General features: G+C 39.1%; 1 protein-coding gene and 1 pseudogene across 7 annotated transcripts; both read left to right on the forward strand.

The window, feature by feature from the left end:
• Window positions 1-18843: 18843 nt before the first annotated feature.
• Window positions 18844-91955, forward strand: LOC101440592 (zinc finger protein 596-like). Of its 7 annotated transcripts, none has more exons than XM_071208421.1 (10): window positions 18844-18954; window positions 49237-49349; window positions 49913-49993; window positions 52059-52192; window positions 56541-56617; window positions 73980-74061; window positions 79200-79326; window positions 80164-80259; window positions 80774-80865; window positions 81304-91955. In XM_071208421.1, the coding sequence occupies exons 6-10, from the start codon at window positions 74050-74052 to the stop codon at window positions 82558-82560; spliced, it is 1584 nt and encodes a 527-aa protein (XP_071064522.1). In that variant the 5' UTR covers window positions 18844-18954; window positions 49237-49349; window positions 49913-49993; window positions 52059-52192; window positions 56541-56617; window positions 73980-74049; the 3' UTR covers window positions 82561-91955. The 7 variants fall into 7 exon arrangements, with proteins under 7 accessions (XP_071064522.1, XP_071064521.1, XP_071064528.1 ...); XM_071208420.1 differs by lacking the exon at window positions 52059-52192 and adding an exon at window positions 55503-55550; XM_071208427.1 differs by lacking the exon at window positions 52059-52192 and adding an exon at window positions 55503-55550 and having other exon boundaries at window positions 81307-91955.
• A 33957-nt stretch (window positions 91956-125912) lies between these two features.
• Window positions 125913-128773, forward strand: LOC101430081 (nucleoporin p58/p45 pseudogene; annotated as a pseudogene).
• Window positions 128774-144179: the final 15406 nt, after the last annotated feature.

Genomic DNA, 144179 nt, shown 5'->3' on the forward strand with positions numbered 1-144179 from the left:
TCTTTAGTCAGTTTTTGTATTTTGGGTGTTTTTAGGATTGTTGCTATTTCATCTTAATTATCTAGTTTTTGGTGTTCAATTGTTCACAGTACCATCTAACAATCTGTTAATTTTTTATAGTCAGTAATGTTCACAATTTCATTTCTGACTTTAATTATTCATGATTTCTGTGTTTTTCTCCTTTTCAGTTGAGCTAATGGTTTGGAATATCTTTTATATCTTTTCAAAGAACCATCTTTGTGTCTCATTGGTGAATTTCTCTGTTGGTTTCTCTCTTCTCTATTCCATGTATGTCCACTTTAATCCTAATTATTTACTTCCTTCCCTAACTTTGGCTTTAGTTTGCTCTTTTTATAATTCCTTAAGATATGGAGTTAGGTTTTTTGTTACCCATTTAAGGTTTTCCATCTTTAGCAAATTAAGTGTTTACAACTGTAAATTTTTCTCTGTGCACTGCTTTCAATTCATCCCATGTTTTGTTATATGGTGTTATGGTTTTTATTCATTTCAAGTATTTTCTAATTTCCTTGTGATTTATTTATTTATTTTTGACCCACTGATTGCTTAAAATGAATTTCCACAAAGTTGTGAGTTTTCCAGATTTCCTTTTGGACTTGATTTTTACTTTTATTCCATTGTGGTCAGAGAAGGTATTTTATTCCTTTAAAAACATGTAGACTTTTTTGTGACCAGACATATGTTCACCCTGCAAAATACCCCATATGCACTTGAGAAGAATGTATTCTTCTGTTGTGTGGGGTGTCCTGTATATGTTTCCTAGGTCTAAGTGGTTTATACTGTTGTTCAGTTCCATTATTTTAGGAAATCTGAGGCGAAAAGGAGATTCCTATCTCTAAGACTGCATTAGTGACTTACCGATAAAATCCCTTATTGCTAGAAATCCTTGAAACAATATCCAGCATGGTCTTCTTTCAGACACTAGACTATCCACAATTTGGAAGTCTTTCTTGACTATTTCAGTGCAATATTGTTGCTTATCTAAAGTTTATCAAAACCTCTGTGAAGTCTTACCACTAATAATGCACTTTTCTTGATAGCCTCCTCCTCCAGATAATGAACTCCAAAATTTCGGTTTTTGGGTCTATGTGTCTTAACTTTGATATAGAGACTGGCACAGGAAAAGGATCAGTAACTTTAGCAGTAGAATGGTAGACACTGCTTTGGGTATTTTTTATTTATTAAAGCCCCACTTTTAGGCTTTATTATTGAAGAAAACCACTATGAGGGTAATAATGGAAGAGTTCTGAAGAAATCCATGACCAACCAAGGAATGCTAGGGATTGATTTCGATGTATATGGGGGTTTCCTAAGTCAATTTCAAGGATGATTAAACACACACCATCAATCTTCACTGCCCCAAACCCTTTCAGAGAAACCTGAATTGAGATGACTGACAATGGGATAAAAAACAAAAAAGAGAATATGTAATCATGAATACTTAAACTCCTTGTTCCAGGTTAAAATAATTTACATAATTTAAACAATAGAAATGACAGTATAATTTTCAATGGGAAGACACTTTTGTAAGAAAGTATGAAACCTATATTTTTGTACTATACTCCATTGGGGCACATTAGATTATTTCAAGTTTCTTTTTTCAATATTAACAAATTCTTTTTCATTCCTCTTATCTAATTTATGAAGCATATTTTGTTACATAGTTTAAATTATGACATGTAGTTTAGCTATTTTAATAAAAATTCATATTTTCTGGTACTGAAGATGGAATTTATTCATAAAAATTGCTCTTTACTCAATTAATATCATGAGTTTTTTGCTGTTGTTAGAATTTTTACTTCCAGAAATCAGTCATTAATATGGAGATGTTTGATACTATTTAGAAAATTTGGAAAATTGCAAACTATGGCCTTTCCCTTTTCTTCGATTGGCCTATTATATTCCTTATTCAAATACTTCTATTTAATTCTGTTCAAATTTCATGAATATTTTTGTAACTTGATAAAATATCTTATGACTAAGAATTCATAGTTCTCATAATGATGGCAAGAGTGAGAAAGCACTGGGCTCAGAAAGAGCTAATGGGAAGGGAAATTATTAATAAAAATATTTATAATAATAAAATATCAAATACGATCATTATATATATTATAATATTACATTTTATCCCCGTTGTAAGCACAAGGAAAATACACATTAAATATATCCATATGGAAATGAAAAGGGGCTCAAAATGGTACAATATAAAAAACACAAATAAATAAGTAGACATTAATTGAAGAATTGAGGGTCAAACAAGGATATAACATTCACAAAGACTAAATAATAAAACGGCAGAAGAGATGGCTCTAGAGAAATGTAGACACTATGGGTAAGGCACACAACTCCACGATATCAGGACACCATTGGTGAGACTTACCTTGGAATATATGATGACAATTTCCCTACACAAGATTCTTTTATAGGAAAAAGACAACATCTCATTGTAAAAGCGGAGCAGATGGCATCGGGTGGCACCCCTCTGTCTCACTAAATCAGTGACTTCCCACTTAAGGACCAAATGTCAGACATGCCAATGTAGTTAACAGAAATGGGAGTTATGTAAGCCCTGAATTTAGGAGCCTACACATCAGGATCTAACTCTGAACAGTGATTAATTATCCACAAGAATAAGGCTGACGTGCTGGAGGAAAAAAAAAATTAAGGAGTGTATCCTGTTCCTCATTTCAAGACCCTTGAAGAAATCCTGTATGTTTGCTGATCTGGCAAAACTGTGCAACGTAGTCTTCAATGTATTTTTCCTTGTATTCCTTTCCTTGCATATGAAACTCCAACTTACATTCCCACATGGAGCTACTTTGCAAAAATTCCTCTAATTCTTTCTTGTGCACTCATAGTAAATCACCTTTTCAATGAGAGACCTGGTTCTCCTTTGTAACACTGGATGGAGTAGTCACTCTGTTGGAAATAGCCATACTTATAATAACAATTTTGAGTGAGCCAGTAGAAGCCATGCTGCACTGGGACTCAGTCCTCTAGAGCAGCCTGATATATGTCTCATCAGTCATGGGGCTTCCCTGGATCCCTGAGTTCCATACCTATCAGCTGCCTGGGGATTTCCCTGGAGGACTGGGGCTACAGTTTGCAGGCAAGGTTTCTTCCATTGGCAGACCCTGGATGCATTTGATAGCTCGAAAATGGGCTTATTCAAAATTTCTTTTCCTTAGCTGCCCTGATAGATTCAAATACCTTTACCAGATCTGGTTGAACTGGCTTTCTATTAATTTTTTTAGGAGGTCCACCAGGGATTGGACTCAGGACTTCATACAGAGGAAGGAGGTGCTCAACCACTGAGCTACATCCACCCACTCATTAACCTTATCTTAGTAGTTTACTCTTTGTTCTTAGTGACTAGAAGGACAATAACCAGACCTTCCCAGTTCTACTTCCAGGAATGCCAGGAATAAGATGGCATCTCAGCAAAACCACAGAATGGTGCCAGGAGCACCTTCTAGCCATGGATATCTGGAACTTCCCTGGGACAAAAGGTGGTGAACTGGGACTTCAGTCAAGAGTTTTGCATACAGGAGATAACACAGGCTTAAGAAATTTGCTCAAATCCCTCTCATGAGACCCCATGAAAACATTCTAGAGTCATTATCCACATGACATGCATCACTTGATCCTCAAACTCTATTTCTCCTATAAAAACCTTAGCCCCCCTTCTCACTCTGAATTAGTTTTGGCAACATTACCCCAGTTCCTTGCTTGCATACTCACAATGAATCACCTTCATACCTAGACTTGTTTCTCTTTTGTGATGCCAGATCATGCCTGCCCATCTAATGGACATAGCCGTGCTTATGGTAACAGATTTTGGTGAGTCATCAGGAGCCCATGCAGCTCTAGGGATGTGCCCTGTCCCTCCAGCAGCCCTGATCTGGGTCCATCAACCATGGGGCTTCCCCAGAATGCTCAGCTTTGTGCCTAGCAGCTGCCAAGTGATGTTCCTGGAGAACTAAGGCTGGAGGTTCTGGGCAAAATTTCTGCCATGGGTGAACACTAGGTGCTTTGGGTTAAGGTGGCTCTTTTTTTCCTTTGTTTCAGGAGGTACCAGGGCTTGAAACTAGGACCTTGTCCCTGGAAAGCAGACACTCAATCACTTGAGCTACATTCATTCCGTGAAGGTGATTCTTAAGCTGAGTCTTCACCTATGCTGGTAAGCATGTCACATTCTTTCTTCTCTTCTGACCTGTGCTTGCTTTAACTTGATCAGTCTGCTCATGCTGAGGGGACATCTGAATTGGTTTTGTTGGTCCATTCATGCAGAGAAGACTGCTGAAAGTTGATTTGATCTGAGGTCATGAGTACAGACCTGGTGGGTTTGAGTGCCATTCTTTGTGATCTTAGATTTGGGGCTCCCCTGTTGATTTCACAATTTTTTCTTTAAAATTGGAAACCTATTGATTTTGAGGAGCTCCTGTTCTTTATGTTCTGTGTTTGTGACTTCTGTTGGTGGCTAGCCACGGGAAACTCTAGAATGCGCTGTCTGGGTCATCCTTGACGTGTGTTTTAGACAATAGGTCAAAAATTGGAGGGGATCCCCACCCCCCCAAAAAAAAAGATTTTTGGTTGTAATGCTACCTGACCACAGAATATATTGAATGATGGTGAAGAATGGCCTAAGAATGGGATGTTAAATGTTAATACTATGTTGCAATTAGATTTGTTTTGTAAAAAAAAATCACAAATTTGTTGTGGTACCTGTATTAATCAAGGTTCTCTAGGGAATCAGAATCAACAAGGGATATCTGTCAATAGTAAGAGATCTATCAGAGTCTCTCAAGCAGCAGTAGGGATGCACAAATCCAGGTTCTTCAGGCAGTCTGCAAGCAGTAGCTCTGATGAAAGTCCAGTGAAAGTTTTTGACAAGTTCTGGGAGATGTTGGCTGTCCAAAGACAAGCTGGAAAATTCTCTCTCAATGCTGGAATCTCTTCCTTTTTTAAGGTATTCAGCTAATTGGGTTAAGCATCACTCATTGCTAATGGCAATCTCTCTGATTATTGTAATTATAACCAGCTATCTATGATTTACCACTGCAGTAAAGTCAATGGTGACTAAAGTCCATAAATGCCCTTGTATTACAGTTAGCCCAGTGCTTACTTGACCAAAAAACAGGGCACAATTACCTTGTAGAGTTGACACAATAGCTTAACCATCACAGTACCTTATGTTCAAATTTTCTTAGAGTTCTACAATGACCATGATGCCTTGAAAAATTGTAAATTGCAAGTTTTCAAGAGCTAAAAGAAAGTGTCCAGCAGCTGAGGTGAGGGATCCATTAGATGATATTCTTTTCTCTCCTCTGCTACCCCTTGCGGCAGTGGTTCAGTGTTAAGCATTTTTTTTTCAGGTGTTATTTCTTTTTTTGTCTTTTTTATTTCTTCTTTGGACAAATGTGTATTCAAGTCTTTTGCCATTTTTTAATTGGATCATTTATCTTTTTGTTGTTGAGTTGTAACATCTCTTTTTATATCTTGGTTATTAAACCCTTATCAGACACGTGATTTTCCAATATTTTCTCCCATTGAGTTTGCTGCCTTTTCATCCTTTTGACAAAGTCCTCTGAGGTGCAAAAGTGTTTAATTTTGAGGAGGTACCATATATATATATTTTTTTTTGTTGTTGTATATGCTTTGGGTGTAAGGTCCAAGAAACCAGCACCTACTCCAAGATCTGATGATATTTTGCTACATTTTCTTTTATTATTTTTATGATCCTGTCTTCTGTATTTAGGTCTTTGATCCACTTTGAGTTGATTCTTGCATAGGGAGTGAGATAGGGGTCCTCTTTTGTTCTTTTGATTATAGATATCCAGGTCTCCCAGCACTATTTTTTGAAGAAATTCTTTTAACCTGTTAACATGGCCTTGGTAGGTTTGTCAAAATCCAGTTGGCCATAGAGATGATGGCTTATTTCTGGATTCTCAGTTCTATTCCACTGATTACTGTGTCTATCTTTATTCAAGTACGATGCTGTTTTGTCCACCATAGCTTTGAAATATGTTTCAAGTTCAGGCAGAGAAATTCCTCCCATGTCACTCTTCTTTTTTGAATGGTTTTTTCATTTTGGGTGCACCTTCCCTTCCAAATGAATTTGGAGATTGACTTTCCTAGTTCTGTAAAAGTAGGCTGTTGGAATTTTGATCAGTATTGCATTAAATCTATAAATCAGTTTGGGTAGGAATGACCTCTTCAAGATGCTTATACTTCTAGTCCATAAACATGGAATGTTTTCCCATTTGTTATATCTTTTAAATTTCTTTTAACATTGTTTTGTAGTTTTCTGCATAGATCTCCCATACTTCTTTGGTTGAATTAATTCCTAGGTATTTGAAATTTTTGTTGCTATTTCAAATGTAATTTTTCCTCTGATTTCCTCCTCAGACTGTTTAGTAATAGTGTGCAAGAACATTACTGATTTTTGCATGTTGAGCTTGTATCCTGCCACTTTGCTGAACTTTTTCATTAGCTCAGGTAGATTTGTTGTAGACATTTGGGAATTTTCTAACCATAAGATCATGTCACCTGCAAATAGAGTTTTACTTCTTTTCCTGTTTGGCTGTCTTTTTCTTTTATTCCTTTTCTAATTGCTCTAGCTGGAACTTCTAGCATAATCTTGAATAACAATGGTGGCTTCGGGCATTCTTGTTTTGTTCCCTTAGGGGGGATGTTTTCAACCTTTCCCCACTGAGTATGATGTTGTCTGAGATTTCCACATATGCGTTTTATCGTATTAAGGAATTTTCCTTCTATTCTTATGTTTTGAAGTGTTTTTCTCAAGAAAGGATGGTAGATTTTGCTGAATGCCTTTCCTGCATTGATTGAGATGATCATGTGGCTTTATTCATTCAATATGTCAATGCAATGCAATGTATTACATTAATTGGGTTTTGTTTTTTGTTTTTTTTTTGGCTGAACTGACCTTGCATACCAGGACTAAATCCCACTTTGTCATGATGTATAATACTTTTGATAAGCTGTTGGATTCTATTTGTAGACATTTTGTTTAGAATTTTTGCATCTATGTTCATTAGAGATTGTTCTGTAAGTTTCTTTTCTTGTAGTGTCTTTATCTGTCTTTCATATTAGGGTGATGTTGGTTTCATAAAATGTGCTGCATAATTTTTCCTACTATTCAAATTTTTGGAAGACTTTAAACAGGATGGTCTTAATTTTTTTCAAAATATTTCTTTCAATTCACATGTGAAGGCATCTGGTGTAGGATTTTCTTGGTTGGGGGATTTTTTATGACTGACTCAATCTCTTTAAATGTAATTCGTTTGGCAAGTTCTATTTCTTTTAGCATCAGTGTAGGCTATTTTTTCATTTCTAGGAATTTGTCCATTTCTTCTAGGTCATCTGGTTTTTGACATACAGTTTCTCATAATACTCTCTTATGATTCTATTATTTCTGTGGGGTCATTCATAACTTCACCCCTTTCGTTTCGGATTTCATTTATTTGTATCTTCTTTCTTTTTTTCTTTGTTTTTCTAGCTAGGTGTTTGATAGACCTTCTCAAAGCACTAGCTTTTGTTTTTTTTATTTTCTCTATTATTTTCTTTTCTTCTGTTTCATTTATTTCTTGTCTAATCATTCTTATTTCTTACCTTCTTTTTGCATTGGGTGTGGCTTGCTGTTCTTTTTCTAGTTTCTCCCATTCTTCAATTAGCTTTTTTATTTTAGCTCTAATACACCTGTTCAAGGCTGTAAATTTCCCTCTCAGGACTGCCTTTGTTGCATCCCATTAGTTTTGGTAAGTTGTGTTTTTGTTTTCATTCATCTCAATGTATTTACTGATTTAACTTAAATTTTCTTCTTGGACCCAGTGATTATTTAGGGGTGTGTTGTTCAGCCTCCACACATGCCCATTTACCTCTTTTTTGTCTATTATTGATTTCCAGTTTCTTTCCATTATCATCAGAGAACTGGCTTTGTATAATTTTAATCTTTTTATATTTATTGATACTCGCATTGTGGCCTATTTGGTCTATCCTGTTGAAAGATCCAGTAGCTGTTAAGAATGTAAAACCCATTGAGTTTGGGTGCAATGTTCTGTATTATCTCTTAGGTCTAACTTGGTTATCATGTTATTGAAGTTCTCTGTTTTCTTGTTGACCTTCTTTCTAGTAGTTCTATCTAATGCTGTGAGTGGTGTGTTGGAGTCATCAACTATTGTAGAAATGTCCATTTTTCCCTTCGTTTTTTACCAGAATTTGCCTCATGTATTTTGGGGCACCTTGGTTAGGTTCAGAGATATTTATGACTCTTATTTCTTCCTGATGTTTGTTCCTTTCATTAATATATAATGATCTTCTGAGTCGCTCTTTTTTTTAAAGATTTATTTATTTATTTATTTATTTATTTCTCTCCCCTCTCCCCCTCCCCACCCTGGTTGTCTGTTCTCTGTGTCTATTTGCTGCGTCTTCTTTCTCCGCTTCTGTTATTGTCAGCGGCACAGGAATCTGTGTCTCTTTTTGCTGCGTCATCCTGTTGTGTCATCTCTCTGTGTGGGCAGCGCCATTGGGGAATAAAATATGGACTGGAAGGGAAACTCTTATGTTTTTCAGTATCACAGCTTTGTAGGATCTATTCACCTTATTAAAAAAGACAATAATTTTTAAAAATTTTGAAAAAGGAACAATTATGGATGGGTGTGTGGAATTACTGGTATTCTACTATAGTACTTTTGTAACTCTAGCAATGGAAGAAATTATATCTGTGATGTGGAGACAGTGGCCACAGGGTTGCTAAAGGGAGAGGGAAAAAGAGGTGTGATATGGGGATATTATTGGGATTTGGAGTTTTCCTGAATGATATTGCAAGGACAAATGCAGGACATTCTAACCAAAAGAATAAAAAGACAGACAAAAATATGATATAACATATGAAAACAAGGCATAAAATAGTGAAAGAAAATAATGCATTTACAGTAATATCTTTGAAAATGAATGGATTAAACACCCCAATCAAGAAATAAAGGATGATAGAAATGGTTAAAAAAAAAAATGAGCCATTCAGATGCTGCTTATAAGAGACTCAGGGGAAGCAGACTTGGCCCAGTGGTTGGGGCATCCATCTACCACATGGGAGGTCTGCGGTTCAAACCCCGGGCATCCTTGACCCGTGTGGAACTGGCCCACACACAGTGTTGATGCGTGCAGGGAGTGCCATGCCATGAAAGGGTGTCCCCGCGTGGGGGAGCCCCACACACAGGGAGTGCGCCCCGTAAGGAGAGCCGCCCAGCGCCAAAGAAAGTGCAGCCTGCCCAAGAATGGTGCTGCACACACACAGAGAGCTGATACAGAAAGATGACACAACAAAAAGAAACACAGCTTCCTGGTGCCGTTGATAAGTATAGCAGCGGTCACAGAAGAACACACAGTGAGTGGACACAAAGAACAGACAACTGTGGGGGGACTAAATTTTAAAAATCTTAAAAAAAACAAAAAACAAAGAAAACCTCTAACCCAAATATTGGATAAGGTGTGGCAATTACCCCAACACTCTTGGAGGGTGAGGTACGGAGCTTGGTCAACACCCAGATGCTTGATGAGGGTGGAACCAAGAAAAGGGCCATTGCGCAAGCATGTGGAAAGGGTGGGTTCCTGCCGGCAGGTGGAGAGTAGCCGCTGGAGGCCTCTGCGACTTCTCTCGGTGGCTCCGAGGTGTGGAGGGCACGCGAGATCCAGGGAAGAAACTCGCGGAGACAGGCTAGTGGCACAAGTCTGGTTTATTCCGGAAGGCTACACACTTTTATAGGGCTTAGGGTGGCGTGTAGGGTTCTGATTGGCTTAAGCTAAAGGCGACCTGTGGTTGGTTGCCGTAAGCAGTTACTAGGGACGGGGGCAGATCTATCTATAGGGACGGGGATTGGTTGGGGACTGCATGGAGAGATTTGATAGGTGCAGGCGGGTACTGCTTTCTGATAGGTGGTTGTAAGCAGTTGCTAGGCAGAGGGCAGGTGGAGAGGTTTGGAGTGGGGGAGGGGAAGTGAGAGCTGAGCAGATGTTAGGCTAGGCGGGAGATAGTGGGAGGCGACCTTTATTGATGTATCTAGCCTGGGTAGGCTGAGGGCGTGGTCGCCGGTTCCAGCCACCCTGAACTGCAGCTTCAGGCTGTGCACACCCCTGCTGCCGCGCCGGCTTAGCAACGGTGGCTCGCACTCCCACAGGTTCCCATAAGGCATCAAGGAGAAGACTAACAACTTAAGAAAGACTCTCAGAATGAAATCGAATGGATGATGCCCTGCAGGTTAACTCAACTGTAGAATACCTGTGACTCATGTTTCCCTCCCATTTTCTCCTAGTTGTAATGAAAATGTTTATCTTTTGTCAATTTGTGTATTGGAAACAGATAAATTATCTTGTAAGCCTCAGAGGTCTATAGCAGACAGGACTTTGGCGCAAGACAAACTGTTTCTTTAAATTGATTTTGATATGATTTATTACTTGCATTGTAACTGATTTAAGTTTTTTGTTTTTTTTTTAAATACTGTAATTTCTTTCTGGATTAAGAGGGTGGAGTGTATCAGTTTGAATTCCAAAAATAGATATTGGATTATGTTTGTAATCTGGTCTGTACCTGGGCATGATTAAATTATGACTAGAGCTTTGAGTGGGCCATGTCATTAAGGTGTTGAGTCCCCACCCCTTGTTGTGTGGGGACTCACAGATAAAAGGCCTGGCAAAGGACAGAGTTCAGGAGTTTTGATGTTGGAGTTTGATGCTTAAGCCTTAAGCAAGCCCTGGGAAGAGAGGACCTGAGCCAGGAAAAGATCACAGAGAAATAGAGATGGCTCCTTAGGCACAGCAGAAAATCCAGGGAGAGAGACAGAGCCATTCACCTGATAGTCTATAGCTGACCTTGTGGAGTGAGGCAAAGCCTAGAGAGCTTCATAGTCTATAGCTGACCTTGTGGAGAAAACAGAGGCGCTGAGCTCAGAGGAACCCGGGAAGCCTGAACCCTCACAGACGTCAGCAGCCATCTTGCTCCAACACGTGGAAATAGACTTTGGTGAGGGAAGTAACTTATGCTTTATGGCCTGGTAACTGTAAGCTCCTACCCCAAATAAATACCCTTTAAAAAGGCAGTGGATTTCTGGTATTGTGCGTCAGCACCCCTTTGACTGACTAATACAGCAAGCAAATGATGAACAGAAGAAAGTCAAGCGAATCATCTGGGTAAAGTGGCAAAAAATAAATAAAAAGAAAAAAAAAAAAAGGAGAACGAGAAGGGGACTTAAATACCAAACTAATGTTTTGATACTACATGTTCAGATCCCTTCGTGGTTGCCAAAACTGTTCATGGAGAGGGTTCTTGTTTGATTGCAGGAAGGAATTCAAAGACCAAACTAAGCAACAAGAGGTTTTATTGAACATCAGTGTTAAAGGAAAGTAAGTGGGAGGTTGTGGGTGGGGCACATGGTAGCCTCTGAGCAGAGAGCTACCTTGAAGGGTTATTAGTTGACATCTTATAAATCTGTGGGCAAGGGGTGGGTTACTGGATAAGTGAAGTCATTGTTTCATAACCTTAGGCATCTATCTTTTGCAAGCAGGTGTCCTTCCTCAAAATCTTGTAAGCTGTTTTCAGCTGCTGTTAACCTGTTTTCCACATGCCTCCATGTCTAGATATGAGACTCTCTTCCTGCCCCAGGTTTCTAAATATTTATTTCTCCACATGCCCCAGGTTCCCTATTCTCCTACCTCAAAAGCACATTTTGTACTTAGCAGATTTGTTGAAATACTAAAATCCTTTTCAAATGTACTTTAAAATATCTTATTTAACTTACTTATAAACTTTATACATAATTTTTTAAAACAAGGATTAATGGCACATATAGGAATAACACTGCAACAAAAACAATGTAGTGTATTCAATTTAATTCTATATAAGTTTTGAAACTTATGAGGTATTTTGTCTTTATGGTTTTGTTAAATACTTTGTAACACATTAAATTTGTAACTATACAAATTTAATTAATGCAAAATTTGGAGAGATTTTTTTCCTTTAAATGAATTACTTTTATTTATTAGGACACAAATAATAAACATTTAAAACATTTATTTAAAATTGTACTCTATTTTTATTGTAAGATTCTGAGATTGCAGTGTATTAAAAAGCACCTTTACTTTTGTTTTTCAAATAGATATATCTAAATTTTTGCATGAATTTTACAGGCAATCCTGTAAATTAATTGGCAAAGTTTTGATAATCCATTCCCATAAATCTGAATAAAACTGAATTCACAAAACACACTGAATCTTCATTAGGATTTAGGTAATCTTTTTGATATACAAGGGGAATTAAACTAAGTTAGAACTTGAAGGGACAAGAAGAAGGATGTTACAGACCACTAGAAGTTCAGTTTTCCAATTTCCGGGACTCTAGGAGTATTAACGTATCTTTAAACAATTTGAATAGAGCTCTCTTAAGAATTTTTATTTAACTTACTAAACCATGTGGAGGTAGGAAAATATACATAAAACAAACAGACGCCAACCACAGAAACATAGAAGCACTGAAAATATAGAACTTACTATTTCCCACAGTAACTGTAGAGAAACAGTAAAGAGAAAGAAACAGAAGAGAATTCTCTTATCTAATGGTGAAGATAGAAGCCATGATAGAAAGCCCCACCAGATTTAGCTCAACAAACATATTTTGACCTCAATTTCAACTTGTTGGGAGCTCAGAGATCTGAGAGGGGCTAGCCAAGTGGGCCTGACGGTGACCCCAGACAGGAGGGAACATAGAGAATTCCTGCAGTTACTGTGCTCCTCTCCTGGTCATCTGAGGCATCATCCTGGGAGCAACCTTTGGATTCCACTTCTGTGCACCGAGTACTGTTATGCTGAAAATAAAATAAACAGAATTAAAACAAGGGTGCAGAGCATGTTTATTGAGCTAGAATTGTATTAATTCAGTAGCGGCACAAAAGAGGTTTCTTCTCAAAGGGGTAATGTGGGGTTGATGCTTATATATCTGCTTGAAACAGAGGAACGGTGTGGGGGGAACGGGGATGGATAAAGGGGACATGAATTATGGTTAGTACTGTGTTCCATGAACTACATGGATTACAGAGGCTCTATTGTCCTTGAGGACCAGCTCATTAATCAGCAAGCAGGAGGTTGGTAGAAGGTTGTGGCTGTCTGCTAAAGATCAGGAGGCTTGTATTGTGTCAGCCTGAAAGCTTTGTTGGAGTTCTTCCTCCCAGGCTGGGGCAGGGTTTTTATAAGCACCACAAAGGATTTGTAGGTCAACCTGATTCATTTAATGTCTGTTTCTTCTCTATAATTCCCTGGATAAAAATGGAGGCTCAAGCAAATAAAAATGGTTAGTAACATCATTTGTCATTGAATTTCACAGGAAGCCGGGGTTAATGATCTCCAGCAGTGAACCCTTGGGCTGAGGAACTGTTTTCTGAGGTGATATCATCTGCAGCACTGAGCTCCTGGGCTGGGATGATGTCCTCTGAGAAATAGGCAGAGGTATTCTTCCCAAAGGAGACCAATTTGGATTTGTGAGGGTCATGGTTTTTACCTCAATTGCATTAAAATGAGACTGAGCTGTTTGTACAATATGAAAGCAACATTAGGCCAAAGGTTTGACTTGCAAATATCTCTTAAATCAAGGGGTTTATGGGTGCACAGCTGGGAAAGTGTGCTATAATTTGAACGAAGAGCCAGTACCTGATTAGCATGATTAAAGCCCCAATTAATGGTTGCAGCAGAATGTAAAAGCTCCCAATGGCCCAAGGTTTCACCCAGTTAGGTGATGAGAAGGAATCTTTTGCAAATAGGTTTTAAATTATATGGCCTGATTTGGGTGTGTGTTGCAAATAAGTGTCAGATTGTTGGGTAATTAAAAGATTTGTGACTGAGAATGGACTTCGAACATTAGACTGTAGTCAGCCCCTCCAATTCATTCAACTATTATGGGTCATTTGGTTCCATTTTTGGTTCAATGATGTTTACACAAACCTCCTTAATCAATTCAAGAAGTTGAAGGAAAATATGATTTATGAGATTAAAAAAATAGTAAGATGACACTGTGTTCACATAAGGAACAATGTGAAAGCCTGCAAAGGAAAGAAACGGAGCTTATAGGAATAAGAGCCAGAATGGATGACCTCAGAAATGCATTAGAGGAACATAACAGCAGAATTGAATTGGTCAAAGACATGAGTGATTTCAAGGACAGAATATCTGAAGTGGAAAATACAGGAGAACAAAAAGAGAAAAGAATGTACCAAATGGAACAGGGTCTCAGATGATTGAATGATAGAGTGAAACACGCAATCATATGCATTACAGGTGTTCCAAAAAAGAAGACAATAGGAAAGGGGAAGGAAGAATATCTGAGGAAATAATACCTGAAAATATTGCAATCCTTATGAATGACAACAATATCAATATTCAAGAAGAAAAACCCCAAATGAAATAAATCTCAAATCACTTACTCTGAGACATCTGCTAATCACATTTGTCAAATGTCAAATGTCAGAGATAAAGAGGGGATACTGAGGGCATAATGAGGAAAGAAATGTGACACTTACAAAGGAGCCTCAATAAGTTTCAGTGCCTATTTCTTATCAGAAAGATGGAGGCAAGAAGACAGTGGTACAATATATTTAAGACACTTAAAGAAAAAATACTTCCAGCAAAGAATTCTTATCCAGAAAATCTATCCTTCAGAAATAAAGATGAGTTTAAAGTCTTCACAGACAAAATCTGAGAGAAAATGTCACCAATTAAATGGATCTATAATAGATACTAAAGTGTGAATTACAAGCAGAAAGGAAAAGGCAAAGACAAACGGCTTGGAGAAGAGTATAGAAATGAGTATTATAAATAAGGATGACTGGAATCATTAAAGTACAGAAAATATTAAGCTATGAAAATCAAAAGCCAAGGAATTAAATGGACAAAGTTAGTAATCTATATACTAATAATATTGAATGGCTTGAATTCTCTTCAGCTCCTACACTTTGATTCATTGGACTTACCCCACTCAGCTAACATCGAGTTGAAGAAGGTCAATCACCACACCATGGAGCCTAGAGTGTCTACAACTGAAAGCAGGAGGAGTGCATCCAGTATCCATGTGGAATCTAAGCCCCCACTTGACATAGATGTGCAATGGAAACAACCAATCCAATGTCCACAGAGAAAATGTGGAACGGGTGAGGGAAGGGAAGCCACGGTGGCTGCTGGGTTTGGGGAATGGGAGGAAGAGATGAGATGTGGAGGTGTTTTCGGGACCAGGAGATGTCCTGGGTGGTGCTTCACGGACAATTACGGGACATTGTAGATCCCCCCAGGGCCCACTGGATGGAACGTGGAAGAGTGTGGGCTATGATGTGGACCATTGACTATGGGGTGCAGTGATGCTCAGAGATGTACTTACCAGGTGCAATGGATGTGTCATGATGATGGGAGAGAGTGTTGCTGTGGGGGGAATGGGGGGTGGGGGCGGTGGGGTTGAATGGAACCTCATATTTTTTGAATGTAATTTTAAAAAATAAATAATTAAAAAAAAGAAACAAACAAACAAAAAAAAACAAACAAAAGATATCAAATGACAGAATGGATGTAAAAAAATGATCTATATGTTTGCTGTATACCAGAGACTCATCTTAGACAAAAGGACATTATCAGGCTGAAAGTGAAATACTGGTAAAAGATACTCCATGCAAATAGTAATTAAAAAATCTGGAGTAGTGATACTGAAATCAAACAAAATAGATTTTAAATGCAAAACTATCACACAAGTTGAAGAAGTCATGATATATTCATAAAAGGGAAAATTCACCATGAAGAAATATTATTCACCTAGCTTAGGTTCCCCAAAATATATGAGGTGCATACCAGTGAAACTGAAGGGGAAAATAGAATTCTGTACAATAATACCTGGAGACTTCAACGTGCTACTCTGAGCATTGGATAGAGCATTTGGACATAGGCCAAGTAAGTAAATAGTTTGAATAATATAAATGCACTAGACCTAACAGATATTTATAGACTATTACAAACCAAAACAGCAGGAAATACATTCTAATCAAGTAGTCATGAATCTTTCTTCAGGATAGACCTTACATTGGGACATAAGTATAAGCTCAATACATTTTAAGAAGATGAAATTATAGTAAGCACTGTCTGATCATAAAAGAATAAGGTTGGATAAAATTAAAGGAGAAAAGAAAAAAAATCACAAATATATGGAGATTAAAGCATACATTCTTAAATTATTACTGGTTCAAATAATAAATTACAAGAAAAATCAGTAAATATTTCAAGACAAATGAAAATGAGAAGTCAGCATATCAAAATCATGAGATACAGCTAAGGTAGTCCTGAGAGGGAAATTTATAGCTCTCAAGGCTTACATTAAAAAAGAAATAGAGCTATTAATAAAATCAAAGACCTAACTGAACTAGAAAAAAACAGCACACCAATCCCAAGGTTAGCAAAAGGAAAGAAACAATAAAGATTAAAACAGAAATAAATGAAATGAAGAATTAAAAAAAAAGAAAAATACAACCGAATCAAATTTGGTTCTTTGAAAAGATCAACAAAATCAACAAATCCTCACACTAACAAATAAACACAGAGAGAAGATGCAAAGAAATAAACTGAAAAATGAGAAGGGGAACATTTCCACTGATCCAGAAGTATTAAAAGAGATCAAAAGAGGATACTATTAACGACTGTATGCCAGCAAACGACAATGTTAATGATGTGGACAAATTGCCTGGTGTATTCTTCCATCTTAAGTCTGCCCCAACTTGTGCCCTTCAAAATTGGACAGGAATAAGTAGTGATTAAAAGAAACAAATGTGGGAAACGGGCTTGGCCTAGTGGTTAGGGCATCTGTCTACCACATGGGAGGTCCACAGTTCAAACCCCGGGCCTCCTTGACCCGTGTGGAGCTGGCCCATGCGCAGTGCTGATGCGCATAAGGAGTGCCCTGACATGCAGGGTTGTCCCCACATAGGGGAGCCCCATGCGCAAGGAGTGCGCCCCATAAGGAGAGCCACCCAGCTCGAAAGAAAGTGCAGCCTACCTAAGAATGGCGCCACCCACCCCGAGAGCTGACACAACAAGATGACGCAACAAAAAGAAACAGATTTCCGTGCTGCTGACAACAACAGAAGCGGACAAAGAAGAACACGCAGCAAATACACACAGAGAACAGACAACTCGGGGGGGGGGGGGAAGGGGAGAGAAATAAATAAATAAATAAATAAATAAATAAATAAATAAATAGATCTTAAAAAAAAAAAAAAGAAATAAATATACAGGAAGACTCTTAACCAAGGAGGAAAAGGGCCTGTTTCCAGAGAACTAGACTGCATTTCTAAGGGAAACCAAAGAAGACTTAAAGAAATGGAAGGACTCTCTGTGTCCCTGGCTTGGGACACTAAATATGATTAAGATGCCAATTGTACCCAAGTGATCTATAGATTTAATGCAATCCTGATAAAATTTCTAATAGCCTTCTTTGTAGAATTCAAAAAGAAAATGATCAAATATATCTTGATGGGCAAAAATATCTTTAAGAAGAAGAATGAATTTGTAGGACTATCCAGGACCATAAAGAAATTACTTAGGTACAGTGGCAAAAGAGACTGATAGTAAAATACAATCAAGAGTTCAGAAATATTCTCACACAGATATGGTCAAGTGATTTTTGCTAAGGCTGTCAAAGCAAGCCAGCTGGGTCAGAACAGTCCATTCAACAAGTGATGCTGGGAAAACAGGATTTATAGATCTAAAAGAAAGAAAGAGGATCCTTTCCTCATACCATATAGAAAAGTTAACTCAAACTCAAACTGTTGTAGAATTTGAGAGAAGTTCAATTATTTGAGTATAGAGAGGCCAGGACTCAGGAATGATTTTGAGAAGGAAAAATGGTTTATTGAGGGCCGGCCAGACTTGGGAACTTTCTGTTTGAATCCCGAGCCCCGAACAAGATTTTCAAATGTCTTTTATACAGAGAGGAAAGGCCAAATGGTACCTTTGTTTCAGTTCTCAATAGGCTTCAATTGGCATATATATCTTCCATATCTTAGGTAAGCTTTTAGCATGGACTCCAGATATTCTAGATAAGCTTTTAGCATATTTACTTTTTTCATTTCCCCTAAATACTTAAAGTTTATAGCCCTTGCATTGTTAAACTGTTTCCTGGGACTGGAACCAGTTGCCATAGTCCCTAAGGGCAGGACTGCAGCCTCTTACTGTTCCACACCCATAGCCTTCAGCTTAGGTTAATCTGAAGAGACAAAGAGCCTTCCACCCATAGCCCAAATCAATGTTACTTCTGGACTCTAGTTACTGGTGATATTGCAATATTTTTGTAGGAACAGCAAAGATGGCACTAAATCAATATTGAAGGTAAAAAAAAAAAATTATATTGGGTTTAGATTTATGAGATATAAAATAATTATTTTTCTTCATTTTCTTCAATAACAAGTGGACATTTGTCATGTCTTTTAAGCAATCTGTTTATCTTTCTAGAAGAACAGTAGAGAAAGTATTGAGTTAGATTTTGGGATAAAAGAAGATAAACGTGCCTGCACAGAAATTTTTAGAGTAATGCTCCATAATTTGTTAAGCTGCCATTCGTCTGTTATTTTATTTTTTGAATTTCAGTTGCGATAAAGTGTTAAAAAAAAAAAGTCTATTGATGACGTCATCAACAGAGCGACAGAAGAAATCTCTGGGGGGGAAAAAAACCTCTCCTATTATTCAGTGAATTTTCCAACCCAACTGCTGAAGGATACCGTCTGCCAGGAGACCGAAGAACTGCACCATGCAGTGAATCAGAAAAATGAGCTTTATTTGGACTTACTAACAGGAGAGAGTGTCGGGAGAAGGCGGTCTGAAGAATGGAGGTCGCGCTTTGCAAAAGAGGTAGGAAAGAATGAGGGGAAATATGAAGGGTCTCAGCTAGGGTCACATGAAGCACACAGATGGCGTCTACTGGTGTTATGGTAGGAAGGAAGGAGAAGATTTTAGTTTATGATACCATCTGTATGTTCTTTTCCTTCGTGGGAGGGTGGTTACCCAGTGGTTAATCGTTAACTTCTGAGTACCTGAGGCAGGCAGCCACCTGTTACTGGCTTTGTTTCGATTAAGTGGGGGGAGCCCGGGCTTGGCTCCCACTGTGAAAAATCTAAGGGGAGATTCCAGAACTATGGACGACGGTAGAGACTAGAGAAGGACTAAGAAATGCTGAACTGAAGAAAGAGAAGTCGCAGGTAGGAAACTTCTCTCCAGGACCTGCCAGTCCTCTTCCCTTCCCTCTCAGTAGGTCTTGTGCAGAGCTTGGGAGTTCTCCTGAGGCAGCAGGCAGCCTCGGCCCGACTCACCACAGAAATGCATTTTAGACTAACTCGCATGAGTGAGTTAGTACCACACGCATTTCCAGGCACAGAGATGCAGTTGCACGGAGATCCAGTGTGGAAAAATATCTGCTGAGGAATGAGGAAAACAAAAGGGCTCCTGAATGGGGGTGGGGAGTAAAACTGCTGCAGAATGGCAGTGGCTGAGAGGTGCACTCACTTAATCCAGTTACTGGCAGCGGGACTCCCTAAATGCAGAAAGGACTTTAGTGGATGGACTCAACTTTCTGGAATGACCCCATAAGACTCCAGAGGCAGGATAACCTAGCAGGGAAGAAACTTGAGCAGAAAGCCTCACAGAAAGAAAAAAAAAAAAAAAGTGGGGATGATTAAACTTAACTGCTGTTAAGATTGCAGGGTCCCAGAAATGAAAAATGTAAGGAAAATGGGGCACTGAGTGAAGAAGAGAATTTAAACACACCATAGAAGCTGGGGAATATATTCTGTACAAATATAAACAGATCAGATCAAGATTCCTGCGAAAGAAAGAGAGGAGTGAAACTGGCAAGTTGAGGCAGATTGTTATGTTTCAGGTACTGAGGAAAGGAGCTCATACATGAGATAGGAAAAAAATGTAATGGGAGTAGTCCAGTGAGAAGGTTTAGACTGATTATAAGCTCCTAATGGGCTGCAAATGGAGGAAGTGCACATTGCCCCGACCGATACCAGCTATTAAGGCAATTTATTCGCCAGGAAACTATTTTATATAATTTCCACAATGAAAATATTGCATGGAGAATAATGTAACTTCAGATAAGGTGATGTGTACAGATTTATTGCTAGGCATACTATCATTTGTCCTTGTATCCTAGTGTTTGTTGTATTGAGAATACAAATGAAGAGCTGACCAAGATATATTTTTGTTGTGACTATCTTGCAGATCCAGTGTCTTAAACATGAAAGTGGACATGTGTTTTTAAGGTAACTTGTAGTTCATGGAGGCATATGGACTAGTATAGAAAAGTTTCCAAGTTCTTCTATGATAACTGATAACTGTTTAATTCTTTAGACTAGTTATGACTCCATTGTGGTTAAAACTGAGCAAAAGCAGGTACTTTTCTCCCAATGAACTTTAAAGACCAATTCCTGAGAGACTGTGATTTCAAGAGAGAAAGTTTGTTTGCTAGTGTAGCAATGAGGTCTGGGCCCAAAGACCCAAAAATCTGCCTCCCTGACTTTGAGGAGATTAGGGTTTTTATGGATTCAAGCAGGGAAGGCTGGAGTGGTTACCATCACAATAGTACATATACACAAGTGTAGGCCTCACATTGAAATACCGTAAACAAAGGTAAGATCAGAGTAGAACAACCATCAGAACAGTAAGTATACACAAGGCTGAGCCTAGTTTGAAATAACTGTAAAGAAGGGTGAGGTTGATCTAGGCAGTTTCATTAAGTTCAGGTATTAGCTTTTGACTTTTCTATAATACACTGAAAAAATAAGAGAAAGTATCATCAATAAAAAGTTGTAGAATTTGAAAGAGGTTCAATTATTTGCGTATAGAGAGGCCAGGACTCAGGAATGATTTTGAGAAGGAAAAATGGTTTACTGACGGCCGACTGGACTTGGCCGGGAGCTTTCTGTTTCAATCCCGAGCCCCGAACAAGATTTTCAAATTTCTTTTATACAGCCCTGAACAAGATTTTCAAATTTCTTTTATACAGAGAGGAAAGGCCAAATGGTCCCTTTGTTTCAGTTCTCAATAGGCTTGAATTAGCATATATATCTTCCACATCTTAGGTAAGCTTTTAGCAGGGACTCCAGACATTCTAGATAAGCTTTTTGCATATTTGGTTTGCATTTCCCCTAAATACTTAAAATTTATAGACCTTGCATAGTTAAACTGTTTCCTGGGACTGGAGTCGTTGCCATTGTCACTAAGGGCAGGACTGCAGCCTCTTACCTTTCCACACCCACAAGTCAAACAGCTTAGGTTATCTCTGAAGAGACAAAGAGCCTTCCACTCATAGCCCACATCAATAACAATTCAGTATTCATAAACTTTTCTTATGTTTTATTTAGAAGATACTAGAAATTGACCCTGGACCTTGTACTTGTGAGCAGGTACTCAGCCACTGAGCTACACCCACTGCTTGTTAATTCTAATTCTTGGTTACAATGTTACAGGTCCAAGAAAGCTTAAAACAGAGTAAAGAGGACCTTGGCTTTATTATTCATATTTGATATGAAACAAATGGTGCAGTTTGAGCCAAAGAAACTGAAGCATTTGGGACAAGAAAGAAATTTGTTATCGACAGAACAATGAGATCTGCTGCAGTGTGCGTAGATCAGGAACTATGGTGCCAAATCCAACAGTGTATGAGGTTACCTCTCTTTGAAACATCCTGGGAGAAACAGACCATGGCATTGTTTTTCCAGGCCAGTGCAAGGACAGAGTATATATAAGGACAGGGAAATATAAAGATTTTATTCATTTTAAGTATTATTAAATTAAATTGTATGTGAGGACTTCTTTATGTGATGACTTGATTCATCATCTTGGAAATAAACATCCTACTGTGTGACATGGTCTACTTCACTTCTTGGCTAGTTTGATTTTTAACTCTCCAGTGTTATGGTTAAGTCCAGGAGTGTGATGGATCTTTTTTAGTTGAGTGATACAGACCCATGGATCAATCCCTGTAATTAAGTTGCAGTGTCAGAAGTTTAGAATACTTGGCAGGGTTCATTTTAATGAGGCTCTAGGGCTGTCTTTACCTCTGTCATTTCCAGTAGACCCATTATCCTGCTGCCAGGTTGTGATTAATGGGGTGCCTGTCATGTGGTAAAGGAAAAGTGTCCTTTACCTTTTGAAGATAATGTTTGGCATATGCACTAAGGATTTACAATTGGGTCATATTATGTTGTGACAGTAAGTGATAAGTTCTCAATGTTATTCACAGGGACAGGTCTGCTAGTAACAATTTCATATGGGAAGAGAGTGTTTCCAAAGGGAATGCTGTGAATAAACATGAGGGCAAAATTTCAAATTCTGGGTCAGGGTAGGCCAGATTCTTCAGTGTATTTATTTATTTGTTTTTCTTTTTTCTTTTCAAACCCTTGTGTCGAGGGCTGACTCTTAAGAGTATTTAGACAAATTTAACTTAAGTTTATAATTACAACTGTTTTAATTGTGGTTATTATGACATGAAAATATGCAAGAGCATTTTAAAAAATACACCTTTTTGTGTGGACCTTTATGTTAATCATGACAACCAGAGATGGGAGTAACATGGCAGAAAGCACATAATTAACTTGTCCACAATTGTATAGGTGGTCTTGGGGATCGAACCCAGATCCTAATATATGGAATGCAGGCACTCGGCCACTGAGCTACACCTACTCCCTGTCCAAGATTTTCAACAAGCATACCAGAAAAAGTGAGGAACCCTCTTTGGTTCCATAACATGCTGAAATCATGAATTGAAGTAAAAGCATACCTATAATACAGATGTTAGCAGAATTTCCTGCAGCTAGAAAGCAGGCTTGTATAAGAGCACAGAGTTCAGCCTTTTTGGCTGAAGAAAATTGTAGAAGGCTACCTAATTCAATCAGTATGTGGTAACCATATAGCCTTTTTAGAATGTAACATTGAAATTTCTAGCATAAGAAACATTTAGAAATTGAATTATATGTAGGTTGATCATAAGAGCATGTATGGAGTCATTAATTTTGAAGTTAACAGTTTACAGTCATGAGGTATCCTCTCTTTGGATAAAGGTTGCAGAATAATGGGGTTAAGAGCATTGCAGCATTTTAGGGGAAATAGCAGGCTCTCATAAGAAATCAGTTTTCTGGGTAAAAAAATTAGGACTGCACAGAGTTAAGTTGGCTGAGACTTTAATTTGGTAGCTTCTATCACTTTAATACAATTTGGGTGAGCACAGGTAACTGCAGCAAGGTGAGGTCTCTAAAACAATAGATTTGGAATTTCCTCTGTGTTCTGATTTAACATTCGACTCCAATTATTTCCTCAAGGAGGACAGATCCTGATTGATCACGTGTAAATAATTATAGTACTGTAAATATAAGGATATTCAGTAAGAGTTTTCAATTTCTGGAGGGGTCAGGCAAGGAAATAAATCGAATATTTTATGAATTATAGATCACTAAATTCAGTAAAGGATCCCTTTTATCTAGGAAATAGAACAAGAAAATATTAGCAATAATCCAAAGAAAACTATAATCATTCTTTATCAGTTCATTTTGCCCTAGGTAATTGGTCCTTGTTTCATTAGCTATTCTGTTTTCAGTATCATGAACCTGTCAGTTTCTTCATTAGAATTCTGGAGGTCTTGACTCAGTACAGTTGTGTTCTCTCAAAGTTGTTTAAGGAATGGCATTCAAAGCTAGTGCCTCAGAGACTTGCCATAGTTCTTTCCACAGGTCTCTGAGACAGTTTTTTTGTTGAAGATGAAGCACTCTGGCCTGTAGCTGATGGCAAGTGTTTTCATGAAGCATCGGTATAAAATCTATTTGTACATGACAGAAAGCTTAAAATGACCATAGTTAACTGATTGCTGTTTTACAAAACTGAGCAATCAGGTGAGAGTGCATGAAGCATTCTTATTACTGAACTCATGACCGATAATACTATTGTTGTACAATATCAGATGTATTATTACTTGGGCAACTTATGGGCAGTGAGGCTATTGACAACTCTCTAAGAACTTTTTATTATTTCTGAAGTGTTTACCCTAATAAAATTTTATCTTTCAATTTAACCAACAAAATGTTACAAATTCCTTTTTAATTTGGTAACACTTCCCATGTAATTTATAATGTAGAATTTGATAGAGGTTCAATTATTTGCGTATGGAAAGGCCAGGACTCGGGAATGATTTTGAGAAGGAAAAGTGGTTTATTGATGGCCGGCCAGACTTGGGAGCTTTCTGTTTCAAACCCGAGCCCTGAACAAGATTTTTCAATTCCTTTTATACAGAGAGGAAGGGTCAGATTGTTCTTTGTTTCAGTGCTCAATAAGCTTGAATTAGCATATATCTTCTACATCCCAGGTAAGCTTTTAGCATGGACTTCATACATTCTAGATAAGCTTTTAGCACATTTGGTTTGCATTGATAAACTGTTTCCTGGGACTGGAGCTGTTGCCATGGTCCCCAAGGGCAGGGCTGCAGCCTCTCACCATCCCACACCCACAAGTCAGGACAGACAGCTTAGGTTAAGGTTATCTCCAAAGAGACAAAGAGCCTCCCACTCATAGCCCACATCAATAACACAGCATATAAAATAAACTAGTTTTAGTACCTCTCTTTTTACAAGGTGAAAGGAATTCTGGAAAAATCACAATGAGATTTTGGCATCAAGAAGATATCATTTGTGGTTCAATTTTTGAAAGGAGGCAGTGCAAGGTTGTCAGGTTTTAACATTTTGTTAAACAGGATCGTGGGAAACTGAAACAATATTTAGTTCTTTACCCAATGAAAGCAACAACAAAAGATTTTATAATTAAAGAGGAGGTAGCATGATGGTAAAAACTTTATTTCAAAAGTGAGAGGTCTTGTAGTCTAATGAAAGAATTCAAGGATAATAAGATCAACAGAAAGCACAGGAGATTTTTCTGGTAAGATGTAGAATCTTCCCTCTAAGAAGGTTACTCAGATATTTTAGGAAAACAATTTATTAATTCTTATTAAGAGCAGACCAATAATCAAAGTACACTTTGTCATTGCAAGAGAAACAAAACCAAATACTAGTTTGCATGAAGATATTGTCTGATAAGAAAACACTTAAAAATCTTATTAACCTATCACATCTTAAACATCTTGACCTTGACAGATAAAAATCCCTTTTCTGGAAACCTAAGACTTCTTTCATCGTTCAGGATTGTCCTATATATTCCTGTTTCTTATTCTGTAACAACCTGTCAGTTTTCTTTAGGATACAACTATTTCTATTCCCTTAACAAAAAAAATCCTGCATATCTTACATACTTAAGTAATCAAGAAAATCTTGTAAACTGTCTTCAACCTAAATCCTTCAAAACAGAATTTATATTTTTTAATCATCTTTAGAATCTAGTAGATATAATGTTCTATTATTTCATTAGAAAACTGCATAAATTTAGAAAGAACACACCAAACTAGTATAAAATTGTATGGTTATATTGTACTTAGTAATGATAATAAGTAATATTTTTACCAGAAATATTAATGGTCTGTTTTCCTTAATTTATATAAGTGCTTATATAGGTTTATTAATTTATATTAGTATTTATTTATCTTTGATCCACCTTTCTTTAAAGGAATTTCATAATTTATTTTGGTACCACCACTCAGAGGTAGGAAAATGTCATACATCAAACATACAGACACATATAGAGAGCTTATAGCGTCAAAAAAATAGAATTTATCTATAGGTCAGGCACAAAAATATAGAGATAAAACAGAATTCCCATGAACTTAAAATTTCTCATTTGTGTTTCACAGAGTCCTTTAATGAAACTATTTTGTAGTTTTGCAATATTGTAGTGAATTCTGAGTGCTAATTAAAATAGGCAATCAATTCAGTTGGTTAGTTTGGAAGTTCCTTTTCTAGAGTGATAGGTAATTTTGTGTAATTGGCCATTTCCCAAACTGGATATGTTAATTCTAGGTAGTCTTTGGTGAGATTTTACCATTTTGATAGATTGATACAGCTTCCAGCCCCATGACTTTTAAACATATAATATGACAGAGTTCCAGAGTGTTGGGAATCAAAATTTGGGATAAAGGTGAGGATCCTATATTCATCCTTTCATTTCTTACCTTGTACAATGGCAAAGACATCGGCAATAGTGATGTGGGCTATGGGTGGAAGGCTCTTTGTATCTTCAGAGATAACTTAAGCTGTTTGACTTGTGGGTGTGGAATGGTAAGAGGCTGCAGTCCTGCCCTTAGGGACTATGGCAACAGGCTCCAGTCCCAGGAAACAGTTTAACAATGCAAGGGCTATAAACTTTTAAGTATTTAGGGGAAATGCAAAAAGCAAATATGCTAAAAGCTTATCTAGAATATCTGGAGTCCATGCTAAAAACTTACCTAAGATGTGGAAGATATATATGCTAATTGAAGCCTATTGAGAACTGAAACAAAGGGACCATTTGGCCTTTCCTCTCTGTATAAAAGACGTTTGAAAATCTTGTTCAGGGCTCCGGATTCAAACAGAAAGCTCCCGAGTCCCGCCGGCCGTGGGATAAACCATTTTTCCTTCTCAAAATCATTCCTGAGTCCTGGCCTCTCTATACTCAAATAATTGGACTTCTCTCAAATTCTACAACAATAGAAGAAATGAAAAGGCTAGGGATCCGGCTTAAAATTTGAACTTTCTCATCAATAAGAGTAGCCCACTAACCTTTGGACTGAGACCTAGTGAGATCAGAGAACTCTAAAACAAAAATAATGTTGCTCAGATGTGAGAGGGACTCATCCATGAACCTTGGAGATGGAGGGGGAGAAAACAAGTAAAACACAAAATGTCAGCAAGCACTTTTGTCTTTTTTTCTTCTTGTGTCTGGCCATCAGCAGTCACCTTGGATCCTGTCTTTATAGATTAAAGTGCCAAAAAACTGAAAAAATCTGAAAACTTAATTTTCTGGATCTCACATCCTTTTTAAGCAATTCATGAATTGGACAGCATGCAATCCATAGCGTGGAAGGGAGCTCAGAAGAGTGAGAGCGAGCAGGCTTCTCTAGGCAGAATAAGGTAGTCTTTAAGAAAATAATCTTAGTGATTGACACAGGATAGTTTTCCTTACTTGACTTAGCCCTGATTTAGAGGAACTAAGCTACTGAAGGAAAAAGATCTATTGAGTTATGATTGGTTGTTCTCAGGATTTAGGTTCTGGGATAAGAGCACTTACAGTGACTGGAACTTAGTTAAACTTTCGTTTGCTGCCATGGGCTTAACGTGAGGGACTCCATCTCAGGCCTGTGTAACTTATCTATCATCTCATATTCTTGTTTTGACAATAAAATAGTCAAGAGAAACTTGAATAATTTCCACAATTATTCAGTGAAGTATATATCATTAAAGTACTGCTTCCTGAAAACCTTCTGCCTTTAAAGATACATGGGCCCACCGTACAAATATCTGATACTGTAGGATGCAGGAAAAACTCAAAAATTTGAAAGGGATAACCAACATACCCCATTAAAAAGGAAATAAAATGAGAAAATTATGACAAACATGGAAAAATAATGTATGAACTGAAAATTAAGGGGGAAAACTCTTCTATATAATCTTGGCACATAAAAATGTATGTTATGAAGAAAAACAATAATAGTTGAATTAGAATTAGGAAGTATTTATTCCCTTCTCTTCTAGTTTTGGTAGAGTTTGAGAATGATTGGTAATAAATATTCTTGAAATGTTGCATAGATTTCAACTGAGGAGCCAGCTCTCTTTTCCTGAATTCTGTTTGTGGAGGATTTTATTTCTGCTCACGTATTTTACATATTTTCTGTTAAGATATTCTGTTTCTTCTTTAGTCAATTTTGTATTTTGTGTGTTTTTAGGAATATGGTACCTTTTCATCTTAGTTATCTAGTTTTTGGTATTCAGTTGTTCATAATGTATTACAGTCTTTTACTTTTTAAAGTCAGTAATGTTCACCACTTCATTTCTGACTTTAATTATTCTTGCTTTCTGTATTTATATCTTTTTCAGCTGAACTAATGGTTTTGAGTATTTTTTATATCTTTTCAAAGAACCATATTTTTGTTTCATTAGTGATTTTCTCTATTGCTTTCTCTCTTCTCTATTCCATTTATGTCCACTTTAATCCTAATGGTTTATTTCCTTCTCAGATTTTAACTCTACTTTGCTCTTTTTATAGTTCCTTAAAATGTGGAGTTAGGTTTTTTGTTACTGATTTAAGATTTTCCATCTTTAGCAAATTAAGTGTTTACACTGATAAATTTTTCTCTGTGCACTTCTTACAATTTATTCCAAGTTTTGGTATATTGAGTTATGGTTTATATTCATCCGAAGTATTTTCTTTTAAAGATTTATTTATTTAATTTCACCCCTCCCCTGGTTGTCTGTTCTTGGTGTCTATTTGCTGCGTCTTGTTTCTTTGTCTGCTTCTGTTGTCGTCAGCGGCACGGGAAGTGTGGGCGGCGCCATTCCCGGGCAGGCTGCTCTTTCTTTTCACGCTGGGCGGCTTTCCTCACGGGCGCACTCCTTGCGCGTGGGGCTCCCCCACGCGGGGGACACCCTTGCGTGGCAGGGCACTCCTTGCGCGCATCAGCACTGCGCGTGGGCCAGCTCCACACGGGTCAAGGAGGCCCGGGGCTTGAACCGCGGACCTCCCATATGGTAGACGGACGCCCTAACCACTGGGCCAAAGTCCGTTTCCCGACTGGGCCAAAGTCCGTTTCCCCGAAGTATTTTCTAATTTCCTTGTGATTTATTTTTTCTTGACCCACTGTTTGCTTAAAATGTGTGTTTAATTTCCACAAAGTTGTGAGTTTTCCAGATTTCCTTCTGGAATTGATTTGTACTTTCATTCCATTGTGATAAAGGAAGATATTTTATTTTTTTTTAAATGTGTAGACTTTTTTGTGACCAGACATATGGTTTACCCTGGAGAATATCCCATGCGCCCTTGAGAAGAATGTATATTTTTCTGTTGTGTGGACTGTCCCGTATATGTTTCTTAGGTCTAAGTGTTTTATAATGTTGTTCAATTCCATTGCCTTAGGATATATGAGGCAATTCCTACCTCTAAGATTGCCTTAGTGACTTACCAGTGAAATCCCTTATTGCTGGAAATCGTTGAAACAATATACAGCATGGTGTTCTTTCAGATACTAGACTATCAACAATTGGGAAGCCTTCCTTTAATATTCCAGTCCACATGCCTCTCTAAAAGTTTACCAAAACGTCTGTGAAGTCTTACCACTAATAATGCATTCTTCCTTTTTTTTTTTTTAAGATTTATTTATGTATTTATTTCTCTCCCCTTCCCCCATCCCCACCCCAGTTGTCTGTTCTCTGTGTTTATTTCCTGCGTCGTCGTCTTTGTCCGCTTCTGTTGTTGTCAGCGGCACAGGAATCTGTGTTTCTTTTTGTTGCGTCATCTTGTTGTATCAGCTCTCTGTGTGTGCAGTACCATTCCAGGGCAGGTTGCACTTTCTTTCACACTGGGTGACTCTCCTTGCGTGTGGGGCTCCCCTACACGGGGGACACTCCTGCATGGCCCGGCACTCCTTGTGCGCATCAGCACTGCACATGGGCCAGCTCCACACGGGTCAAGGAGGCCCGGGGTTTGAACCGCGGACCTCCCATGTGGTAGACGGATGCCCTAACCACTGGGTCAAGTCTGCCGCCCTAATGCATTCTTCTTGATAGCCTCCTCCCCCAGATAATAAACTCCAAAATTTTAGTTATTGGGTCTTTGTATCTTTTTTTTTTTAAGATTTATTTATTAATTTTTCTCCCCTTCTTCCCCCACCCCAGTTGTCTCTTCTCCGTGTCTATTTGCTGCGTCTTCTGTTGTTGTCAGCGGCATGGGAATCTGTGTTTCTTTTTGTTCTGTCATCTTGTTGTGTCAGCTCACTGTGTATGTGACACCATTCCTGGGCAGGCTGCACTTTCTTTTGCACTGGGCAGCTCTCCTTACGGGGCACACCCCTTGCGCGTGGGGCTCCCCTACGTGGGGACACTCCTGCATGGCAGGGAACTCCTTGCGCGCATCAGTATTGCACGTGGGCCAGCTCCACACGGGTCAAGGAGGCCCGGGGTTTGAACCGCGGACCTCCCATGTAATAAATGGACGCCCTAACCACTGGGCCAAGTCTGCTGCCGTGGGTCTTTGTGTCTTAACTTTGATGTTAGAGACTGGCATAAGAAGAGGATCAGTAACTTTAGTGACAGAATGGTAGACACTGATTTGGGTATTTTTTATTTATTAGAGCCCCACTTTTACACTTTATTATTGAAGGAAACCCTATGAGGGAAATAATGGAAGAGTTCTGAAGATATCTATGACCAATCAAGGGATTCTAGGGATTAATTTTGATATATATGGTTGTGGAGGTTGAGAGAAGTTCAATTATTTGCTTTTAGAAAGGCCAGGACTCAGGAATGGTTTTTTTTTTTTTAAATTTATTTATTTATTTATTTATTTATTTATTTAAAATATTACATTCAAAAATATGAGGTCCCATTGAACCCCACCCCCCACTCCCCCCACAGCAACACTCTCTGCCATCATCATGACACATCCATTGCATCTGGTGAGTACATCTCTGAGCATCGCTGCATCCCATGGCCTGTGGTCCACACCATAGCCCACACTCTCCCACGATCCATCCAGTGGGCCATGGGAGGACATACAATGCTGGCAATTGTCCCTGCAGCACCACTCAGGACAACTCCAAGTCCCGAAAATGCCTCCACATCTCATCTCTTTCTCCCATTCCCCACACCCAGCAGCCACCATGGCCACTTTTTCCACACCAATGCCACATTTTCTCAATTATTAACCATAATAGTTCATGAATAGAATATCATTAAGTCCACTCTAATCCTTACTGTATTCCTCCTTCCTGTGGACCTCGGCTTGGTTGTGTCCATTCCATATCTTTGTCAAGAGGGGGCTTAGATTCCACATGGATACTGGCTGCAATCCTCCTGCTTTCAGTTGTAGGCACTCTAGGCTCCATGGTGTGGTGGTTGACATTCTTCAACTCCATGTTAGCTGACTGAGGTAAGTCCAATAAATCAGAGTGTAGGAGCTGAAGTCTGTTGAGGCTCAGGGGTTGGCTATCATATTGTCAGTCCAGAGATTCAAATCCCCTAGATATATCTTAAACCCCAGCACCAACTACAATTCCAGTCAAGTAGCATGAAATGCTTGTGAAAAGAGATCACATCTGAGTCCAGCTCCATCACGCAGAAACACCAGCTCCAAAGAAGGGCCAACTGACATGGTAGTGAACCCCATCTGCCATGACCATAGAACCTGTGGGTCTCTTTAGCCCTCAAGAGAACCAATACCTAGGGTTGTATCTACTTTATCTGTTTCTGAGACTTTGCTCAGGTGTGCATAAGGGCAATCCTTCTGACAACCTCCAGACTCTTTTTTAGAGACTCATAGCCATATGAACTCATTTGTCCTTTCCATTTCCCCGTTACTTTAGGTCAAACAGCATTTTTAACTCTTGTTATTATATGTAGACAGGGATATTCTGTTGGTCCGTGTTGAACCTTTAATTCAAGGTCATTTTCTAGTTACGTCATCAGCTGGTACTTGGTAGTGATCCCTCGGTGCCAGGGAGGCTCATCCCCGGGAGTCATGTCCCACGCTGGGGGAAAGGCATTACATTTACATGCTGAGTTTGGCTTCGAGACTGGCCACATTTGAGTAACTTGGAGGCTGTCAGGAGGGAACTCTTAGGCACAGTGCTGCTCTAGGCCTTGTTCTTATTTCAGGTGTATAGGCTCACAAGGATAGTCATTAGTATCGGGCTCACTTTTGGACCCTCATTCCTTCCTGGTCCTTACCGTTGCACCTGGAGGTCTGCCGCTGCTCCCCTAGGGACCATGACAGAGGCCCTCCCCCCCAGCCAGGAACCCAGAAGCCCCCCAGCTGTTGTTTTTAATTGTTTCCACTTTGAGCATATCCAAACATTTCCATGCACCCTGGACACATGCTCTGTATAACTCCCTGTCAACCATATGTCTCCTGTCAATAACATCCCATACCAGTATTCCTCTGCTGCCATTGTTGAACCACTCTGTCATCCAAAACTTCCTGAAAAGTGAAGCCCAATATAATGTCAGGTTCCCTTAATAGTAAAATGGAATATAGCGATGAGTTTAAAGGTTAGCTATAGAATACATATTGATTTGGAAAAATTCTACATCCTATCTTTTTCTTTTCTTTTTTCCCTAATTGTTGAGCTTCTCTTCACAAGAGCCTTAGATCACAGTAATTCATATATACAATATACAGTACTCCGACATATCCATTATAAAACCTTTTCCCTTCCACAGAGATAATCTTTTATCTTATTCATATCATATTTACTGAAACTGATGTACAGATATTGAGATGATAGCTTTCAAACAAGGTAACATTTGTGTTTACATTGTGGTTTATACTTTAGGCTATACAGTTTTCTAAATTTTTTAGTTATCCTATGTTTTACATTATGGTTTACATTATTAATCTGTTGTCCCCTATGTTTTTGGTGTAATATTACTTGTTTTATATCCATCCTTGTGTACCCTTGTGAAACACTTCTTTTGCCCTCACATTTACTTTGGTTCCATCTCTTCAATATCTATTTCCCCCTCCCCTTGAGCCCCACAGTGACAGTCAATCTTCATTTCTTGAGGAGCCATGTTCAGAGATACTTGCAACAGTGTTGAGGGCTTGACTTGCTCAGCTGCCGTAATGCCCTGGCAGCCACCATTTCTCTTGAGAGATACAGTTCCCTCTATTTGATGGCATTAGTCCTCCCCAGGTTGTGGGTCTACCTTCACTCTCATTATATGGGTCTCTACCGAATGGTATAACCCACTCTGGCAAAATGAGGATTCAGATATTCCCTAGGAGTCTGTCCTGTGTCAGATTATCCCCTTTGAGTATCTTAAACAGGTAACTTTCCTAATTATATTTTGAAAAGTTTTTCTTAGCATTATACTCTCAACCAACACCTGACAATCTGCTATGTTCGTGTGTTGCCCCACCCTCCCCCCAATTTCTTGGGCACTATTACCCATTTGCCCATCCCTAGCACCCCTCACACCCCCAAACCCCACCCAATGGTAACCCTATGACCCCATTTTATCCCTTCCTTTCCACATACTTACCTCCAACTTATCATAGATTTCACCCATGTAGATGTCAGCTTACATCCTTCCTCTACCCCCCGATTTCCTGTAAGCCTATCTTCCAGTCTCTAGCTCTCTGAGGCAGCTTGCTTATTTCATATCATTGAAGTCATGTAGTATTTGTCCTTCAATGCCTGGGTTGCTTCACTCAACATAAGGTTCTCAAGATTCATCCATGTTATCACGTGTGTTTGTAGTGTATTTGTTCTTAAAGCTGAGTAGTATTCCATTGTATGTGTATACCACATTTTATTGATCCACTCATCTGTTGATGGGCATTTGGGTCAATTCCAACTTTTGGCGATAGTGAACAATGCTGCTTTGAACATTGGTGTGCATATATCAGTTTGTGGCCTTGTTTTCAGTTCTGCTGGGTATATACCCAGCAGTGGTATCGCTGGGTCTATGGCAAATCTATGGCTAGTTTTTTGAGAAACCACCAAACTGTCCTCCAGAGTGGTTGAATCCTTCTGCATTCCCACCAGCAGTGGATGAGTGTTCCTATTTCTTCACATCCTCTTCAGCATTTATATTCTTCTGTTTTTTTCATAGCTGCCAATCTTATGGGAGTAAGATGGTATCTCATTGTAGTTTTGATTTGCCTTTCCCTGATAGCTAAAGATTTGGAGCATTTTTTCATGTGCTTTTTAGCCATTTGTATTTCTTCTTTTGAGAAGTGTCTGTTTAAATCTTTTTCCCATTTTTTAAATGGGTTGTTTATCTTTTTATTTTCAAGATATATGAGTTCTTTATATATGCAAGTTACAAGTCTCTTATCGGATATATGGTTGACAAATATTTTCTCCCATTGGGTAGGCTCCCTTTTTACTTTCTTGACAAACTCCTTTGATGTGCAGAAGGCTTTAATTTTGAGGAAGTCCCATTTATCTATTTGTTCTTTTGCTGCTCGTGCTTTTGGTGTGATGTTCATGAAGCCATTTCCTATTACAAGGTCCTGTAGATGTTTCCCTACACTGCTTTCCAAGGTCTTTATGGTCTTGGGTCTTATATTTAGGTCTTTGATCCATCTTGAGTTGATCTTTGTATAAGGTGTGAGATGGTAATCCTCTTTCATTCTTCTACATATGGCTATCCAGTTCTGCAGGCACCATTTGTTGAATAAACCATTCTCTCCCAGTTGAGAGGGTTTGGTGGCTTTATCCAATATTATATGGCTATATATATGAGGTTCTATATCAGAACTTTCAATTCGATTCGATTGGTCTGTGTGTCTCTCCTTATGCCAATACCATGCTGTTTTCACTACTGTAGCTTTGTAGTATGTTTTGAAGTCAGGTAGTGTGATTCCTCCAATTTCGTTTTTTTTTTTCAATATGCCATTGGCTATTCAGGACCTCTTTCCTTTCCAAATAAATTTCATAGCTAGTTTATCTAGTTCATTAAAGAATGCTGTGTTGATTTTTATTGGGATTGCATTGAATGTGTAGATCAGTTTTGGTACGATAGACATCTTAATAATAATTAGTCTTCCTATCCATGAACAGGGAATATTCTTCCATTTATTTAGGTCGTCTTTGATTTCCTTGAACAGTCTTGTATAGTTCTTTGTGTATAAGTTTTTTACATGTTTAGTTAAATTTATTCCTAAATATTTTATTTTATAATTTACTATTGTGAATGGTATTTGTTTCTTGATTTCCTCCTGATCTTGCTCATTATTGGTGTACAGAAATGCTACTGATTTTTGTGCATTGATCTTATAACCTGTGACTTTACTAAACTCATTTATGAGTTCTAGAAGCTTCGTTGTAGACCTCTCGGTTTTCTATGTATAGGATCATGTCATCTGCAAATAATGAAATTTTGACTTCTTCCTTTCCAATTTGAATGCCTTTTATATCTGTTTCTTGCCTCAGTGCTCGGGCAAGTACTTCTAAGACAATGTTAAATAGAAGGGGACAGAATGGGCATCCTTGTCTTGTTGCTGATTTTAGAGGGAAGTATTTTAGGATTTCTCCATTGTAAACAATGCTGCCTGTGGGTTTTTCATATATACTCTTTATCATGTTCAAAAAATTTCCTTGTATTCCGATCTTTTGGAGTGTTTTTATCAAGAAAGAGTGCTGTATTTTGTCAAATGCTTTTTCTGCATCTATAGATATAATCATGTGCTTTTGTTCTTTCAATCTGTTTATATGGTGTATTACATTGATTGATTTTCTTATGTTGAACCATCCTTGCATACCTGGAATGAATCCCACTTGGTCATGGTGTATAATTCATTTAATGTGTTGTTGAATACGATTAGCAAGTATTTTGTTAAGTATTTTTGTGTCTAGGTTCTTTAGAGAAATTGGTCTGTAGTTTTCCTTTCTTGTGGTGTCTTTGTGCTTTGGTACTAGGGTAATGTTGGCATCATAGAATGAGTTAGGCAATGTTCCTTCTGTTTCGATTTTTTGGAAGAGTTTCAGCAGGATTGGTGTTACTTCTTTCTGGAATGTTTTGTAGAATTCAGCTGTAATGCTGTCTGGCCCTGGACTCTTCTTAGTTGGGAGGTTTGTGATGACTGATTCTATCTCTTTACTTGTGATTGGTTTGTTGAGATCTTCAATTTCTTCTTTCATCAATATAGGCTGCTTATGTGTTTCTAGGAATTTGTCCATTTCCTCAGAATTGTCATTTTTGTTGGAATGTAGTTTTTCAAAGTATCCTCTTATAGTCTTTATATCTGTGGGGTCGGTGGTGATATTTCCTTTCTCATTTCTTATTTTGTGTATTTGCATCTTTCTTTTTTCCTTTGTTAGTCTCACTAAAAGTTTGTCAATTTTATTGATCTTCTCAAAAAACCAGCTCTTGGTCTTGTTTATCTTTTCAAGTGCTTTCTTATTTTCTAGTTCATTTAGTTCTGCTCTTATCTTTGTTATTTCCTTCCTTCTTCTTCCTGTGGTATTACTTTGTTGTTGTTTTTTTTAATTCCTCCAAATGTGCAGTTAGTTCTTCAATTTGGCTCTTTTTTTCTTTTTTGATGTATGAATTATGGCTATAAATTTCCCTCTCAGTACAGGTTTTGCTGCATCGCATAAATTTTGGTATGTTGTGTTATCATTATCATTTGTTTCAAGGTAGTCATTGATTTCTTTTGAGATTTCCTCTTTGACCCACTGTTTTTCTAAGAGTGTGCGGTTTAATTTCCAAATCATGGTGTGAAATCTGGGCCTCTGACCCTTGCAAATTTCCAGCTTCACTCCACTATGGTCAGAGATATTATTTTGTATGATTTCGATCTTTCTGAATTCATTAAGCCTTTCTTTGTGGCCTAGCATACGGTCTATCTTGTAGAATGATCCATGTACACTTGAGAAAAATGTATATCCTGTTGTGTTTGGGTGTAATGATCTATATATGTCTATTAGGTCCAGCTCCTCTAATATACTGTTCAAATGTTTTGTTTCTTTAGTGATTCTCTTTTGAGATGTTCTGTCCAGAGATGATAGCGGTGTGTTAAAATCCCCCACTATAATTGTAGATGCATCTATTCTTTCACTTAGTTCTCCCAGCGTTTGCCTCACGTGTTTAGAGGCACCCTTGTTAGGAGCATAAATATTTATGATTGTTCAATCTTCTTGACAGATTGTCCCTTTCACTAAAATGTAGTATCCTTCTTTGTCTCTCACAATTGTTTCGCATTAAAGTCTATTTTGTCTGATATTAATATAGCTACTCCTGCTGTTTTTTGGTTATTGTTTGCTTGTGTGATTGTTTTCCAACCATTCACTTTCAGCCTCCATGAGTCTCTGGGTCTAAGATGTGTCTCTTGTAGACAGCATATAGATGGGTCATATTTCCTTATCCAGTGTCCCAGCCTGAATCTTTTGATAGGTGAGTTTAATCCGTTGACATTCCGTGATATTAAATAATTCAAGGAATTATTTGTGTTAGCCATATTTTGATTGGACTTGTGTTTGTCATATTTTGTTTGTTTGATTTTTTTTCCTCTTCTCTTTTTGTCTTTTTTGTTGCTCTTACACTCTGCTCCAACTCGGTCTGTCCTGTTTTTTCCTTTCTTCCTGCAGAACTCCCTTTAGAATTTCTTGAAGGGGAGGTTTCTTGTTGGCATACTCTTTCAATTTCTGTTTATCTGTGAATATCTTGAACTCTCCATCATTTCTGAATGCTAGTTTAGCTGGATAGAGTATTCTTGGTTGGAAATTTTTTTCTTTAGTACCTTGACTATATCATACCACTTCCTTCTTGCCTCCATGGTTTCAGATGAGAAATCAGCACTTAATCTTATGGAGATTCCCTTGTATGTGATGGTTTTCTTTTCTCTTGATGCTTTTAGGATTTTCTCTTTGTCTTGAGCGTTGGATAATTTGACAAGTATATATCTTGGGGTGGGCCTGTTGGGGTTTATGACGATTGGGGTGTGCTGTGCTTCTTGGTTATGTACCTCTGTCTCTTTCAATAGATTTGGGAAGTTTTCAGCCATTATTTCCTGCAACACTCCTTCTGACCCCTTTCCCTTCTCTTCTCCTTCTGGCATGCCTATAATATGTATGTTTGTGTATTTTGCATTGTCATTCAGGTCCCTAAGTCCTAGTGTTGTAGAATTTGAGAGAAGTCCAATTACTTGAGTATAGAGAGGCCTGGACCCAGGAATGATTTTGAGAAGGAAAAATGGTTTATTGATGGCCGGCCGGACTCGGGAACTTTCTGTTTGAATCCCAAGCCCCAAACAAGATTTTTTAGTCCCTTTTATACAGAGAGGAAAGGCGAAATGGTCCTTTTGTTTCAGTTCTCAGTAGGCTTGAATTAGGATTTATTTCCACATTTACTAAGCTTTTAGCATGGACCTCAGGCATTGAATAAGCTTTTAGCATATTTGCTTTGCATTTCCCCTGAATACTTAAAGTTTATAGACCTTGCATTGCTAAACTGTCTCCTACTCACCAAGGGCAGGACTGCAACCTTTCATCATCTCACACCCACAAGTCACAGATAGTTTAGGTATCTCTGAAGAGACAAAGAGCCTGCCACCCATAGCCCACATCATTTCCCCCCTTTGCCAAAGTTTAACTTGCTAAGCTTTGGCATAATTATTGTTGGATCTATGAGGTGGATGACTGTTTGTTGTTTTGATTGATTATTTATCAATCTTTATTGTAGCATCCAGGACTGTTTTTAAGAGTTTAGAAGGTTTCATTCTGGACAGCAGACTCCTGGGGCAGGGGCCTCCTGCAGTCATTCTGCGGCCACCGGCGCTCGCATGGATTTCCAGTCAGGTTCCAGATCCATCTATTAATTTTATTTTACCCTTGAAGACTTTACACCTTTAATTTAAAAGGGGTGCTGAAGGGAGATGAGCTCTTTTCTGTAACTGCTTCCTGCTGGCCATGGGCTGTAGTCATTACCTAATAAGGTGTAAAACTCTTAATTTATTCTAACTGGAGGAAGATGGATCTGGCATTCTGTACGAAGTTGGATGAAGTTTTCATATGGTTAATAAGATGCTCACTCTGAAAGAAACAAACTTAATTAAAAATTTGGAATACCCATTTTTAAAAGAGGACACATTGGATTACAGAGGTAGACAAGGTTAGGTGCCTATAAAGATGGCACTCCTTAAAAGCTGGTGGGAACAGCATATATATTCTTTTTTAAGTTATTCATCTTTAGAGAGAAATTGCAACAGACACTTAGCTTTGTCTGAAGACACATTCCAAGCTGTTCAATGATTGGCACTCATTCGCTCTGTCAGATGCTCCTGGTGAACTGGCACTCCTTGGGCAACTGGCTTCACTCAGGATTAGAACATTGGAAATTCTCTTTGTTTTCACCTGTGGGAGTGATCAGAACTACAGAATAAAGGTTTTTTTACATCTTGATTTTAATTGTACAATTTCTAGCAATTTTGACTTGTTCAATAGGTGACTCACCATCAGCAAGCAGGCCTCATATTTGCTATACAGCAGAGTACAGTAGAGTATAGAAGTTGACTGAGACTGGCTGAGACTGCCACCTTACTCTATAGACATGTTTTTAACTGTTTAGAAAATGACTTTACCAGGAATTTAACATGTCTAATATACTTCTGCACTTGATCCAAAATAGAAAAGATAACGTTATAATTATTAGGCATATATTTAGTACAGGATAAAAGTACAGCACTTAATATTAACTAATGTATTACTTAATGCATAAGGATTCAGAGTTGCAATTATTAGTTTTGAGTTTCAGGTTTGTAATACTTTACATGTTCTCTCTCCATGAGAGCAGGCCATAATGCCAATTGTTTTTAAGTTTCACTTACTGTATCCTGGTATCATGGTCCACTTAGCATGTTCTTCAACGCAGTGAGCAAGTTGCAGCATCCTTGATCCTAGAGAGAATGTGCAGTATTCTGCTAGCCTGGTGCATAGTGCTCTCTGGCACTATGGAACAGTGCCAGTCTGGAGGTGATATCCATTGTACACTTGGCTGTACCGAGTCATTATTCGCTGCTGCAGGAGCTTGAAACTGCAACGTAGTTTCCATAGACTTCAGGAGTAGAACCAGAGGCTGATATAGCAAATATTTTTAATTGAGGGGTCAGTGACCAACCTAGCCAATAACTCACATGGAGAGGCCACCTGTAATGTATTGAAGGCCTGGTTTGAATGCACAAGAGTTTGACATTGTTAAAGTTTATTCCTTGTTTTTATATATATTTCAAACAACTTAATGCAACACATATATCAAATGACTGTTCACTTACACAGTTTTACTATGAAGATATAATAGTAGGTACTTTAGTAATAGAAGAAAAATATTATTTTTCATTGTTAAAATGAAAACAGAATATTTCCAGTAGAATGAAGATAACTTTTTATTGCCATTTACTTAAATATGTACTTTGCGGTGGCCTTCAGACAGGTTTTATTATCATTAAGTTATTTCTGCTACCAATACCAATCTAAGTTTTAGTTAACAATGACTTCTAGAACTAGAACTATTTAAACATTTTCAGTTTGGCAGATGTTTTACAACCTCCTTATAATTGACTATAACCACATTGACTAGACACCTCATGTTTAAATAAACTTATTAAATTACAATTACCAAAGAAATTTATTTATTTAAGAGAGCATATCTACAATCTTTTTCCTTTAGCCTAATTTCACCAATGTGAATGTGAACTTATAATTTTCATTACTCTAAAGATTTTGTATATATAATGTTAATTTAGTTTATAAATTAACTATGGGAGATTACACTCAAGTTTAATAAAATTGAAACCATAATAGTTTATGCAAGGAATGTTCTCTTTTTCCCTTACAGGAAGCTAAAACTTCTTTTCTTTAAGTTATGAAAATTAATAATTTAAAAGCATAGTGACTACCAGGTTTTAAAACACATTACACAATTACTCAATTTTTTAAATCATAACCCAGGAATGATCTCTCCATATTTTTATGGACTTTCCTTTACTTACTGAAATTTGTTAATAGAGCCACTAATTACCTTTATTTTGTTGGAAAGAAATCTTCTAGAAGAAAATAAGGCTCACCAGAGTGTGGAGAAGAAAATTTATTCTCAGTCTTGTCAAGAAGGGGCGCAGGGCCAGATATGGCTGGTGCCCTGAACAAAGAAAAATGACACAATTTATACCCCTAAGCCTAGCATGCAAGCTTTTCCTCTGTTTTTCCATAGATTGGATACTTCAGAAGTTACATCTTATCTGAGATTTAACTTTCCCATGCAAAAGTTTGTGATTTAACTGCTTCCTCTATCACATTCCAACCATTTTAGTTTTTACCTGCTCCCCTTTGTCAAATAAGGAATAGAATTTAGTGCTGAAATGGCACCGACTTAGCTCCTTCTTGGGCATCGTTCCACTGCCCATAGGACTGACCTAAACTGGTCTCCTCCACTGCTGTCCAACCCGGGAGTGGGAGACTGAGGCAGCAGGCCGCCAGGTTACATCAACATTTTCCTTATGTGAAAATTAACCTAATCTTTGTTTTTTTTACATTTTATGGCTGACAAAAGGTTTAAACTGGGAAATTACCAGGCAAACTGATTCTTAATTCCCTAGCCTAGTAAGATAGGTTTAATCTGCTACACCTAGTCTTGCCTTTAAAGTTCTTGCAAAGAGGAGGCCCTTTCCCAATTGTTTCTATAATCAGATTTCTATGACTTTTTCATTCCGCTTAGTTTAATTTGGGCTTTAAGAATATTTATTTACATATATAACTGCATATTTAATTAACAATTTGAATAGAGCTCTTTTAAGAATTTTCATTTGTTAATTTGATATTATTATCCTGATGTATGAAGACATACACTGAGCAAATGGGCAGACACAAAGAGTTATCAACACAGAAACAAAACTCATTGATATTATTTATAATTTGCATTATTTTATATACTGTTTAGCTTAATTTGGGGTCCCGAAATATATATTACTTATAACTGCATATTTAACCTCAACAATTTGAGCAAATAGGCAGACATGAATAGTTTGACACAACAACATAACTTTACTTACTTTAAAAACAAGTGTGACTGCAAAACATTTCAAAGACTTTTGAAACTCTTCTTAATTTGCACTATGACTGTGCAGTTTTATACTATGACTATGCAGTTTTACACAAGAATTTTCTTTCTTAATGGATTGTAACCAAAATGTTCAATGTTTTAGCACTATTTTTTTGTTTCAGAACTTTATATTTTACTTTAAATTTAGCAGAATTTTGGATAAGCAACAAGGTTAATTTTATATGTATTAACTGAGGCTATTTGAAGCCTCAGGGAGACAGACTGGTTTCTCTCATGAATTGCCACTCTTAGGAACACTGACCGTCGTCAAGGCAGGAGACTTCTCCCCCTCCATCCCCCTTTTTGATTTTGGAGATAATAAAACTCCAGTGGTCATTTAACCTTATTCCATCAGGCAGCAATTTATTTCGTTTACACTTGAATTCATGAGAGAAAGGGTTACTAATACCAGGACAGGAGACAGTGATGTCCCAGCTCTTCTCAATTATGAAATAACCATAGGCAAAGGCAAAGGGTGAGGTTAGGCTTGAAGTAACCATAAACAAAGGAATGGTTAGTTTAGAATTTACACTTAAATAATAGTTTCAGGCTAAATTCACCCAGCTATAATTTCAGTTATTGTCTTTCCACTGTTTTATAATATAAATGCATTTATAAATGATTTTAACTCTTAGTTACAGTTTTTATTAATTTTTTTAAAAACCTATTTTTATAACACCTTTAAATACCTTAATTTAAACAATGATTTGTAAAACTTTTATAATTATTTATACCCTTAAGACAAATTTTACCTTCACAGAACACATTCTCTTACTCAAAGTTACTACAATACCTTCTAAGAACCTGGGCAGAATGCAAAGGTATTTTGGCTTTGACACCCTAGGGAGGGAACTTTACTGCATTTATTCTGATTCTGCTTTTTACCCCGTTCACGGCAGTCAGGTGCACAACAATCAAACAGGAATGCAGCTTATGAATAGAAGGTGTGGACTCACTGGAAAGGGGCAAGCTGCTCCCCCCTTTCCAGCTTTCAGGCCCAAATGGGAAGACAGAACCTACTCAAATTCAGCAACTCTCCAGGGGACCCAGCCACCCTGACTGGGGCAGCCCCAACAAACTTGGGTGTATGGCACGGACACAGATGGCCTCCAATCCCCGGCAAAGGGCCAGACCAGAGACAAGACAGCAGAGCATGCACAAACATCTAGACTCCGCAAACATCCAGACTCCTCAGTTTTGCCCCATAATCATTTCAGCTCCTTGCCAATGGCAAGGGAGGGCTCCAGCTCAGCTGTAATAAGGACACAACTCCGAGACTAGCATTGAGCTTACACAGACAGAAGCACAAAGGTCACTAATCTGACCCACAAGTTTATATATATTTTCACCGTGGCTGCCCCCACAGCCATCACAAACCTCAGAACACTTAACATTTGGTATAAAGCTAATTCATTCACAATTTAGCACCATAACAAAAGATTTCAGCTAGACTTTTTCCACTGTTTAAACTTTACACCCAGACCAAGCTCCACCAGAAAAGCCGATCCATTTTCCTGTAACCAAGTTTTGTTTTTTTTAATCTAGACCAATTTCCAGGACATTAGGACTTGAACCTATAAATAGCCCTTTTTACTAAAATCAAGACTCCACTCCTTTAGTGGATGTAAGACTAGTGCCAGATTCTAACATGCCGTTAGATAAACCCAAAACACCAGGACTTTTTCCCGGTTTCTCTCCAGGACATTAGGACTCGAACCTATAAATAGCCCTTCCTATTAAAATCAAGACTCCACTCCTTTAGTGGATATAAGACTAGTACCAGATTCTAACATGCAGTTAGACAAACCCAAAACACCAGGGCTTTTCCCCGGTCTTTCTCCTTTTCCCAAGCCTAAAGAGAACGGCTTCCCCCCAATTTTATGGGGCTACTAGGGTTCTCTCGGGAGGTGATCAGCCTCCCCTTCCTAGCAATTAAAGCTAGGGCCTTCCAGACTGTTCTCACCCGGGGAGTCTTACCTTCTTCCATGTTTGGAGTTCTTTTTCTTTCCCAGAATCTTTCTCTTCAGACCTTCCATTGCCCTCGATTTTTGTCGGGAAGATTCTGGTGGAGCCCACATCTTTTCTGGATTAAATTTAATCCAGGGGTGCCCAGATTTGGGGTTCACCTGAGTCCTCCCGGCTTCCTCGGGGATTTGGAAGGGGCAGCAAAATGCTACCATCTCTGGCCTTCGTTTGTTGTCCCATCTGGATCGCCAAAAATGTTATAGAATTTGAGAGAAGTCCAATTACTTGAATATAGACAGGCCAGGACTCAGGAATGATTTTGAGAAGGAAAAATGGTTTATTGACAGCCAGCCGGACTCGGGAACTTTCTGTTTGAATCCCGATCCCCAAACAAGATTTTTTAGTCCCTTTTATACAGAGAGGAAAGGCCAAATGGTCCTTTTGTTTCAGTTCTCAATAGGCTTGAATTAGCATTTATTTCCATATCTTAGTAAGCTTTTAGCATGGACCTCAAGCATTTGATAAGCTTTTAACATATTTGCTTTGCATTTCCCCTGAATACTTAAAGTTTATGGACCTTGCATTGTTAAACTGTCTCCTGCTCACCAAGGGCAAGACTGCAACTTTTCATCATCTCACACCCACAAGTCACAGATAGTTTAGGTATCTCTGAAGAGAGAAAGAGCCTGCCACCCATAGCCCACATCACTAGCTGGATTTTTTCTATCTTTTTATTGATCAATTCTACTATCTGTTTGATTTCCGATGTACTGTCTTTCACATCGCTAATTCTCTGCTCTGCCTCTTCTAATCTGCTGCTATTTGCTGCGAGTGTATTTTTGATTTCTTGAACTGTGGTGTTCATTCCCATCATATCTGTTATCTTTTTGCGTATGTCTGCAATTTCCCCTCCAAGTGTTGTCTTCATGTTGTTAACCTCTTCCTTTACTTCATTAAATTTATTGGTGATAAATGTTCTGAGATCTTTAATTACTTGTGCGAAGTTCTGCTCCCCTTCCTGATTTTTAGTTTGTTCCTTGGATTCAGCCATGTGTTCCTGATTACTGGTTTGGTTTGTAGATTTTTGTTGCTGTCTGGTCATCATTTTATCTTGACGGGTTTAATCAGTTCCTTAGCTTCTTTGTCTAGTCTTGGGGATTAATTAGCTATTGTCTTTGCATAAGTGTTATATCTTCTCTTTGTCACTTTGTTCTTCTTATTCTACTTTCTTATTACTGGTTGAGTTCACTTTAAATAAAGTATTATGGCCAGGGAAAGGCAATTGTATAAGCAAGGAAAAAGTGTAAAGGGTAAAGTAGTATTGGTGATAAATGTTAACAGAGCAACAATATGAGATCTGGGAGGATGGAGATTAGATTCATGTAAGTTGTGTAGAGTTATAGCAGTAGGTAGAGTACCTATAATGAGGTAGTCGACTGAATATGGGAAGAATATGGTATGAATTAAAAAGCTATTTTTTTCATGAGAGAGGGACAGAGAAAAGAAAGGCAATGGTTTCAAGAGTGGATAAAAGACAGAAAACAAAACAAAGGTATTAGAAATTAAGAGTTAGAAACTTTGTGGATCAAAGAAAGGGAGGTGGAATATAGGAGAGACAGTAGATGTTGGAGGATATCAAGATGTAGGGGAAAGGGGATAATGTAGGTAGCCAAAATCAATTCACACAGAAATGAGGCAGCAGAGGATGAGGAAACCCAGCAAATGTGAGGTGTTCCCTGCAGTACCTATTTTATAATTAAGATAAAATAAAATAAGAAGAAAATGAGGGACAAGAGAGAGAAAAAAAAAAAAAGAGAGAAGAAAGGAAGAAAGAGAAAGGGGGGTGGGTAAAGGGAGGGGAACAAGTAGGGAAAAGAAAAGAAAGATATAGAACACCTACTACAGCAACAACAAAAAAAACCCTAAATTAAAAAAAAGAAAAAAGAAAAGACCTTGGGGGATACAATGGATACAATGGGAGGAAAAACTAGGAAATAATGCAATATTAGCAACCAGGACAATAAAAAATAAAAGATAAAAAAATAAAATTAAAATAAAAAAAAATAACACAAACGTTGAGGGCTAGGACAATCAAGGACTTCAGATGGGCCTCAGGTTGTGGTGGATTCAGGGATGGAAAGTCTGTGATATTGCAGACTCAAGAGGTATGAGTCTCTGGGGTGTAGGCCACCAGGGTTTAGGGGACACAGACCTGGCAACCTCAAATCCAGTTAACAGGGAGCCTGGGAGCACCGCAGTGCAACACAGCCTTCAGGGATCCCCGCAGCTGGGTGCCAGCCCTATGGGAGAGGTCACATCTGCAAACTCTGACTTATGTGTCTGAAACCCGCAATTCCCCCTCTCTTTAGGGTCTCTTCTGTGACTATCAGCAATTTACTTCAGGACACCTCCCATGGGCCCTGCAAGCCCCCGAAACAGCCAGTTGGGGGCGCCTCTATATTGCAGCCAATTTAAGAACACTGCAGATCCGCAGCCAGGCTTAGGGGTGGGGCTCTAGCCAGAAGCACTGTATCAGTGTCCGAAACCAAAAATCCCACACCTCGCAAAAGATTCCCCTAATCGGCTTCCAGATGCCTCCCACCCTGTACTCCCCTGAAACAGCCTCCCGGCCACATCTCCTTACTGCGAGCAATCCAAGGACGCAGCAGATCAGCAGCCGGCCATGGGGGCAGGGCTCCAGCCGGAAGTGCTATTATTCATGTCAGAAATCAAAAATTTCCCCACCTCGCCAAAAACTCCTGACCATCTCACCAAATCCGTTTGCGAAGGCCTCCTGCCCTGTCAGCCCCCCAATAGCCTGCTCAAGGCTCATAAACTCCCTAGTACTGCAGAGCCTCCAGGAATCGCCGCCGCAGAGCTGGTGCCACAGGCTCTGCCCGCCCCAGGGGGAAGCATCCCATGCGCAACCCCCAACTCCGTGTAAGAAAGCCCCAATTTTATCCTCCACACAAATTTTCCCACGAAATTGATGTCCAGACACCACCTGCCCTGCAAAATCCCGAAACAGCCTGGTCCCGAAGAATCTCCAACACTGCCCAGCCGCTTCTCTGCAGGAGAGACCACCAGCTGCACTCACTGAACCACCATCTTGCCCCGCCCCTCTATATTATACTCTTTATGCAAATATTTCCATGTAATTCTTTTCAAATAGCATGAAATTTTTCTAAATTGATAAAATGTCTTACAGCTCAGACTTCATAGTTCTCATGGTAATGATAAGATTGAGAAAACCCTGGGCTCAGAAAGAGTTTCTGGGGAAGAAAATTATTAATAAAAATGTTTATAATAATAAAACATCAAGTATGATTGTTATATGTATGAGAATATTAAATTTTAACCCCACTGTAAGCACAAGGAAAATATATGTTAAGTATATCCAGATAGAAATGAGAAGGGACACAAAATGGTACAATATAAAAAACACAAATAGGCATTAATTGAAGTATTGAGGGTCAAACAAGATATAATGTTAACATATACTAAATAACAAAATGGCAGAAGAGATGGCTGTAGAGAAATGTAGACACTGTAGGGAAGGCACACAAGTCCGTGATATCAGGACCCCATTGTTGAGCCTTACCTGGGAATATAGGATGACAATTTCCCTATACAAGACTCTTTGACCCCTTTCATTAGAACCTATAATTGGCACTATGTTCTTGATAGTGTGAGAATTGTATATTAAGAAATTTTCCCCACATAAGCAGCTATAAACTCTCTAACACCCCTCCTAGAAGTAGCTCATCTGGCTGTCCATTAATCTTCCCTCAGTAGCTTGTTAGCATCTTGTACTTAAGACATTAGCCAGAACTTCTCAGTTCCACTGACTGGAGAAAGACAACATCTCACTGTAAAATCAGGCCAGGTGGCAACAGGTAGCTCACTAAATCAGTGACTTCCCACTTAAGGACCAGACTGGGCAGCAGAAAGGAGAGTTATGTAAGCCCTGAATTTAGGAGCCTACACATCAAGATGTAACTCTTAACTGGGATTAATTAACCACATCCTAGGATAAAGCTGATGTGCTGGAGGAAAAACAAAATTAAGGAGTGTATCATGTTCCTCATTACAAGACCCTTGAAGAAATCCTGCATCTTTGCTGATCTGGCAAACCTTTGCCATATAGCCTTCAATTTATTTTTCCTTGTATTTCTTTCTCTGCATATGAAACTCCTATTTACATTCTCACATGGAGCTAGTTTTGGGAAGATTCCTCCAGTATTTGCTTATGCACTCACAGTAAATCACCTTTTCACTGAGAGACCTAATTCTCCTTTGTAGCACTGGGCTAAGCAGACCCTCTGTTGGAAAGAGCCATACTCACAATTACAGTTTTGAGTGAGGCAGTAGGAGCCTTGCTGCCCTGGGACTCAACCTTCAAGAGGAGCCCAATCCATTTCTCATGTCATGAGGCTTTCCTGGATCCCTGATTTCTATGCCTATCAACTGCCTGGGGATTTCCCTGGATGACTGGGGCTGCAGGTTATAGGCAGATATTCTTCCATGGGCACACCCTGGGTACATTAGATAGCTGGAAAATGGACTTATTAAAAATTTCTTTTCTTTAGCACCCTGAAAGATTCAAATACCTTTACCAGATCTAGTTGAACTGGCTTTCTATTAACCTAATTTTTTTAGGAGGTTGCAAGGATTGAACCCAGGACCTCATACAAGGGGAGAAGGTGCTCAACCACTGAGCTACATCCACCCCCTCAACCTAATCTTATTAGTTTACTCTTGGATCTTATTGACTGGAAGGACAATAACCAGACCTTTCCAGTTCTACTTCCAGGAATGACGGAAATAAGATGACACCTCAGCAAAACCACAGAATGGTGTTAGGAAGACCTTATAGGCCTGGGTATTTATAACTTCCCTGGAACAAAAGGTGGTGCACTGGGACATCAATCAAGAATTTTGCATACAGGATTAAAAAATTTGCTCAAATTCCTCTCATGAGACCCTGTTAAAACATTCTAGAGTCATTTTCCACATGGCACGCACCACTTAATGCTTAACTTCTATTTCTCCTTAACCTTAGCCTCCCTTCTCACTTTGAATTCGTTTGGGAACATTACCCCAGTTCCTTGCTTGGGCACTCATAATAAATCACCTTCATACCTAGGCTTGTTTCTCTTCTGTAGTGCCAGATCATGCCTGCCCATCTGTTGGACCATGCTTATGGTAACAGATTTTGGTGAGCCAGCAGGACTCCTGCTGCTCTAGGGATACGCCCTGTTCCTCAAGCAGCTCTGATCTGGATCTCATCAGCCATGGGGCTTCCCCAGAATGCTCAGCTCTGTGCCTAGCAGCTGCCCAGTGATTTTTCTGGAGGGCCGAGGCTGGAGGTTCTGGGCCAAATTTCTACCATGGATGAACACTAGGTGCTTTGGGTTAAGGTGACTCTTTTTTTCCTTTGTTTCAGGAGGTACCAGGGCTTGAACCTAGGACCTTGTCCCTGGAAAGCAGGCACTCAACCACTTGAGCTCTATCCATTCCATGAAGGTGATTCTGAAGCTGAGTGTTCGCCTATGCTAGGTATGTGTGTCAAATTCTTTCTTCTCTTCTGATCTGTGCTTGCTTTAACTTGATCTATCTGCTCATGGTGAGGGGTCATCTGTATAGGTTTTGTCAGTCTATTCGTGCTGAGAAGACTGCTGAAGTTTGAATTGATCTGAGGTCATGAATACAGACCTGGTGTGTTTGAGTCCCATTATCTGTGATCTTAGATTTGGGACTCCACTGTTAATTTCACAATTTTTCTTTGAAATTGGGTACCTATTGATTTTGAGGAGCTCCTGCTCTTGATGTTCTGTGTTTGTGACTTCTGTTGGTGTTGCCTAGCCATGAGAAACTCTAGAATGTGCTACCTGGGTCTCCCTTGATTTGTGTTTTAGACAATAGGTCAAAAATTGGAGGGGATTCTCTAAAGAAAAGGATTTTCTGTTTTAATACTACCCGGCCACAAAATATATTGGATGATCATGAAGAATGGCCTAAGAATTGGACTGTAAATGTTAATACTATTTTTGCAATTAGATTTGTTTTGTAAAAAGAAAATCACAAATGTTTTGAGGTACCTTATGTTCAAATTTTCTTAGAGTTTTACAGTGACCATGATGCCTTGAAAAAGTGTAAATTGCTAGTTTTCAAGAACCAAAAGAAAGTATCTAGCAGCTGAGGTGAGTGACCTGTTAGATGATATTTTTTCCCTAGTCTGCCACCCCTTGTGTGTTTAGTGTTGAACATTTTTTCATGTTTTTTTTTTTTTGCCATTTGTATTTCTTCTTTGGACAAATGTCTATTCAAGTCTTTAGCCGTGTTTTATTTGGATTGTTTATCTTTTTATTGTTCAGTTGTAGCATCTCTTTTTTATATCCTGGTTATGAAACCTTATCAGACATGTGATTTTCCAATATTTTCTCCCATTGAGTTTGCTTCCTATTTACCCTTTTGACAAAGTCCTGTGAGGTGCAGAAGTGTTTAATTTTGTGGAGGTCCCATTTATCTCTATTTTGTTTTGTTGTGTATGCTTTGGGTATAAGATCCAAGAAACCACCACCTACTATAAGGTCTACAACAAGATATTCCCCTTCATTTTCTTCTATTAGTTTTATTTTCCTGGCTTTTACATTTAGGTCTTTGTTCGATTTTGAGTTGATTCGTTTATAAGGAGTGAGAAAAAGGTCCTCTTTCATTCTTTTGGTTATAGCTACCCAGATCTCCCAGTGCCATTTTTTGAAGAAATTCTTTTGTCCTGTTACCATGGACTTGGTAGGTTTGTGAAAATCCATTTTGCCATAGAAATGAGGGCTTATTTCTGGACTCTGAATTCTGTTCCACTGATTGATGTGTCTGTGTTTATGCAAGTACGATGCTGTTTTGACCACCATAGCTTTGAAATATGTTTCAAGTTCAGGCAGAGAAATTCCTCCCATGTCGCTCTTCCTTTTTTAGTAGGCTTTTGGCATTTTGGGTGCACTTCCCTTCCAAATGAATTTGGAAGTTGCCTTTTCTATTTCTTCAAAGTAGGCTGTTGAAATTTTGATTGGTATTGCATTAAATTAGTTTGGGTAGGATTGACATATTAAGGATATTTATTCTTCTACTCCATAAACATGGAATGTCTTTCCATTTGTTTAGGTCTTTTAAAATTTCTTTCAGCATTGTGTCATAGTTTTCTACACATAGCTACCGTACCTCTGTGGTTGAATTAATTCCTAGGTATCTGAGTCTTTTTGATGTTATTTAAATTGGAATTTTTTCCCCTGATTTCCTCCTCAGATTGTTCAGGGCTAGTGTAGAAAAATATTACTGAATTTTGCATGTTGAGGTTGTATCCTGCCACTTTGCTCACCTTGTTCATTAGCTCAAGTAGCTTTGTTGTAGACATTTGGGAATTTTCTAAACATAGGATCATGTCATCTGCAAATAGAGTTTTACTTTTTCTTTTTCTATTTGACTGTCTTTTACTTATTTTTCTTTTTAATTGTTCTAACTGGAACTTCTAGCATAATGCTGAATAACAGTGGTGGCATTGGGCATCCTTGTCTTGTTCCAGAACTTAGAGGGGAAGTTTTCAACCTTTGCCCATTGAGTAAGATGTTGGCTGTGGGATTTTCATATATGCCTTTTATCATATTGAGGAATTTTCCTTTTATTTCTATGTTTTAAAATATTTATCGAGAAAGGATGGTGGATTTTTGCTGAATGCTTTTTCTGCATTGATGGAGATGATCTTGTGGGTTTATTCCTTCAATTTTTCAATGTGATGTATTACATTAAACTTTTTTCTAATGTTGAACCAGCCTCGCATACCAGGACTAAATCCTTCTTTGTCATGATTATAAGACTTTTGATATGCTGTTGACTTCTATTTGCAAATATTTTTGTTCAGAATTTTTGCATCTATATTCATTAAAGAAATTGTTCCACAATTTTGTTTTCTTGTAATGTCCTTATCTGTCTGTAGTCTTAGGGTGATGTTGGTTTCATAAAATGTGTTGGATAATATTCCCTCCTCTTCAAAATTTTGGAAGAGTTTAAAGAGGATGGTATCAGTTTTTTTCAAAATATTTGTTAGGATTCACATGTGAAGGCATCTGCTCCAGGATTTTCTCAGTTGGAGAATTTTTTTTTTTAAGATTTATTTATTTATTTATTTCTCTCCCCTTTCCCCACCCCAGTTGTCTGTTCTCTGTGTCTATTTGCTGCATGTTCTTCTTTGTCCGCCTCTGTTGTTGTCAGCCGCTGCGGTGTGGGGTGGCGCAGCGGTGGCGGTCTGCGTCTGGCTGAGGGACTGGCGACCGTCGGCTCCTGCGAGCTTCTGACGCTCGATGAAGCCGGAGGAGGACGAGAGGCGGTTCTTCCCGGAGGCGAAGGTGAGTAGGGAGACTTGGCCGAGTCTCCGGCGGAGGCGTGCAAGGTGTGGAGGGCGACAGGAACAAAGGAGGCGGGACACCCTTGTAGAGCTGTGACAGAGCCGTTTATTGGGGGGTGGACAGGGGTTATATAGGGCTATCGCGGGGGCGGGCCAGAGTCCTTTGCTGGGGCGCCCTATAAGGCATGGTTGGGAGACTCCAGGCAAGGATTGGTTGTAGGATGATACGGAAACCGAGTGCACCGGCAGGCAGCTGTGGCGGGTGGAAGGGCGCCAGCGCCTGCGCAGTGAGGTACTGTGTGCGACTGGGGAATGTCGGGGTGGGGGGCGTAGTTTGTTCTGCGGGGCGCCCGGCTGCGGTAGGTACTTTCTGTGGGGGGGGAGGGCGTGAGGCACCGGCCAGTCCTGCTAATTCCAGGCCCGATGGGCAGTGGAGGGTGGATGGCCAACCCGTACCCACCATCCTCACCCGGGACCGCTAGCTCTGTCCCTGGCTCAGGCCGGCTAGCCAGACCTCGGAACCATGTGCATCCACAAGCGGCATGGGACTCTATGTTTCTTTTTGTTGTGCCGTCTTGTGTCAGCTCTCCGTGTGTGCGGCACCATTCATGGGCAGCCTGCACTTTCTTTCGCTCTGGGCATCTCTCCTTATGGGGCACACTCCTTGCGTGTGGGGCTCCCCTACATGGGGGGCACCCCTGCGTGGCACGGCACTCCCTGCGTGCATCAGCACTGCACATGGGCCAGCTCCACATGGGTCAAGGAGGCCCGGGCTTTGAACCGCGGACCTCCCATGTGGTAGATGGATGCTCTAACGACTGGGCTAAGTGTGCTTCCCAGTTGGAGAATTTTTGATGACTGATTTGATCTCTTTAAATGTGATTGGTTTAGAAAGTTTTTTTATTTCTTGTAACATCAGTGTACGTTGTTTGTTCATTTCTAGGAATTTGTCCATTTCATCTAGGTTGTCTGGTTTTTTGACATACAATTTCTTATAATATCTACTTATGATCCTATTATTTCTGCGGGGTCATTCATAATTTCACCCCTTTCATTTCTGATTTTATTTATTTGCATCTTCTCTGTTTTTTTTTTCTTTGTTATTCTACCTAGGTGTTTGATAGATCTTTTCAAAGTACAGCTTTTGATGTTGTTGATTTCTCTATTGTTTTTTTTGTTGTTATTATTTCATTTATTTCTTGTCTAATCATAATTCTTTCTTTCCTTCTTCCTTTGGGAGTGACTTGCTGTTCTTTTTCTAGTTTCTCCAGTTCTTCAAGTAGCTTTTGATTTTAGCTCTCTCTCCTTTTTTAATATAGGATGTTCAGGGCTGTAAATTTTCTTCTCAGGACTGCCTTTGTTGCATCCCATTACTTTTGATAAGTTGTGTTCTTGTTTTCATTCATCTCAATATATTTACTGATTTACTTAAATTTTCCTCTTTGACCCAGTGATTACTTAGGAGGGTGTTGTTCAGCCTCCACACATGTGAATTTACCTCTTTTTTGTCTATTATTGATTTACAGTTTCTTTCCATTAGCATCTGAGAAGTGGCTTTGTATAATTTTAACCATTGTATATTTATTGACACTTGCAAAGATCTTATTTGGTCTATTTTGGTGAAAGATCCAGGAGGACTTAAGAAGAATGTATAATTCAGTGAGTTTGGTGCAATGTTCTGTATTGTCTCTTAGGTCTAACTTGGTTATCATGTTACTCAAGTTTTCTGTTTCCTTGTTGATCTTCTGTCTAGTTGTTCTCTCTCTTTTTTTTATAAAAAGATTTATTTATTTATTTCTCTCCTCTTCCCCCCACCACCCCAGTTATCTGTTCTCTGTGTCTATTTGCTGCGTGTTCTTCTTTGTCCACTTCTGTTGTTGTCAGCGGCACGGGAATCTGTGTTTCTTTTTGTTGTGACATCTTATTGTGTTAGTTCTCCGTGTGTGCGGTGCCATTCCCGGGCAGGCTGCACTTTCTTTTGCGCTGGGTGGCTCTCCTTACGGGGTGCACTCCTTGCGCGTGGGGCTTCCCTACTTTGGGACACCCCTGCGTGGCAGGGCAATCCTTGTGTGCATCAGCACTGCATGTGGGCCAGCTCCACACAGGTCAAGGAGGCCCAGGGTTTGAACCGCAGACCTCCCGTGTGGTAGACGGATAGTTATTCTCTCTAATGCTGTTAGTGATGTGTTGAAGTCATCAACCATGATTGTGGAGATGTCAATTTCTCCCTTCATTTTTGCCAGAATTTGCCTCATGTATTTTGGGTCACCCTATTTAGGTGCAAAGACATTTTTGACTCTTATTTCTTCCTGATGATTGTCCCTTTCATTAATGTATAATGACTTTCTGAGTTTTTTATAAGCAGCATATGGATGGCTCATTGTTTTTTTGTCTTTTTTTTACCAATTTTGTCATTCCTGTATCTCTTGATAGGGGAGTTTAATCCATTCATTTTCAATGATATTACTGTAAATGCATTATTTTCTTACACTATTTTATTCTTTGTTTTCATATGTTATAACATTTTTTCTGTTTTTTTATTCTTTTGGTTGTCCTTTCTCCTGTTCGTTCTTTTATACTCTCCTCCTAGCCTCTCTCTCCAATCTTTCTCTTTCAAGCTCTAAGGCTTTCTTTTTTTAAAGATTTATTTATTTATTTAATTCCCCCCTCCCCTGGTTGTCAGTTTTCTGTATCTATTTGCTGCGTCTTGTTTCTTTGTCCGCTTCTGTTGTTGTCATCAGCGGCACAGGAAGTGTGGGCGGCGCCATTCGTGGGCAGGCTGCACTTTCTTTCGGGCTGGGCAGCTCTCCTTACAGGCTAACTCCTTGCGCGTGGGGCTCCCCTACGCGGGGGACACCCTTGCGTGGCACGGCACTCCTTGCGCGCATCAGCACTGCACATGGGCCAGCTCCACACGGGTCAAGGAGGCCCAGGGTTTGAACCGCAGACCTCCCATGTGGTAGATGGATGCCCTAACCACTGGGCCAAGTCCGTTTCCCTCTAAGGCTTTCTTTACTATTTTTTTGCAAAGGTGGATTCTTTTTAACACGCTCTTTTTTTTTCCTGTTTGTTTGTGAATGTTTTAAACTCACTGTCATATTTGAAGGACTATTTTGCTGAATACAGAATGCTCAGTTGTCAGTTTTTCTCTTCCAGTCTCTTAATTATCATACCACTTTCTTCTTCCATGGTTTCTGATGGAAATCCACATGTCCCTTCAGTGTGATGGTTTTTTTTTTCTATTGCTACTTTCAGAATTTTTTCTTTATATTTGACATTTGACGTTTTGACTTGTATATGTCTTGTTATAGGTCTGTTTGCATATCTTCTGATTGGGGTATGCTGCACTTCTTGGACACGTAAGTCCATTTCTTTCATGAGAGTTGGGAAGTTTTCTATTATTTCTTCATACACTCTTTCTGCCCCTTTTCCCTTCTTTTCCTCTGGAACTCTTATGATACGCATGTTGTTGTGTTTCATATTATGATTCAGCATCCTGAGTGCTGCTCAAGTTTTTCTATTCTTTTATCTTGCTGTTCTTTTCTGTCTTCAAAATAACTTATTTTTTCTTGTGTTAATTTGGGTCCTACTGTTGTATACCTGTAATGTTTTTGATCTCTCCTATCATGTCTTTCCTTCCCATGACCTCTGTTACTTTTCTATTCAGGACTCAAATTCTTTGTGCTCACTCAAAGTCTTCTCGATGTTGTTCATCTCTTTAGCCATATTGTGTTTCAACTTATTAATTTGATTTTGGAGCTTGCATGTATCTCTTTGAGTTGTTGACGTTAATCCTGGGTCTCTCCTAGAGCTGTGATTTATTCCTTTTCTTGGGCCATGTCTTCTGTTTAGTCAGTATAGCTTGTAATTTTTTGTTGATGCCTAGATATCTGATTATGATGTTGAGTTTACTCAAATGCTCAAATTCTGTTTCTTTTGTAGAGTTTTAGTGGCAGAAGCTTGTGTTACTGCTGTTCCTTGATTCTTAATTCAACCTGTCCTGGTTTCTAGGGTTGTCCCTATTAGTTTCTCAAAAGTGGTCCCTCAACCACATTTTGTGTTGTAGATACTCTTCCTAGGACTTTGGGGAGGGAAGCTGTAAAGGCCAGAAAAAAAAAAAATTTCTTATTTACTTTTAATTTCCTAATGTGCAATTCCGTGGTGAGCCAGAAGATGGTGCTCTTTGGCAGCCCTCTCAGCATCATCAGCAATTATTCCCAGTCTTCAAGCTGTTTTTCTGGGATAGAAGAGAGTCCCATATCTTTCTTGGATGATTTTAGATAAGGCTAGACAAGAAGTTGAGTGCTGGAAAGATGAGGCCTCACAGGACTCTGTCTTTTCTGTTTTAGGAGACACGGTTCCAGAGCTGGATCCCTACAAGGACTCAAAAGAGCCTGGGGAGGACACCCAGTTGAAACATTATAAGGTGAGCATTTTGTTTGGGTTAAAATCTGGGCTCCAGACCAGTAATCTCTGAATAAAATACAAGGAGTACACCAGAAACCTTAGACCTCTTTGTTCATGAATGGCAAGGAGTAGGACTTGCCGTCCTCACACAAACCTTGGGAGGGTGCCAAAGATCCATGGCGTATTTCTTAAAGAAACTGAGCTTGGTAATGCGGTTACTTGCCTTTGTGCTGAGGTTACTACTTGTGATATTCTGCAGGAAGCTGTAACGTTTACCATGGTTCAGAAGGTTACTGTGCACACCCCACATAGTGTGCAGAAACCTCACACAGAATCTCCAGCCCAGGTTCTCCAGGGAAATCCCAGGCAACTGATAGGCATGGAGGGGGCTGGAGAAGCCCTGCACCTGATACGACACAGATCAGTGAGTCCCAGAGCAGCGTGAATCCTGGTTGGCTTGGCCGAACTGCTGCTATAAGCGTGGCTCTTTCCAATTGAAGGGCCTGCTTGATCCAGTGCAACAAAGGAGAACCAGGTCTCTCAGTGAGAAGATGATTTATTTTGAGTGCACAAGCAAGGAACTGGGGTTCTCTTCCCCAAAGCAGTTCTCTGTGAGAATCTGAGTGATGATTTTTATATGCAATGAAAGAAAAAACAGAAAAAGGAAACAAGTGAAGGTAATGTGGCAAATTTGCCAGATCAGCAAAGATGCAGGATTTCTTGTTATGAGGAACAGGATACACTCTTTAATTTTGTTTTTCCTCCAGCACTTCAGCCTTATTCTTTTTATTTTTTTAAAGATTTATTTTTTATTCTTTCTCTTTCCTTAATCGCCACCCCCCCCCCCCCATTGTCTGCTCTCTATGTCCATTTGCTGTGTGTTGTTTTAGGTCTGCTTACATTCTTGTCAGAGGCACTGGGACTGTGTCTCTTTTTCTTGTGTCATCTTGCTGCATCAGCTCTCTGTGTGTACTGCGCCTCTCCTGGGCAGGCTGCACTTTTTTTGCATGTGGTGGCTCTCCTTGTGGGGCGCACTCCTTGCACATAGGGCTCCCCTATGCAGGGGACGCCCCTGCATGGCATGGTACTCCTGGCGCGCATCAGCGCTGCACGTGGGCTAGCTCACCACATGGGTCAAGAGGCCCTGGGTTTGAACTCTGAACTCCCGTGTGGTAGGCGGATACTCTTATCAGCTGAGCCAAATCTGCTTCCACAGCCTTATTTTGCTATCCCACTTTGAGTAGTTAATCACATCTAAGAGTTAGATCTTCATGTGCAGGCTCCTAAGTTCAGGCTTTTCATAAATCCCATTTCTGCTGACCTCTCAGGTATGTCCTGAGGGCGGATATCATTGATTTAGTGAGCTACAGTGTGCCATGTTATGCCATCTGTTCTTGTTTTACAGCTCAGCTAATTCTAGGAAGGGGTGTTGAGATTGTAGACTGCTTATGGGGGGAATATTCTTAATACACATTTTTTTCAAGTATCGTATAGGAGATTTTTAGGGCCTTGGAATTGTTCTTTATGATTTTGCAATGATAGATATGGCCATTACACATTTCATCAAAACCTATAAAATTGCAGGCTGCAAACAGTAAAACCATAACGTAAGCTACAGACCATAGTTAGTAGCCATACTTCAATATTTGTTCACCAATTTTAACAAACATACCACATGCATGTAAGATGTTATTAATAGGGGAAAATGTGAGAGTGGGAAGAGGTGGGGTATTTGGGAATCCCCTATGTTTTGATGTATATTTTCTCTAATCTAAAGTGTCTTTAAAAATACATTTGAAAAATGTAAATGGATTAAAATCTCCAGGCAAAAGCAGAAATTGGTGCAATGGAGAGAAAGCATGACCCGATTGTATTATGCTCTCTATAAAAATTTTGCCCTTCATTAAAAGACATGTTCAGCTTGAAAGTGAAAACATGGGGGAAAAAATGCCATGAACGTACTCTCCAAATTAGAGCTAGAATAGCTAGACTAATATCAGATAAAACAGACTTTAAGTAAAAAACTGTTAAAGGGACAAAGTGGACCAGTAAATACTGATAAAGTGTCAATTCAACAAGAAGATGTAACAATTAAAAATATATATCCTCCAAACAAAAACACAAAAAGCAAAAAAATATGGATCTGCCTAAAACCTAAGCCCCAAAATAAATGAAGCAAATACTGACAGATAGGAAGGAAGAAATTGATGGTTCTATATTAATAGTAGAATACCTTAATATACCACTTTCAGTAATGGATAGAATATCTTGACAGATCAATCAGGAAAGACTGTATTTAAATACTATACTATAAACAATCTAGACCTAAGAGATGTGTAGAGCAATTTACCCCACAACAGAATACACATTTTTCTGAAATGTACATAAATCATTCTACAGAATTGACCTTTTGTTAGGTCCCAAAACAAATCTCAATTAATTAGAAAAATATCTAAGTCATACAATTTATCTACAACCATAGTGAAATGATGCTAGAAAGCAATAAAATAAGGAGCAATAGAAAATTCAAAATATGTGAAAACAAAACATTGTACTCTTGAACAACCAATGCATGACAGTTAGAGAGAATCACAAGGGAAATTGGAAAATATCTGCATGTGAATGAATTTGAAAACAACACTTTACAATTTGTGTGATGCAACAAGGGCAATGTTTGGAAGGAAATTTATAACTCTATATGTTTATATTAGAAAAAAAAGATTTATAATAAGATACTTGAACATTGGAAGAACTAGATAAAGAAGAGAAAATTAAACCCATTGTGAACAGATTGAAGGAAAACAAAGGTTAGCAAAGAGATACATTAAATACACAAAAACAAACTAGAAAATAAACACAATCATAAATTGTTTCTAGAAAAAACAAAACTAGAAAATAAACACAATCATAAATTGTTTCTTTCAGAAGATACGTAGAGGTAATTTCAGCTAGCCTGATGAAGAAAAAAGAAGACATATTGACTAAAACTAGAAATGAAGAGTGCCGTTATTACTGACTTCACTAAAAAAGGACAATAAGTATAATATCATTAACTGTATGCCCCTGTCCCCACATAAGTGAGCCTAGATGAAATGGACAAATAATTCCTAGAAACACACAAACTTCTTACACTGACTGCAAAAGAACAGGAGAACTCAAAAAAACTATAACTAGTTAAAGGATCGAATCAGTTATCAAAAACCTCTCAACAAAGAAAAGCCTAGGGTGACTTGGCTTCACAGGAAAATTTTAATAAACATTTAAAGAAGAATTAACACCAGTCCTGCTGAAAGTGTTCTCAAAAACTGAAGAGGAGACAAAACTCTTGAATTCATTCTAAGAGGCCAGTATCACCCTGACCGAGGCTTGAGAGACGTGGCATGTTAAAAAAAAAAAAAAAAATTAAAGAACAATATCTCTTCTGAATATAGTTGCACAATTTCTCAACAAAAACATTAGCAAACCAATGCAGTGCCCAATAAAAGAATTATACATCATGACCAAGTAGGATTTGTTCCAGGTATCTAAGGGTGGTTCAACATAAAAACATTAATTCTTTCAATACAACACATTAACAGAATGAAGGAAGTAATTAATGCAGAAAAGGCATCTGGCATAACCCAGCACCCCTTCTAGATAAAAATGCTTAGGAATCTAGGAATAGAAGGAAACATCCTAAACGTGATAAAGAGTATATGTGAAACAACCACAGCTAACATCCTACTAATGATGATAAACTGAAAGCTTTCCCTCTACTGTCAGGATCAAGACTAGGATGCCCACTTTCACCAATGCTATTCAACACTGTACTAGAAATTTGTGCCAGGAGAATTAGGCAAGAAAATTAAAAAAAAAAAAAAGTATCCATATTGGAAAGGAAGATGTAAAATCTTCCCTATTTTCAGATGACATGATGCTGTATACAGAAAATCCTGAAAATTCCATGACAAAATACCTAGAACTAATAAATGAATTCTGCAATGTGGCAGGATAGAAGATCCAAATCCAAAATGCAGTAGTATTTCTATATACAAGCAGTGAACAATCAGAAGTAGATATCAAGGAAAAAATTCCATTTTTGATAGCAACTAAACGAATTTAATATAAGGGAGTAAATTAATCAATTTGTACATAGAAAATACAAGCTATTGCTTAAAAAAATCAAGGAAGACCTAAATAAAAAGAAGGTATTCCATGCATATAGACTGGAAGACTGATTATTGTTATGATATCATTTCCATCCCAAGTGATTTACAGAGTCACTGCAATCCAAATCAAAATTCCATCAAACATATAGCAGATACGGAAAAGGCAGTCATCAAATTTATATGAAAAGACAAGGGACCCCTAATAGTCAAAGCCATCGTGAAAAAGAAAAATGAATTTGGTAAGAGTTATACTTCCTGATTAGAAACACTTGCAAAAGCAGAATAATGAAAACAGCATGGCATAGACCAATAGAATTTAATTGAGAGATCAGAAATCAATCCTCAGATTTATGACCAATTGATTTTTGACAGGAAGTCCAAGTCTGCTCTTGGGGAAAGAATAGTCTCTCCAACAAATGGTGGGAAACGGACTTGGCCCAGCGGTTAGGGAGTCCGTCTACCACATGGGAGGTACGCGGTTCAAACCCTGGGCCTCCTTGACCCATGTGGAGCTGGCCCATGTGCAGTGCTGATGCGCGCAAGGAGTGCCCTGCCACGTAGGAGTGTCCCCTGCGTAAGGGAGCCCCACGCGCAAGGAGTGCGCCCCGTAAGGAGAGCCGCCCAGCGTGAAAGAAAGTGCAGCCTGCCCAGGAATGTTGCTGCCCACACTTCCTGTGCCGCTGACGACAACAGAAGCAGACAAAGAAACAAGACGCAGCAAATAGACACAGAGAACAGACAACCGGAGGAGGGTGGGGGGGGAAATTAAATAAATAAATAAATCTTTAAAAAAACAACAACAACAACAAAAAACAAACAAATGGTGTTGGGGAAACTGGATCTCATTCCTTAAAAATAAACTCAAAATCTATCAAAGCCTTAAATAGACAGAACTATGAGACTGCCTGAAAAAATGCTTGGGGAAATAGCTAAGATTTTGTTAGGCAATGGTTTCTTAAGACTTTAAACCTAATGTTCGTGGAATGAGAGAAAAAGAAAGATACAATGAACTCATCAAAAGTAAAGACTTTAATGCATCAAAGGACTTTATCATGAATATAGAAAGACAACCTATCCAAGAAAGAAAATATTTGGAAACGACATATCCAATTGTTTTAGTTTACCAAAGGGCTTCTGATGCAAAGTACCGGAAATGAGTTGGCTTATACTAAAGGGATTTATTTGGGGTAACAACTACAGTTCCAAGGCTGTGAAAAGGGCAACTCAAGGCACCATAAGAGGTACTTTCTCCCCAGAGTCAGTTCCACATGGTGAAGCAAGATGGCCACCATTCTAAGCCAAGGGGTCCACCTTTCTGCAGATATAGGTGAACCTGGCATTGGCTTGTCTTTTACCAAGCCTCCCCTCTCAGTCTCAGTGGTTCTGCTCTCTTTCTAAGCTCACCCGTAAGCCATCAGGCATATGGCTTCTTTCTCCTTGGGCCTCTGCTCTTTGAGCCTCTCAGAAAATTCTCCCATCGCAGCTCAGTTTTGGGTGAAATTGGAGTCCTTTCTTTCATTATTCAGGATCAAATATATGGTTTCTTTATCTGTGTCCATCTCTGTCTGTGTTTCTGTTTCTATCAGACCCAGTAAGAGGGAAGAGACTAAACCTGAGTCATGCCTCACTGACATGGTCCAATAAAACCTTTTACTGATCTTATCAGGTAATCCAGTCAAAGGCCCCTCAACAGAATTTATTGCAATTCAAGGGTATCACGTCCACTGGAATAGATTAGTTTAAAAACATAATCTTTATCTTTTTGGGATTCATAAACTAATCTCAAACTACCACTAATGAAGGTTTAGTATCCAGAATATATTTTTAAAATTCTTCAACTTAAAAAGAAAAAGGAAAATAACCTAATTGAACTATGGAAAAATTTTGCAACAGACATTTCTCTAACGAATATGCACAAATGACCAAAAGGCCATGAAAATATGCACAACATCATTAACAATCAGGATAATTCAAATAATAACCACAGTGTGATACCATTTCACACTCATTAGAATGGATGCTATTTAGAAAATTCAGAAAATGGAAATGTTGGAAAGAATGTGGAGAAATAGTAAAACTCATGCATTATTGGTGGGAATATAAAATTACCCAGCTTCTATAGAAGAGAGTTTGACTTTTTCTCAGAAATATAAGTATAGAATTACTGTATGACCAGCAATCCCACTGCTGGGTATATATAAAAAATTGAAAGCAGGGATTGAAGAGACATTTGCACACCAACAGTCATAGCAGCATTATTCTCAAGTGCCAAAATATGGAGCAATCCAAGTTTCCATCAACCGATGAATGGATCAATAAAATGAAGTAAATGTATATATGGGAATATTATTCAGATATAAAAGGGAATGGTGTTATGATACATGCATTAACATGGATTGGATGAATATTGAAGACATCAGGATGAGTGAAATAAGTCCAACAAAGGACAAATATTGTAATGATCTCACTGGTATGAAATAATTAGAATAAGAAACCTCATAAGTCAGAATCTAGAATATAGTTTACCGTGGGTTAGAGTAATGGTAGGGAAATGGGGTGTTAAGGATCAGATTGTACAGCATTTCTATTTGGGTTGAGTGTGAATTTTGGTCATGGTTAGTGGTGAAGATATTAAAACATTGTGCATGTAATGAACAGCACTGAATTTTATATTTGTATGGTGTTAAAAGAGGAAATTATAGTTTTTATGTATGTTACTCTGTACAACAAAATCTGTGAAACCTATGTAGATGATGGCCTAGAGTTAATAGTACAGTTTGTAAAATTTCCTTTATGAGTTGTAACAATTCTACAATATTCATACAAGGTGTTAATAATTGGGTGATAAATGGGAACTCTATTTTATGCATGATTGTTCCCTAAACCCACAACTTCTCTAATAAGAAAAAGAAAATAAATTTACAAAAATTAAAATTGGACAAAAATTGTGGGAGAATTAATACATTTCCACTAAAAATAAAAGTTGGGTCAGTTCGTCACCTCTTTCCCACCCTGACAAGAAATGCTAAAGGAAGTTCTTCAGGTTGAAAGGAAAGGACAGTAGAAAATATATTGAAGTTGCATGATGATATAAAGATCTCCAGGAAAGGAACATTCATAGAAATAAATGCCATTGCTTTTGTTTTTTTGGGGGTAGGATAATATAGTTTCATAATTTAGGGTATCTAAAATGCAAATATATGAAAAGTGATGACAAATCAATGGATTCAGGCTTATAATAAATAAGTAGGAAAATTGTGACTATAACTGCTTAATAGTGTAGGGATAGAGGGCCATAGCATGTGTATGATATTGAAATTAAATTGATATGAAAACAGATGAGATTTTTATGGATTTAGGATGGTAAATTTTAGTTTTCTGTGAACCCAAAAGAAAATACAGGAAAAAATTCATAGGAAGAAATGAGAAGGATTTCTAAAGTGTTCACTATTAAAATGAGCAAAGAATTTGAATAGACATTTATCCATACAGGACATACAGATGGCCATGTGTACCTGTGAAATGATGTTCAATATCATTGGCCATTAGGGAGGTGCGAATCATAGCCATAGTAAGATACCATGTAGGTGCTGTATGGAAATAGGTTGGTGGTTCCTAAGGAAATTGGATATGGAACTCTTAATTGACACAGTAATCCCAATTCTAGATATATACCAAAGTAATTGAAATCGTGGCCCAGGACAGTTATTTGTACACAAATGTTAATTGCAGCATTATTTAGAGTATCAGGGTATGGAAGTGATCAATAACTGTTAGATTCAAAGAAAATGTTACAAAGTATAAAATAAGGAAAGAAAAAGAATTTTAGAAACAAGAAATTTGTATACAACCAAGTTAAACAATAAATAATATTTGGACAGTGATGGAAACAATGAAATAATTTAACTAAAATGTGCTATAATTATTTCAATGTATTGGGCTTGCCTGATTTACTGTTTATGTTCCAAAAATGTAAATATGGTAAGTATTTGTTGAAAAATTAATTTAAAATGAGTACATGTAATAAAAACTTGGAGATATACACAAAAAGAGTTAAATAATTTAAGGGAAGCAGACTTGGCCCAATGGATAGGGCATCCATCTACCACATGGGAGGTCCGCGGTTCAAACCCTGGGCCTACTTTACCCGTGTGGAACTGGCCCATGCGCAGTGCTTATGTGCACAAGGAGTGCCGTGACATGCAGGGGTGTCCCTGCGTAGGGGAGCCCCACGTGCAAGGAGTGCTCCCCATAAGGAGAGCTGCCCAGCACGAAAGAAAGTTCAGCCTGTCCAGGAATGGCGCCGCACACACGGAGAGCTGACATAACAAGATGACGCAACAACAAAAAAAACAGATTCCCATGCCGTTGACAACAACAGAAGCAGATAAAGAACAACACGCAGCAAATGGACACAGAGAGCAGACAGTGGGCGGGGGGCGAGGATTGGAGCAGGAAGGGGAGAGAAATAAAAATAAATAAATAAATCTTTAAAAATATATCTATATTTAAGAACTGTTACATTTGAAAAGGTGGAAAACAGAGCAGGCTCCTGTTTGTCACCCTAAGATTGGTGCTTTATTCAGTATTTTCAATAAATAATACTTTATTTTGGGCCAAAATCCAAAGCAGGGAAAAGACTTTGGGAAACTGGGAGCTTAGCACCAAACTCAGGATATATATATAGAGTTAAAATCCCTGGGATAATCTTTCTTGAACTTCAATCACTTATCCATGTGGTGCAGCAGTCCTCCAAAATGTATTCACCAAATGCAGTGAATGTGCCACGATGATGAAAGAGGTTGTTGATGTCTGAGGAGTGGGGTGAGGGGGGTGAGGGGGTATATGGGATCTCATTTTTTTAAATGTAACATTTAAAAAAAAAATAAAGGAAAAAAAATCTAAAAAAATTCTATGTTTTCTCTTCAGAGAGTCATTTGGCTAAGAATAGTATGAGGCAGTAGCGGTATCTTCATTGTTAGACACAGTTTTATAAAATATGACATCGAATGTTGAAATAAATTGGGAGCCAGTGCTGGCCATTGTTCAATGTATCTTTGAATTCCCTGGCATCCTGTTAAACTATAAACCCTAGTTCCATAGTCTGAGATGGGCTCCTCTGCAAAGCACCCACATGTATGCATTCTAAAGATACAGCTATCACATAAGTGTGGATACTGAGGCCCTGTTGGGCGTCTGTGGTTGCTAAGAAAACTTGTTCTCAAATTTTGATGCCTATTGAAATTATACCTTGAGTTTTCAAACTTATAACAGCCACAGAACCCCCAGGAACAATTAAATAAGGAGCTCAGTTGATAGGGCTCAGTCATTAGAATGTGTTGAAGTTTTTAGGAGATTTCATTGTGCAGAATCTTTTGACTTCCATTCCCATAGAGTAAAGAATGCAATTCTAGAAATGTCTACATTAAATGTGCAAGTAGTCATGAGCAAAAAATATTACATATTTCAATAAAAGGAAAAGTTCTTACACGTACACATCAGTGTAGGTTTATATATCTCAATGTTTTTCTAGTGATATTTGCAGTCATATTCAGACAAAAAAGTCCAGTAAAATTATGAAATTAAAAAAGTAAAATCCCTCAATTCCACTCCAATATAAATACAAATTATTAGTAAGAAAACCATAAAATTACGTATTTCTCTATGACAGGTATTTAAATATTAATTTTTGCCATACAAACAGAAAGTTATAAAACAGGCTCCTCATTTTATTTTAGGAGTTATTAGTAACATTTTTAACATGTCCTAATGACTATTTGTTCTCCCCCAACACACCCCTCCCCAATGCTCCACCTCAGTAAACTGTTTTTTTTTTGTCACAATGTTAGAGTCAATCCCAATTTTTCATATTTCTTCATCTTTATTTTTGATTCTAGCATTCCTCTAGGAAATTCTACTTTTTGTCCGTATAGACATAGCATAGATGGTTCCTATTGAATTTCCAGACTTTGAATATTTCCTATTACAAAGAATGATCTGCAAAGCATTTTTGAATTAATTATCCTTTCAGTTATCCCTCTCAATGGCTTTTTATCTCTGATTTCCAACATTGTAGGAGGAATTTAATTTTTTAATTATTTTCTAAATCCAGTTACCAAATTGCATCTCATTAACACCATGATGATGTTCAGTAACTGTCTATCTTGGTAATCAGCGTTTGTTCCCTGGAGAGGATCACTCATTAGATACCAACAGAGGTTGATTATTCCCTTAGAAACAAAAGATTAATTGTTCCATACTTTGGCAGAAAAGCAAATTGCTGCTTTTCTGTTGAACTTGCCTCAGAATTGAGTTCACCTGATTGATTGTGCCATCTTATTTTTAAGATTCCTGGGAGTCCTCCAATAGATGAGATTTGAGTTTGCCTTACTCCTTACTAGTTATTAATGCTATGAATTTCCATACATTGTTTATATCAAAGTACTATCTTAAAATATATACATTTTATGGGTATGTGAGTTTTACTTTCCCAGTTACTTTATTTCTTGCCAATTGAGGCTAAGCTTCTTCAGAGAACCACAGTTAATGGGTTTATCCACATTTCTCACTCATTCCTCAATAGATTGTGATATAGTTTACATCTTCTCCACGTACATTGACTACTCATGACTAGCTTATTACCTCCACCTCAATGAATCAACTGAAAGCCTCTTCATCTACCATGATTCCTCAAAAAATTCCTTGATTTTGTTCCTTCTATAATCCCTCTGTGTCCTGGTCTCTTAGGTCACAACACTCTCTAGGATTATTTCTGGCTTCACTTTCTAGGGAAGCTCTTTCTGAAGTATTAAATGTTAAAACTCCTCAGAACTCAGCCCCATTATTTCGATCTTTCTATCTAGGAAATAATTCCATTCTTTTGACCCCATTTATCATCTATAATTATAGAGGAGAGATCCAAGATGGCAGAGAAGAGAAGAGCAGCCTGCACTGCTCCTCCAGAAACAGGAGGAATGTACACAGGTTTCCTTGGCAGAAGGGAAGCCATGGAACCTTGGGTCAGTCAGAGAGGGCGGCTAGAGAGAGGGGGGAGGGGGGCCCTAGTTTCTGTGGGAGAGGGAAGTTGGGGGAGATAGGGCAGGTAAGCCAGGACACAGCCAGCTCAGAGGGAGAGGGAAGCTGGGAAACTGATTTGGTTTGAAGACCAGCACTCAGCCTGCTCTGTGAGCGAGGAAATGCACCAGGCCACGAGGGTCTTGAGGTGGGGGAGCTGTGGGGAAAACAGTTGTGGGGACTGACAGCCAGTTGTCCTAGGAGGAGAGAACAGTAGAGGGGAGGGAAGGTGTATGGATAGGCCATATATCATATGGTTCCTGAGTATAGGAAAAATGCCAGCAGGTGCTGAAGGGCTCCAGGTTAGAGGGAAGGGGCCCGCTGCTCAGGTGGGCTCTTGTACCTACCTGCCCTGGGACAGAGAGGAACTGGATCAGTTAGGGCATGGACTGACAGGTGCCTAACAGCCCAGAAGAGCTGGGAGCCAGGAGAAGCAGCCCACAAGCTGCCAGAAGTGATACTAACCTGAGGGAAAGGGGGACCAGGTGAGGCAGATGGCAAGCCATCAGAAGCTCATCCAGCCTGAGGGAAAGGGATGCAAGGAGAGGCAGCCCTGTGGCTCTAAGGTGCCCAAGCAGCCTGGAAGAGGAGGGATCCAGGGAGCAATCCAGTGGGTTGTCAAGCAACCAGCCAGCTCCCTGGGGTTGGGGGAGGAGTGCTTCAAGCAGACTCATGACAGGAAACTTAGGCTGAGACTTTTTTTATTTTTGTTTTTATCCTTTATTCTTTATTTTTTTCTCTGCAGCTGGGCACCTTACCTGCAGAGGGCAGACTGTAGGTGGAGTATGGGCAGCCTGAGATTGTTGCTGCTGGTCTGAAAGGGTGGACTGTTTTTTTCCTTTTATCTTTTTCTCTTTGTTTCTTCTTTTCTTCTTTATTTTCTCCTTGTATTCTTTCTTTTATTTTTCCCTCTTCTTTTGGTGTTCTTTCTTTCTACCTTCTCTTGTTTCATCTTTTTTTCTTTTATCATCTTTCCAGGTTCATTTTATTTTTTCCCATTTCTTTTTTGTATTTTTATTCTGTCTTTTTTATTCTTTTTTTCCTTTTGTATTCTTATTCCTTTCTTAAAAGTTTTTTTCACTTTGATTGCTAATATATTTTTTTCCTGGTTCTTTTATGTTTTCTTATCATCTGTGCTTTTAGAACTTATACTTTTCCAGTCCAAATCTAATATATGACTTCTAGACCTGAACAAAAATTATAAACTGAGACTTTTAGAGTTTTCCCATCAGTGTCTTAAATGGAATCACATCATTTGAAAACATTTCTCTTTTTTAAAAATCCAAACCTGTTTGAGTAAACATACCTGTCCAGTGGCTCACTAAAGAAATTTTAGGGCTATTTTTCTTTCAAAATATTAACATTTATAAGAGAGATTTTCCATGTCTAAAAATGTAATAAATATAAATCATGTATGCAAAGAAACTTTGCAAATTTTCCTTTAAATTGGCTCTTCTAAAGTGACTCTTAAACCCGTAAGGCCAGATTCTATGTTTTATCTAATAGTATAACTCCATGGTCTTGGAGAGTTCTAACAACATGATGGCCTTCAACATAATCATGTATGAAAAAAAAGAGATTATCAGTTGCCTCAAGAATATTGTAAAGCAAATAGGGCTGCAAACACATTGGGCTATATAAGAAAACCATGAAAATGGAATAATTGATTTCCTACAATGCATGCTCCAAAAATGATAAAAATTGCAACATTTTTAAATTTCAGGAAGAGTGACTTAAAAAAGAAAAAGACAAAATATTTCTTTGTATATAAATATCTGTCCCTAAAATGGAAATATATTGCTTGATTTTACTACAGAAATAATTTATTCTTCTATATCTCAAAATATGTCTGAATATTTTTATACTTTTAATATTAAAGTTTAGTTAAAGTCCATCTTATTAATAGGAAAATAACAATGAACTTTGATCATTTCCTTTTGGAACCCCTAATATTTTGAAAATTGGATCGTTTTACAGTACTGAGAACGTAAGGTAGATCCAACATGAAAAAAATGTATATAGGATGATCTTTCCCTCAGTTGTTAGTAAAATATACACCATGTATAACAATGAATCTATTTTTCCTTGAATATATTTTTTAAGCAGAAAGGTTTCTATGTATATAGAGTCACACTGATGCCTACAGCCTGAAAATGTTGGTCGATTATAATTCCTCTTAGAAATACAGATTAGTAGAAGTCTTCTTCTATAGATATTCTAGACTACTTACCAGCACAACCAAATTTCATAAAATGGTGAGACCTCTTAGAAAATGTTAGTTGATTTTGAAACTTTTAGGAGGAATTCAAGGACACAAATTGTTTTCCTTTATTACATCTTCATGATTTACCGAATTTGAGGAAATACATTGTGAGATAGAAACCAAGTCTTGATTAGATTTACCTAGACAGTCATTTGAGATAATAAAGGTGCGGCTTTTGAATTATACAACTGATGAGGTTATTAATGGGATAAAAGTGACTTAACAATTGAAATGGTGTCTTTTCTACAAAGAGAGAGAAGCCCAGAAGCCCTGAGTATGGTGAAAGCAGCCTCATGAAGACATTGATCTTTGCATTCTCAGTCTGTTTGGGTTCTGGGGAGTAAGGGAGAGAATTTTAACCAGGCCGGAGAGACCACATTTATTTAATAAATGTTTTGTTTTATTTTACTTTACTTTACTTTACTTTACTTTACTCTTTACTTTACTTTACTTTACTTTTTACTTTACTTTTTACTTTACTTTTTACTTTACTTTACTTTACTTTACTTTACTTTACTTTTTACTTTTCTTTTCTTTTCTTTTCTTTTCTTTTCTTTTCTTTTCTTTTTTTATTTTATTTTTTAACAGAAGGTATTTCATTTGAATGTACTCAGTTGGACTTTGGCCCTCTCAGGTCAGGTTAAGTTATTATGGAATTATAATTTCTTTGGATTTAGAATTCTTCAGTAATTTCAAAAGGGAAATTCACCTGATATTACCATTCAGAGCTGTTTTATTCAGTAAGACCAGTGGGACAATAAACAAACAAATAAATATATGATGATAAACTAAATGAGTAACCTGAAGAAATAGTAGAGTTGTTATAAAATCTACAGGAAGGGCAAAGGCTATCTTAGGTTGGGCTTCTCCATACACATGGGTGTGCTTCCTTTTTTGGCTCACGAAGATGTCTTTATTCCAGATCTCAGCTTCCATGGTTTTTCTCTTAAAGCTATTCTCCCTTCCATCTCTTGCCTCCCTGACCATTTTTGTCCAGACCGACAGTGGTTTCATTCATATAAGTCTTTCCAAATGCTTGTTGCTATAGCATGCAGGAAGTAGGGGTCCAAGCCTCCGACAGTAAGACTTTCCAAAGTCTTTCCTGGATAACTGCATTTTCAGTCTCACCAGTTCCAAGTTTAGTTAATTCCCCAAATGGGCCACTATCTTCTGGGGCTTGTTTTCTGGAAGCCTGGAATTTCCAAAATCAATCCCTGGCTTCATTGTGCTTTCCTTTCACATTTTGTTATAAGCAGCAAGGAGAAGCAAGACCATTTTCCCCATATTTCGGTTGGAAATCTCCTTGGTTAAATGTCCAAGCTCATTTTTTTCAAGTTCTGCTTTCCATGTAACATCAGGATTGAATCTTGCTAAGTTCTCTGCAATATTAGAGCACAGATCACCTTTCCCTCAGTTTCCAATAATAGTTTCATCATTTCCTTCTAAGACCTTTCAGAAATAATTATAGGCTTCATATTCCTATCAACAGTCTCTTCAAAGCAATCTAGGTATTTTACTTCAAGCAACTCACCTCTTGACCTTTTGATTATAAAACCATTCTAGCACATTTGGTAATTGCAGCAACACAAGCACATTCTCTTCATACCAATTTCTGTATTAGTCTGCCAAAGAGCTGGTGACACAAAGCACCAGAAATCTGGGCTTTTATGAAAGGTATTTATGTGGAGTAAAAGCTTTAAGTTCCAAGGCTCTATAAAGCCCAACTCAAAGACTGCTTTCTCACCAGAGTCAGTTGCCGCATGTTGAAACAAGATGTTCACTGATATCTGGCTGGTCTCTTCCCCTGTGGGCTTCATCCTCCTCTTTAGTCTCTATTGTCCCAACACTTGAGATTCATCCTTTGAAGTCCTCTCTCTCCTGGCATTGGACTTATCTTTCAAGGCTTCCTATATCAGTCTTTGCTCTCGTCACAACATCAGCTATAAGTTGTGAGGCTTTACTTGTTTGAGCCTTCTTTCTGTCACATGGCCAGATAAAAAAGTGGCAGAGCTCTCTCTTCCTTGTGTCTCCTTGAGTGAGTGTTCATTTATATCAGACCCAGCAAGGGGCAATGTCTCACCTTGAGACATGCTTCCTGATATAGTCAAATGAAAACCCTAATATTAACAAGTAATGTAATCAAAGACTCCTGAGCTAAATTTAATGCAATGGAAGGATGTCACACCCAGAAGAACAGACTAGTTTACAAACATAATCTTTACCTTTTTCGAATTCATAAAATCACCTCAAACTGCCACATACCTTCAATAAAATATCAGACTGTTTAAATAGGATTTCTCACAAACTCCCTTCATTTTTTATCTTCTGAGCCTCCTAATTCTAAGGATTGTAGGACATGACAATGCCTTGATGACCCATATAGTTCTGATATTTTTTTTAAAGATTTATTTTTTAAATTTTTCTCCCCACTTCCCCATTGTCTGCTCTCTTGTGTTCATGTGCTGTGTGTTCTTCTGTGTCCGCTTGCTTTCTCGGTGGCACCAGGAATATTGTCTCTTTTTCTTGCATCATCTTGCTCCATCACTCTGTCTGTGTGTGGTGCCATTCCCGGGGGGCTGTGCTTTTTCTACACAGGGCAGCTCTCCTTATGGGGTGAAGTCCTTGTGCGTGGGGCTCCCCTATGTGGGGGACTCCCTTGCATGGCATGGCACTCCTTGCGCATGGCAGCACTGCTTGTGGGCAAGCTAACCACACCGGTCAGGACACCTATATGGTAGGTGGGTGCTCTATCAGTTGAGCCACATCTGCTTCCCAGTTCTGATATACTTTTTTTAAGATTTATTTATTATTATTTTTTAAATTTCTCTCCCCTTCCCCCGCCCCCAGTTGTCTGTTCTCTGTGTCTATTTGCTGCATGTTCTTCTTTGTCCACTTCTTTTGTGGTCAGTGACACAGGGATCTGTGTTTCTTTTTATTGTGTCATCTTGCTGCATCAACTCTCTGTGTGGGTGGTGCCATTCCTGGGCACGCTGAACTTTCTTTTGCGCTGGGCGGCTCTCCTTACGGGGTACACTCCTTGCGCATGGGGCTCCCCTACTCAGGGACACCCCTGCGTGGCATGGCACTCCTTGCGCGCATCAGCACTGTGCATGGGCCAGCTCCACACGGGTCAAGGAGGCCCGGGGTTTAAACCACGGACCTCGCATGTGGTAGACGGACACCCTAACCACTGGGCCACGTCCGCTTCCCAAGTTCTGATATTTTGATGCAGGGAACTTGCTTGTCAAGATTGGCATTATGGGAGCTATTGATCCCGTCTGGTTGTTCAACTACATGAGAAAATACATTCTTAGGTTTCTTGATTGCTTTCCAAATCCATGGGAGTGATACTTAGAACTCAGTGTTGATTGAATTAAATTGTTAGACATCACATGTGGAAGAACCAACATGATTTAGAACAGGTATATACAGAAGGGAAGTAAAGTCAGATGAGAGTGGAAATCCAAAAGATAGGGATGGATGTTGGAGACCAATGCTAGTGCAAAATCATAAATAATTATATCTGAGCAAGTCCAGACTTCTTTCCCTGGTGGTGGAGACCCTATTCCAGATGTGACATAGGTCAGGAATCCTTACAATTTCGAATAAGGTGCAGAATTGTAAATATCTGCAAATCATGGTCTAATTAATTAATACAATTAAATGATTTTCACATTCTTATATGTAAAATGAAGATACCCATGTCATCTTCATGAGTCAGAAATGCCATGACCTCTGACATTTGACCCTGGGAGAGGAGAATCTTCTTCTTACCTCTCTTGAAACATACTTTATCTTCCTGTTGATTGGCTGGTTTGAAAGTTTGGGATTCATGACAAGTGGGTCTGGAATTCAAGGTCAGGAATTGTGTCTGAGGCTTTTTTCTACCTTCTCAGGTTTGACCATCTACGGTTGTCTAGTTGTGAGTGAAACTCCAGAAGAAAAACCTCATCTGACCTATTGACTATGGAAGCACAGGTGAGTAAGGAATTCTTCTTTAACTGAAATTGCACCTTTGTTGGCATTAAACAGTCAGATTTCTTTTATTGGCAAGGATATTCCAAGAGTATTTTGGAGCTATTCAAGGATCTGAGCTTTAGTTGCTCTTACAGGACTCTAGAAAAAGTATTTTAATATTGGGACTCATCCAGAAATATTCTCTTCTACTGTAACATTAGATTGTTCAAGCCTCTATTACGGCTGTATATTCTCTGAAAAGGTGAGATGTTTTCTTTTTCTCACCCAGCTCATTGCCTCATTGGAGAACTTAATGCAATCCTGGATCATGTTAGCACCTAAAATTGGCTTAGGCATGCAGTGAAAGAGATGATAGAAATGAATAAGAATAGAACTTATAGGAGGGATGTTGAGGTTTCAGCAGGTGCATTCAGTAAATCCAATATTACAGGTACTAGGGTGTAGGCTGTGCATTGTTGCCGGAAGCAAAAAAGAAAGTTAATCAATGAAAGGAAATGGAGAATAGTTTATTTTCTCCAATTTTTAATTTTCTTATAGTTTTCATAGAATTTATTTGCAAATTTTGAAATATTAAAAATATCTGAAATTATCCTAACCACTGTTGTTCCCAATTGCAAACTTTGAATTTTGTAAATCAACTTTATTGAAATTTTATAAATGGATGCAATGAATAAGAATTATTTTTATCTTAATTGTGGTTGAGCATCCAGAAGGAGTATACCAGGTAGAATAAAATATATGGCTCAGTAAAAGTTTTCAAGATTTGGATAGACTAGAAGCCTTCAAGGGGCTATTTTCATGGTTTAATAGATAAGATGAAGATACAAGAAATATAATGAAAATGTGTGTGTAAGCCCCAGAAAATGTTGAAAATGGGATGTATCTTACCACAGGAATGGAGTAAGGACAGTTTTCAATACAGCAGATATAGGGGCCCTTGGCCTGTGATCCTGAACATCTGTATTTCTACCTGATAATGGATGCCTTATTATACAGAGTTGAGGGTGGCAGAACTTATTGACCCTTGTTTCTGTATGCAACCTGTTCAGTTCTGTAAAATTCTAGATAGTTCTTCAAAGTTCCCTGTAATTTTAATGAATAATAGTTCTCTTTAAAATTTATTTTATTTTAAAGGAACTTTAGATTACATAAATATTATATAAAAAAATAGGAGATTCCTATATGCCCCACCCCTCCCTCTCCTACCTTTTCCACATTAACATCTTTTATTAGTGAAGTACATTTCTTAAAATGGATGAAAACATATTGAAGCATTGCTACTATCCATGAATTATTGTTTACATTATAATTTACACTCTGCTCGCATAATTTTAAAGGTTATTACAAAATGTATAAGGTCCTGTATCCATCATTGCTATGTCATGCATGACAACTCCAATGTTCCAAAAATGCCCACATGTTACACTTTGCATTGCTAGATGAGTAAGTCTCTAATAGAAGAATAATAAGTCTACTGTCAACCATTTTTCATTCCCAACTGGTCTTGAAGATTTAGGGAGGGTGATGCTCATTCTGATTCTAATTGAGGTTGGTCTTAGATCCCATGGGTCAGATGGATGAAACTATCTTGCTTACAATTGCAGACACTGTGTTTCTTGTGATTGTATGTGTACGTCATCATCTCCTTGTTAGTTTACTTGGGTGAGTCCAATGAAATGGAGAGTGGGTGTTTCAACTGTGATGAGATTTCATAGCTCAAGTAGCACATGAACGGGCCAAAGATTTAAGTCTCTGGGACATACAGTTAACAAGTAAAGTGCTAATTATAGGTTCAAATAAAAAAGGCAGAAGAGCCATGTGTAGGGACTCTAAAGGAGCCTAACTAACTCTTTTACCCTGGGAAGACTAAATTCCAAAGTAAGGCCCTCTGAGAGGTTGCTGAATTCCTGAGTTTGTCTGCCCTGCTTATAGTGTCTAGATACTGGATGTTTCTCTAGCCTTCAGTACCCCCACCGTTTGAAGCATTTACTGTGGTGCGCAATGAGATCCTACTGAGACACGCATAAGCATAATCTCTGGAATGACTTCCTGACTCACTTTGAAATCTCTTTAATCATAAAAACTCATTTGTATTTAAAATTTCCTCCTTCTTGTGGAGGGTTTTTTTCCAAAAGCATTGTTAGTTTGTGCATGTTAATAACCCCTTGGTGCCAGGGAGGCTTATCCTCGAGTCATGTCCCACACTGGGGGGAAGGTAGTGCATTTTTATGCTGAGTTGACTTAGAGAGCAGCCACATTTCAGCAACAAGGGGGCTTTCAGGAGGTAACTCTTAGGCAATGTGTAATACTAGGCTAAGTTCCAGTTTCACAAGAAGAGGCTCATATGTATAATCATCAATAAAGGGCCTGGCATAATGGTCTGTCTTCCTTCACAAGGTACTGCCCATGATCTCGGGATTCCTGCCACTCTGTTTGAGAACATAGCAGGACTCCCCAGGATGGGAATACAATATTCTTTTGGTTAGTGTGTGGGTCTTCATCCACTGAGAAAAATTCCCCATGAACACTTGAATATATTCATATCTCTGAGAGGCATACTCCCGTTGCACCCCTCCACACACTTCCCCCCATCACTGACACCCACACCAGTGAGCTTCCCTTGCCACAGTTGTGAGCCTTCTGTGATCCAAAGCCTCTCAGAAACAAAAAGCCAAAATTCAGTCAGGAACAATTATTAGAAAACAGAATAAAACAACACTAATTTAATAATAACAAAATCCAAAATGAAAAAAAGAAATACAATAAAAATTTTTAATACATTGTGTCTTTCATCACTGTAAGGTCTGTTATCTTGTATGTGCAGTGAGGTTTTCTTCTGTATGCTTCCCCAGTGTGTACTTTTTACATTTTATCTTCAAGGAAGCTTTAGGTTACAAACATCTCATAGAAAATATAAGGGATTCCTATATATCGAACAACTTCCCTGTTTTGCACTCTCCCATATTAATAACATTTTACATGTGTATTTATATTTCTTAAAATTGATGTACAAATATCGAAGCATTGCTAGTAAACATGGTCAGTATTTGCGTTATCATTTGTGTTTTGCACCATTTCTTTTATAGGTTTTGGTAAAATTTAAAATGGGCTCTATCTGTTATTGCAAGATTATGCAGAACCATTGCCCTATGTTCCATGTATTTTAACCAACCCCTCTCCCCTTCTGAACCTACGGTAACTGCCAAGTTTCAATTTTTGAAGAATCAGATTCATAGTTACTTTCAGTAATATTGAGGGCTTGACATATCTGTTTGTTTCCTTTTATTACGCACTGCCTCGGTTCTCAAGGAATTCTTGTCCCTGTAATTGAGCAAACTCCCAGGATAGGAGTTTGATATTTTCTGGATTATTATATGGTTCTCCACCTACTGAGATAAAACACTATGACAAGATAAGCACTTACATATTCCATAGAGGCATGCTCCAGGTGTGCGCTCTCCCACATAACTCCCACACCTGATGCCCTATACAATAGCCCTTCTCTTCCATATTTGTCAAAAGAACATCCCACCACTGTAGTTTTTACAATTTTTTTCCATTGTATTTTTTAAAAAAGCATGTCCCCACTCTTTTGTTACCAAATTCTGCACTATTCTGCCAAAGGGGTGCCGATGCAAAGTATCAGAACTCTTTTGGCTTTTATAAAGGGTATTTATTTGGGGTAGAAGCTTACATCACAAGACCCTTAATAGTCCAAATTAAGGTACCGTAAGATGTACTTTCTTACCCAAAGTGATTTGCCATGTACTGAAGCAAGATGGTGGGCAATGTCTTTGATGTTTCAGCCTTCCTTCTGTCTTGTTAAGGTTCTGTGGCCTCACCTTCTTCCAATTTCAGGTGTAGCCTGGCATAAGGCTCATCTGTTCCCAAGGCTCATTTCTTTCTGGGCTCAACTGCTCCATTCTCTTCGCAATGTCAGCTCTAAACTATCAGGCTCATCTCTCTTCCCCAGGTGCAGGATCCTCTATGTATCTTCCTTGTGTCTACTTCTGTTAGTGTCTGTTTTATCACCCAGTGAAGGAGGTAGGGATGCAGCCTTTCATACCATAATCTTAACAAAATTTAATCAAAGCCCTATCAGCTGAAGCTACTACAATCAGTTATCACACCCAGAGGAACAGACTTATTTACAAACATAATCTCTTTTTGAAATTCAAAAACAATTCCAAATGCTACACCTGCAATTTCCCAGAGTTCACCTGCTCATTCCTCTAACCCTCCCTGCAGTTCTAAGTATAGTCCAACCCAACTACCAATACTCCCTCTCACAGATCAGCACTGTCAAACCCCGTCACATCACTATACCACTCTCATGCCCATCCACTGCCCAACCACACCCTTCCACCTTATAGGTTTTGCCCATATGTCTGTGGGCTCACCACCATGTACTCCCTTTCTGTGTCATTTACCTATCTTCTATACTTTAGCTCTGGATGTCTACTCAGTTTGCTTAAGTCATATCAGTGAGGTCAAGTAATAATTTTCCTCCTGGGGCTGGATTACTTCACTTAACATAAGTTCTTTAAGATTCGTCCACATTGTCCTGGGTGCTAAAACTGCATTCCTAACCACACTATAAATTAAATTTAGATAGAGTGCACTTAACACATTAGCTGATTGGATTTGTCAGTTATGCATAATTATGCATAAATAAATGATTTTATAAATGAGAGAGAAATGAGGTCATATATACAGGGGAATAATCTATACTCAATTTTTAAAAATTACATATCATGTTTATTTTTTGCCTTTTGAAGAGTCTGTAGATTTACTTGAAATTGGTGAAAAAATAGTGTTTTAGTAATGAACAGTCAATTTCAAGTTGTATAATCAACATCATGTAGTCATAATTACAAAGTTACTGGAAAATTTCCAGGTGAATAGCACACTACATGCAATGTGATATTCCTTTACAGTGGAGTTTGATGTATTCGGAGTTTGTGTGTGTCTGTAAGTGTATCAAAAAGGCAGGTTGCAGTTCAGTATCAAGAGTTACCTTAAAATTTTTGTGCTTAAATACATAGTTTCTTCTTTCTCAGTTCTGACATTTTGAGCATCACACTTAGGAAATGCATAAGGATGGCCCTATGTGAACCCAAATCTCTGTGATATTTTAGAAGTCAGTGACCTTCAAAGATGTGAGTATAGACTTCACTGAGGAAGAGTGGGCCCTCCTAGACACATCGCAGAGAAAGCTTTTCAGAGATGTGATGGTGGAGAATATCAACCATCTTGTCTCAGTAGGTGAGTGTCTCAAAAATTATCATCTATATGCAGTTATCTCTGTCTAGCATCTTTTTAAATTACTCATCTGCTATCTACCTATATATTTAGCATATATCATCTTCCATCTATTTTTCTAATTATTTAGATCAGTTTCTCCACGTTGATGTATAATCTTTATGTTCTTTAATATTAAATTTTTATTTTTTTATTTTAATAAATTATATTATTTTATAGTGCATACAATTGCCTAAGTGAAATTTGTCTTCTCACATTTTTACTTACATCTATTTTACCCCAATAGAAATTAATCTTCTAAACCAGAACTTAATTTATTTTTTGAATCTCAATTTCCAACACTCAGGGCAACATTGAAAAGTCAGTGAAGAATTTTTGAGTGAATAAATGACTATTTTGAAATAAATATTTTGCTTCATGTGCTATGCTGAATCTTTAGAACACAGTAGTAAAAACGCATATATCCTTTCTCATAGAATTTAGATGAGAATGTGGAGTTTATGATTATTGGATTATTTTTAGCATAGTAATAGAATCCTCCCTTTTTTTTATCGTAATAGATTATTAACAGAATCTCCTCCCTTTTAGAATTTAGAGGATTCTGCAATCTCTCTTTGAACTTGTGCATATGCAGTAACAACTAGTGGTCCCCAATGAAACGGGCGCAAGGTCAAGTGTAAAGTCCTGTTGCAATATTGTCAGTGTTCCATGATCAATGTATTGTTGAACTATAGACCTTAATGCTTACCTTATTCTTTGATAACCTATCATGGACTTACAGATAGTTTGCTGTTCTTAACAGAGTTCAAGATTCAGGTATATTTTTTTTCCTATAAACAGGATATCAGATCTGCAAATCAGATGTGCTTTGCCCCTTGGATCAAGGAGAAGAAGTGTGGAGAGAAGGTATAGGACTTCTCCAGAACCAGAGTCCAGGTGAGTTCTAAATACATGGGCATCAGTAGAAAAGGACCTCATAAGATCCTATGAAAGTGCTTGAAAATATCAACTTCCAGTTTCCTTAAGTGAGTTCTGATTTCTGAACTGTAGGTAAGCATATTGGGGAAATTTACATCATTTGTGGTCATTATTCCATACACTGTCAAGCTCTATTCAAGTGTGTTTGACTTTGGGAAAGGGATATTCATTTGCTAATGCAATTAATCTTTCAATAATTATCCTGATCCTGATCCTACTCTTGGAATATTTTCCCTCTTTTTTACCTCCCAGACATCCCAAATTCTTTTTCTTTTTCTCATATTTCAATCCTGAAAATCTTTTCTGATTATATCTTATACTGTTTACTTTTGCTATAGTATTCATAAATTTGATATTTTTCCCAACTAAGTGGGAATGTTTGAAACATGACAGTGAAATTTGGAACTCTTCAACATTTTCATTCCGCTCTTTCTACTGGAACAATTTACTGTGTTTTTTCCAATTATTACAGGCAGGAAAAGAGCATTTGAAAATCAAGAAATGATAGAAATGATATTCACCCAGCATTTCTGCAGGAAAGACACTTCTAACACCATTCATTTGGTAAGCTTCATTATGTGAACCATAGTTTTCAAATAGATCTCTGGGGTTGGAATGAATTAGGAATTCAATGTAATTACCTAACTTTAATTAATATTCAGATTAAGAACTAATCCAGCAAAACTTTACCAAAGGGAAAAAGTAACCTGGACATAAGACTAACACAAATTCATATAAAAAGATGATTGCATGAAAATGTTTCACAAATATAATCTTTGAAACATTGTGAAGTTCAAAATTGATCAAATAGCTCTGCATTTGGATCCTATAATAGAGAAAATATCTGTTCTTGAAGGGCAGTAATGTGTAAATGAAACTAACATGGGAAATATTTTAATTGGAGATTATCGTGAGGATTAGTCTAGAATTTATTTGTAGGGAAATGAAGAAATTCGTATATATGGCCAAATCTTTAACACTCTCTCATCTAACTCCACACAGCAGAGATCCTACATTCAAAAAAATTCCTTTAAATATCATAATTTGCAAGATGACTCCACTCAGAGATCCACGGTGGCTCAGCATGCATTAATTTCCATGAAAAAGAAGGCAGATTTCACCATAGCTCCTGGAAAACTCCTCAATGACCATTCATCTGTTAATCAACACATTAGAGGTAAATCATATCCAAAATGCTGTGGCCTTAGACAATACAATGGAACTCACACTCACATTAAAGAGAAACTCCATGCATGTCATCTGTGCGGAAAAGCTTTCAGTCACCATTCCCATCTTCAGCAACATGAGTCAACTCACACTGGAGAGAAACTCTATGAATGTCATCTATGTGGGAAAGCCTTTAGTCAAAGTTCTTATCTGCGAGTACATGAGAAAGCTCACACTGGAGAGAAACCCCATGAATGTCATCTGTGTGGCAAAGCTTTCCGTCAGACTTCTCAACTTCGAATACATGAAAGAGCTCACACTGGAGAGAAACCCTATGAATGCCATCTTTGTGGAAAAGCCTTCAGTCAAATTGCTCATCTTCAAAGGCATGAGAGGGGTCACACTGGAGAGAAACCCCATGAATGTCATCTATGTGGAAAAGCTTTCAGTCGGCATTCCCATCTCCAACGACATAAGGCAACTCATGCTGGAGAGAAACCTCACATATGTCGTCTGTGTGGGAAAGCCTACAGTCGAATTTCTTATCTTCGAGACCATGAGACAACTCACACTGGAGAAAAACCCTATGAATGCCATACGTGTGGTGAAACTTTCAGTCAAAGGTATCATCTTATAACACATAAAAGAACTCACACTGGTGAGAAACCCTATGAATGCCGTTTTTGTGGGAAAATCTTAGGTTACAGGTCTTCTCTTCAAAGACATGAGAGAGTTCACACTGGAGAGAAACCCTATGAATGTAATCTATGTGGGAAAGGCTTCAGTCAAAGTTCTTATCTTCGAAAACATGAGATAATTCATACTGGAGAAAAATCCCATAAATGTCATCTATGCGGTAAAGCTTTCTTTGAACATTCCCAACTTCGACAACATGCGATAACTCACACGAATGAAAAACCCTATAGATGTAATTTCTGTGGGAAAGCCTTCAAACACAGATCTACTCATCGATACCATGAGAGAACTCACACTAGAGAGAAACCGCACGAATGTCATCTATGTGGGAAAGCGTTCAGTACAAAGTGTAGTCTTCAAAGACATGAGAGAACTCACTGGAGAAAAACTCCTTAAATGTAATCTATGTGGGAAAGCCTTCACTGGAAGTTATAGTCTTTGAATACATGCAAGAACTCACACTGGAGATAAACCCTATGAATGTCATCTATGTGGGAAAGCCTTCATTAAAATTCTAGTCTTTGAAGATGTGAGAGAACTCACACTGGAGAAAAATCCCATGAATGTTACCTATGTGAGAAAGCCTTCAGGCTTCTTATCTTTGAATATTTGAGAGAACTCATACTATAGAGAAACCACATTCATGTCATCTATGAGGAAAAGATTTCAGATGACATTCCCATCTTCAACAAGACGAGAAAACTCATATTGGATAGCAACCCTATGAATGTCATCTCTATAGGAAAGCTGTCACTCATAGTTCTGCCCTCAGGCAAATGAGAGAATACATGCTCAACTGAAACTATAGGAATATTATCTATATGGCAGAAATTTAATTTTTCGAACCTTAGACAACATGAGAGAACGCAGACTGGAGAGAATTTCTATGAATTTAATCAATGTGAGAAAGCCATCAGTCATTATTCTGGCCTTAGCTGAAATGAGAGACATCAAGCTATAAAGGTTTTGGATATGGAAGGGACTCCATCCATAGATTTTACTTTAAACCTCCCCCAGAGTGCACACATACTGAAGAAACACTATTGTAATCAGTATCAAATTTCTTGTAGTCATCCATACTACTTCAGGTAATTTAAGAAAAGTCATACATTAGAGAATCCATGTGCATTTATCTAGTAAAGATCATAGTAGAATGATGATATACCACATGAGAGAACTCACAGTATAAATGTAATGTAAGTTGATAATCCTCACCTGTCTCTCTAACTGATAAAGCAAACCAGAGCGATCACTTTGAATTATTCTGTATCTGAATTGAATAAGGTAGTACCTTAATTGGTGATCTAACCTTAAAATAAAGTGAGTGAATCTCATTTTAACATTTAAATAAAGGGAATACAGCGCTGGATCTATATTCACTGTACAATATCATTCAGACAAACACATGCCTTCATATGCTGGAGGAAACTCAGTCTAGGAATAACCACAAAACATGAAAGGATAGGGAAAATCCTTGGGGATTTCCAGAAAAATGTATTTTGGAGAATATATTCAATGGAAAATCATTTATTAGGAGATTGGGGAGCTTGTGTGAATCAGCTGTTGTATTTCTGTAAGTGATTGTATATGATGCATTTGGGCAAAGGATTAGATATCTGTGGGCTGTTATGGACATCAGTTTGGGAAATGTAAGCTTGGGGATAGGAGAATGTGCAAACTCTGATTTGTGAATTTTTTAGGGTAAATGAATATGATTCTGTGTTTGAGTTCAATGGGTCAGTTTATGTGCATTTCTTTTGATCAGTGATTAAATATCAGAAGGGTAAGAACATACAACTTATTTTTTAAGTATATTTTTATTTAATTTTAAAAGATACGTAACAGAATACTACTTTAAAAAATATAGGAGGTCCCCATATGCCACCCTCCCCCAAACCCCCACTTTTCCCACATCACTGCTTTTATTAGTGTGGTACATTCATTGCATTTGATGAATACATTTTGGGGCACTGCTACACAGCATGGATTATAGTTTGCACTGTAGTTTATATTCTCCCCTAGTCCATTCACTGGGTTATGGCAGGATATATAATGTTCTGCGGTATCATTCAGGACAGCTCCAAGTCCCAAAACTGCCCCCATAACACACTTCTCCCTGCCTTCCACAACTCCCATGGCCACTGTCTCCACATCAGTGATATAGTTTCTTCCATTGCTAGACTCGTAATAATTCTATAATAGAATACCTGTAAGTCCACTCTAATCTATATTTTATTCTTCCATCCTGAGGACACTGAGGTATTGATGCCCTCTCCACCTCTCAATTGAGAGGGGGCTTCAATCCCACATGATTAGTGGATGGGACTTTTGTGCCCATAGCTGTAGACTCTTTTTCCTTGGTATGGTGGTTCATCGTCTCCTCCCTGTTGGCTCACCTGTGTAAGTCTAAAGAACTGGAGAGTGAGTGGGTGCTGCAACACCGCTGAGGCTCAAGACCCAGCTGGCACATGGACAGCCCAGAGATTCAAGTCTCCTGGGCATACACCAACCCCAGCACCAACCATGGTTTCAACAAAAAGAACAGAAGAGGGAGGTGTAGAGAAGTCACATCTGTGTCCAACTCTCACACATAGGAGCACAAATTCCAAAGTAGGGCCCACTGGCAAGGCAGTGAACTCCAGAGCCATCTGCCATGACTGTAGGGCCTGGGTGTCTTCAGAACCCTTAGCACCATTACCTGGGATTGAATCTACTTTGGCTCTCTTATATCCTGCTGAGATGTGCGTAGGTGCGACCCCTCTGAGGACCTCCTGACTCAGTTGAAGTCTCTTAGCCCTATAAGCTCATTTGTCTTTACCATTTCCCCCTTTTATTCAAGGACTTTTCCTAGTTTCATCACCATTCAGAACTTGGTTGTAATCCCTCAGTGCTAAGGAGGCTCATCCCTGGCTAAGGGGAAGGTAATACATTTATATGCTGAATTTGGCTTAGAAAGTGGCCACATTTGAGCAACATGGATGACCTCAGGAGGTAACTCTTAGGCATGCTGTAACACTAGGCCAAGTGTTTCCATATAAAAATATAGGAAAAATCCAGCAGGGATTTAGGGATTTGAATGACAACACAAAATGCATAGCCATATGCATTGTAGGCATCCCAGAAGGAGAAGAGGAGAGAAAGGAGACAGAAGGGTGTTGGAGGAAGTAATGGCTGAAAGCTTCCCAACCCTATTGAGAGATGGATATACATGTCTAGGAAACAGTGCACCCCAAACAGTATAAATCCCAACAGACCTACTCGAAGACACATACTTGTCAAATTATCCAAATTTTGTTTCTGACTGAGAGGAAACAATACTTATCAGTGACAAGAATTGTTATCAGTGAGCAGGAGGGTCCTGTACACAGTACTTCTATGAACCAAGTAGAGGTCCACATCTTTCCCATTTCCCATTGCTAATGGCACAGTAGGGAGTACCAGCCAGAACTCACAGAAAGAATCCTCATTTTTGTCTTTGATAATCAAACAGATAATAAATTTAAAAATCTACACTGTCTTTAGTCAATGCCATTATGATGGTTCACATTTGGCAATCCTGCCCTTGACATTATTTATTGATGTTAAAATCCAGTGCAGAAATGAATGTCTCATGATGATTGAGATTGTTATGGGGGGAAGGAGTGAGGGGAGGAGGGTTGGGGGTATATGGGGACCTCATATTTTTTTAATGTAACATTAAAAAATAAAGACAAAAAAAATCCAGTGCAGTCCTCTATGAAAATGTTGTAGGTATGTTCATACATAATTTTAAGAATGCTTTCCTACTAAAATAGGACCTACTAGAAGTATATCTTTTCTCACTACTGCACCTTTTTGTAATATTGAGAGACAGAATGCAATACTATAAATAGGAGAATAAGAAGATATATACTCATCAGGATTTGGAGTTGTCCTGGGGGTGCTTCAGGGACAGATGCTGGACATTGTGTGTCCTGCCGTGACTCACTGGGTGGGATGGGGGAGAGTGTAGACTACAATGTAGACCACTCTCCATGTGGTGCAGCAGTGCTCTAAAATGTATTCACCAGGTGCAGTGAATGTGCCATGATGATGAAAGAGGTGGTTGATGTGTGAGGAGTGGGGTAGGGGGAGTGGGGAGTATATGGGGACCTCATATTTTTTGAATGTATCATTTAAAAGAAAGAAGGGAAAAAAAGATGTACTCTATAAAGAAGAATAAGAAGATATCTTCTCATCATTTCTGTTATATATATAGTGCCATTTGGCTTAAGTTTGGTAGATCCATCAGTGAGCCAGCACTGAGCATCAGGGGTCTTCAGGATGCCTTTCATCAAGTATTACAATAGGATCTTCCTTGATGGGTGCTGTGAGAGTGTGAAGGTTTTTCTTGATCCCAGAAAAGATCATCTTTTTGAGATTAATCCATTCCTGTGGGTTTGGGACCTTTGAATATATTGGATTCAGTTAGTGTGGCCATTGATTCCAGTACTTCCATGAGGCATCCCCTGGGAAGATCTTGGCCCCCTTGGCGTTGTGCATTATAAATAGAGAATTGAAAACAGGGTACATGCAGAAATAGCTCAGAGTCTGAGTAACGCCAAGAACCTGGAATCAACAGAGCACAGAGTTATAGAAAGAGGACAGTAAGAGGCTAAAAGAGACAAGGGCCTGAGGAGAGGAGAGATGCAGGCCATATGCGTGCTTACCCATAGCTGAACTTAGAGAGAATGTAAGCCTGGAATCAGAGGCTACCCAGACCAGTAGAGCTTCTATTTTATCTTGCCAAATGGGAGGAATCAAGGTTCATCAGCAGCCTGACCTTCAGTAAGACATCATTTCTAATGCTGGTTTGATATGGACATTTTCACAGCCTCAGAAGTATAAGATTTTAAACTATTAATTTCAGATTTTTAGAGCCAATACATTTCTTGTGAATTGCCTTAGCATCACGTGTCAAAGTAAAACATGCAACTGTGCCACCCAGTCATGCAAATGTGCCATTTCCTGGTGTCCTTGGCAATCATGGTACTCAATTTATTCTGTCTTTGGGCACTGCCTTTGGAAGTTCTCTAATTATACAACACCCAGTATTATAATGGAGATTCCTAGCCTAAGGAGGACCTGAGAGCTCTTTATAATCCTTTCTATTTAATAAAGCTCTGATAGCACACCAGAAGTTGATTTTTGAAGGAGTAGTGCTGTGATGTGTCTGGGAAATTTGTGGCCCCAAAATCAATGACTCTTTTCTGAATAGCCTGATACAGAGGTGTCAAAAGGTACGTAAATGTGGAATATGTTGGCACCAATAAGTGTATAGCTTAAACACCTGCTGGGCTTCCTTTTTGGAGTTGAGTTACTTTAGGGACAGTAATTTCTCTTGTATTGTGTCAGGGGTCCAGTGCTGAACTCTGATTTGTACCTAAGAAAGTGTCTTCTGAGCTGGGCCTTGTATCTTGTTGGAATTTATGGCCCAACCAAATTTTGAGGCCCAGTTAGCAAAACATGCAGTCGTTGGCAATTTCTTCATCACACAAGGCCCACTAACATTTTCTCAATATGATGGAACTCTTAGAGTCACTTGGGCATAGGTAGCTTGCTCAAATCCTGACCCACCCTTTGGGGACATGTGATGGTTAAACTATTGTGTTAATTTGGCTAGGTATTTTTGCCCAATTGTTTGGTCAAGCAAGCACTGGGCTAACTAATATAAGGACATTTATGGACTTTAGTCACCATTGACTTTATTACAGTGGTAAATCATAGATAGTTGACTACAATTAACATCAATCAGGGAGATTGCAATCAGCAATGAGTGATGTTTAACCCAATCAGTTACATGCCTTAAAAGGGGAAGTGATTCCAGCATTGAGAGAATTTCCCAGCTTTGGACAGCCAACGTCTCCCAGAACTCGTCAAGGACCTTCACTGGACTTGGAGCCCCTGGTTGTAGCCTGCCTGTGGAACCTGGACTTGTGCAACCCCACGGCTGTGGGAGAGATCCTGATAAAATCTCTTGCTATGGACAGGTATCTCTTGTTGATTCTGTTCCCTGGAGAACCCTGACTGAATCAGGGCCTATAGTGGGCAAATATAAATACTCATGTGGCACAAGCCTGAAGACCTTAAAATAGGCCTTGACATTGAAAAGTAACTCGATCTATGTCTCCTTGGATTTGGATGACAAAAAAAGACATTCGCCAGGTCAATTGCATAACAAACACCAGTGGAGGACATTTTGTCTTCATTTGAGTCACAAAGTCTGGAACCAGGGGTCCCAAAGGGAGAACTTCTGTATTAAGCACAATAATCTATAATTAGCCACTGTGCTCCACTCATCTTTTCTACTGGCCATACCAGGTTATTTTAGGCAGAGATCATGGAGTGGACGACAGCTGCAGATGGGAGTTCTTTATATGAGTTCTGTAATGTCCTTTTCTCCACAGGAAGTCTGTATCACCAATGATGGACAACGCAAGGTTGTGGGAGCACTGTGGGTGCAGGGCCTATTTCTTTCCCCCAACTATTGGTCAGAATTATTTAGAATGAGGGAGCATATGCTTATAGTCACCATTAGGATGGACAATGTTGTAAGATATCAATTGTGATAATGTATTTCCTAGTGGGAAATATCACAGCACATGTGACCAGAGGCCAGAGGGCCCTACCCACAGGGTAGCAGTAATCTTCCACCCCCATACCCTTGTAAAATGCCCAAAACCTCACAGTGCCTCCCTTCTTCCTGTAAAGATAGTGACCTGGGTGCCTGTATCCAAAAGTGCTGTAAAGCTTGTTTCATGTGCCTTAATAGTACATGCACTGGGGCATATAGGCTAGAGTCCCTGTGGGATGACTGGGACTCTTGGCCCTAACTTGGGCTATTTTCAATTTGATCATATTTTGTCAAAGAGTTCTCTCCCAGGGTTCAAACTCAGTCAGAACTGAAGGTAGAAGCAGGACATCTCCAATTTTCTCTCCCTTCTCTGTCTATGTACAGGGATTGACAGGAAGATTGTTCCTATTGAGCCAATGACCCTAATTCTAGTTGATATTTTTCCCACAGTTCTCCATTGGAGATCACAGCTATGGTGACAAGATGGTTCTGCTCCTCACCCCAGGGATTCCCTGGGAAGCACTAATGAACAGGTCTATCATGCCTCCCCCTGCACCACACTAAGAGTGTGGCCACTGACATAATTGAAAAAGAAGCTAGGCTGGTAGGCAGTGGGCTCCTTTTGCTCTAGTAGCTACAAGAGCATTGGTTTGTAGTTGAAGGTCCCAAGAAATGACTTCTACTGTCTCATACTGCACATCTCAGGACTTGCTGGGGTAACAGGCATGATCCTACTACCCATGAATCTCGCCTCTTTTTCAATTACCTCAGTGCCCACACTCTTAGTGTGGAGCAGGAAGGGCATGATAGACCTGTTCATTAGTGCTTCTGAGGGGTATATCTGGGGTGCAGACCAGAACTATCTTGACACTCACTCAGGAGGGTACTTTCTAATAAAATCAGTGTCCAATCACAAACTGATAATCTGGTGAGGGTCTAAATCCCTCAACAGAGGTTGAATATCCAGGACCTAAACCGAGTTTTCTGTTCACAATAACAGCTTCCTACTCACTACTCCATGTACTGGTTTGCATTCAGGTGGAGGACACCCAGAATGGTATTTGCTGATGCGACTCCCTAAAGGATTCAGTTAAATGGAGACTACAGCTGCACAGAGACTTCCTTCCCACCCCCTGCTTTCTCCCTTAACTGCAACTGTCTAAGAGGTTGTTGGAGGAATGGCATAGATGCAAAACAGCCAATGCTTCTCCATTCAGTCTCTTTGATAAGGGCTTAGTATTACCATTGTTGTAGTTATGACAGTAAGAGGGAAGATCCTCTTCAGGCTTCTCTCCATGCCTATCTTTTGTATCCCATATCTGCTCTGTAAACCTTGTAATTTCACTTTTGCCTCTGGATCTCCATTTTCATTTCTAATAATCTGCTGAATAATGACCAGCCTATCAGTAATCACAAATAAGTCTGTGTGCCCTGGTCGAAGGTCTGCTTAGTTCCAGAATGAGAAGAGTCATAAGAAGTCATGACTCAGGAGAGTTTACACCCGGTAGTGGAAATTCCATCCTCATTGGTTTCAGCATTGTCCAGCCAGCTAACTTCCTGGAATTTATGAAGGGATTCTCAAAGTCCAATTTATTGCCACCCTTCCTCCAAAGGATGTAGAGAGCATGCCCTAGTTCCCCACCTAAAGGTCATTGCCTTTACCCAGGCTAGTAAGGCATATTTAAACTTATGTGTAGCCCTCAAAGACACCAGGACCTTTTTGTCCAAGATGCTCCTGTATGAAAGGAATGCAAGAGTCATGAAAATAATAGACAAAAAACCAACCCACTTTACTTCATATTTTCCCATGCACTCTGTGGAGCAAGTTGCTTTCCAGTGCATCACCAAACACAGAGTCAGGCACAGTAACATTTAGTAAATGAACTCTTTATTATCTGCACAGCACAAAGGGTCCAAAAGAGCCAGGGAAAAATTCCATCATAGCCCATCTTGCAGGGAGGCCAACTGTTTGGTCCAGTGTAGGTTTATGGGTACTTAAGAGCTGGAGATGACCTCTAGGTATTTCCTTGTTTCTTCAGCACATTACATTCTCCAGTGCATCTTCTGTAGGCACCAGTTACTGTATATTAGACTACTTTGTTATGTCCTGCAATAGTTTTGTTGACTACAGTAACATTAAATATGGGTGGGTACAAAAGAAACAATTCTCAGGATCAAGCTACACCATTTTATTGAAGTATTCATTGGGAACTTCTCCCAGAGATATCCTGGTAAAATTTAGGGTTTCACTACAGGAAGCATTTCTCCTCCAAGGTTGGGGCACTCTGTATGGGGAGATCTTTGTCTCCAAATGACATCTCCTATGGCAAGTCAAGTCTAACCTGCTTATCTATAGAAAGAGGTTTCCTTGAGACCCTAGTTTGTAAAATCAATAGGCCAATGTGGGCCATCAATTTGACAGTTTGGCTTGAAAGGCTTGCAGTGATGATGAAATGCTGACAACTGAAAGTTGCTTAGGTTTGTGGCTCCAGAAAAGTCTGTATCATTGGTGCCAGTGGGTGAGGGTGTTGCCCATCACTGTGAGATAGCCTGGGAAGAGAAAGAGAAAATGTCATTTAACACATCTCCCCTTAACTTCTGGGAGTCAAGATACTCTTGCCTAATAATTTGAGGAGAGGATTGGCAAGTTATCGTCACCCAGGCTGTCAGTCAAAACTCTGGAATTACAATTTGCCAGGGACCCATTACCTCTGTTTAATGCATACCTTCCAGCTTAACCATCTAATTAGAGGGTAGAGGGGGGCATCATATCCTGAACAAATTTCATAGAGTCAATGACGTTTCCACCTGTACTGAAACACCAGAAGTTCCATATGCAACCAGAGGAACAAAGTGTGGTGGCATTATCTTGCTGCTTCAAATGTAGCAATGGCATGCCACAGGAGGGAGGCACCAACATCAACTCCAGGTTTGAATCGGGAGGTCGTTGCAGTAACTACTGCCTACATCACAAATTGTCCCCCGGGATTGTGTTCTCAATTGGGTACACTGAGATTAGGATTCTTTTCCAATGGTGTAGCCTAATCAGACAAGTGCCTGCACCTCCAACACCTCAGAGCTCTGTATTTGCCACATATGTTGCAGTGCCATGGTTCTCTTCCACCAGAACGCAGTGTTCAAATGTCCAAATAACTTTAAATACATGGGCCCCAGCCAATAAATTGTTTTTCCTGAAGAACTTTGTGGAGGTGTTCCTTGAGTCATCTCTTCCAATGTTTTACCACTTCAGTTACTTTAAGGTCATAAGGAACGTTTCAGCCCATATCAGGCAATGGGAGCATCTGCTTTGTTGGGGATCATGTGCTGTAAATGAGATACATTTATCTGACTGGAGTCTTGTGTTTGAGATCACATAGCCTAGCTGTTTCTCCAACAGTGGTCCTGGCATTCATAAGATGCACATGAATTGGTGTCTCATATCTGGAATATGTGTCTAAAGTGCTGAGACACCATTGGAACCCATGACTGATGTGAAGTCCAATGTGGTCAAATTGCCACTCTCATGCAGAGCCTAAGCCCCAATTGGTATGGCCCAACACACCATGCTGTATGGCCTGGGCTTACTGTCAGGAATAACATGAATGCTTTGTGTCTCTACCCTAGGCATCTTCTAGAGCGAGTCCTCATATTTTGGCCCATTCTTGCATTTGTGTTGGACTTTTGTGTCCTGTTCTTTGGTGGATCCAGCAATCATGGTAACTTTGATATATGGATGTTCAACATGGATATTCAAATCATGTTGTGTTCTTTCTCCTTTTCTCATATTTAAAAAGCAGTTTAACAGACATATTTACGTAAAATAAAATCCATCAAACAGATACAATCAAAGATGTTGCTATCGTACCTTTTCCCTTATAATAAATTTTATAGAAAACTTTTAGGTTGCATAATAGTTACATAGAATATATAGTTGAATCCCATATACCCCACCACCACACACTCCCACCACACATCTTACAACATTGTGGTATATTTGTTACATTTGATGCGCAAACTTTGACAAATTGCTAATATGTAAGGTCTATAGTTTACAGTTAACACTTTTGATTGTGCAGTTTGATAGGATTTTTTAAAAGATTTATTTTGTTTATTTCTCTCCCCTTTCCCCCCACCCCAGTTATCTGTTCTCTGTGCCCATTTGCTGCGTGTTCTTCTTTTTGTCCGCTTCTGTTGTTGTCCGCGGCATGGGAATCTATGTTTCTTTTTGTTGCGTCATCTATTGTGTCAGCTCTCCGTGTGTGCGGCACCATTCTTGGGCAGGCTGCACTTTCTTTCATGCTGGGCAGCTCTCCTTACGAGGCGCACTCTTTGTGCATGGGGCTCCCCTACATGGGGGACACCCTGCATGGCAGGGCACTCCTTGTGTGCATCAGCACTGTGCGTGGGCCAGCTCCACACGGGTCAAGGGGGCCCAGGGTTTGAACCGCAGACCTCCCATGTGGTAGATGGATGCCCTATCCACTGGGCCAAGTCCACTTCCCAGTTTTATAGGATTTGGCAAAATATATCATGCCCTGCATCCATCACTGCAATATCATGAACAATACCAATGCCCTAAAAAGGTCCTATATGCAAATTATTCTTTCCTCCCCCTCCATACAGTACCTCAGATCACTGCTGTCCTTATATTAATGTTATAAGTTCTTACATTATAACAATGATAGTCTATTTTGGTCCATGGTTATACCCCTCTCTAAAATTTGTTCATTTCTAAAACTTAAGGATTTGAGGATGGTGATTTCCACTCTTCCTTAGATGAGAGGGGTGTTATATCTTACGAGGCAGATGAAAGGAACTGTTTGGTTTGCAGTTCTAGATACTCTTTTTGGGCAGTTTTGAAGATTATCCATCATCCTGATTTTATTAGTTGATATGGGTGAGTTTAATAGACTGGAGGGTAGCTATTGGCTGCAAATTTGGTGAGATTCATGGCTCAAATGGCATGTGAACAGACTGATGATTTAAGTTTCTGGGATATATATTTAATGGATATATACTACATATATATTATATATATACAATACTGCTAATTGTAGGTTATAAGAGGGGTAGAAAAGTCATGCATAGGGTAGTTATAAAGGAGTCTAACCCTGTTACACTGGGGAAATAGATTATCATAAGGCCCACCCATGGGATGTTGATTTTATGGGGCTGTGTACCTTGCCTATAGTATCGGTATCTCTTGAGCCCTTGGAAACACCCCTGTTTTGGTTTTGCTTATTGTGGCATTTAGTGAGATCTATCCGAGCTGTGCATATGTGTTAATTCTCAAATGCCCTCCTAACATACTTTGAACCCTCTTAGCTATAGAAACTCTTTATATTTAATGATTTCCCCTTTTGGTCAAGGTCTTTTTCCAAATGCATCATTGATTGGTGTTTAGTATTAATCCGTTGTTGCCAGGGAGGCTCATGCCCAGGAGTCATAACTCATGTCACAGGAAAGGTAATGAGTTAATTTTCTGAGTTTAACTTAGAGAGAGACCACATTTGAGTAACAAGGTTTTGAGCAAGTAACTCTTAGGTAATAATTATTATTAGGCTAAGTTTCAATTTTCCAAGAACAAAGTCTTTAGGTACAATTAAATATTATAGGCTTGCTGTATTAGTTCATTTTCCTTTTCTTAAGCACTGCATATGTAGTCTAGAGATTCTTGCCATCTAATTGAGAACATATCAGAACTCTCCAGGATGGAAGTTCAATATACTGTTGGTTATCGTGTAGGTCTCCACCACTGAGATCAAACTCTATGACACCTTGAACACATTCATATTCCATGGAGACATGCCCCAGGTGTGCCCATCCCTACACATTCCCTCATCACTGATACTCTGCATTGGTTACTGTCCCCTGCCATAAATACCATAAAACAACTGCACAACTGTAATCTCCGTCACAGTTTGCATTCTCCCCAGAGTTCACCTCTTCCTTCTTCCAGCCCTCCTTCCAGCTCCATGGATGGACCAACTCAACCCTCAACCCCACTCACTTTCAAACTCCAGCACCATCAACCCTACTCACACCAGTGCACCTCAATATCTGCCATTCACTGCCAAACTGCCACCCTCTACCTTATAAAAGGTTCTGCCAAAAATGTGTATCAGCTGACTACTTTCTGCTCCCTTTCTATCTCCTGGTAATCTATCTTCCACACTTTACCTCACTTAATCTGCTCAACATCTTTAGTTTATATCAGTGAGATCATGCAGTATTTATCTTTTAGTGACTGCCTTACTTCACTTAACATAAGGTCTTCAAGGTACACCCATTTTGTCCCATGTGTCAATAGCTCATTCCTTCTCACAGTTGTGTAATACTCCATTTAACATACACCGTTTGTTAGCCACTCACCCATTAATAGACACCTGGGTTGCTTCCAAATTTTAACAATTGTGAGTAATGCCACAATGATCATGTATGTGCATATATGTGTTTTTGAGTCCTTGTTTCAATTCTTCTGGGTGTATTCATAGTAGTGGAAGTGCCGAATCATGGAAATTCAGTACTTAGCTTTCTGAGGAACCAAGAAACTGTCTTCTAATGTGGCTGCACCTTTCTCCATTCCCAACAGAAGTGGATGAATATTCCTATTCCTCCATATCCTCTGCAACACTTGTTTTTTATTTTTATTTTATTTTAAATTTATTTTTGAGGTACCAGGGTCTGAACCCAGGACCTCATACATGGGCATCAGGTGCTCAACCACTGAGTTATATCCACTCCCAAATGAGATTTGGTTTTCTCATTTGTAAGTTTTTTATGAGGTACTGGAGATTAAACCTGGTACCTCATACATGGGAAGCAGGTGCTCAAATGTTTGAACTACATTTGCTTCCCTATAGTTTGTTTTTAATAACAGCCAGTCTGGGAACCAGATGTGGCTCAACTGAAAGGGCAGACACCTGCCATATGGAAGGTCCAAGGGTTCGATACCCAGGGCTTCCTGACCTGTGTGTTAAACTGGCCCATGCACGTGCTGCCGTGCACAAGTAGTGCTGTGCCATTCAGGGGCACCCCTGTGTAGGGGTGCCCCATGTGCAAGGAGCGCACCCCACAAGGAGAGCTGACCTGCATGGAAAAAGCACAGCCCACTCAGGAGTGTCACTGCTCACATGGAGAACTGATACAGCAAGATAACACACACACACACAAAACAGACCATTTCCCAGTGCCACATGACAATGCAAGCAGACACAGAAGAACACACAGTGAATGGACACAGATAGTAGACAATGGGGGTCAGGGAAGGGGAGAGAAATTTAAAAAAATAGCAGTCAGTCAAATTTTTAAAAGGTGGTATCTCATTTTAGTTTTGATTTGCATGTCACTAATAGCAATATTGAGAAAATTTTCATGTGCTTTCAGGCATTCTAATTCTTCTTTGGAAAAGTGTTCAACTCTCTTATCCACAGTAAAAATGAACTGGCTTTTTATTATTGAGATGTTAAAATTGTATATGTATCCTGGATGTTAGACCCTTATTAAATGATTTATTCCCAGATATTTTCTTTTATTGAGTAGGCTGCCTTTTCACCTTCTTGATGAACTCCTTCATAGACCAAAAGTTTGAAATTTTGATAAGGCCCTATTTATCTATTTTATCAGTTAGCTCTAGCTGTTCAGGTTTATGTTGGAACTCTCACCTCATTTCCATTGATCACTTTGTCTATTCTTGTACCAAATCCATGCATTTTTTACTACTGTCACTTTGTAGTGTGATTTAAAGTCAGACAGAGCTCTGTCACTTTCCCTAATGGAACAGCAACAATCCTCTGAGTGCAATGGCTAAGATCAATAAGGAAGGATGGTCCAACAATGAGCCCTTGATGCTAATGACTATGCTTGTGGGCCTGTGGGCCTGAAATAAGAATTAGGCCTAGAGCTGCAGGATGCCTGAGAGTTACCTCCTGAGAGCCTCCATGTTGCTCAAATGTGGCCAGTCTCAAAGCCAAACTCAGCACGTAAATGCATTGCCTTCCCTTCGTGGGACATGACTCCTGGGGATGAGCCTCCCTGGCACCGAGGGATTACTACCAAGTACCAGCTGATGATGTGGCTGGAGAATGAACTTGAATAAAAGGGTCAGCTCTGACCAGCAGAGTATCTCAGCCTACATGTAATATCAGGAGTTAAAAGTCCTTTTTGACCCTGAATAAAAGGGGGAAATGGGAAGGACAAATGAGTTGATATGGCTATGAGTCTCCAAAAAAGAGCTGGGAGGCCATCAGAGGGGTCACCCTTACGCACACCTCAGCAGAGTCCCAGAGACAGCTAAAGTAGATACAACCCCAGGCATTGGTTCTTCTGAGGGCTACAGAGACCCACAGGTTCTATGGTCATGGCAGATGGAGTTCAGTGCCATGTCAGTTGGCCCTACTTTGGAGTTTGTGTTCCTGACTGTGATGGAGTAGGACTCAGGTGTGATCTTTGTTCACAAGCCTCTCCTGTCACTTTTACCGGACCTGTGGTTGGTGTTGGGGTTTGGTGTATACTCAGGGGACCTGAATCTCTGGACTGTCCATGTGATAGCCAGGCCCTGAACCTCAACAGACTTGCAACTCTACCCTCTGGTTTATTGCACTTACCCCAGCTAGCTAACAGGGAGGTGAAGAAGGTCAACCACCACACAAGGGAGCCAAGAGTGCCTACAACTGCAAACAGGAGAATTGCATCCATCATCTAAGTGGAATCAAAGCACCTTCTTGATACAGAGGTGGAGTGGACATAACCATCCCAGGGTCCACAGAATGGAGGATTAGAGTGTAGATTAGAGTGGACTTACTGGTACTCTATTCTGAAAGTAATGTGATTAGTAATGGAAGTAAATGTAGCACTGAGATGGAGAAAGTGGCCATGGTAGCTGCTGAGGGTGGGAATGAGAAGAAGAGATGTGATGTAGGGGCATTTTCAGGTCTTGGATTTGTCCTGGGTGGTACTGCAGGGACAATTTCTGGACATTGTATGTCCTCCCATGGCCCACTGGGTGGACTGGGGGAGAGCGTAAACTGTAGTGTGGACCATTGACCATGTGGTGCAGCAGTGCTCAGAGACATATTCACCAAGTGCAGTGAGTGTCCCATGATGATGGAGGAGGTTGTGGTTATGGGAGGAGTGGGGTGAGGGGAGTGGGGGGTATATGGGGACCTCATTTTTTTTAATGTAACATTAAAAATAAATTAATTAATTAATTAAAAAATAAAGTCAGACAGCATGTTACCTTCTATTTTGTTTTTCATTTTCAAGAGATTTTAGGCTATTCAGGGCCCCAATCCCTTCCAAATAACTTGGATAATTGGCTTTTTTATTTCTGTAAAAAATGATGGTGGGAGTTTTATTGCAATTATATTGAATCTGTAAATCGGTTTCAGCAGAATAGACATCGTAATTATATTTAGCCATCCAAACCATGAACATGGAATATTCTTTGATTTATTTAGATCCTCTTTGATTTCCTTTAGTAATGCTAAAGTACATTTATTTTAGCAATGTAGTTATTATTGTGTACAAGTCCTTTACATCCTCAGTTAAGCTCATTCCTATGTATTTGATTATTTTAGATGTTATTGTAAGTGGAATTTTTTTTATTGATTTCCTCCTCATATTGCTCAGTATTAGTATACAGAAACACTACTGGTTTTTGTGTTTTGATCTTGTATATCCTCAACTTGACTGAGTTCATTTGTCAGCACTACAAGCTTTGGTGTAGATTTTTGAAAGGTTTTTTTCTATACAATTCTGACATCTGCAAATAGCGAACATTGTATTTCTTTCTTTCTAATTTGGGTGTCTTTTATTTCCTTTTCTTGACTAATTGCTCAAGAAGTATCTCTAATAGAGTGTTAAATAAGAATGGTGACAGTGGACATCTTATCTTGTCCTGGATCTTAAAGGGGAAAAGTTTTAGCATTTCACCATTGAGTATTATGTTAGTGGTGGGTATTTCGTACATGCCCTTTTTTCATGTTGAGGTATGTTCCTTCTATTCCTACCTTTTGAATTTTTTTATTCAAGAAAGGATGCTGCATTTTTTTTTCTAAATGCCTTTTCAACATCAATATAGATGGTCATGTCAGTTTTCCCCTTCCTTCTGCTAATGTAGTATATTGCATTGGTTGATTTTCTTATATTAAACCATTCTGTGCATACCTGGGATAAAACCAACTTGATTATGGTATATAATTTTTTGAAGTCTTGTTGGGTTCAATTAGTAAGTATTCTGTTGAGAATTTTTGCATCTAAGTCCATTCAAGAGATTAGTCTCTAGTTTTCCTGTGGCATCTTAATGTGGCTTTGGTATTACAATGAGGTTTGCATCATAGAATGAAGTAGGTGATTTTCCCTCCTCTTCAATTTTTTGGGGAACATTTTGAGCGTGATTGATATTAGTTCTTTCTGGAATAATTGGTAGAACTCACCTGTGAAAGCAATTGTCCTGTGCTTTGAGAGGGAGGTTTTTGATGAATAATTCAATCTCACTATTTGTGATTGTTCTGTTGAATTCTTACATTTCTTCTTTCATCAGTTTAAGTAGCTACAAATTTATCTATTTCATTTAAATTGTCCACTCTGTGTTAAGTTTTTCAAAGTATCCTCTTATGATACTTTTTATTTTTCTAGGGTCACTGGTGATATCCCCTCTCTAACTTATGATTTTATTTATTTGCATCTTTTCTCTTTTTTCTGTTAGTCTGCCTAAGGCCTTGTCAATCTTATAAAACTTCTCAAAGAACCAACTCTTGGTTTTGTTACTTTTTCTAAGGATTTTTATTCTCAATTCTTTTAATTCTACTCTAATCTTGTTTATTTTTTTTCCTTGTGCTTGGTTTGTGATTAGTTTCTTTTTCTTTTTCTAGTTCTTCCAGATGTTCATTTAGGTGCTTGAGTTTAGCTCTTTGTTCTTTTTTAAAATAAGCACTGATAGTTTTATATGTTGTGTACTCATTTTCACTCACTTTGAGCTTGTTACTTATTTCTCTTGCAATTTCTTCTTTACCCTACTGATTATTTGATTAATCTACCTGTATTTATGAATTTTCTCTTTTTCCACCTCTTATTAATTTTAACGTCTTCTTTATCAGAGAAAGTGTGTTGTATAATTTTAATATTTTTAAATTTATTGATACTTGACTTGTGTCCCAAATACAATGTAATCTGGAGAAGAATCAATAAGCACTTGAGAAGAATGTACATCCTACTGTTTTTGTTTGTATTGTTCTATAAATGTCTTTTAGGTCTGTTTCATTTACAATATTGTCTAATCTGTCTGAATTCTTATTGATCCTTCCCCTTAGTTGTTCTAGCAAACCCTGAGAGTGATATGTTGATGTCTCCAACTATTATTATAGAGACATCTATTTCTCCCTTCAGTTTTTGATAGTATGTATTTCATGTATTTGGGGCACCTAAGTTAGTTTCATATTATATATTATTGTTATTTCTTCTAGTAAATAATCCCTTTTGTTGATATTTAGTGAACTTATTCATTTTTATATTAGTTTTACTTTTAAAATACATTTCATCCATTATTAATATTACTACTCCAGATCTTTTTTATTACTATTTGCATGGAATATCTTTTACCAAACTTTTGCTTTCAGTCTGATTGTGCCCTTGCATCTGAGGTGATTCATTTTTAGAGAACACATAGATGGTTCATTTTTTGGGGGGCAGGGGGGCTTGTCTGTTTTTATTTTTGTTTGTTTTTGTTTGTTTGTTTTCTTTTCTTTCCTTCTTTATCTCCCTGCCATGATTTTTTTCTTTTTTTGTTTTTATTTATTTTTTAATGTTATATTAAAAAAATATGAGGTCCCCATATTCCCCCCACCCCCTTCACCCTACTCCTCCCCCCATAACAACAACCTCCTCCATCATCATGAGACATTCATTGCATTTGGTGAATACATCTCTGAGCACCGCTGTACCTTGTGGTCAATGGTCCACATCATAGCCCACACTCTCCCACAGTCCACCCAGTGGGCCATGGGAGGACATACAGTGTCCAGTAACTGTCTCTGCAGTACCACCCAGAACAACTCCAAGTCCCGAAAACACCCCCACATACATCTCTTCCTCCCACTCCCTATCCCAAGCAGCCACCATGGCCGCTCTCTCCACACCAATGCCATTTTTTCTTCAAATACTAATCATAATAGTTCATGAATAGAATATCAGTAAGTCCACTCTAATCTATACTCTATTCCTCCATCTTGTGGCCCTTAGAATGGTTGTGTCCATGCCACATCTATATCACAAGGGGGCTTAGATTCCACATGAATGCTGATGCAATTCTCCTGCTTTCAGTTGTAGGCACTCTTGGCTCCCTGGTGTGGTGGTTGACCTTCACCTCCTTGTTAACTGAGTAGGGTAAGTCCAATAAACCAGAGTGTAGGAGTTGCAAGTCTGTTGAGGCTCAGGGCCTGGCTATCACATGGAGAGTCCAGAGATTCATGTCCCCTGGGTATACATTAAAGCCCAGCACCAACTACAGTTCCGGTAAAAGTAACAGGAGAGGCTTGTGAACAAAGATCACATCTGAGTCCAGCTCAGATGTTCATTTTTTATCCGTTCTATCAGTCTATGTCTTTTTCTTGAAGAGTTCAATCCATTAAAATTCAGTGTTACTTTTTTAAAGGCATTAGTTATTTTGTACATTTTATCCATTGGCTTTCTGTAGTCATATCTTACTATTGTCTTCCTTTTCACCCTTTCAGTTTCTCTTAGTTAAAATCTTCATTCATACACTTTTCTCCAGGCCTCTCATCCTTGTCTTTTCCTTTCAGACTGTAACATAGCCTTTAATGTCCCTTGTAGGTCTGTTTTCTTTGTAATAAACTCTTTCAGTTTTTGTTTGTCTATGATGACTTTAACTCTTCACCTTTTCTGAAAGACAGTTTGTCGGATAAAGAAATCTTGCCTGGTAGTTGTTCTCTTTCAGTAACTTGAATATATCATATCCTGTTTTCTTAACTCAATATTTTCTGATGAGAGATCAGTACTTAACCTTACCAAGCCTCCTGTGTATGTGATACATTGCTTTTTTCTTGCTATTCTCAGAAGCCTCTCATTATTTCTGGCATTTGACAGTATGAACAGTAGATGTTTCAGAGTAGGTCTATTCAGATTTTTTCTGTTTGGAGTACATGGTCCTTCTTGATTATTGCTATTCATGTCTTTCATAAGTGTCAGAAAATTTTTAGTCAGTATTTCCTCATATATTCTTTCTGCCCCGTTTCCATTCTCTTGTCCATCTGGGTCACCTATAGCACATACCTTTGTGTATTTCATGTCATCATTCAGTCCCTGAGACCCTGTTCCATTTTTTCCATTCTCTTTGTGTCCTTTTGTTTCAAGTTCAGATGTTCTGTCCTCACTTTCACAGATTTGTTCTCCTGCCATGTCAAATATTTTTTCATATGTCTCTAATGGATTTTTGTCATGTAATTTTGTCTTTCATTCACATAAGCTCTGTTACTTTTTTATCAGGCTTTCAAAAGTTTTCTTTGTGATCACACAGTGTGATCTTAATATCCTTTCTCTCTTTAGTCTTATTTTCCTTCATCTCCAATTGATTGGGATTTATGTTAACATCATTGATTAGTTTTCTTAAACCTTGTGTCTCTTCTGGATCCATTGCTTGTTCCTTTGGTTATGCCATATCTTCCCATTTCTTACTGTGGCTTATTACCTTTTGTTGATATCAAGGCATTTGATTGTGTTGGCGATTTTACTCTGTTGATCAATTTCTCTCTTTTGTGTGGTGGTTTTATCTCACAGTTCTTCTTTGATGTTTTGTTCATTTTCTTTTTCTAAAACTTTAAGATAGCCCAGTTTAAATCATCAAAACAGAGGCAGGGAGCCACTAATGGGGCATAGAAGAGATCCACATTGCCTGGGAAAGGAGAGCTAAGCCTTGTCTTCTTTACTTTCCTACCTGACCAGCAGATGGCACTCTTCAGCCAACATTACCATGGAGATGAATCCTTCACTATACTCTGAATAGCTCTCCTGAACCAGTGATGAAAATCCAAGCTATATTCGTCCTAATTGCCTAAGAGAAACTACACTCAATCCTCAGCCACACCCTTAAACTTCCCAGGGAGGCATATGTCCTTTCCCCTTTCTATTGGTCACAGGTTTTACCAAGGCTGTGTTCCCCAATTATGGAGGGTAGGTGGAACTCCCAGCTTGGGGCAGCAACTCAGTATTCTTTTTGTCTGTCTCTCTGTCCTCAGTACATCCTAGACAGCGAATGTGGCACTCTCCTGGTATACAGTTCCCTAAAGTGGGTTTTTTGGATGACTTCTAAGCTTTCCCCCCTATTTTGTAAGAGAGCTATACCCTGCCTGAGCTACTCTGATTCCATATTCCTTACCATCTCTCCCTCATTTTAGAAGGACAATTTTGCTGGATAGAGGGTTCTTGACTAGCATTTTTTCTCTTTCAGTACCTTAAATCTATCAAACCACTGTTTTTGTGTGTGTGTGTTTTTTTTTTTTTTTTTGCCTTCATGATTTCTGCTGAGAAACTGGTATTTAATTTTATTGAGTGTCCCTTTTATGTGATGAATTGCTTTTCTCTTGCTGCTTTCAAAATTCACTCTTTGGCTTTGGCATTATCATTCTTATTAGTATGTTTTGGAGCTGGCCTATTAGGATTTATTCTGTTTAGAGTATGCTGGCCTTCTTGGACATATCTATTTATGTTTCCATAAGAATTGGGAAATTTGGGGCTATTATTTTCTCAAAGATTCTTTCTGATCCTTTTCCTTTCTCTCCATTTGGAAAACCCATGACACCTTTGTTTGTGCACTTTGTGCTATCACTCTTTTCCCTGATAACCATTCTCAATTTTTTGCTCTGTCCTCTAGATTGCTGATTCTTTCCTCATTCTATTCAAGTCTGATGTTTTATACCTTTAGTGTACTTTTTTATCTTATACTTCTATTTCTTATGCAGCTTAGAGAAAGATATGCATATCTTTCTATCCTTTCATTTTGATGAAAAATAGTGATCAAGGTAAGAATGGTATACATTTTGCTCCATTAATATAGACCATGTCCATGCAGGCAAAACAACAACACAAAACAAAAACAACTGATAATACTGTCGTGAATACACAGTATGATAATCTGAAAAAAATTCCCATTAATATGCATTTACTGCCTGCTTCCCATTACTATGTGTGTGTCATTTAAAAATGTTTATTTTTCTGATCCCTCAGAATAGCAATATTTAATTTACTTACTAAAGGCAAGACCTTAGCTCCTAAAAATAACTAAAATGCAGGATAGGAATTTATAAATTCTGGACAAATGATTAATAATTTCTATTTCTTAAATCTTACAACCAACACTAAGTACCAGCTGTCTGCTTGTCCTTAGAAAGTAAAGATGTTCATATCTTTTCAGGGTAAGAGTAAATTTCCCGTATTATAAAGGGTTTTTTTTTTATATATGGTGTATTTTTAATCTTATCTATTTTGCCTTTCATTTCAATTCATTCTCTTCATTTAATGCATTCTTTCAAATTCTTCTTTATGCACACTCATTGTCTTATTTAGCTCTTTGGCCATATTTTCCTACATCTTCTTGAATCGTTTTAGGAGATTCACTGGAACATGTTTGAATAGTTGTTCTGAATTGTGTCTCTTCCAGATTTTTCATTTGTTCATTGACTGGTCCATATCTTGATGTTTCTTACTATGGGTTGCAATTTTTTTGCTGATATGTAGGTATTTGATTATTTGGATGAATTTACTGATGGTCAGTTTCTCTCTCACCCATGTTTTGTTTGTTTGTTTGTTTTGTTTTGTTTGTTTTGTTTTTGACATACTGTGGCCAGGGATCAAACTCCAGACCTCGTAAGTGGGAAGCTAGAACTTAACCACTGAACTCCACTGGCCCCCCCAATTTTTTTAAATTTCTTGTTCTTTTTTGTTGTTGTTCTTAGGAGGTACAGGTGATTGATCCCAGGACCTGCTATGTAGGAAGCAAGTGATAAGCCACTTGACCTACATCTGTTCCCTCTTGCTGAAGGTTCTACTGTTGATTGGCTTGTGTTAATGCTCTCCTTTGACAATTCATTCAACTTGTTCTAGATCTTTAGTATTTCCAGTGTTTGATCAGAATGGGGCCAGGGACCGACCAAGTGGACACAGACTAATTCCAAGGGGCAGTGGGGAGAGGGTCAGGGGAGAAATCAAAATCCCTCCCACTTTTCTTTTTTTGCTCCCTGAAGCTGCACTTCCATGGTCTGCCCTTCATATTGTACATTTCATAAAATGTTCCCCACAGCCCTAAGGAGGGTGTGTGTTTTTCCAACATTTACTGGGTGGTCTTCAAGCAATGGCCATGAGGCTTCCTGTTCTGGGCAGGTTAGAATGACAGTTCAGAGCTGGAACTCAGCACTCCAGACTTACCAACCAGAAGCGATGATCAGCATTTGACCGTGTCCCTCACATTCCTAGGAAGCATGCCTTCGTGCCACTGCCCATCTATGCCAGCTAACCACAGATATTGCCTGAGGCAAACTTTGATGGTGGGGGATGAACACCAGCAACTGTCTTGAAGTGATTCACTCTGTTTCTATGCCACAGCTTCTCAGTCCTCACCCACTCTCTTCTGTATGCTTCATGGTGCTCCCTTTGCCTCTTGAGTCCCAGAACTGATGTATCTCTGCCTGTACACTAGCTGTTTTTGTAGGAGGAGTTAGTCTTACTCCTTCCTACTCTACCATCTCCCCTGGACCCTGTGCCATAATTTGTTTCTCATAATTTACTTTTACTATAAGTTGATGTTCAGTTAGAGTCTCCTTATTTTAGGGAACATCTTTTTCTAATACTACGTTTACTGTCTGTCAGCAAACATTTCAAATTCTGTACTATGAAAACATTCTAGAGAAGATGATATAACTGAGCTGCATCCTTCAGCTCATTTTTACATATAGAAACCCAGTTGTTGATTATTCTCATTCCTTTTTTTGTCTGAGTTCTTCCCAAAGATATTGATGAGGCCTCGGGAGGGGAAAGAAAGGGAGGAAATCCTTGTACTTCCTCATAAAATGTGTCCATTAGGCTCACAAAGAGCTTACAATTCTTTTTTTAAAACATTATTTATTTATTTTAAGATTTATTTATTTCTCTCCCATTCTCCCTGCCCCAGTTGTCTGTTCTGTGTCTCTTTGCTATGTGTTCTTCTTTGTCTGCTTCTGTTGTTGTCAGAGGCATGGGAATCTGTGTTTCCTTTTGTTGTGTCATCTTGTGTCAGCTCTCCGTGTGTGTGGCGCCATTCCTGGGCAGGATAAACTTTCTTTCACTCTGGGTGGCTCTCCTTATGGGGCGCACTCCTTGCACGTGGGGCTCCTCTAGGCAGGGACACTCCTATGTGGCAAAGCACTCCTTGTGCACATCAGCACTGCATGTGGGCCAGCTCCACACCGGTCAAGGAGGCCCGGTGTTTGACCTGCAGACCTCCCATGTAGTAGATGGACACCGTAACCACTGGGCCAAGTCTGCTTCCCTACAATGTTTTTTTAAGATTTATTTATTTATTTATTTATTTCTCTCCCCTTTCTCCCTGCCCCCACAAACCAGTTGTCTGTTCTCTGTGTCTATTTGCTGTGTCTTCTTTGTTCACTTCTGTTTTGTAAGTGGCACAGGAATCTGTTTCTTTTTGTTGCGTCATCTTGCTGTGTCAGCTCTCCGTGTGTGCGGCGCCATTCCTGGGGAGGCTGCACTTTCTTTTGCGCTGGGCGGCTCTCCTTACAGGTCGCACTCCTTGCGAGTGGGACTCCCCTACATGGGGGACACCCCTGCGTAGCACAGCACTCCTTGCATGCATCAGCACTGCGCGTGGGCCAGCTGCACATGGTTCAAGGAGGCCTGGGGTTTGAACCGTGAACCTCCCATGTGGTAGACGGATGCCCTAACCACTGGGCCATGTTGTAGGAAATTTTTTTGTGAAGTTCACACTAAGGAACAATTATGGAAAATTCTCTCGTTTCAAAAAATTACATTTTAAACCTAAGAGCCAGGTCCAGATTTTTCCCACTCAAGTTCAGCCTTGTCTGTTTGTAACCTCATTTCCCAGTAATCTAGAATTTTTTGCTGTTTTCTATGTGGTTTTTAAAATTTGGTGAACCCTTTTCTGTCTTTATTTGTTTTTCTTTCAGTTAGATTTCAAACTTGTGTGATGATGCTATAATTCAATGTAGCTAAGAAGCTCCCTTATGAAGACTTTAAAATAATGAGGTAATAAAAATAAATAAATAAATGACACAGCAAGGCATAAGACATAACTGTAAGCTCATGACTGATAAAGAAAATGTATGCTTAAACTTCTCTCCTAGAAACTCTTAGAATAATCTGATCTGTGCACTGCTTGACCACCATTGTATCAATAGATCCCTTAGCAATTGCTGTAAAGCTGTAACTTCAGCCCTACTTACAAACATTGTAAAGGCTCATTTTACATATTTACTATGAAAGTGTAGCTTCTGTCCTACTGGAAATCACTGTGAACACGTGAGCCTTGTTTATCACTCCTGAGCACTGCTCTTTTAAATTGTGCTACCCCTTCACATGCCCTCTCCATCTGCATGTAGACACAAGGTATAAAAATTCCCTCTTGCTTTCCAGCAAGTTTAGTTCAATTGTCGGAAGTGTCATGCTCTCTGGCCGCTGCCAAAGAAGAGTATTTAAGCCTTGGCCAGTCTCAGACTCCCCAAGAGAAAGGCTATCCCCTCTGGACAATTGAGGGTGAGGCTCCACATAAGCCCCCTATTAAACACTCTTTGTTCACCAAAAAAAAAAAAAAGAAACCTAGTAAAAAACAGTGAATGGAAACAAGAGTTAATTCTTCTATTTTTGATTCCTAAACAGAAACTGCTCCTCATAATGAATGGTGTGTTCCCTTTCTGTCAGTTCTTGTTGCCACAACGTTGGTTCCTCTGCTATAGAGTAGACTTCTCAGACTTCATGTGTTTGGCTGCCAGACACTCCCTTGTCTGCACCTCCACATGATCTAGCTCTAATGTCCTCTTTGGGGTTGGTTGAGAGGGATCAATCTTTGGTCTTGACCTGGAGGTCGGTGTCATTGGACTTTAGCTAGTTTCCCTGGCTGCATTAGGGTGGTGCACCCCCATGCCTCTCTGTCATTTGAACCAAGAACCATCCTTTGTGTAGGGACTGATTCCCACCTCCTGAAGGCTCAGCACATTGATTTGGCTTCTCAATGACCACAGCTGGAGCTGTTCTTTGCACAAGCCCTGGGAGTTCTCTCCACCCTGTCCCTGGCTTGCTGGGGCTATTCCTTTCACCTGTAAACTTTAAAGTCTGTGAAAGGTAAGTTGACCCAAAACAAGAGGTTTAGAAGAAAAAAAATCAGTTTGATAATGAGATTGAGAAATTCATTAAAGAAAAATATGAGCACTGTGTCATTCCAAACTGCTAATGATCATTTTTGTGATCTTTAAGAAATATTTTTTCACTTTTCAATCTATTGGAAATATTTCAAAAGATTTTTGTTTGTAGAACAAGAAAACTCATTTTGATGTGAAATATGCAAAAGAAAAAAGAAAATAATGTTGGTGTTGGCATTTACATTTTATACTTTTTCTTTTTTATTTTTCCCTTTTGCCTTTTTTCTTCCTTTTTTCTTTTTTCCCTTTTTCTTGTTCTTTCTCTTTTGCTTTCTTTTTTATAAAAACTAATCCAGATAAGGGCAGTAGAAGAAAAGGAAATTATAAACCCATATCCCTTGTGAATATTGAAGCAAAAATCCTCAAAAATAGAGTAGCAAATCAAACCCAACAGTAGATTAAAAGGATTATACATCGTGACCAATTAGAAATTACTCCTTCAAAGCAAAGATGATTTAACATAAGGAAGTCAATATAATACACCACATGAAAGGGATTAACAACTAAAAGTACATGATCACCTAAATTGGTGAGATAAAGAATTTGAAAAAGTCCAACATCCATCCGTGATAAACACACACACACACACACACAGACAGGAAACTAGGAAAAGTATGGAATTTTCTCAATATGACATCTTTGAAAAATGCACTCAGTCATTACATTCAAAAGTGGCAGCCTGAAATCTTTCCTCCTATGATCAGGGACAATAAGAGGAGGGACATTGTCACCAATGTTATTCAATATGGGACTGGAAATTTAGACATAGAAATCAGAAAAAAAAAAAAAAAGAAATAAAAGATATTTAAATTGGAAAGGAAGAAGTTAAACTATCCTCTTGCTGATGATCCCAAATAATCCAAAAGATAGCTACTAGAATGAATAAAGCATGGTCATCAAATTTGCAGGATAGAAGATAAACAACTGAAACTCAATTGGGTTTCTGTACTACACTAATAAACAATCTGAAAGGGTAATCAAGAATACAGTTCTACTTATGATAACATCTAAAAGAGTAAAATTAGGAATTAATTTAAGCAAGGAGAGGAAAGACTTGTGCATTATAAAACTATAAAACCATATGAAAGAATTAAAGAGGAAATAACTACATCAAAAGATATCCCTTGCTCATGGATTGGAAGATTTATTGTTATTATGATGTCCATACTACATATTGCAATCTAATATAATACTATTAATATGGCCTGTGCATGAATTGAAACTTATCTAATTCTATATCCAAGTATGCCTATTTCCCAGAAAGTCAAGTAAGTGATATGGGCTTATAGGCTTTCAGTATTCAGGGAGGATGCAGACTGAATGTTAATCAAACTTACATCCTGAAGGAATGTGGGAGATATGTTAATTCAAGCTTCCCCGGAATGTACACAATATGTTAATTCAAGCCTACCTGATACCCAAACAAACTCTTAAAACTCTAAGAAACTAACAAAGAAAGTCTTTTTGCATAAAAGAACCACTTGATTTCCCTGTTCTTACATTGTCTGTATAAAAGGGACCTAGAAATCCTATTCAGGGTTGGTTTTTTTGGGCAGAAGTCCACTGGGTTCAGCCGGCTGTTAATAAATCTTCCTTCTCAAAGATTTCTCATGACCTGGCCTTCAGTACCATGATCACCTGACTTCTCTCTGCCATAAGCTCATCTGGGATCACTGAGAAGACAAGAGATGGCAAGAGTTGATTGCCCCTCTCAGACGCCTCTGAGAAGTCCAAGAGGGCCCAGATGAACCCCACCCTGGGGGCCCTGGGGGCCCCTGGACCCCTTTTAGTCTTGAAAGAGGTTGTGGACTCTAACAGAGCCCTCTTGGAGAAACTGGAGGCACCAGAGGTTTTCCAAGAATGAAACAAGGAGCTCCACACACCAGACGGGTAAGACCCCCAGAGCATAGTGCAGGAAAAGCCTGATTCTGAAAAGTCAGGAGGGGAGTTTGATCAGCTCTTGAAAAGCCCCTAGTGCTTCCAAGGAGAAGGGAGGAAACCATCTTCTCTAGGTTCAAGAAAGGAAAGGAAGGAGAGTGGTTGTGTGCATGTGAACTGTGGAGATTAAGTAAGACACAGAGACACACTTCTGTGGGGTGAGTTTGGAGTCCCAATCCATTGTTTCATGGTGACCTCATCTGGTCAAGGGCAGTCTGGTGGGCCTCCCTGCAATGGGACACTCTTCTGAGTCAGGGGCTTATACTGACCCACTAAGGCTAAGAGGTCCATAAGTTCCCATGAGGGATGTGGCTGGAGACGGACTAAGTAAAAGGCTGAGTGAGTGCTGTGCAATGTCAACACAGGATGGAAACATGGGTAACACACAAAGTAGAACAGTGTTAGGTTGTATGCTGAAAAACTTACCCCGAGTATTCCATGGACATGTATATGGCATAAAGTTCCAGCCAGGAAAGCTTAGAATGTTTTGCGAATGAGAATGGCCAACTTTCAGCATGGGCTGACCACAAGAGGGCTCCTTTGACCCCAGATCATCCATAAAGTCCAAAACATGGTAACCAGAAAACCAGGGCTCCTTGAACAGTTCCCATACATCGATGGCTGGCAGGACAATGTGAGTCAAAGTCCACTCTGGTTACAGAAATATATGACTAAACAAGCCAGGATTTGCCTGATACAAAAGACCAGAGATGCCGTCCAAGGAACCAGGCCAAACACGCACCTTGCAAAGGGTCCAGAGGAAGTGATCCCCAAATCTAGTGCTGACCCACCCATTCTAGAAGGGATAGGTAAAAATGACCTCCCACCACCTTATGCAGTTGCTCCAACCATGCCATTACTGAGGAATGGGGATAAGGCACCTTCTCTGAGCAGCACAATTGCAGCATTACCAGAGCTGAACCTGCTGGTGCCTTCTCTAGCAGTGCGATCTTGGCATTCCCAGAGCTATACCCACTTGCACCTTCTCTGAGCAGTGTGATCTTGGCAATCCCAGAGCTGCACCGACCAGAGTGTCCCCTGAACAACATGATCTCAGTATTCCTGGAGCTGTGCCTGCTGGCACATTCTCTGAATAGTATGATCTTGGCATTTCTGGAGATGCACCACTGGCTCCTTCTCTGAGCAGCTCAACCTCAGCATTCCCAGAGCTGCACCTGCCAGCGTGTCCCCTGAGCAGCACAACCTCAGCATTCCCAGAGGTGCACCTGCTTGTGCCCCCAAAGCAACGTGTCCTTGCCTTTCCCACAGCCATCTTCTCTAAGGAACACAGCCTTTACACCCCTGCAACCACTGTCTCCCTCAATCTTGGCCCCCAGCAGCATAGTGCCATGCTCCCAGGTATAAGTGCCAATGATCAGTCAGGAAGAAGTTCCCAAGAGATGGGAACTCAGATGATGGGGAGCCCTGCAGACAGGTGGAGCAGGGAGAAGGGCCATCCTACAGTTACCTCTTCATGAAGCCTGAGCTCTGATTTATTACAATACCAATGGCCAGATCCAAAGAGCAAACTGAATGTTCATGTACCAACCCTTCACTACCACCGACCTCTTTAACTGGAAAAGTCACACCCCACTGTACTCGGCGAAGCCTCAGGCCATGACAGACCTCTTCCAATCCATCATACAGACCCACAAACCTATTTGGGCTGACTGTAAACAACTCCTCATGACCTTACTGAAATTTGAGGAGAGGACATGAGTCACACAAGGGGCTCTAACCTGGCTCAAAGAGCACCCACCTGAGGGAACCCTAGACAGAGACCAATATGCCCACACACTGTTTCCAGACAAGGATCCCCAATAGGATTCCAATGACATGACTGGGCTCAACCAATTACAAACTTTCCATAGAGCCTTAGTCAAAGGGTTCAGAGCTGGGAGCTGAAAGACAGAAAACGTGACAAAGACTACCCAAGTCCTACTCAGTTCCATAAGCAGCTGTGGGAGGTGCTTTGTGTATACACACCCTTTAAGCTGGATGCTCTCGAAAGCCAAACAATGGTCAATGCAGCATTCATTGCCCAATCACAGACTGACAGCCGAAGAAATCTAGAGAAGTTAGATGGGTTCACTGGCACGAACAATTCCTAGCTCATGGAGGTAGTCACCAAGGTTTACATCAACCACAATGTAGAAACCAAAAGAGAGGAAAACTGGAAAATGAAAAAGAAAGCAGACCTTGCAGCAGCAATAGTCAAAAGAAGAAACCCCGTGTCAAGCAAAGTAAACTGGGACACCCCTGCCTCAAGGTGGGGACCCAGCTCTAGGGTGAAATAAGTATGTGCACTGCAAGGAGGAAAGACACTGGAAGCAGGACTGCCCAAACAGGTCACTCAACCCCATCACCCCCAAGAAAGCAGCCAAAGCATTAGCCAGGAGGGCAAGCAAAACGTTGCAAACTAAGCCCTGGGTTTGCAAAAATTCAGAAGGAAAACCTGTAAATCAGCTCATTGGACTCATGGGAATAGAGGGTTCTGATGAAGCCTCTTAGAATAGGCTGGGTTCCTATTCTCTTGGCCCCATAGAGCCTATGGTCAGAGTTCAAATTGGAGGCAGCACTACACATATGATGGTTGACACTGGGGCTCAACACTCTGTAATGACCAGACCAGTTGGGCCATTATTTAAAAGACAAACCACTATTGTAGGAGAAACTGGTAAAACCACCCAGTGGCCCTTCCTCCAAGCTATGACCTGTAACATTGGGGGTAAAGAAGTCACTCATGAGTTCCTGTATCTCCTGGAATGCCCAGTCCACCTCCTGGATTGTGACCTGCTGTCTAAACTACAAGCTCAGATTACCTTTGACACCAAGAGGCAATCCATATTAACACTGGGACCCCCAAAACCTCTGAAAGTAGTGCTAACTCTCCCTCTGCAGGAAGAATGGAGACTGTTCTGCCTCAGCAAAGCTGGCCAATCTATGGCTGCATAGCTCCGCTTTGAAGATGTGCCTGAAATATGGTCAGAGGTATGGACATTCCTCCAATTATTGTTGAAATAAAGCCTACAGCCAGGCCAGTGAGCATAAATCAATATCCAGTTCCAGGTGAAGCACAAGAAAAAGTCCAGTTACATGTTCAGAGAGTGCTGAATGAAGGCATACTAAAGCCATGGATCACCCCCCTCTTCCCAGTTAAAAAGGCTGATGGGGATTACAACTTGGTCCAGGACTTGCAAGCAGTCGGCTCAGCAGTAGTGACCCTCAGGTGGCAGTCCCCAACACTTACACTCTCCTCAGCTTATACCCTCATCAGCAGTCTACTTTTCATGCCTGGATCTTAAAGACACCTTCTTCTTCATTCAAATAACACCCCAGAGTCAACCGATTTTTACCTTTATGTGGGACGACGCAAGCTCCAGGGAAAAGCAACTGCTAATGTGGACATGGCTCCCTCAGGGATTCAAAAATATGCCAACTATTTTTGGACAAGCCCTGGCCAGTGATTTCAGGTCCTTTAAATCACAAAGCCATAATTGTTTTCTCACCCAATAAGTAGATGGCCTCATCCTCAGAAGTCCCACCTACCAAGACTCTGCTAGTGGAACCCATGCCCTCTGAAAACATCTGCAATGATATGGTTATCATGTGCCTAAAAAGAAAACCCAAATCTCCCTACCTCAGGTCAAATATCTAGGTTATAAAATAGCACAGGGGTTCTGTGAATTAGGGCCTGAAAGAAAAGAAGCAAACTGTAAACTTCCTGAGCCTAGCTTTAGCTGAAAGTTGCAAGAAATCCTTGGAGTGGTTGGATTTGGCCATATTTGGGTCCCCAATTTTGGGGTCCTCGCATACCCTTTGTATGAAGCCATAAAGGGGGGAGATCATGAACCACTGCTCTGGGAAGGCCCACAGAAAGACACTTTTACTGCTCTCAAGCAGGCTATGACGGAAGCACTGAGCCTCGGGCTTCCAGATCTCAGTAAACCATTCTACCTCTATGTCCATAATTGTCAGGATATCACAGTACGAGTACTCACACAGTACCTGGGTCCCTGGCAAAGACCTTTAGCCTATCTATTCAAACAACTGGACACTGTAGCCCAGAGATGGCCCTCATGCCTGCAAGCTGTAGCAGCTACAGTGAAACTAACACTAGCAGCCATAAAATTAACCCTTGGGCAGCCAATGATTGTTCAGGTTCTGCATACAGTAGTCACAATCTTATAAACCAAAGGAACACACTGGCTTACTAACAGCCACCTGGTTAAATATCAAACCCTATTATATGAAAATCCATCCATCCATCCAAATGGAACTCCTAAAAACCCTGAATCCTGCTACCCTGCTACCTGTTGAGCCAGGAGTTCCAACCCATAACTACATGGAGACATTGCAAGAGGTGTGTTCTGCAGGCCAGACCTCCAAGACCAGCCACTACCAAATCCTGACATGGATTTCTTCACAGATGGGAGTAGCTTTGTTCAGGGAGGTGATCAGCAAGCAGGACATGCTGTGGTGACCTCCAAAACCACAGAGGAGACCCAGCATCTCCTGGATAACACATCAGCACAAAAAGCCAAACTCATTGCCCTCACCCAAGTCTTTCAACTTGTGGCTGGGGCCAAGGTTAACATTTACACAAACTCCAAATATGCCTTCCTTACCCTGCATGCACATGGAGCCTTATACAAACAAAAAGAATTCATTGACTCAGGAGGAAAGGACATTAAATTGGCACATAGATTCTGGAACTACCAGAACAGTTTGGTAGCCCATCAAAGTGGCTGTGATGCTCTACAAGGGACACCAGACAAGCCACAGGACCATCGCTCAAGGAAATTGAAGGGCAAATGCTGGAGCAAAAAGAGTGGCATGGGAGGGATCTCTATCTGAGGACCTGGCAGCTGCCCTCATTCCCCAGCCTCTTAATTATCAGAAACTCCAGTATACACTGCTTGCTCTCATCCCACAGCCTCTGAATCACCAGGAACCAAAATATACTCAAGCCGAGAGAGAGTGGATACTTTCTGAGAGCAGAACACAAGGAGCAAATGGGTGGTGGATATTGCCTGAACACATAATAGTTGTGCCCCAAATATTAGCCACAACTGTAGTTCAGGACTACCATGAAAACACACACTTGAGAAAAACCCATCTTAAAGAAGTGTTAGAAAGATTCTTTTACATCCCAATTCTAGCCCCAATCACCCATGCCGTATGCCACTGGTGCATGACATGTGCAAAGAATAACCCTCGCCAGGGACCCATGGGTGCCCCAGGAGTACAACAAATCAGGAATATGCCTCTTGAAGATCTAGTAGTTGAGTTCACTGAAATGTCATAATCTGGAGGCTACAACCACCTCCTTGCCCTCGTTTGCACCTTTTCTTGCTGGGTGGAAGCCTTCCCCACTTGGACTAAAAAGGCTGAAGAAGGTGGCCAAAGCTCTGCTCAGGGAAATCATTCCTTGATATGGCTACCCCTCTCAATTGGCTCCAATAACGGACCCACCTTTGTCTCTGAAATTACTCAAAAGATTGCCAGAGCACTGCATATCTGATGGAAACAGCACACTGCTTACCATCCTCAAAGATCAGGAAAATTAGAGTGAATGAACCATCCAATAAAGACTTACATTGCCAAGATTTGCCAAGAAACTGGGCTAACATAAGTGCAAGTACTCCTGAGTGCCCTCCTCCAAGTTCGAGCCAGCCCAAGCCAAAAGCTAAGCCTAACCCCTTATGAAATCCTCTTTGGAAGCCCCCCCCACCCCCCCCCCCTTAATCTGAGCTATAGAAGGGGATCTCAGAGAAAGAGAAAACTTATCAATAGCTCTGCAAATGATCAGCATAGGAAAAACCCTACATAACCTTCATCACTGGGTCTAAGAAAGGGCCCCTATTAGCTTAAGTGGCTCCATATACCCATACGAATCGAGGATGCAGTTTGGGTCAAAGACTGGAAGTCAGCTCCACTAACTCCTTGATGGCGAGGACCCTATCGTGTCATTTTATCTACTCCCACTGCAGTTAAAGTAGCTGAAATCACCCTGTAGATACACCATAGCAGGGTCAGGCGAGCTGCCCCAGAGTCCTGGACCTGTATTCCAAACACCCAAAACTCAACCAAACTCATCTTGCAAAAGAACAAAATTCCAAACCCTGCTCCAGTCACATCCCAGAAGCTCACCTGTCCGCTAATAATCAAAGGTTGAGGACGCAACACCAAGCTCTGCTCCATTCACACCCAGAAGCTGATTGGTCTATGTATAGCTGAAGAATAGGAATCCAGTTTAATCCCAGTTACAATGTCCCTTTGGTTATTTTCCCTACTCCTAGCCCTGACCCTCCCCTGGTCCCAGGTCGGCACCACAGAGTGTGACCCATGTATCCAAGAAGTGTAAATGGGGTCCATGTCAATACTACATCAATACATCATAGCCATTCTACCTACCTGCAAGGGCCACATAACCACCAGCCAGTTTCAGGGAATCTCCTATAGTGTCTGTAAAATATCTGGCCAAATAACCTGCTATGACACCAAGCCCCCAACAGTCTCCTATTCATGGGAAATAAGACCATTTAATCAAGATAGGGAGCTACTTAACTCCACCCCAGTCACTAGCTGGAACGAATGAGTAGCCCTCTTATTTGATGCATGTCAGGTTATAGACTCCAGATGCCATGGAATGCCGACTGTGGAGGGCTCAGCTGGGAGCAGGAATATACTCATAACAAGTATTTTTTGCTCCAAAAGTGAAAAGTGCAGCCCAAGGTGGGTGCTTCTGGTGCAAATACATAGGTGAATACTACTACCCCTACTGGTCCTGTGTCACCTGGGCCACCTGGCCACAGACACAACTAGACAAACAGCTGTCCTCACCAAAGGAACAGCACCAACTAACTGTTCACATGGTCAGTGTAACCCCTTAAACCTCACCATCCTTAGCCCTGAATCATGGCAGACCCAGGGAGTCCAAATGGGCCTCCACACTTACAGAAAGAAGTAGACCCAGGAGCCTATATCTGGGTTGGGAATCGGGAACACCCACTCACAAGTAAAGCCCACTCTGTGTTCCACTCCTTCTGTGAAGAAATGGAAAGACCGTTTTCCATTCTGCAAATAACAATACACCTCTTTATAAACCTAGCTCAGGTAGTAGGGAGAACCTAAATGTTTCCCCATGCCATTTATGTGGAGGACCTAATATGGGAGACCAATGGCCCTGGGAAACTAGAGAATAAAATTACAGTCAACCATATAACAAAACTGGCCTCCCAGCCATCCCCTGAGATGGTATGTGGCCCTTGCAAACTTCTGTCATAGGAAAATATTGTGCTTCAAGGGTATGCCTCAACTCCTCCCTATGTGTTGGAAACCTAACATGTACAGGGGGAAGATCCCAAAACACACCACCAATACAACAGAGACTTGGGAAACATGGAATGAATCTGATCTCATTCTCATAAATTGTACTTTCCCCAAATTAATCACAGTGTGGCACTCCACCACAAAGGGTCCCTTTACTACTCCAAATGGTCTGTACTGAATTTGTGGGAAAGTCGCATTCCGAGAAGTTCCCCAAAATTGGTGTGGTACTTGTATGCTTGGTACTAAAAATACACATGGAAAATAATGATTTTGGATCCCTACCTGTCACAATATTAAATAATTAATTTAAAATTGAGCAATGGCCTAAATGTAAGAGCTAATGTTATAAAATTCTTAAAGAAAACATAGGTAAATATGTTAAGTACATTGTATTAGGTAATGGATTTTTATCAATTACACCAAAAACACACAACAAAGGAAAAAATAGCTAAATGGGCTTTATCAAAATTGAAAACTTTATTTCCCCAATGTACATTATCAGTAACTAAAAGACAACATACAGAATGGGAGAAAACTTTTGGAACTATATATCTGATGAGGGTTTAATATCCAGAATACATAAAGTAATCCTTCAACTCAACAACAAAAAGACAACAACCCAATTAAAAAAGGGCCAAGGATTTTAATAGACAATTCTCAAAAGAAGATAATATGCCAATAAGTGTAATAAAATACACTCAACATCATTAACCTTTAGATAAATCAAATTAAACTATAGTGAGATGACACTTCCCACCCACTAGGATGGCTATTACTTTTAAAAAAACAGAATTTAACAAGGATGTGAAGAACTAAGAAGCTTAGTACATTGTTGGTAGGACTAGGAATGTACAATGCTGTAGTCACTGGAAAATCATTTGGTGATCTCTCAGAAAGCTAAACTGAGAATAAATATATCACCTGGCAATGCCATTCCTAAGTAGATACCCAAAAGAGTTGAAAGAAGTCTCAGATATTTGTATGCCCATGTTCATAGTACCACAATTCACAATAGCAAAATAGAAAAGGCAACCCAACAGTCCATCAACAAATGAATGGGTGAACAAAATGTCATATATCCATATATATCTTAGTTTGCCACAGGGCTGCTGATGCAAGGTGCCCATATTGTGTGAGATATTTTAATGGGAAATTTATTAGGGTGAAAACTTACAATTTCAAGTCTATGAAATGTCCCAATCAAGGAACCATCAGAGATGCTTTCTCACTGAAAGTCAAGTACTAGTAATTGCGGTGTCCTGGAAAGTGGTGAAACAAGGTGGTAGTTGTCCTCTGTTGAGGTCTCTGCCTTTCCCTCCATACTTAATGTCTTTGTAGTCATAAGCTGCTCCATGGGCCCAACTTCTTTGGGGATTTGTGCTTCAGCTTTAGCTGTTAGCCAGTCCTTGAGTACTCTCTCTCATGCAGCTCAGTCAAAATGGCAAAGCTCCCTAGTGAATGTGTCTCTTTCTCTTTGACCCCATTTATATAAATCTCAGCAAGTGGGGCAGAGACCCAACCTATGTCATGCCTCATTGACATAGTCCAATCAAAACTAATGTAATGAATGATGGGATGATCAAAGCCTTCTACTAATGTAATAAAATTAAAGGGTCTCACACCCACAGGAATGGATAAATTTAAAAACATAATCTCTTTGGATTCACCAAATTGGAATTGCCATGCCATATAATGAAATGTTATTCAGCAGATACATGCTACAACACTGATGAACTTTGAAGACGTCATATTGAGTGAAATAAACCAGACTCAAAAGACAATGATTGTATGATTTTTCTTAAATGAAATACCTAGAATAAGCAAATTCAGAATTACAGAGAGGAGATACATTAGTAAGGATGGAGGGACGGAATGGTGAGTGAGGGCTCAATAGGTTTGAGTTTCTGCTTGGAATGATGAAACTATTCAGGAAATAGTGATGAAAATTACACTCTACTGAAAGCATATATAATGTAACAGTATTTTCATTTAAAGGAAACAGCAATAATCCCCCAAGTGCAATGGCAAAGACCAATAAAGATGGATGGTCCAACAATGAGCCCTTGATACTGATGGCTATGATTATGAACCTGTGTGCCTGAAATATGAACTAAGCCTAGAGCTGCAGGGTGCCTAAGAACCTCCATGTTGCTCAAATGTGGTCACTCTCTAAGCCAAACTCAGCGTGTAGATGCATTGCCTTCTCCCCATATGGGGCATGACTCCCAGGGATGAGCCAAGGGATTACTACCAAGCACCAGCTGATGATGTAACTAGAAAAGGACCTTGAATAAAGAGGTCAACTCAGACCGGCAGAATATCTCAGCCTACATGTAATATCAGGTGTTAAAAACTGCTTTCTGACTGTCGATAAAAAGGGGAAATGGAAAGGACAAGTGATTTTATATGTTTATGAGTCTCCAAAAAAGAGTTGGGAGGTCATCAGAGGGGTCAGGCTTATGCAGGCCTAAGCAGGGTACCAGAGACAGCCAGAGTAGATAGAAACCCAAGTACTGATTCTCCTGAGGGCTACAGAAACCTACAGGTTCTATGGTCATGGCAGATGACTCGAGTTCAGTGCCTTGTCACTTGGCCCTACTTTGGAGTTTGTGTTCCTGTGTGTGATGGAGTTGGGCTCAGATATGACCTTTCTACACATGCCTCTTCTGTTACTTTTACCAGACCTGTGGTTGGTATTGGGGTTGGTGTATACTCAGGAGACCTGAATCTCTGGACAGTCCATGTGACAGCCAGGCCCTGAGCCTAAACAGACTTGCAACTCCTACCTTCTGATTTATTGGACTTACCCTGGCCAGCTAACAAGGAGGTGAAGAAGATCAACCACCATACCAGGGAGCCAAGAGTACCTACAACTGCAGGTAGGAGAATTGCATCCATCATCCATGTGGAATCTAAGCCCCCTCTTGATACAGATTGGGCATAACCATCCCAGAGTCCATAGGATGGAGGAATAGAGTATGGATTACAGTGGATTTACTGCTGTCTCTGCTGGGGAACTATTGTGATTAGTAATGGAAGAAATTGTAGCATTGATGTGCAGAAAGTGGCCACAGTACCTGCTGATGGTAGGGAGAGGGAAGAAGAGATATGATGTGGGAACAATTTCAGGATTTGGAGTTGTCCTGGGTGGTGCTGCAGGGACAGAAGCTGGACATTGTGTGTCCTGCCATGACCCATGGTGTGGACTGTGGGAGAGTGCAGACTACAACCTAGACCACTGTACATGTGGTGCAGCAGTGCTCCAAAATGTATTCACCAGGTTAGTCAGTGAACGTGCCACAATGATGGAGGAGGTTGTTGATGTAGGAGGAGTGGGGTGAGGGGGCTTGGGGGTGTATGGGGACCTCATATTTTTTTAATGTAACATTTAAAAGAAAATAAAGAAGAAAAAAATGGTTAAAGAACTTTTGAGGTATATATTTTACCACAATTTTAAACAATGCAATAAATATGCTTAAATATATTACTAGAATACTTCTAATTCAAAAGAGCAGATCTATATTATTTTATATTCTCCATTCTTTGACCCAACACTTTAATATAGTACTTATGATATCAAAAGATACTCAAATGAGTAAAGATATAATTTCATAGGGAAACCTTTGTTGGAGCAGAAACCAAGAACTCCAAGGAAGAGAAAAACAATTGAGAATAGACTGCAGAAGGACACAGTGAGGAGAGGGCACTGTGTACAAGTGTGATCCTCAGGGAATCACCACTGAGAGAGGTAGTGGATGCCAGGATGGTGGCAGGCTCGGTATGGGATAAATAATGAGAAGTATTGCAGTCTGAACCTTCAGGAAATTGGTAGTTCGTACACAAGATCCTGAGTCTGTAGGAAATGCCAGAGGTGTCTGCCTCCAGGTGTAAGCAGTATTTATCAGAATCGTGGGTGCAAGGGAACAGTATACAATAACATATACACATGGAATTAATGACAGTCAAGAAGCAAAGTTGAGCTAATGAAAAGTAATATGAAAATTATTGAATATAAAGAAAAAACAAAATGCTAAATTGGGAAGTGGATGTGACTCAAGATTGAGCACCCACCTACCACATGGCAGGTCCCAGATTCTGTTCCTGGTGGCTCCTAAAGAAGATGAGCAAGGCAGCAAGCTGATGTGACACACTGATGTGATGGGCTGATGCAACTGGCTGGCATGGCAAGCTGAGGCAACAAGAGACACAAGGAGGGAAATATAAGGAGAGAACCACAAAGTATGGAGGCAAGATGGCGCAAGTGTTTAGGTGCCTCCCTCCCACATGGGTTGTCCCAGGTTCTGTTCCTAGTGCCTCTTAAAAGGAAGATAAGCACACACCAGACTCAGCTAGAACAAACAACAAAGGGGTGGAAGAAATAAATAAATTTTTAAAATCTTTTAAAAATACTAAATTGGAATGAAATTTAACAGGTGATAAAACATGGTAGGTGAAATGGTGGAAGGGTGAGGATTAGACATTTGAGGGGAAGAATATTAAAAATGACTATTGAAAGTATTATTTTTTTCCTAACTACAAAAATTTTTTTATTAACTTGAAGGTAAAATTATGAATGTGCAGTGTTAAAATCAAGTTTTATTTTTATGTTATGAACATAGAAAATCACAGTAGTTCTTAAATTCATGTTAAAATGTCCCATAGTGCATTGAATTATAGAACAACCATGTTTTCAACAACACTGATCTAAAAATGAACCTCTACCTAATATATTATTTAGATATTTAAATGATATTAAGGATAATATGAAAATTAAACTTCTTCATTTTTATTCAATCTATTTGAACATAGCTTGCAATTTTTATCTACGGTCCTACAGAAAAGTTCAGACAATTCTGGACAAATTTTATTCTGAACAAGTATAAATTTTGCTAATAGCATGAGATAAGTTGATTATAGCAATCTACCATTTGGATACTATGACCTTAAGTTACCATACTTTTTCAAATATTGATCACCTAAGATGTTTATATGCTTCTGATCTATTTAGTAGTGTTTGCATTTTTTAACAAATCAGTTTTATTGGTACATATTAATAAAGCATAAATCCATTCAAAGTGAACAATTAATGGTACTTGTTGTAATCACATATTTATGTGTTCATCACATCATGCATTCTTGGAGCACTTTCATTATTCCAATAATATTGTTAACAAAAAACAAACTAGTAAAATTCATTGCCTCTCAATCTGTGCTTCCCCTGCCATCCATAGCTACTATTCATTTTCCTTCTCTCTATTTGTATTTATATATTGTAAAAACAGTCTTATATAGGCATATCACCTGTATTTTTTGTTTTATATGAGGTTTTACTGTAATACAGTACCATGTTAGTTTTTAACTTTCCTTCTAGTAATATGCTTCACCTTAGACTATCCCTTTAAACCACTGTCATACCCATACAAAAGCATCAACATCATGATATACTTCATCATTTCTATTCATTTCCAAAGATTTACAACACTTTTACAAATTCTGCACAGATTAAACCTCTCAACTTTCCATTCTCTAACTTCATTCTGTTTTCTGATGACCTATATTCTAATTATTAACTCCTTGAGTTTACACAATATATGTAGTTCATAATAGTGCATCATATAGTATTTGTCCTTTTGTGTCTAGCTTGCTTCACTCAACATAATGTCCTCCACGTACATCCATATTGCCATGTGCCTCATAACTTCATTCCTTCTTACTGCTGCATAATATTCCATCATGTGTATACACCACTGTTTGTGTATCCATTTACCAGTTGATGGACATCTGTGTTTCCAACTCTTGGCAATTGTGAATAACACCTCTATGAACATCAGTGTGCAGGTGTCTATTTGAATCACTGCTCTCAGTTCTCCTGAGTGTATATCTAGTAAGGATATTGCTGAGTCACATGGCAAATCTATATTCAAATTCCTTAGGAATTACCAAACAGTTCTCCACAGTGGTTGTACCATTCTACATTCCCACCAACAATGAATAAGCATTTCTATATCTCCAAATCCTCTATAACATTTACAGTTTCCAACACTTTAGTAGTGGCACACCTAATAGGTATGAAATGATATCTCATTGTATTTTTAATTTGCATTTCCCTAATTGCTAGTGATGTTGAACATTTTTTCATGTGTTTCTTCCTCCTTTGTATTTCTTCTTTGGACAATTGTCTTTTCAAATCTTGAGCCCATTTTTTAAATTGGATAGTTTCTCTTTTCATTGTTGAGTTGTTTGCTTTCTTTGCATATCATGGATATTAAACGTGTATCAGATATGTGATCGCCAAGTATATTTTCCCATTTAATCAACTGCCTTTCTTCCTTGTGTCGAAGTCCTTTGAGGTGCAAAAGTGTTGAATTTTGAGGAGGTCCCATTTATCTATTTTTTCTTTTCTTGCTCGTGCTTTGGTTTTAAGGTTTAAGAAACTACCACCTATCACAAAATCCTGAAGATGTTTTTGTATATTTTCTTCTAGGAGATTTATGGTTTTCCCTTTTATATTTAGGTCATTGATCTATTTTGAGTTAATTTTTGTATATGATGTGAGATAGGGGTCTTCTTTCTTTCTTTTGAGTGTGAATATACAGATCTCTCAGTACCATTTGTTGAATAGACTGTTTTGGCCTAGCTGGGAGATCTTGACTGCCATGTCAAAAATCACTTGACTCTAGGTGTGAGGGTTTATTTCTGAATTCTTCATTCAGTTCCATTGGTCAGTTTGCCAGTCTTCATGCTAGTACCATGCTTTTTTTTTTTACCATTGTAGCTAAGAAATATGCTCTAAGTCCAGAAATGAGAGTCCTCCAAGCTCATTCTTCCTTTTTAAGATCTTTTTGGCTAGTTACCCTCCTTACCTTCCCAAATATATTTGGCATTTGGCTTTTCCATATCCACACACACACAAAAAAGCTGTTGGGATTTTTACTGGGATTGCATTGAATCTGTAAATCAATTTTGGTAGAATTGACATCTTAACCATAATTAGTCTTCCAAACCATGAACACAGAATGTTCTTCCATTTATTTAACTCTTCTTCAGTTTCTTTCAGCACTGTTTTATTGTTTTCTGAATCTAGGTCCTTTATGTCCTCAGTTAAGGTTACTCTTAAATGTTTGATTGTTTTAGTTGCTAGTACAAATGGAATGTTTTTTCTGATTTCCTTCTCAGATTGCACATCAATAGCATATAGAAACACTTGATTTTTTGTATATTAATCTTGTACCCTACCACTTTGCTGAAATTGTCTATTAGTTCTAGTAGCTTTCTTGTGGATTTTTCAGTAGATTCTAGGTAAGGATCATATTATCAACAAACAGTGAAAGTTTTACTTCTTTTCCTATTTGAGTGCCTTTTATTTCTTTATCTAATCTAATGATCTAGTTAGAACATCTAGCACAATATTGAAAAAACTGGTGACAGTGGTCATCCTTGTCTTGTTTCTGATCTCAGTAGGAAAGCTTTCAGTCTTTCACCCTTGAGTGCAATGCTAGCTGTATATTTTTCATGGATGCACTTTAACCTATTAAGAAAGCTTCCTTCTATTTCTAACTTTTGGAGCGTTTTTATCAAGAAAAGCTGCTGTATTTTGTCAAATGTCTTTTCTGCACCAGTTGAGAGGATCATGTAATTTTTCTTCAATTTATCAATGTGGTTTATTACACTAATTGATTTTCTTGTGTTATCCACCCTTGCATGCCTAGGATAAAACTACTTGCTAATGGTGTGTAATCGTTTTAACGTGCTTTGAATTCTGTTTGCAAGTATTTCATTGCGGATTTTTGCATCTATTTTCATTAGAGTTTTTGCTCTGTAATTCTCTCTTCATGTAGTGTATTTACCTAGTTTTCATATAATGGTAATGTCGGCTTCATAGGATGAAGTTGGTAGCATTCTTTCCTGTTCAATTACTTGGTAGAGACTGAGCAAGATTGGTGTTATATCGTCTTTGAATGCTTGGTAAAATTCACCTGTGAAGCCATCTGGTCCTAGGCTTTTCATCTTGGGGAGATTTTATTTTTCAATCTCTTCTCTTGTGATTCGTTTTTTGAGGTCTTCTATTTCTTCTAGGTTCAGTGTAGGTGGTTTGTGCATTTCTAGGAATTTGTGCATCTCCTCTACATTGTCTGGGTTTTGGCATACAGTTGTTCATAGTATCATACCATGTGGCACATTTTTGGAAGATGAAAGAGCAGGTGGAGGAGAGGTGATTGAGTCTGCAAAGCGAAGAAGCTGTTGCTGAAAAAGCTTATGGAGGAGGTTGAAATCCTGAACGAATATCTAAATACTGGTATTATGCAAGTCATGTTTTCTACACCAGAAACAATCAATCTAGAAGTCACTACCAAAAACATAAAAACATATACGTATTTTAGAATTAAAATAACACCCGACTAAATAACCCATGGGTTAAAAATGGAATGATTTAGTGATGGAAATGAATGATCACCGATCTACTGCAAAATCAAACCTATGAGGCTTCCCGCCTGGCCGGGCCTGGGAGAGGGCGATGCTTCCCGGCCGCCGCGGCTCTGAGGCGACAGGAGCGCCCCGAGACCCTCAGCTTGCGCACGGCGCGGGGCACGGCTGCAGCCACGTCTGCCGGCTTCACCTTCGGCGCCGCGACGCTCGGCTCCACCACCGTGGCCACCGGCGGGGGCCGCACGGCCGGAGGCTCCTCGTTCGGGACGGGGGCGTCTAGCAATCCTTGTGCGGGGCTCACTTTTGGAACATTTGGAAGTACTGCAACCCCAGCAACTACATCTGCTTCTCCTGGTGGTTTTGGAACTGGGCTGTTTGGACCTAAACCTGCCACTGGGTTCACTTTAGGAGGAACAAATACAGGAATAGCAACAACTACAACCACAGGATTAACTCTGGGAACACCAGCCACTTCCTCTGCATCTACAACAGGTTTCAGTTTAGGATTCAGTACACCTGCAGCCTCTGCCACAACATTTGCTCTACCTGTTACTTCTTCCTCCGCTAGTGGTCTCACTCTTTCATCTGCTCTGACATCAACTCCAGCAGCTCCTACAGGATTTACTCTAAACAGTTTGGGTGGGACAACAACCACAACTACCACTGCATCAACAGGCCTTCCTTAGGGGGAGCCTTAGCTGGATTGGGAGGTTCGCTTTTCCAGAGTGCAAACACTGCAACATCACGACTTGGACAGAATGCTCTAGGCATAACGCTGGGAACTACTGCAGCTACTTCACCTGCAGCCAATGAAAGCCTTGGTGGTATAGATTTCAGTAGCTCATCGGATAAAAAGAGTGATAAAACAGGAACAAGACCAGAGCACAGTAAAGCGATGAAGGATGAAAATCTACACCTTTCATCTGCCAGGATGTGGAAACTCTCCAGAAATTTGTGAAGGAAAAAAAAACAAGTCCCGGAAGAAATCAGTAGAATGTCTTCAAAAGCAATGCTTAAAGTACAGGAAGGTAGTAAAGCCCTAAAGCAGCTTCTCTCATTGGCTGCCAGTGGATTACAGAGAAACACTCTCAATATTGACAAATTGAAAATAGAAACTGCTCAGGAGTCGAAGAATGCTCAAATAGCATTAAGAACCCAGAAAACACCAGCTGGACTTCAACATGGAAACACAACTCCTGCTGACTACTTCAGAATCTTGGCTCAGCAGTTTGAGGTACAGCTTCAGCAGCACAGACAGCAAATTGAAGAACCAGAAAACCGTCTTGCCACTCAAGCAAATAATTCACATATAACTCCTCAAGATTTGTCAATGGCTATGCAGAAAATTTATCAAACATTTGTAGCTTTAGCTGCACATCTTCAGTCTATCCATGAAAATGTAAAGGTGCTCAAAGAGCAGTACCTTGGCTACAGGAAAATGCTCTTGGGAGATGCCGTAGATGTGTTTGAAGCCAGGCGAGCAGAAGCCAAGAAGTGGCAGAATGCTCCTAGAGTTACTACCAGACCCACTCCTTTCAGCAACATGCCAAATGCAGCAGCCGTTGCCATGGCTGCAACACTTACACAGCAGCAACAGCCTGCTACAGGGCCACAGCCATCTCTGGGAGTTAGTTTTGGAACGCCATTCAGCTCAGTTGTTGGCACTGGCGTGCAATCAAATGGCTTAGGTTCTTCAAACCTCGGAGGATTTGGAACTAGCTCTGGTTTTGGAAGCAACACCACAGGGGCCTCCACATTTGCATTTGGAACAACAAATAAACCCTCAGGAAGTCTTAGTGCAGGCTTTGGCAGCTCAAGTACACATGGGTTTGACTTCGGCAATCCTGGCATCACGGCTTCAGCTGGTTTGACATTTGGGGTGTCCAATCCTGCCTCTGCGGGTTTTGGAATGGGAGGACAGCTCCTTCAGTTGAAGAAACCTCCAGCTGGAAACAAAAGAGGAAAAAGATAAATATATGGGTTGATGTGTTAAGAGAATTCATAGCAGCATCGTTCATTCTGAGTCTATTTTTCTAAAATTGATGCAGTAATTAAATTGCATCCCAGGAGATTTATAAAGTTTTGCTATTTTTGCCTACTCTGGAATTTGAATATTGTTTATATTTACCATGATGATTTGCTTTTTTTCTTGTGAATTTAAAACCCAGTTGTATATTTTTTGTTATTTTGAGTCTCAGTGTATGAAATGTTCTGATTACGTCATTGATTGACTAGTAAAACCTACTGTTTATCCTAGTGTTGATAGCAGTGGTTTTGTTAATAAGGCTTACACTATGTGAATATACGCACATTCATTTCTTATACAGACGGTATGAGCTCTAGGTCTGTACTAGAATCAGTTTGTTCCTGACAAAGGCCATTTGATCTACACTGCAGGGCATCTTGTGAATATGTTTGTAAATATATACAGAAAAATTCACAAAATTGAGTGTACATATAAAACATTTACGGGCTGCTCTTGCCTCAGACTGTTCCCCTTTTCTAAGGGTATTCAGTTTTTCACCTTTTAAGCTTCAAATCCTCAGTGCTTGTGAAACGAGCTATAGAGGTACCAGGTCATTGCAGTTGTTTGCTTGAAGATTTGTTGTAATAGTTATTAGTATGTGACAGACTCAACATCATTGCCCCAGCCTTTTCCATTTTTGTTCCCACATTACCTTTTAGCAGTACTCCAAATGAGGGATATTGTAAGACTGGTCAAACAGATTTCAACAACTTTTATTATCCCGTATACCCTCATATTGCTTATATGAAGTGTTTTTCATATCTGAGATGGGCCCTCAGGTTCATCTTAGCCTGGGCGGAACTCCAGGCTGGTATTTTGGGAATAGAGTACTAGTAAGGCAAATTGATTCTTTGCAGGTGAAGGATGCACTATTACTTTAGTGGAAACTTTTATAGCTCTACCAATGCAGAGTCCTTTGTTATAGGGCTATTGATATTGACACCAAATGGAGTGGCTTATCAGCCTCCTAATGTCTTATGTAAGTGTTTAATATGGAATAGAGAAACTATAATTTAAGAAAAAATATTCTTTGTAGCAACTATAAACTATCTCCTGTTTTAACAATGAACAAAACTCCAGGTTGTAACTTATAGACATGTCAGGTTGTGCATCTGTATAAAATTTGTCTATATTAGTATTAGAAGTGGAGTGGGTAAAAGAAGTGAGCCTTTTGAAGGAGAACTGCCTTAGCCATGATTCCAGATCAACCATTAGGTAGACTTTCAAGTACAGTTTTCAGATGGAATGTGAACATGGAATTTCATTGAAAATAGTTTAATTTTTTGTATAGAAAGTTTTGTACATAATGTGCATCAAGTGAATATTTTCAGAATCATTTTCACCAAGGCACCTTTTTTTCTAAAATAGTATTGCATTGTATATATATATTTTAGTATACTGTTAGTTAGGCTTGATTATAAAAGTGTTGTCAAATTGGTTTTATCTGCATTTCACAGTCATTGGCTTTTTTTGAATTAAAATTTAAGTGCCTTGATATATTACAATTTAGAAAATTGTTTCTGAGCACTAAACTTGCTTTATTTTTGCATACTTAAATTATAATCCCCAAATCCAGATTGTGGGGGAAATTGTGTTGTCATTGTCATCATTGTCTTCACTTTGTCCAGAACTATCATTATGTAAACAATAAAATTTGTGTCAGTTGCTTTGAATCTTAAAAAAAATAAAAAATTAAAAAAAAAGAAAACCTATGAGATGCAGGAAAGTGCTTTTTGAATGGATATTTATATCAATGAATACTTACATTAGGAGAAAAGAAATCCTCAAAATTAATGAATTAAGTGTCCATGCTAGGAAATTAAGAAAGAAACTGCAGAATAAAGGCAAGGACAGTAGAAGAATAATATTAATAAGAATGAAATTGAAATATTATAGAACGATCAGGGGAATGAATATGGCTCAAGCTGTTGAGTGCCTGCCTCCCACTGTTGCCTCCAAACACACACACACACACACAGACACACGGAAACCAAACCAAACAAATGAATAAACCAATTTAGGAGAGCTGGTTTGGCTCAGTGATTGAGCACTGGCTTCCAGCGTATGAGGTCCTAGATTCAATCCCCAGCCCTGGTACCTGAAAAAAAAAATCAAATTTGATATTTGAAAAAAATCCTGGTAAATTAGACAAAACTCTGTTTATGGTGATTAAGAATAGAAGACAGAAGTCAAAAATTTTTTTGGATTCAATGGGTACAAAAGTACCGATATATTAGAATGCAAATTGATAAGAAAGTATTACAATCAGTAAGATGGTAAAATTTTTGAAAATTTAGGTAATGTGGGTGAATCATAGAAAATTTATCTGAAAGGGCTCATAAGAGAAAGGGCTAGGTAGTGTGTTTATATGCTGAGTTTGGTTTAGAGAGAAGGCACATTTGAGCAACAAGGAGTCCCTCAGAAGGTAACTCTTAGGCAGCATATAATTATAAGCTAAGTTTCAATTTCAAAAGAAAAGTTCATAAGTACAATCATATATATCAATGGCCTGGAGCAGTGGTCTATCCTCATTCACTAGGAACCGTCCCTTACTGAAAGGATTCATGCCATCCCATTAGAGAAAGTAGCAGGATTCCCCAGGATGGGAATTTGATATTCTTTCATTCATTGTGTGGAACTCCATCCATCTGTGACTATGCTCCATGAACACTTGAACACATTTATATGCTTTATAGGTATGCTCCAGATGAGCCCCTTCCCATGCATCCCCCCATCACTGACACCCCACACCAATGTTCCTTGCCTGCCACAGTTGTGGCCCTTTTGAGATCCAAATCCTCTCCAAAGATGAAGCCAAGAATATAGCCAAATAAAAATAATAAGAAAATGAAATAATAATGACAGTTTAAAAAATCACATACAAAATATAAAACAAAAAATTTAAAGAAATAGAAAAAAAATTAAATAATGGACAGTACTCACTACAATTTCTTCCCTTATACCCATATACACAATGCCTTCCCCTTTTTCCCTCCCACTTATTAATAACATTTTCCATACAGATGTTATATTTGTTACCATTGATATACAAATACTGAAGCATTGTTACTGAACATAGTCAAAGGTTTACATTATGGTTTACAGTTTGGCAACAAAGGAATATTGCCAAGTGTCAACTAGCAATATCCTGGAAAAAGACCTTGACCATAATGGAGATATGGTAAATACAAATTAAATTCTTTTTTTAAATTAACATCCAGTACATTTTTTCCATTTATTCATTATTTTCTATCTTTAATGTATTTTTTGTTTACTTTTAAAACATACTTAAATTACATAAAAAATATAAGGACTTCCCATATACACCAATCCCTACATTTCCCACATTTCCCCACCTAAATAATTTGTTTCATTAGTGTGATATATTCATTGTAATTGATCTACACATTTTGGAGCACTGCCACTAAGCATAGATTATAGTTTACATTGTAGTTGAGACTCTCTCCCACTCAATTCTGTAGGTTATGGTAGGATATATAACAGCCATTATCTGTTATTGCAATGCCATTCAGATTAATTCCAAGTCCTGAAAATGCCCCCATATTACACCTCTTTTTCCCTCTCCTGCCTTCAAAACCTTCATTAGCTACTGTCTTCATATCAATGGTGTAATTTCTTCCATTGCTAGAATCACAACAAGTCTGCAGTAGATTACCAATAAGTCCATTCTAGTCCATATTTTATTCTCCAATCCTGAGTATTATGGGATGGTGATGCCCACTCCACCTCTAATTGAGAAGGGACTTTGATCTCATGTGACTGATGGATGGGACTCTCTTGCTTGCAATTGTAGACTCTCCTGGTTCCTTGGTGTGGTGGTTGTCCATCCTCACCTCCTTGTTGGTTGTCCTGGATAAGTCCAATGAACTTGAGAGAAGGTGCTGCAACTCCACTGAGACTCAGGGCCCAGCTGGCACATGGACAGCCCAGAGGTTCAAGGTTCTTGGACATACAACTACCAACTCAAGCACCAACTATAGGTTCAAATAAAAGGGACAGAAGAAGCATGTGTAGAGAAGTCACATCTGAGTCTAACTCTGTCACACTTGGGTGCACAAACTCCAAAGTAGGGCCCACTAGCAAGGCACCTTAGGCACCCTACAATACTAGGCTAAGCTGCAAATTCAAGAGCAAAAGGCTCATAAGCATAGTCATCAATATATCAAGGGCCCATCAATGGAACATCCTTCTTCATTTATCATTGCCCCTGTACTTGGGGGATTCTTGCGGTTCCATTAGAGAATGTGGCAGAGCTTCCCAGGATGGGTATTCAACATTCTTGTGGTTGTTGTGTGAATCTACCCATTGTGGCAATGCCCCATGAATATTTGAACATATTTATTTACCTTATATGTATGCCCAGGTGAACTTCCTCCCATGTATCTCTGATCACTGGCACCCCACACAAATGATCCTCCCCTACCATAGTTGTAACCCTTCTGTGATGGAAAACATCTTCAAAAATGAAAGCCAAGAATATTGCCAAATTTGATTACTAGGAAAATGAAGTAATAATGAAAGCTTTAAAAAAATGAAACAAAATACATAATAATTTAGAAAAAATAAAATAAAGTTTAAAAGTTGGAGTCATAAAAAAATGAAACATATTAATTTTTTTTTTTACATTTTGCCTTTCATCACTGTAATATCCATTGTTGTGTATGTGCAGTGGTGTTTTCTTCCATTTCTTCCCCCAGTGGCTTATTTTTTTCCATTTTTTCTTCAAAGAAATTTTAGGTCACAGTAAAGTCACATACGGAAAATATGGGACTCCCATATACCCAACATCCTCCTCCTTTTCCCTCTTCCCTATTAATAACCTTTTTACATATGGATGGCGCATTTGTTACAACTGATGTACATATATACTGAAACATAGCTACTAACCATGGTCAATCATTTACATTATGGTTTACATTTAGACCATACACTTTTATAAGTTGTTGAAGAAACTTAACATGGCCTATATTCATCATTGCAAGATCAAGTTGAATCACTCCATTGTCCCCTAAATACTCCCTCTTTTCTTTATTCTATTCCTTGTTCCCCTCCTCTTGGTGTCCAAGGCAACCGCCAGGCTTCACTTTTGAAGGACAAGATTAATAGACACTTACAACAATGCTGAGAGCTTGACAGAATTGTCTGTTCTCCCCTATTAGGAATGACCCATGGTCTTGACAGACACACTTCTCTCTGTTTGAGATCATATCAGGCCTCCCTGGTATGGGAGTCCAACTCTTTCCTACTCATTGTGTGGGTCTCCCCCTACTGATACAAAACACTATGACAAAATTATCACATGTACATTATCTAGAAGACTGCTGCAGTTGTGCCCTGTCCTTAATGCCCCCAATCCAACCCCCTAAACCAGTAACTTTCCCTTAGCATATTGCAAAAACTTTTCTCAACACTAGTTTCAACCATGTACTCACCAATTCCCAGTGTCTACCTGCTCCCTCTCCCAGCCCTCACCACAGTTCCATGGATGGACCAACCCATCCTCACCCTATCTCCCTGTCAAGCTTGCACATCCAATCCAATAGTATCACTACATACCTGTCATGTCCCTTCAGTGCACAACTACTCACTTACAACTTATGATAGACTTCTTCCATATGGACTTTGGCTCACAATCTGCTTCTTCCTATCTATGTCCTATAAACCTATCTTCCAGACTCTATCTCTCTGAGTCAGCTTGATTTTCTTAATTCATACCAGAGAGGTCATATAACATTTGTCTTTCAATGCCTTTATTGCTTTACTAAACACAACATCTTCAAGATTCATCCATGGTATTCCACGTGTTAGTACTGTACTCCTTCCTATAACTGAGTAATACTTCATTGTATGTATATACCACATTTTGCTTATCCATTCATCTGTGATGGCATTTCACTTGATTCCAAATTTAGCACTGGTGAATAATGTTGCAGTGAATATTGTAGTGCATATATTTGTTTGTGTCCTTGCTTTCAGTTCTTCTGGGTATATACCCAGTAATGGAATTACTGGATCAAATGGCAGATCTATAGTTAGTTTTTTGAGGACCATCAAACTGTCCTCCATGATGACTGTACCATTCTGCATTCCCACCAGCTGTGGATGAGGGTTCCCATTCCTCCGCATCTTCTCCAACGCTTGCTGTCCTCTGTTTTTTAGTGGCCACCAAACTAATGGATGTAAGATAGTATCTCATTGTAGTTTTTATTTGCCTTTCCATAATAGCTGGTGATGTTGACCTTCTTTCCATCTGCCTTTTCAGTTTCTTGATAACATCCTTTGGGGACAAAAGTTTTCATTTTTGAGGACAGCCCACTTATCTATTTTTTCTTTCACTGCTTGTGCTTTTGGTGTGAAGGTCATGAAAACATTTCCTATTAAAAAGTCCTGTAGATGCTTCCCTATATTTTCTCCCAAGGTTTTTAAGGTCTTGGCTTTCATATTTAGATCTTTGATCCATCTTGCATTAATTGTTATATAAGGTGTATGATGGTGTTCCTCTCTCATTGTTTTGAATATGCTTATCCAGTTTTCCAAGCACCATTTGTTAAAGGGCCATTCTCTCTCAGTTGAGTGGCTTTGGTGGCATTCTAGAATAAGACATGACTCTATATGTGAGTATCTATATCAGAACTCTCAATTAGGTTCCATTGGTCAATATGTCTATCCTTGTGCCAATACCAGGCAGTTTTGACCATGATATGTTTAAAAGTAAGGTAGTGTGATTCCTCCAATTTCATTTTTCTTTTTCAATATGTCTTTTTGGCTATTCAGGGCCTCTTGCCCTTCCAAATAGATTTCATAGTTGGTTTTTCTAGTTTATTAAAAAGTGCTGTCCAGGGTGCATGGTAATGATTGGTCCAGGGTGCATGGTAATGATTGGATATACTCATAGTGGCAACAATTAAAAACCCAGCAGGGGGGGTACTGGGTTCCTGGCCAGTGGTGCTCTGTCGTGGTCCCTAGGGGAGCAGCGATAGTCTCCCAGGTACAGCGGCGGGGACCGGGAGGGAGTGAGGGTTCAACAGTGAGCCCCTGATGCTAATGACTATGCTTGTGAGCTGATAAACCTAAAATAAGAACAAGGCCTAGAGCAACATTGTGCCTGGGAATTTCCTCCTGTCAGCCTTCATGTTACTCAAATGTGGCCAGTCTCGAAGCCAAACTCAGCATGTAAATGCAATGCCTTCCCTCCAGCGTGGGACATGACACCCGGGGATGAGCCTCCCTGGCAACGAGGGACCACTATCAAATACCAACCGATGATGCAACTGGAAAAGGACCTTATATGGAAGGTTCAATGCGGATCAGCAGAATATCCATGTCTACATAAAATAACATGACTTTAAAATGCTGTTTGACCTAAAGTAAGGGGGAAATGGAAAGGAGAAATGAGTTTATATGGCTACGAGTTTCTAAAAAAGAGTCTGGAGGCTGGCAGAAGGATTGCCCTCATGCACAACTGAGCAGAGTCAGAGAGACAGATAAAGCAGATACAACCCCCAGATATTGGTTCATATGAAGGCTAAAGAGACCCATGAGAGTTATGGTCATGGCCGATGGGGTTTACTACCAGGGCAGATGGCCCCTCTTTGGAAATGGTGTTTATGTGTGATGAATCTGGACTCAGATGGGATCTCCCTTCATAAGACTTTCATACTAATCTGCTGGAGGTGCAGTTAATGTTGGGGTTTAAGATATATTTAGGGGATTTGAATCTCTGGACTGATAATGTGATAGCCAGGTCCTGAGCCTCAACAGACTCCAGCACCTACAATCTGATTTATTGGACTTACCACACTCAGCTAAGATGGAGTTGAAGAAGGACAATCACCACACCATGGAGCCTAGAGTGATTACAACTGAAAATGGGAGGATGGCAGCCAGCATCCATGTGGAATCTGAGCCTCCTCTTGACATAGAGGTGCAATGGACACAACCAATCCAATGTCCACATAGAAGAGGTGGCATTGGATTGGGAAAAGTGGACATGGTGGACGATGGGTATGGGGAAAGGCAGGAAGAGATGAGAGGTGGAGGCATATTTGGGACATGGAGCTGCCCTGGATGGCGCCTCAGAGGTAATCACCGGACATCGTAAATCCTCACAGGGCCCACTGGATGGAATGGAGGAGAGTATGGGCCATGATGTGGACCATTGTCTATGAGGTGCAGAGGTGCCCAAAGATGTACTTACCAAATCCAATGGATGTGTCATGATGATGGGAACGAGTGTTGTTGGGGGGGGAGAGGGGGGGTGGGGGCGTGGGGTTGAATGGGACCTCACATATATATTTTTAATGTAATATTATTACAAAGTCAATAAAAAAAAAGTGCTGTGATGATTTTTATTGGGATTGCATTAAATGTGTAGATTAGATTGGGTAGGAAAGACATCTTAATGATATTTAGTCTTAGTCTTCCTTTCCATGAACAGGGAATATTCTTCCATTTATTTAATTATTTGATTTCCTTTGACAGTGTTGTGTACTTTTCTGCGTATAAGTCATTTACACCTTTAGCTAAATTTACTCATAGGTATTCAATTTTTTTAGTTACTATTTTAAATGATTTTTTTCTTAATTTCATCTTCAGACTGCACATTATTAGTGTACAGAAATGTTACTATTTTTGCACATTGATGTTATAATCTCCAGTATTACTGAACTCATTGATAATTTCTGGAAGGTTTTTTTTTTTTTTTTTTGTAGATTTCTCACAGGTTTCTATGTATAGGATCTTCTCATCTGAAAATAGTGAAATTTTTACTTCTTTTCCAATTTGGAAGGCTTTTATATCTTTTTCTTGCCTCAGTGCTCGAGCAAGCATTTTTAACACAAGATTAAAAAGGAGCAGTGATCTTGGGAATCCTTGTCTTGTTCCCAATCTTATTGGGAAAGTTTTTAGGATTTCACCATTATGCACAAAGTTAGTTGTGAGTTTTTCATATAAACCCTTTTTCATGTTAAAAAGTTTCCTTCTTTTTCTATCTTTTACAAAGTTATTATTAAGAAAGGATGCTGTATTTTGTTGAATGCTTCTTCTGCATTTATAGAGATGATCATGTGATTTTTTTCTTTTGATCTGTTTATGTGGTGTATTATATTGTTTGATTTTCTTATGTGAACTATCTGGGCATACTCATGATGAAACCCACTTGGTCATGGTGTATAATTCATTTGATGTGTTATTGAATATGATTAGCAAGTATTTTGTTGAGGATTTTATCATCTAGGTTCATTAGTGAATTTGGTCAGTGATTTTCCTTTCTCGTGGAATCTTGTTTGGCTTTGTTATTAGGGTAAGTTTGGCATCATAGAATGAGTTAGGCAATGTTCCTTCTACTTTTATTTTTTGAAAGAGTTTAAGCAGGATTAGTGCTAATTCTTTCTGGAATGTTTGGTGGAATCACCTGTGAGGCCAACTGGTCCTGGGCTCTTCCTATTTGTGAGTTTTTTGATTATCTTTACTTGTGATTGATCTGTTGAGTTCATCAATTTCTTCTTCTGTCAGTGTAGGCTGCTTGAGTGTTTCTAGGAATTTGCCCATTATCTCTAAACTATCCTTCTTGTTGGCATGTAATTTTTCAAAGTATCCTCTTATGATACTCTTTATTTCTTTGGGATCAGTGGTGATACCCCTTCCTCATTTGTTATTTTGCATATTTGTATCTTCTCTATTTTTTTCTTTGTTAGTCTAGCCAAGGGTTTTTCAATTTTGTTGATATTCTTGAAGAACCAGCTTTTGGTTTTATTTTTCTCTAGTGCTTTCATATTTTCTATTTCATTTTGTTCTGCTCTAATATTTGTTATTTCTTTCTTCCTCCTTCCTTTGGGGTTAGATTGTGTTTCTTTTTTTAATTCCTCCAAGTGTGCAGTTAGGTTATTGATTTTAGTTCTTCTTTTTTGGTCTATGCATTAATGGCTATGAATTTCTCTCTCACTACACCTTCTGCTGCATTCCATAGACTTGGATATGTTGTGCTATCATTTTCATTAGTTTCAAGGTAGCTATTGATTTCTTTTGAAATTTCCTCCTTGATCCACTGTTTGTCTAAGAATGTGTTGTTTAACATCCATATCTTTGTGCCTAATCTGGCTCTCTGGTCCTTACTGATTTCCAGCTTCATTCCATTGTGGTCAGAAAAATTACTTTATATATATTCAATCTTTCTGAGTTTATTGAGAACTGTGGCTTATCATGTGGTCTCTCTTGGAGAATAATCTATGTGGACTCAAGAATAATGCATAGGGAAGCGGACTTGGCCCAGTGGTTAGGGTGTCCATCTACCACATGGAGGTCTGTGGTTCAAACCCCAGGCCTCCTTGACCCGTGTGGAGCTGGCCCACATGCAGTGCTGATGTGTGCAAGGAGTGCCATGCCACAAAGGGGTGTGCCCCGTGTAGGGGAGTGCCACACGCAAGGTGTGCACCCCATAAAGAGAGCTGTCCAGTGCAAAAGAAAATTTAGCCTGCCCAGGAATGGCGCTGCACACATGGAGAGCTGACCTGGCAAAATGATGCAACAAAAAGAGACACAGATCCCTGCGTCGCTGACAACAACAGAAGTGGATGAAGAAGAACATGCAGCAAATGGACACAGAGAACAGACAACTGGGGGTGGGGGGAAGGGGAGAGAAATAAATAAAAAATAAATCTTAAAAAAAAAGAATAATGTATATCCCACTGTATTCGTGTGCAGCTTTCAGTATGTCTATTAAGTCCAGATCACCTGAAGTATTATTCAAAGTCTTCGTTTCTTTAATAATTTTCTGTTGAGATATTCTGTCTGGTGGTAACAATGGTGTATTAAAGTCCCTGAATATAATTGTAGAGGCATCAACTTTCCACTTCATTTTTCCAGTGTTTGACTCATGTATTTTGTGGCTCCCTGGTTAGGTGCACAAATGTTTATGATTGTTCTTTCTTTTTGAAAGATTACATCTTTCAATAATATATGGTTCTGACTTTCTCTCTTATAATAGTTTTGCATTTAAAATCTATTTTGTTCAATATTAGTACACCTACTTTCAAAATTTTGGCTTATTGTTTGCTTGTAAGATAATTTTTCAGCCTCATTGAATCCATGGGTTTAATGTGGGTTTCTTGTACACAGCATGTAGATGGGTCATAATTCCATTCTGACAACCTGTGTCTCTTGACTGGTGAGTTTAATCCATTATCATTCAGTGTTCAATAGAGTCTACAACTGCAAGCAAGAGAATCCCATCCATCAGTCTTGTGGGATGTAAGTCCCCTCTTGATTTAGAAAAGGAGTGGATATTGCCATCCCAGGATCCACAGAATGGAGAAATAAAATATGGATTAAAGTGGACTTACTGGTATTCTACTATAGAATTATTGTGATTCTAGCAAAGGAAGAAATTGTATCAACTTGGAGACCAAGGCCATGGGACTTACTGAAAGCAGGGAGAGGGAAGAAGAGGTGTGATATAGGGGCATTTTGGGGACTTGGAGATGTCCTGAATGATATTGCAGGGACAGATGTAGGCCATTGTTTACCTGCCATAACCCACTGAATGAATCACGGGAGAGCGTAAACAAAAATGTAAACCATAATCCATGTGGTGTAGCAGTACTCCAAAATGTGTTCATTAAATGCAATGAATATGCCACACTGATGAAAGAGGTTGTTGATGTGGGAGGAATGGCAGTGAGGGTGGAGAGTGGGGTATATGGGGACCTCTTATATTTATTAATGTAACATTTTGTGTGATCTATGTATCTCTATAAAAAGACAATAAAAATGTTCAATGTCATTACTCTCAAGTAATTACATTAGCCATATTTTCTTTGGCTTTAGGTATGTCATATGTTGTTTTTATTTATCTTTTTGTTTTTTTAGTTATTCTTACACTATCCTCCAACTCTCTCTCTCTCCTGTTTTTTATTTTCAACCTGTAGAACTCCCTTTAGTATTTCTTGAAGTATAGGATTCTTATAGGCATACTCTCATAAATTCTGTTCATATGTGACTGTTTTGAACTCCTCATCATTTTGGAATGCAAGCTTTGCTGGATAGAGATTTCTTGGCTGGAAGTTTTTTCATTTTAATACCTTACCTATGGCATACCACTACCTTCTTGCCTCCATGGTTTCAGATGAGAAATCAGTCTTTAATCTTATTGAGCTTCCCTCCTATGTGATGGTTCTCTATTCTCTTGCTACCTACAGTATTTTCTCTTTGTCTTGAACTTGGACAGTTTGACAAGCATATGTCTTGGAGGAGGTCTATTGGGATTTATACTGTTTGGGGTGCAGTGTACTTCCTGGACATGTACATCTATCTCCCTCAATAGGGTTGGAAAGTTCTCAGCCATTACTTCCTCCAACACTCCTTCAGTCCCCTTTCCCTTCTGTTCACCTTCTTGAATGTCTATAATGCACACACTTGTTCATTTTGTGTTGCCATTGAAATTCCTAAATATCTGCTGGTTTTTTTTTTTCTATTTTTAAAACCTATCTCTTTTACTATCTGTTTGATATCAGATGTTCTGTCTTCCACACCAACAATAATTTCCTCTGCCTGTTCAGATCTACTGTTATGTGCTTCCACTGTGTTTTTAATTTCTTGGATTTTGCCCTTCATAACCATTATCTTTTTATTTACATTTACAATTTCTTTAATATATTCTACCAGTGTCTTAAATATTCTTAATCTCTTTCTTCACTTAAGTTGGTCCATGATATTTGTTTGGGCATCTTTGATTAGTTGTTAGATGTTCTGAATCTTTTCCAGGTTTTTAGTTTGTTCATTGAACTGGGGAATGTCTTCCTTTACTTGGTATGGTTTGCTATTTTTTGTTGCTGTCTGGTCATCGTTTTATCTTGATGAGTTTATTCATTTGATTAGTGTCTTTCTCTACTCTAAGGTTTTATGCAGCTGCTGTTTTTGTGTGTGTTTTCTTTTTGACACTTTGTTCTTCTTGTTTTATTCACTTGCTGTTTTATACAGTCCCTTGAAGGAACAAGATTAGGGACAGAGAAAGTGAAAGAGGTAAGAAAAGTGAAGGGGTAATAGTAATAATCATAATAAAAGTTAGAAGAGGAACTTTATAAGACCTAGGAAGTGAATATTAACTCATGTAAGCAATGTACATCAGGCATAAAAAAGTGGAAACCCTACAATGAAATGGGAGCTGAATAGTGAAAAATAAATCAAATGAATTGAAAGGCAGAATGATGAGAAAGGGAAAGAGAAAAGAAAGGACAAGAATGAAAAAAGTTAATAAAAGCAAGAAAACAAAATAGACAGGATAGAAATAAAAACCAGAAGACTGAGGACTAATCAAAGAGAGGTGAATGTTAGAACAATACCAGAAAGTGGGAGATAGAAAGATGAAGGAAGGAAAAGAGATAGAATTACCTGACAAAATTGGTATACACAGAAAACAGGATATCAAGGAAGAGGAAACACAGCAAACAAGAAAGAAGCCAGTGGCGCTTAATTAAAAACCAAAAAAAAAAAAAAAAAGATGGGGGAAAGGAAGAGGAAAGAAAAACAAGAAAGGCAAAAAACAAACATACAAGCATGCAGTCAAACAAAACCTATTGAAGAACAGCCTTCTCTCTTAGGCCCAGTGGAGCTTTGCAGACTGCAGGTGTTCATTAATTAATTACCCTGCAGCTTTCCCTCTGCAGGTTTTGAAGTGGGTTTTAGTGAGTAAACTAAGTTAAATTTTTAAAAATAAAGTTATCTTTTTTTTTTGAAGAATGAGAGACCCAAAAGAAGTTAATACAAAAGTAATGTCTATGCTTTCCCTGTCTCAAAGTATCAGCTGGATGTTTGCTATCCCGGTGGATCAATACTCTAAGATGAGCCAGGAATCAAAGTACGGACCCCATATATTCAAGGCAGAAACTCCTCTACTGAGCTAAACTTTCTTCTTGGGTCGTAAGCTCTTCAGAAACCTATCCAGTCATTTCCACTTGGGCAGGTTTGATTTTTGCTTTTGGATAGATTCCTGCTGATTAGGAGTCTGTCCCTGCTCCCTTTCTATTCTTATTGCTTCTTCTCCCAGGGAAGCAAATGCAATGGCCTGTATGAGGGATGTGCCTTCACCTCACTAGGTCAGTGGAGTTTACTTTTGAAATTCAAATGGCACCCTGCTGACTGAATTCACCCCAGAAAATGACCCTCAACCTTTCTACAGACCACCCCCTCCTCCCAGAGGATCCTAAATAGCCTCTTGGAATCTTATTAAGGGCTTCTTATTGCCTCTCTCCCTTAGGGCAGTTGAAATTTTGATAGTTCTCAGCATGGGCCTAGTTAATTGCCTGACTCTGCTCTATTCCAGGCCAAGTTTTCTATCCCAGGGCAGTTAGGTAAATTGGGCTGCCTCAGCAGATTTACCTTTCCCCTCTTCCTCGTGCAATCTGAAGCCAGTTGGTGTGCTCCTCAAAGTTCAAAGGGGGCCCAGGCAACCAAGCCCACAGAAAGGAAACTCCTCTCCACCCTTTACCAGAACCGTCCCACTCTTGGAGAATGCTGCCTTCTGCTGGGCTGCCTACTAAAGTCTGGGCTAGGGGCTTGCAGTAGCTTTGCTTTGAGGATGGGGCTTAGCTATTATGTTTGAGGCAGTTTCCAGCCTCAGGAGCAAAAAACTAAGGGTTTACCTTGAGTAATTTGACTGTTTACCCAGGTCTTTCCAGATCTATGCCCTAAAGCTTCCTGCTCTGTGGGTTCCCAAAACAGCTCACTTGGGCAGGATCTTGTCCCCCATCAGCCCTTTTTTTGTGTGTGTGAGAGAGATGGTGAACATACACTTAAACTGATGCCATCTTGCTGCTTCCCCAAATTAATTCTTATGGCTAAGAGATTTATACTTTTTGTCGTACAGTGAAAATGCCAGGTGAATTTTACAAACATTTCAAGTTAAATATTTTTCCAAATTTATACAAACTCTTACAAATTATATAAAGAGTGGAAATATGTCCAACTCATTCTATGATGTCACCAAAGTCATTTGTAAAAAGGAAAGCGACAGATCCACTTAATTTGTGAATATAGAGGCAAAAATACTACAAATGAGAAAAACTCATAAATGTAACAAAAAACTTACAAATCTAAAACAAACTTTCAAAAGCTAACGAAATATTATAAAATGAATCCATCAATGTATGAAGAAATTGAATAGCCCTAAATAATTTTATTTATCTCAGATCTGCAAGGATAATTTAATAGTAGGAAAATGCGTAAATGTCATCAGTACTACTAAATGATTAAGGAAGGAAATATACTGATATATCTATCTCAGTAGAGTCAAGAAAACATATTGATAATGTTTGCCATCTATTTATGTTTAAAAAACCTCTTAGTTAATTAGGAAAAAAATATTACTACCTTAGTTGTTGTAGCAGTTGTGAGAGGTTCAATTATTTGTGTATAGAAAGGCCAGGACTCAGGAATGATTTTGAGAAGGAAAAATGGTTTATTGACAGCCAGCCAGACTCGGGAGCTTTCTGTTTCAGAGCTTTCTGTTTCAAACCCGAGCCCTGAACAAGAATTTTAAGTTCCTTTTATACAGAGGAAGGGTTAAATGGTCCTTTTGTTTCAGTTCTCAATAGGCTTGAATTAGCATATATCTTCCACATCCTAGGTAAGCTTTTAGCATGGACTTCATACATTCTAGATAAGCTTTTAGCACATTTGGTTTGCATTTTTCCTGAATATTTAAAGTTTATAGAGTTTGCGTTGATAAACTGTTTCCTGGGACTGGAGTCGTTGCCATGGTTACCAAGGGCAGGACTGCAGCCTCTTACCCTCCCACACCCACAAGTCACAGACAGCTTAGGTTAAGGTTATCTCTGAAGAGACAAAGAGCCTCCCACCCATAGCTCACATCATAATCAGGTAAAAAATATTTTATTTAAAACACAAACACACAGAGGAAATACCCTAAAACATTGAACATATTCTCTTTAAAACCAAAGACATGAGTAAGTATAGGATATGGTGGCAATTTGACAATAATTATGAATTCCAAAAAGAGATACAGATTATGTTTTTTACCTGGTCTTTTCCCCTGCATGAGATACACTTTGAGTATATTAGATTCAGCTGAGATGCCTTTAATTAAATTACATCAAAATTAGATCAGGCCATTAGGATTTCTCAGTTTGAGTCCCCACCTCCCTTTTGCGGGCTATATATACAGCATTTGCTCAGGCAGAAGACAGAAGTAGATACACAGAAGAAGACATGGCAGAGGAGAGAACTT

This window comes from Dasypus novemcinctus, chromosome 16 (assembly GCF_030445035.2).
Source record: "Dasypus novemcinctus isolate mDasNov1 chromosome 16, mDasNov1.1.hap2, whole genome shotgun sequence".
Taxonomy (NCBI): Eukaryota; Metazoa; Chordata; class Mammalia; order Cingulata; family Dasypodidae; genus Dasypus; species Dasypus novemcinctus.

Excerpts from the sequence above, each read along its gene's own strand:
- LOC101440592 (XM_071208421.1), top strand. Across the intron at positions 80,260-80,773 it reads TCTCCAGAACCAGAGTCCAG|GCAGGAAAAGAGCATTTGAA; the intron begins GTGAGTTCTAAA and ends CAATTATTACAG. Across the intron at positions 80,866-81,303 it reads CTTCTAACACCATTCATTTG|CAGAGATCCTACATTCAAAA; the intron begins GTAAGCTTCATT and ends AACTCCACACAG.